A 117,195-nucleotide genomic window follows, 5' to 3' on the forward strand; every position below is an offset into this window, starting at 1 on the left:
TCTCTCTCTCTCTTTCTTTCCTTCTTTTCCTTCTTTTCTTTCCTTCCTTTCTTCCTTTCTTCCCCTCCCTCCCTCCCTCCCTCCCTTCCTCCCTTCCTCCCTTCCTCCCTTCCTCCCTTCCTCCCTTCCTTCCTTGAGGGAGTCTTACTCTGTTGCCCAGGCTGGAGTGTATCACTGCAACCTCTGCCTCCTGGGTTCCAGCGATTCTCCTGCCTCATTCTCCTGAGTAGCTGGGATTACTGGCGCCCGCCACAATGCCCGGCTGATTTTTGTATTTTTAGTAGAGACAGTGTTTCACCATATTGGTCAGGCTGATCTTGACCTGCTGATCTGGTGATCTGCCTGCCTCGGTCTCCCAAAGTGCTGGGATTACAGGCGTGAGCCACTGTGCCCCTCAGATTTCTAAATCGAGCTGATTGTCAGGAACATCCAGGGAGCTTTCAAAAATGATTCCAGGCTGAGGCTGGACGCGGTGGCTCACACCTGTAATCCCAACACTTGGGGAGGCCGAGGTGGGTGGATCACAGGAGGTTGGGAGTTTGAGACGAGCCTGACCAACTTGGAGAAAAGCCATCTCTACTAAAAATACAAAAAGTAGCCGGCGTGGTGGCGCATGCCTGTAATCCCAGCTACTCGGGAGGCTGAGGCAGGAGAATTGGTTGAACCCAGGAGGCGGAGGTTGCAGTAAGCCAAGATCGCACCATTACACTCCACCCTGGGCAACAAGAGCGAAACTCGGTCTCAAATAATAATAATAATAATAATAATAATGATAATAATAATAATAATAATAATAATAATAATAAAGATTACAGGCTGGACGCGGTGGCTCACGCCTGTAATCCCAGCACTTTGGGAGGCCCAGGCGGGCAGAACAGTAGGTCAAGAGATTGAGACGAGACCATCCTGGCCAACACGGTGAAACCCCGTCTCTATTAAAAATACAAAAATTAGCTGGGAGTGGTGGTGTGTGTCTGTAGTCATAGCTACTCGGGAAGCTGAGGCAGGAGGATCGCCTGAACCCAGGGTGAGCCGAGATTGCGCCACTGCACTCCAGTGTGGCGACAGAGCCAGACTTCGTCTCAAAAAAAAAAAAAAAAGGGCAGGTGTGGTGGCTCACGTCTGTAATCCCAGCACTTTGGGAGGCCGAGGCGGGCGGATCACGAGGTCAGGAGATCGAGACCATCCTGGCTAACACGGTGAAACCCCGTCTCTACTAAAAATACAAAAAATTAGCCAGGCGTGGTGGCAGGCGCCTGTACAAGTCCCAGCTACTCAGGTGGTTGAGGCAGGAGAATGGCGTGAACCCGGGAGGCGGAGGTTGCAGTGAGCCGAGATCCGGCCACTGCACGCCAGCCTGGGTGACAGAGTGAGACTCCGTCTCAAAAAAAAAAAAAAAGAAAAAAACGAAAAAAGATTCCAAGGCCCCACTCCAGAAATTAAGACCCATTATGTGTGGGTCGGGCACAGGAATATGTTTAAATCCCCCCAGGGTGATTCTGCTGCTGAATTAGGTTTTGGAACCACTTCCATGGGGGAAGGGTAAACTAAACCGGAGAATGCAAAAATCTTTTTTTTTTTTTTTTTTTTTTTTTGTTGAGACAGACTCTTGCCCTGTTGCCCACGCTGGAGTGCAATGGTGTGATCTCGGCTCACTGCAACCTCCGCCTCCGGGGTTCAAGGGATTCTCCTGCCTCAGCCTTCCGAGTAGCTGGGATTACAGGCGCCCACCACTACACCCGGCTATTTTTTTTTTTTTTTTTTTTTTGTATTTTTAGTAGAGACGGAGTTTCACCATGTTATTCAGGCTGGTCTCGAACTCCTGACCTCAGGTGATCTGCCCACCTCGGCCTCCCAAAGTGCTGGGATTACAGGCGTGAGCCATGGCGACCGGTCAGCAAAAACTTTTTCTTTTTCTTTTTTTTTTTTTTTGAGACGGAGTCTGGCTCTGTCACCCAGGCTGGAGTGCAGTGGCCGGATCTCAGCTCACTGCAAGCTCCTCCTCTCGGGTTTACGCCATTCTCCTGCCTCAGCCTCTGGAGTAGCTGGGACTACAGGCGCCCGCCACCTCGCCCAGCTAGTTTTTTGTATTTTTTAGTAGAGACGGGGTTTCACCGTGTTAGCCAGGATGGTCTCGATCTCCTGACCTTGTGATCCACCCGTCTCGGCCTCCCAAAGTGCTGGGATTACAGGCTTGAGCCACCGTGCCCGGCATCAAAAACTTTTTCTAAGAGTTAATTTTGCAGGATGGATCCTGATCTCCTTCAGGTGTTTGCTAACATTTTATTTTTTGAGACAGTCTGGCTCTGTCACCGAGGCTGGCGTGTAGTGGAGTGATCTTGGCTCACTGCCACCTCCACCTCCCAAATTTAAGTGATTCTCCTGCCTCAGCCTCTCCAGTAGCTGTGATTACAGGCGTCCACCACTATGCCGGGTACTTTTTGTATTTTTAGTAGAGAGAGAGTTTCGCCATGTTGGCCACGCTGGTCTCAAACTCCTGACCTTAGGTGATCCACCCGCCTCGTCCTCCCAATATGCTGGGATTACAGGCGTGAGCCACTGCGCCTCGCTGTTTGCTAACGTTTTAAAATTTCAACCTTCCTCTTCCTTAACTGGTCTTCCCCTCCCCCACTCAAGACAGGTTCTCTCGCTCTGTCGCCACAGCTGCAGAGCAGTGGCGTGAACATAGCTGAGGGCAGACGACCTCCTGGGCTCAAACGATCCTCCTAACTTGGACTTCCAAAGTACTGGGATTATGGCGTGTGACACCACGCCTGGCGTCAAACGTTTGTCTTTTTATTTTGTATTTTTTGAGACAGGGTCTTCACTCTGTCGCCCAGGCTGGAGTGCAGTGGCACAATTTACGGCTCACCGCAGCCTCGACCTCCCGGGCTCAGATGATCCTCTCGCCTGAGCCCCGCTAATACCTGGGATCACAGACATGGGTTTTACCATGTTGCCCAGGGTGGTGTCAATCTCCTGGGCTCAAGTGATCCGCCCACCTCGGCCTCCCAAAGTGCTGGGATTACAGGCGTGAGCTACCGCGCCAGGCCACAAACGCTTATCTTCTAACGTACCATTTCATTTACTTGCTATATTCATTATCTGAATCTTCTCATATTAGAATGTAAGCAGAAAAAAGGCAGTGATTTTTCTTTTTACTGGTGATCCTCAGAGCCAAGAGCAGTCTGGGACGTAGCAGGCCATGTAAATGTTTTTGAATGAGTGAATCATCAACGAGTGGACGAAACGATAATGTGGCTAATAGGCAGCAGTTAAGGAGGCTGTGTAGAATAAACTCGTAATCCCGATGTTGGCAGTTTGCTTAAAAAGAAAGAGGGGCAGTTGCAGAGGGGCATACGTTTCAACAAAATACTGGGAGGAGGAGGAAGGCTAGTTTTTTTTGTTTTGTTTTGTTTTCAAGTTTCCTTCTGATGTTACTCCCATGCTTCCGGGCACATTACGAGCTCAGTACTTGCCGGAAATCTTCCACCTGGTGGCTGCCTACCCTTGCATCCACCCACCCAGGGGCTCCAAGCCTTGGACCTGAGAAAACACAGAGACCTGCTTTCTGTCAAGGATGCAGGTCTGCGGGTCTGCGCGCGACCTAGACGCAGGCATGCGCAGTAGCTAAAGTCCCCAGTGTGCGCGGGAAGCTGGGCAGCGTCTGCTTATGATTGGTTGCAGCGGCAGACTCCCACCCACCGAAACGCAACCGTGGAAGCTGATTGGGTGTGGCCGCCGTGGCCGGACGCCGCTCGGGGGACGTGGGAGGGGAGGCGGGAAACAGTATAGTGGGTGTGGGGTCGCGCAGTTCCTTCTGCTCGGAGGTGAGGAGGTTCCGACATGGCGGTGCAACCTAAGGAGACGCTGCAGCTGGAGAGCGCGGCCGAGGTCGGCTTCGTGCGTTTCTTTCAGAGCATGCCGGAGAAACCGACCACCACGGTGCGCCTTTTCGACCGGGGCGACTTCTATACGGCTCACGGCGAGGACGCGCTGCTGGCCGCCCGGGAGGTGTTCAAGACCCAGGGCGTGATCAAGTATATGGGGCCGGCAGGTGAGGGCGAGGACGGCGCGTGCTGTAGGGGGACCCGGGGCCCTGTGGCGCGGCTCCATTCTCGCCTCAGAAAGTGGGTGGTGAGCAGCCTCTCCAGCGCGGAGGCACGGGGGCGGAACGTTGTGCTGGTGGGAAGTCCGCCGTCCCCAGGTTCTGCTTGGCTCCGTAGGGACGCCCCCCTCAGCCCTGAAACCCGTGCCTCTCCGGCCGTCCCGGATCTGAACTTGTGATCACGGAGTGTTTACGTCGTGCCAGGCGTTTTAATGCATTGTTCTAGTTCATTTTCCAGCGGTTGCATTCCTCGCCGTGGCCCTACATGTAGCGCTCATTAGAAACACGGTCAGAATCTCTTACTACAAACAGCAGCCAGGAGGGAGATTTAAAATAGGGGGGGTTTAGGAGACCCTTTCATGCCATCCACGTAATTCTGCTCCCACGACGCTCCCATTTATACCGCCGGCCCAGCTAAGGGGCTGGTAATGGAGCGCCCTTGAGGGGCAGTATGATGAAGTGGTCAGGACCAACGGACTCTGGAGCTGGGCTGCTTGGGATCAAGTCGCTGCCCCTCTGCTTATTAACGTGTAGCCTTGGGCTAGTCATGGACGCTATCTGCTTTAGCTCAGCATTCAGTGCTCTCCGTCACCCGACCCCATCTATCCAGCATTCTCTCTCCCTGGAAAGCTACAAACGTCTCACCCTATGTGGGCCAAATGTTCTGGATAGGCCTAGTTAACCTCTTTTCTCCCTGTTTTCTTTGCGCTTTTTTTGCAGCTATGTAGTTATGCTAATGAAAAGAGCATCCTAGGGGGAGTAGAGTTGTGGGTTCTAGTCCTGACTGGAGGACTAGTGCAAATGCAATGCTCCTGATGCAAAAGGTTTCATTCGTTAGATAGAAATGTGTTAGGCAGGGTTATGGACACTAGATGAAAAAGAAATACCTCTACTGTCATACAGATCACTATTGGAGAGTAAGGCAGAAAATACTACAATTCAAGTTGGAGGGTTATGGGTGTGAGGTTGCAAGAGACGCCGAGGCAGGATCGCCAGAAACTGGAGACGTGGGAAGAGGCGTTATATGAGACACCAAAGTCCACGTTAAGTCTTGGCGGACTAGAAGTTTGCTAGGGAGAGGGCTTGAAAGGAGGTAGATTGGCGTTGGTGGTGTAGAAAAGGAAGGTGTGGAGACTGGCCCAGGTGGGTGGGGTTAGATGACAAAAGGTTTTTCATGTTGTGTTGAGCTGTTGGAATTTTATGCTGTAGGCAATTAAAAGTCAGAAGTTTTTTTTTTTTTTTTTTTTAGCCGGAGTCTTACTCTGTCGCCCAGGCTGGAGTTCAGTGGCATAATCTTGGCTCACTGCAACTTCCACCTCCTGGGTTCAAGCGATTCTCCTGCCTCAGCCACCCAAGTAGCTGGGATTAAGGGCACATGCCACCACACCTAGCTAATTTTTTGTATTTTTAGTAGAGATGGAGTTTCACCATGTTGGCCAGGCTGGTCTCAAACTCCTGACCTCAAGTGATCCTCCCACCTTGGCCTCCCAATGTGCACCTGACCTACATAGATTTTACGTAAGACTTTAAAACAGGTCAGGTGCAGTGGCACTTGACTGTAATCCCAGCACTTTGGGAGGCCGAGGTGGGTGGATCACGAGGTCAGGAGATCGAAGACCATCCTGGCTAACACGGTGAAACCCTGCCTGTACTAAAAATATCACAGCACTTTGGAAGGCTGAGGTGGGCAGATCACGAGGTCAGGAGATCGAGACCATCCTGGCTAGCACGGTGAAACCTCATCTCTACTAAAAATACAAAAAATTAGCCAGGCGTGGTGGCAGGTGCCTATAGCCCCAGCTACTTGGGAGGCTGAGGCAGGAGAATTGCGTGAACCCGGGAGGCGGAGCTTGCAGTGAGCCGGAGATACTGCCACTGCACTCCAGCCTGGGCAACAGAGTGAGACTCCATCTCAAAAAAAAAAAAAAAAAAGACTTTAAAACAAATTATAAGAAAGGACAGGCCAAATGCAGTGGTTGGTGCCTGTAATCTCAGCACTTAGGGATGCTGAGGTGGGAGGATAACTTGATGCTAGGAGTTGAAGACCAGCCTGTGTAACACAGCGAGACCCATCTCTACAAAAAAATTAAAAAGTTATCATCTTTAGAACTTTTGATTTTTATGTGTAGACTCCATATAAGCAGAGTGTCTATGCTTATTCACTGTTTTGTATCTATTACCTTCCATAGTCCCTGCACATATAATAGTGCTTCGTAAACAATTTATTAAATGAATAAATTACTGAGAAAACACTGGAAGTTTTTGGGTTAGCATTGTGTTAGGTGCTTGATATGGTTTGGCTGTGTTCCCACCGTTATCTCATCTTGAATTCCCACGTGTTGTGGGAGGTACCTGGTGGGACATAATTGAATCATGTGGGTGGCTCTTTCCTGTGCTGTTCTCCTGGTAGTGAATAAGCCTCACAAGATCTGATGGTTTTAAAAACGGGAATTTCCCTGCACAAGCCCTCTCTCTTTGCCTGCTGCCATCCATGTAAGATGTAACTTATTCGTCTTTGCCTTCCTCATTGATTGTGAGGCCTCCTCAGCCGTGTGGAACCATAAGTCCATTAAACCTTGTTCTTTTGTAAATTGCCCAGTCTCAGCTGTCTCTTTTTTTTTTGAGACAGAGTCTTACTCTGTTGCTAGGCTGGACTGCAGTGGTGCAATCTCGACTCACTGCAACCTCTGCCTCCTGGGTTCAGGCGATTCTCGTGCCTCAGCCTCCCAAGTAGCTGGGACTATAGGTGCATGCCACCACGCCCAGCTAATTTTTGTATTTTTAATAGAGACGGGGTTTCACCATGTTGGCCAGGATAGTCTTGATCTCTTGACCTCGTGATCTGCCCGCCTCGGCCTTCCAAAGTGCTGGGATTACAGGAATGAGCCACGGCGCCCAGCTGGGTATGTCTTTATTAGCAGTGTGAAAATGGACTAAAACAGTAAACTGGTACCAGTAGAGTGGGGCGCAGCTGAAAAGATACCCGAAAATATGGAAGTAACTTTGGAGCTGGGGAACAGGCAGAGGTCGGAACAGTTTAGAGGGCTCAGAAGAAGACCAGAAAATGTGGGAAAGTTTGGAACTTCCTGAAGACTTGTTGAATGCCTTTGACCAAAATCCTGATAATGATATGGACAATGAAATCCAGGCTAAGGTGGTCTCAGATGGAGATAAGGAACTTGTTGGGAACTGGAGCAAAGGTGACACTTGTTATGTTTTAGTAAAAAGACTGGTGGCATTTTGCCCCACCCTAGAGATTTGAGGAACTTTGAACTTGAGAGAAATTCTTTTGGGTATCTGACCAGAGAAATTTCTAAGCAGCAAAGCTTTCAAGAGGTGACTTGGGTGCTGTTAAAGGCATTCAGTTTTAAAAGGGAAACAGCATGAAAGTCTGGAAAATTTGCAGCCTGACAATGTGATAGAAAAGAAAATCCCATTTTCTGAGGAGAAATTCAACCTAGCTGCAGAAATTTGCATAAGTAATGAGGATCCCAATGTTAATCCCCAAGACAATGGGAAAAATGTCTCCAGGGCATATCAGAGGTTTTCATGGCAGCCCCTCTCATCACACGCCTAGAGGCCTAGGAGAAAAAAGTGGTTTCATGGGCCAGCCCAGGGTTCCCATGCTGTGTGCAGCCTAGCAGCTTGGTGGCCTGCTGCTCCAGCCATGGCTGAAAGGGGCCAAGGTAGAGCTCAGGCCATGGCTTCAGAGGGTGCAAGCCTGAAGCCTTGACAGCTTCCAGGTGGTGTTGAGCCTGCAGGTGCACAGAAATCAATAATTGAGGTTTGGGAACCTCTGCCTATGTTTCAAGGATGTATGGAAACGCCTGCATGTCCAGGCAGAAGTTTGCTGCAGGGGTGGGGCGCTCATGAGTTCCTCTGCTAGGGCAATGCAGATGGGAAACGGGGGGTCAGAGCCCCCACACAGAGAGTCCCTACTGGGGCACCACCTAGTGGAGCTGTGAAAAGAGGGCTACTATTCTCCAGACCCCAGAATGGTAGATCCACAGACAGCTTTCACTATGTGCCTGGAAAAGCTGTAGACACTTAACGCCAACCCATGAAAGCAACCGGGAGGGGTGCTGTACCCTGCAAAGCCGCAGGGGCAGTGCTGTCCAAGGCTGTAGTTGCCCACCTCTTGCATCTGCGTGACCTGGACATGAGACATAGAGTCAAAGGAGATCATTTTGGAGCTTTAAGATTTGACTGCCATGCTGGGTTTTGGACTTGCATGGGGCTTGTAGCCCCTTTGTTTCGGCCAATTTCTCCCATTTGGAATGGCTGTATTTACCCAATGCCTGTACCCTATTGTATCTGGGAAGTAACTAACTTGCTTTTGATTTGACAGGCTCATAGGTGGAAAGGACTTACCTTGTCTTGGATGAGACTTTAGACTGTGGTATTTTGAGTTAATGCTGAAATGAGTTAAGACTTTGGGGGACTGTTGGGAAGACATGAGATTTGGGAGGGGTCGGGGCAGAATGATATGGTTTGGCTGTGTCCCACCCAAATCCCATCTTGAATTCCCATGTGTTGTGGGAGGGACCTGGTGGGAGATAATTGAATCATGGGGATGGATCTTTCCCATGCTGTTGTCGTGATAGTGAATAAGTTTCATGAGATCTGATGGTTTTAAAAATGGAAGTCTACCTGCACAAGCTCTTTCTTTGCCTGCTGCCATCCATGTAAGACATGACTTGCTCCTCCTTGCTTTCTGCCATGATTGTGAGACCTTCCCAGTTACGTGAAACTATAAGTCCAGTAAACCTCTTTTTCTTCCCACACTCTGGTATGTCTTTATCAGCAGTGTGAAGTCTGACTAATACAGTGCTTGAACATGTAATATCTCAAATCTGTAATGTACTTTTTTTTTTTTTTTAAGGAGCAAAGAATCTGCAGAGTGTTGTGCTTAGTAAAATGAATTTTGAATCTTTTGTAAAAGATCTTCTTCTGGTTCGTCAGTATAGAGTTGAAGTTTATAAGAACAGAGCTGGAAATAAGGCATCCAAGGAGAATGATTGGTATTTGGCATATAAGGTAATTATCTTCCTTTTTAATTTACTTATTTTTTTAAGAGTAGAAAAATAAATATGTGAAGAATTTAATTGTGTTTTAGTATTTTAGGTAGATTGTGATAATAGAATGCTTTGAGATACTTTAGTAGCAATTAGCATGTGGTTTTTAGAAAGTTGCAGTTTGGCTGGGCACAGTGGCTCTTGCTTGTAATCCCAGTATTTTGGGAGGCTGAGGCAGGCAGATTGCCTGAGCCCAGGAGTTCAAGACCAGCCTGCTCAACATAGTAAAACCTCATCTCTATTGAAGATAAAAAAATTTAAAAAAATTAGCTGAGGCTGTTGGCACACACCTGTGGTTCCAGCTAATCAAGAGGCTGAGGTGAGAGGATCACTTGAGCCCAGGAGATTGAGGTCACAGTTTAACTTGCAGAGGCCAAGGCAGGAGGATTGCTTGAGTCCAGGAGTTTGAGACCACCCTGGGCAATGTAGGAAGATCCCATCTCTATAGAGGGATAGATTAGATAGATAATTTCTGAGGGAAGGGGAGGGGATGGGAAAAGGAGGGGGGAGGGCCAGGGAAGGGGAGGGCAGGGCCAGTACTAAGGTCTTAATAGAGATAAGTATTTGTAAGATCCTTATAATAGGTAAGGCTGGCCACAAATGAGTGCCACAGATTTGTATTTTTAGTAGAGATGGGGTTTCACCATGTTGGCCAGGCTGATCTTGAACTTCTCACCTCAAGTGATCTGCCTGCCTTGGCCTCCCAAAGTGCTGAGATTACAGGTGTGAGCCACTGTGCCCAACCACGAGCAGTTATTTGTTTATTTATTTTGAAACAGAGTCTTGCTCTGTTGCCAGGCTGGAGTGCAGTGGCGCCATCTTGGCTCACTGCAACCTCTGACTCCCTGATTCAAGTGATTCTCCTGCCTCAGCCTCCCAAGTAGCTGGGATTACAGGTGCGTGCCACCACACCTGGCTAATTTTTGTATTTTTAGTAGAGACGAGGTTTCACCATGTTGGCCAGGATTGTCTTGATCTCCTGACCTCATGATTTGCCCGCCTTGGCCTCCCAAAGTACTGGGATTACAGGCGTGAGCCAGTGCACTCGGCCAGTTATTTTTTATAAGAAAACAATTTATTGGCCAGGTGCGGTGGCTCACACCTGTAATCCCAGCACTTTGGGAGGCCGAGGCAGGCAGATCACGAGGTCAGGAGTTTGAGACCAGCCTGGCCAACATGGTGAAACCCCATCTCTACTAAAAATACAAAAATTAGCTGGGCGTGGTGGTGTGCACCTGTATTCCCAGCTACTCGGGAGGCTGAGGCAGGAGAATTGCTTGAAACCTTGAGGCAGAGGTTGCAGTAAGTTGAGATTGCACCATTGCACTCCAGCCTGGGTGACAGAGCAAGACTTCATCTCAAAAAAAAAAAAAAAAAGAAAGCATTTTATTAATAAGGTTCATTGAGTTTGGATTTTTCCTTTTTGCTAGTAAAATTTTAAAGTACATTGAAGAGTTGGTTAAATTTTTGAAATTTTATTTTTACTTAGGCTTCTCCTGGCAATCTATCTCAGTTTGAAGACATTCTCTTTGGTAACAATGATATGTCAGCTTCCATTGGTGTTGTGGGTGTTAAAATGTCCACAGTTGATGGCCAGAGACAGGTTGGAGTTGGGTATGTGGATTCCATACAGAGGAAGCTAGGACTGTGTGAATTCCCTGATAATGATCAGTTCTCCAATCTTGAGGCTCTCCTCATCCAGATTGGACCAAAGGAATGTGTTTTACCTGGAGGAGAGACTGCTGGAGACATGGGGAAACTGAGACAGGTAAGCAGATTGAGTCTAGTGACAGAGGAGATTCGAGGCCTAGGAAAGGCTCTTTAATTGACATGATACTGTTTTATTTAAGGAAAAATAATAAAAAACTATTTTTTTGTATCTAATTAAAATAATGTTTTGATGTTTACATTGACAGAAACTGTATATTTAATTGGACATTAAAACAAACTGTTTCTTATGTAAGATTTATTTTACCTCAGATCTTTTCTCCTCCCTTTCCTTTCTGTCTTGTGTTCCAAAAGAGTAATTATTACAGTAAATACCACTGTAATTATAATTATGGCTTTATCAAATAAGATGCAGTTCTTTAGCATGTTTTGATAGTTCGAGTGGAACTTTAGCCTGTTATTTTGCTATTTATTTTAACTAAATTCTGATTGTGTGATTTATTTTTTGTTTTTTGTTTTTTTTTTTTTGAGACCAAGAATCTCTCTGTCACCTAGGCTGGAGTGCAGTGGTGCCATCTCAGCTCACTGCAACATCCGCCTCCCAGGTTCAAGCAATTCTTCTGCCTCAGCCTCCTGAGTAGCTGGGATTACAGGTGTGCACCACCACATGCAGCTAATTTTTGTATTTTTAGTAGAGGTGAGGTTCCACCATCTTGGCCAGGCTGGTCTTTAACTCCTTACCTTGTGATCCACCCGCCTCGGCCTCCCAAAGTGCTGGGATTATAGGCATGAGCCACCGTGCTCAGCTTTGATTGTGTCATTTGTTATAGGCATGTAGTTTATTATTTAGATACTTCTTTTTTTTTTTTTTTTCTTTGAGGTGGAGTTTCACTCTTGGTGCCCAGGCTGGAGTATAATGACTTGATCTCAGCTCACTGCAACCTCCACATCCTGGGTTCAAGCAATTCTTTTGCCTCAGCATCCCGAGTAGCTGGGATTACAGGCATGCCCCACTACACCTGGCCAATTTTCTATTTTTAGTTGAGACAGTGTTCTACCATGTTGGTCAGGCTGGTCTTGAACTCCTGGCCTCAGCTGATCCCCCCCACCTCAGCCTCCCAAAGTGCTGGAATTACAGGCGTGAGCCACAGCACCTGGCCTAGATATTTCTTAAGGTATGTATCTCCCAAGGATTCTTTACTTTTTGTGGTCTTCAAGTACCATAAGCACCGCTGGAGATAACACATGTGATGGACATTTTTAGCATAGATTGTATCTAAGCAACTTTCCACAAGTAATAGTTCTGTTAAGGGTTGTTATTTGTGGCCGGGGGCGGTGGCTCACACCTGTAATCCTGGCACTTTGGGAAGCTGAGGCGGGCAGATCACCTGAGGTCAGGGATTCGAGACCAGCCTGTCCAATGTGGTGAAAACCTGTCTCTACTAAAAATGCAAAGAAGAAAAAAAAACTAGCCAAGCATGGTGGCTTGCTCCTGTAATCCCAGCTACTTGGGAGGCTGAGGCAGGAGAATTGCTTGAACCTGAGAGGCAGAGGTAGCAGTGAGCCAAGATTGTGTCACCGCATTCCATCCTGGGCGACAGTGAGACTCTGTCTCAAAACAAAAAAAGAGTTGTTACAGTTGGGACTATTTTTTGAAAGCTTTATGTGAATGTAATTTTATATTTTGATGAAAATTTAGTTTATTGATATAAAAAGTGTGTCAGTACATCATATTATCAATGTCTTGCACATTGTGTAAACATTTAATGTAGGCTAATCTGTTATCACTATACTTATCTGTTATAATTTTCATTATTGCTTTTCTTATTCCTTTTTTCATAGTAGTTTAAACTATTTATTTCCAAATAGATTATTCAAAGAGGAGGGATTCTGATCACAGAAAGAAAAAAAGCTGACTTTTCCATGAAAGACATTTATCAGGACCTCAACCGGTTGTTGAAAGGCAAAAAGGGAGAACAGATGAATAGTGCTGTATTGCCAGAAATGGAGAATCAGGTATATGGATTATAAATGTGAATTACAATATATATAATGTAAATATATAATATAAATAATTTGTAAATTATAGTGACTTTTTAGAAGGATATTTGTCGTATTTGTCTCAAAACCTAAGCTGTGTATCAATGATAGTAAGCTTTTTTTTTTTTTGAGACAGAGTTTCGCTCTTGTTGCCCAGGCTGGAGTACAATGGCGTAATCTTGGCTCACCACAACCTCTGCCTCCCGGGTTCAAGTGATCCTCCTGCCTTAGCCTCCCAAGTAGCTGGGATTACAGGCATGTGCCACCACGCCTGGCTAATCTTTTTTTGTATTCTTAGTAGAGATGGGGTTTCTCTATGTTGGTCAGGCTGGTCTCAAACTCCTGAACCTCAGGTGATCCACCCACCTTGGCCTTCCAAAGCGCTGAGATTACAGGCATGAGCCACCACCTCCGGCCTGTTTTTATAGTTTATATACATGGAATTATATCATATATTCTCCCTAGCTTCTTTCATTCAGTATTTGTAAGACTTATCCATATCATTGAGTGTAGTTATGGATTTTTGCGTTCATATTTCATAGCACAAACATGTCAGAATTTATCCATTTTACTTCCCTTCCCCCTGCCGCTGCTACTCTCCCCATTTTAACCTTTTTTTTTGTTTTTTTGAGATGGAGTCTCAGAATCTTGCTCTATCGTCCAGGCTGGAGTGCTGTGGCGCAGTCTCAGCTCACTGCAACCTCTGCCTCTGGGTTCAGCTGCATGCCACCGTGCCTGGCTAATTTTTGTATTTTCAGTAGAGAGGGAGTTTTGCTATTTTGGCCAGGCTGGTCTTGAACTCCTGACCTCAGGTGATCCACTGCCTCGGCCTCCCAGAGTGCTGTGATTACAGGCGTGAGCCACTGTGTCCAACCCCCATTTTAATTTTGATGGACATTTGGGTAATTTTCATTTTTGCCTGTTACAAATACTCCTGCGATTACAGTTAATTTTCACAGTTCTTTTTTGTTTTTGAGACAGAGTTTTGCTCTTGTTGCTCAGGCTGGAGTGCAATAGTGTGATCTCAGCCCACTGCAACCTTTGTCTTCTGGGTTCAAACAATTCTCCTTTCTCATCTCCTGAGTATCTGGGGTTTACAGGCATGTGCCACCATGCCCAGCTAATTTTTATATTTTTATTTCACAGTTCTGGAGACTGGGAAGTTCAAAATTAAGGCACTGGCTGATCTGTTGTCCAGTGAGGGCCCACTTTCTCATAGATAACCATTTTCTCACTCTAACCTCAAGGTTGAAAGGGCCTAATTTTTGATTTTTAATAGAGACGGGGTTTCACTATGTTGGCTAAGCTGGTCTCACACTCCTAGCCTCGAGTCATCTGCCCGCCTCATCCTCCCAAAGTGCTTGGATTACAGCATGTGCCACCACGCCCGGCCCCCATTTTAGTTTTGATGGACATTTGGGTAATTTTCTTTTTTGGCTATTATAAATAATGCTGCTATTACCATTAATTTTCACCTTGTAAAAACCATTTTCAAATCTCAAGAGATTAACCTTTGGTTTTCTTGGTTTGGACTGGGAAGGAACACCAAGGAAAATGATGGAGTTCAGAATTTATTTTCATTTTGCATTTGTTTTTGAAAATCTTTAGAACTGGATCCAGTGGTATAGAAATCTTTGATTTTAAATTCTTAATTTTAGGTTGCAGTTTCATCATTGTCTGCGGTAATCAAGTTTTTAGAACTCTTATCAGATGATTCCAATTTTGGACAGTTTGAACTGACTACTTTTGACTTCAGCCAGTACATGAAATTGGATATTGCAGCAGTCAGAGCCCTTAACCTTTTTCAGGTAAAAAAAAAAAAAAAGGTTAAAAATGTTGAATGGTTTAAAAATGTTTTCATTGACATATACTGAAGAATTTTATTAAGGAGCTAAAATATTTTGAAATATTATTATAATTGGATTAGGTAAATAGCTTCAAATGGCTATTTTTTCTGTTCTCTCCCCTCCCCCACTCCACTTTTTAACTTTTTTTATTTTTTAAAGACAGTCTCACTTGTCCCCTAGGCTAGAGTGCAGTGGCACAATCTCGGCCCACTGCAACCTCCACCTCCCAAGTAGCTGGGATTACAGTTGCCTGCCACCATGCCTGCTTAATTTTTATATTTTTAGTAGGGACAGGGGGACAGGGTTTCACCATGTTGGCCAGGCTGGTCTCAAATTTCTGATCTCAGGTGATCCTCCCACCTCGGCTTCCCAAAGTGCTAGGATTACAGGCTTGAGCCATCGCGCCTGGCCTACTTTTTACTTTTTTAGAGACTGGGCTTTATTCTGTCACCCAGGGTGGAGTGAAGTGGCAAGATCATAGCTCACTGCAGTATTGAACTCCTGGGCTCAAGCGATCCTCCTGCTTCAACCTTATGAGTAGCTGGGTCTACAGGCACAAACCACTATGCTTGCTTAATTTTAACATTTTTTCAGAGTTGGAGTTTCACAGTGTTGCCCAGGATGTTCACTCACTCCTGGCTTCAAGTGATTCTTCTGCCTTAGCCTCTGGAGTAGCAGCTCGGATTACAGGTATGAACCACCATGCTCTGCTATTTTTTTTTCAAGGCTTTTTTTTTTTTTTTTAAGAGACTGGTGTCACTGTGTATGCTCTCTAGGCTGGAGTGCAGTGGCTATTCACAGGAAGTGCCATTAGAGTGTACTACAGCTTCGAACTCCTGGGCTCAAGCAATTGTATCATAGTCTCCAAAGTAGCTGGGACTACAGGTGCACCTCTGTGCCTTGCTCTCGAATTGCTTTTTTTTTTTTCTCTAGTTTCAAGCTATCTATGTAGTATTAGTCCTTACTTTATGAATAATTTTGTGTACTACTACTAATAGCAATTCTTTTTTTTTTTTTTTTTGAGATGGAGTCTCTTGTTGCCCAGGCTGGAGTGCAGTGGTGTGATCTCAGCTCACTGCAACCTCTGCCTCTCGGGTTTGGGCAATTAGCTGGGATTAGAGGTGCCTGCCACCATGCCCAGCTGATTTTTGTATTTTTAGTAGAGATGGGGTTTCACCTTGTTGGCTAGGCTGGTCTCTAACTCCTGACCTCAGGTGATCTGCCTGCCTCAGCCTCCCAAAGTGATGGGATTGTAGGCGTAAGCCACTGTGCCTGGCCTAGCAATTTAAAATGACATTCTAAGAAGCTTTATGTCTACAACTGCAGTAAGTGGCTGGGTGACGTGGCTCATGCCTCTAATCCCAACACTTTGGGAGCCCAGGTTGGGAGGATCACTTGAGGCCAGGAGTTGAGACCAGCCTGGCCAACATAATGAGACTCTGTCTCTACAAAAGAGAAAAAATTAGCGGGGCTTAGTGGCATGCGCCTGTAGTCTCAGCTACTTGAAAGGCTAAAGTGGGAGGATTCCTTGAGCCCAAGAGTTCTGGCTTGCCGTGAGCCAGGATGGCACCACTGCACTTCAGTCTGGGCAATAGAGTGAGACCCTGTCTCAACAAATAAAAAATAAAACTGTAGTAATTATAAAGTGGTTTTGGCTGGGGGAGAAATGTACAGCTGAACATACGGATTAAGAGGTTGAAAGTTGGTCTTAGGAAGAGGAACTTTTTGTGGAAATTTCTTAATATGTGAAGAATATTATGTTATTGTTTCTCTGTTTTTCATGGCATAGTAAGGTTTTCACTAATGAGTGTGCCATTCTTTCTATTTTATTTTTTGTTTACTAGGGTTCTGTTGAAGATACTACTGGCTCTCAGTCTCTGGCTGCCTTGCTGAATAAGTGTAAAACCCCTCAAGGACAAAGACTTGTTAACCAGTGGATTAAGCAGCCTCTCATGGATAAAAACAGAATAGAGGAGAGGTATGTTATTAGTTTATACTTTTGTTAGTTTTATGTAACCTGCAGTTATCCACATGATTTTACCACTTATTGTAATACGCAGTTTTGCAAGTATATCTTACCATTTAACTGTACAGAGAGCTACATAGGAATAGAGTAGTAATGATTTAGATTGATTAAAGAACTCATTTTTTTTTTTTTTGAGACGGAGTCTTGCTGTGTCTCCTGGGCTGGAGTGCAGTGGCCGGATCTCAGCTCACTGCAAGCTCCGCCTCCCGGGTTCACGCCATTCTCCTGCCTCAGCCTCCGGAGTAGCTGGGACTACAGGCGCCCACCACCTCGCCCGGCTAGTTTTTTATATTTTTTTTAGTAGAGACGGGGTTTCACCGTGTTAGCCAGGATGGTCTCGATCTGCTGACCTCATGATCCGCCCGTCTCGGCCTCCCAAAGTGCTGGGATTACAGGCTTGAGCCACCGCGCCCGGCCAGAACTCATTTTTTTTTAAATAAGTTTTTTTCACTATAAAAAAAAGCTTATTTTATTTGAGATGGTATGGTATCGAATATGTGCTTGGGAGCCAATGTACCTTTGTTCATATTGCGTGTAATCTTGGGCAGATTACTCAACCTTTATGTCATAGTTTCTTCACCTTTAAAATGACATTAATAAAACAGCTACTTCATAGGATTATAAGCATGAGATGATTTAATACACATGAAATACTTAAGGTCTGATATATAGGAAGCACTTAACTCTTTATTCTAGAAAAGACTTAAGGTGACTAAACATATATGTCAGAAAATCTTTAAAATTGTGGAAATAAAAGGTTATATAATTCTGTTATCCAAAAATTACTAGTATTTCAATATATTTTATTTCAGTCTTTTAGATACAAGTTTTAAAATTTAAGTGAAGTGTAATATAGGTAAGTACTGCTTGATGAATTTAAGGTGATTTCTGACGCCAGGTTTGTTGGGGAAGAGGAGTGGGATTTAGTGATTTAGAACCAGAAATTGGGGCTGGGTGCGATGGCTCATGCCTGTAATTCCAGCACTTTGGGAGGCCGTAATGGGAGAATTGTTTGGGCCCCAGAGTTCAAGACCAGCCTGGGCAACACAGTGAGACACCATCTCTACAAAAGAAAAAAAAAATTAGCTCAGTGTAGTGATATGTACCTGTAGCCCGAGCTACTTGGGAGGCTGAGGTGGGAATATCACCTGGGCCCAGAAGTTTGAGGCTGCAGTGAGCTATGATTGTGCCACTGAACTCCAGCCTGGGCAATAGAGTGAAACCCTGTCTCAAAAAAAAAAAGAAATTGAGGCTGGGCACGGTGGCTCACACATATAATCCAGCACTTTGGGAGGTTGAGGCAGAATAATTGCTTGAGCCCAGGAGTTTGAGACCAGTCTGGGCAACAAAATGACACCCCATTTCTACCAAAAATTTTTTAAAAAATTTAGCTGGGCATGGTGGCATGTGCCTGTGGTCCCAGCTACATGGGAGGCTAAGGCTGGAGGATTGTTTGAGCCCAGGAGGTCGAGGCTGCAAAGAGCCATATTCATGTCCCAGCACTCCAGCCTGGGTGACATAGTGAGATGCTGTCTCAAACAAAAATCAACAGGCCATATGCAGTGGCTCACCCCTGTAATCCCAACACTTTGGGAGGCTGCAGCGGGTGGATTACTTGAGGTCAAGAGTTTGAGACCAGCCCGGCCAACATGGTGAAACTCCATCTCTACTAAAAATACAAAATTAGATGGGTGTGGTGGTGTGTGCCTATAATCCCAGCTACTCTGGAGGCTGAGGCACGAGAATTGCTTGAGTTGGGAGGCAAAGGTTGCAGTGAGCCGAGATCGTGCACTGCACTCTAACTTGGGCCACAAACGAGATTGCGTATCAAAAACAAACAAAAAAAGACACCTAAAATCAACAGCAACAAAAACGATATTGGAATGATTGGATTCCCAAACAAAGATAAATGTTTCAGGTGATGGATATCTCAGTTACCCTGGTTTGAGTATTATACATTGTATACATGTATTAAAATATTACAAACCCCCAAATGTGTATAATTATGAAGTATCAATAAAAAAAGAGATTGGAAGGACTGGGTAATTTGCAAGTAATTAAGGCAATTTACAATTTGTAATTTTTATTATTTGTGAATAAGTAGTTACATTTATATGTGTCAAAACTGAAAAAGGACAGGTGGATATACAGTGATAAGTCACCCACCTTTCTCTGTCAGCTCCATAAAGAGCCTCTGTCTTGCATGGCTCCAGGGTCACATTTCCTATTGTATTTTGCCACCACCTGCCCTGGGAGCAACAGTGTGTGTTTATTGAACATCCTTCCAAGCAGAGTCTGGGCCTACACAAGCAAAACAAGTATGTCTATTCTCTCTACTCTTTTAATTTTTTTAAAGGAACTGATTGATAATTTAACACTCAAGCTTATAGGCCATTGGTTATATTTTTAATTTCCAGTTTATGGGAATAGAGGAAGTGTCAGTGATCCCCTTCTGGTTTAAGAACTGGAGGATGCATGTGTTTAGACCCTTTAGAAACCTGAAATGTCACTTAATATAATTACCAGAGTAACACTTTTTAGAAAGCAAGCTATCAAAGTAGATTTTTGAAGAAGAGGGTAAGGAAAGGTTACTTTCACAGGACATAGCAATAATTTCTAAAATCTAATGGTTTTACAAGACTTGTTCATTAGAAATAACATCTGTGAAGATGGCTTTATGTGTCAAAATATTATCTGCTTATTACCCCACCTGTGGGGTAAGAAGAAATATTTTTTTCTTGGTGACAATAATTTTTAGCAGCAAGTGGGGAGGGCCTGTGGCTTTCAAGGCCAAATGTTGAAATACCACAGACTAGAAAGAAAAAGATACATTTCTTATGCAGGATTTGTTTGTTTCTTCTTCTTTTTTCTGCATTTTGTAGAGACGAGGTCTCACTATGTTGCCCAGGCTGGTTTCTCTCTTTTTTTTTTTTTTTTTTTGAGACCTACTTTCGCTCTTGACGCCCAGGCTGGAGTGCAGTGGTGCCATTTTGGCTCACCACAACCTCTGCCTCCTGGGTTCAAGCGATTCTCCTGCCTCAGCCTTCCTGAGTAGCTGGGATTACAGGCATGCGCCACCATGCCTGGCTAATTTTGCATCTTTAGTAGAGACAGGGTTTCTCCATGTTGGTCAGGCTGCTCTTGAACTCCCAGTCTCAGATGATCTGCCTGCCTCAGCCTCCCACAGTGCTGGTATTACAGGCATGAGCCACTGAGCCCGGCCAGGCTGGTCTCAAGCAATCACCACCCACCTCAGCCTCCTAAAGTGCTGGGATTACAGGTGTGAGCCCCCATGCCCGGCCTGTTTCTTGTAATTATTCCTCTTTCTCAAGTCTGTCTGATGTGGTACCTCCTGCTTCCTAGTTTAAACCTTCTTCGGAGTTCTCAGGAGAAATCTGTTATCTCCCTTACTAAGCATTTTGGATTGATCTTCCTTCCAGGTTACTTTTTTTTTTTTTCCTTTTAAAAGAGACGAGGTTTTGCCATATTCAGGCTGGTTTCAAACTCCCAAGCTCAAGTAATCCACCTTCCTCTGCCTCCCAAAGTGGTAGGATTACAGGCATGAGCCACTGCACCCGATCTGTACTGTTCATCTTTCCATTGACTAAAACCTACTTGCAACTATGAGAATATGTTATTGCCATCTAGAAATGAGTTTCTAGGGATTTGTTCCTTTGTGTACTTTATTTAACAATCGAATTAGAAATTAATATTATCATTTTTTTTATTTGTTTTTTAATTTTTTTAATTTTTTAATTTTTTAATTTTTTGAGATGGAGTCTTGCTCTGTCGCCCAGGCTGGAGTGCAGTGGCCGGATCTCAGCTCACTGCAAGCTCTGCCTCCCAGGTTTACGCCATTCTCCTGCCTCAGCCTCCCGAGTAGCTGGGACTACAGGCGCCCGCCACCTCGCCCAGCTAGTTTTTTGTATTTTTGTTGTTGTTGTTGTTTTTTGAGGCGGAGTCTTGCTCTGTCGCCCGGACTGGAGTGCAGTGGCCGGATCTCAGCTCACTGCAAGCTCCGCCTCCCGGGTTTACGCCATTCTCCTGCCTCAGCCTCCAGAGTAGCTGGGACTACAGGCGCCCGCCACCTCGCCCGGCTAGTTTTTTGTATTTTTAGTAGAGACGGGGTTTCACCATGTTAGCCAGGATGGTCTCGATTTCCTGACCTCGTGATCTGCCCGCCGCGGCCTCCCAAAGTGCTGGGATTACCGGCTTGAGCCACCGCGCCCGGCCATTAAATTTTTTTTTTTGAAACGGAGTCTGACTCTGTCAACCAGGCTGGAGTGCAGTGGCGTGATCTTGGCTCACTGCAAGCTCTGCCTGCCAGGTTCACGCCGTTCTCCTGCCTCAGCCTCCCGAGCAGCTGGGACTACAGGCACCGGCCGCCTTGCCTGGCTAGTTTTTTTTTTTTTTTTGAGGCGGAGTCTTGCTCTGTCGCCTGGACTGGAGTGCAGTGGCCGGATCTCAGCTCAATGCAAGCTCCGCCTCCTGGGTTTACGGCATTCTCCTGCCTCAGCCTCCGGAGTAGCTGAGACTACAGATGCCCGCCACCTCGCCCAGCTAGTTTTTTTGTATTTTTAGTAGAGACGGGGTTTCACCGTGTTAGCCAGGATGGTCTCGATCTCCTGACCTCGTGATCCGCCCGTCTCGGCCTCCCAAAGTGCTGGGATTACAGGCTTGAGCCACCGCCCCCGGCCGTTTTTTTTTTTTTAGTAGAGATGGGGTTTCACCGTGTTAGCCAGATTGATCTTGATCTGACCTCGTGTTCCGCCTGCCTCAGCCTCCCAAAGTGCTGGGATTACAGGTGTGAGCCACCGTGCCCGGCCATTATTTATTTTTTGAGATAGAGTCTTGCTCTGTTGCCCAGGCTGGAGTGCAGTGGCGTGATCTCAGCTCACTGCACGTTCCACCTCTTGGGTTCCAGCGATTTTCCTGTATCAGCTTCCCGAGTAGCTGGGACTACAGGTGTGCACCACCACACCTGGCTAATTTTTTATATTCTTTTTTTTTTTTTTTTTTGAGATGGAGTCTCAGTCTGTTGTCCAGGCTGGAGCGCCGTAGCGCGATCTGGGCTCACTGCAAGCTCGGGCTCACTGCAAGCTCCGCCTCCCAGGTTCACGCCATTCTCCTGCCTCAGCCTCCTGAGCAGCTGGGACTACAGGCGCCCACCACCTCGCCCAGCTAATTTTTTTGTATTTTTTAGTAGAGACGGGGTTTCACTGTGTTAGCCAGGATGGTTTCGATCTCCTGACCTTGTGATCCACCTGTCTCGGCCTCCCAGAGTGTTGGGATTACAGGCTTGAGCCACCTTGCCTGGCCATTTTTTATATTCTTAATAGAGACAGGGTTTCACTATGTTGGCCAGGCTGGTCTTGAACTCCTGACCCCAGATGATCCACTAGCCTTGGCCTCCCAAAGTACTGGAATTATAGGTGTGAGCCACCATGCCCAGCCAAAATTATTTGTGATAAGCAAGGCGTGGTGGCTTGTGCCTGTAGTCCCAGCTACTTGGGAAGCTGAGGCAGGAGGATCACAGGTTCAAGTCTAGACTGGGAAAATAGTGAGAACCTTCCTGATCCCCAGTCTTCGAAAAAGAAAAAAATTTGCTGGAGAAGGTCACACAGTGCTAATAGGTCCCATTGTGCCTTCATGCTTTCTAGCTTTCAATGATAGCTGGATGTTACTTTTATTGTCTGACTCATTATAGTGACCAACCCCCAATTTTTTACTTTCCCTTAAGCCTTCAGCTATCTCCCACCTCTAAGGAGATGATTTCTTCCTTAACACTTAAAACCTCAAAATTTATCTGTATTTTCTTTTTTTTTTTTTTTTTGAGACGGAGTCTTGCTCTGTCGCCGGAGCTGGAGTGCAGTGGCCAGATCTCAGCTCACTGCAAGCTCCGCCTCCCGGGTTTACGCCATTCTCCTGCCTCAGCCTCTGGAGTAGCTGGGACTACAGGCGCCCGCCACCTCGCCCGGCTAGTTTTTTGTATTTTTAGTAGAGACGGGGTTTCACCGTGTTAGCCAGGATGGTCTCGATCTCCTGACCTCGTGATCCGCCCGTCTCGGCCTCCCAAAGTGCTGGGATTACAGGCTTGAGCCACCGCGCCCGGCCTGTATTTTCACTCTTTTACTCTCTGGCTCTTTCTCAGAAGAAGAAATAACACTTTTATTTCTTTTCAAAGCCAACCTTTCCATACTTTACTTGGAGACATATTTCTTTCTTTCTTTTTTTGTTTGAGTGGAGTCTCTGTCGCCCAGGCTGGAGTGCAGTGGTGCAATCTCCACTCATTGCAACCTCCACCTCCCAGGTTCAACCGATTCTCCTGCCTCAGCCTGCTGAGTACCTGGGATTACAAGCGAGCACCACCATGCCTGACCAATTTTTGGGTTTTTAGTAGAGACAGGGTTTCATCATGTTGGCCAGGCTGGTCTCTAACTCCTGACCTCGCGATCTGCCCGCCTCAGCCTTGCAAAGTGCTGGGATTACAGGCGTGAGCCACCGCGCCCAGCCCTAAAGTAGCAATCTTAATAAGAAATATGTCTCTGGCTGGGCGCAATGACTCACGCCTGTAATCCCAGCACTTTGGGAGGCCAGGGTGGACAGATCACCTGAGGTCGGGAGTTCAAGACCAGCCTGACCAACATGGAGAAACCCTGTCTTTAGTAAAAATACAAAATAAGCCGGGTGTGGTGGCATATGCCTGTAATCCCAACCACTCAGGAGGCTGAGGCAGGAGAATCGCTTGAACCTGTGAGGCGGAGGTTGCGGTGAGCCAAGATCGCACCCTTGCACTGTAGCCTGGGCAACAAGAGCAAAACTCCATCTCAAAAAAAAAAGATTGCTATATTAATCTTATTTTATATAAAAAGAAATAGTCAATATTAAACTAGAAGGCAATAAAAATACCAAATTCAATACACAAATTATTTTGTCAGCATTTTCACAAGAATAAACTATTTTATATGCTAACATATGTTCAATGTTCCTTACAGAATTCTGACATTAAAAAGGAAAAATTACTAAAGCTTCAGATGAATCCATAAATGGACAAAAGAAAAAGCTTAAAAGGATAAAGAACAACACTCCAAGTGCATGTATAAACATAAGGACTCTTGGGACTTACCCTTTTAACAATTCTTTAGGCCTGCACAGTATTTGCTATTTAATGTATCAAATGGGTGGTTCTGACTTCTTTAATCCATATGTAGGACAGATGAAGAAAGGAATTATAAATTTGTAATTACAGTTCGTTAGGAACCATATTTGCTCTCAGCCTTTTAAATTAGCTGTCAGGCAATTCCAGTCAGCTCTTTTGAAAAAAACCTATCTATCTATCTGTCTAGAGAATGAGTTATAAGACTAGCTAGTTTTTGTTTTTTTGTTAGAGACAGGATTTCATCATGTTTTCCAGGCTGTTCTTGAACTCCTAGGCTCAAGCCATCTACCCGCCTCAGCCTCCCAAAGCGCTGGGATTACAGGCGTGAGCCACCATGCCCAACCAATTCCAGTCAGCTCTTACAATGAAAGCTTAGAAATGGTAGGGTTAAAGAGGGGACAGAATGTTGATTTTAAAATACCAGTAATTTGGCCAGGCTCAGTGGCGGTAACCCCAGCACTTTGGGAGGCCAAGGCGGCTGGATTGCCTTGGCCTGCCTCAGCCTCCCAAAGTGCTGGGATTACAGGTGTGAGCTCAGGAGTTCGAGACCAGCCTGGGCAATATGGCGAAACCCCGTCTCTAGTAAAATATAAAAAATTAGCTGAGTGTGGTAGCGTGTGCCTGTGGTTCCAGTAACTCGGGAGGCTGAGGCAGGAGAATTGCTTGAACTTGGGAGGCAGAGGTTGCTGTGAGCTGAGATTGCACCACTGCACTCCAGCCTGGGTGACAGAGTGAGACTCTGTCTCAAAAAAAAAAAAGCCGCAAGAATTTGATTAATTCTGTTGGAATTTTAGGGGTTAACTGAGCCCCAAAATGACTCAGCTGTATGCAATTTAATACAATATTAATTCGCATGTTGACTGGCAGAATTGCATACAGCTGAGTCATTTTATTGAGTAGGATTGATAGGTATACTATGTTATGCCAACAATAACTGTGATACTTCTAAAATTGTGATTTAAAATTGACGTTGTCACGGAAACAGCAGAGTAGTTGTGTTTTTCTTTAAGCTTCTTTTAACCAGAAACATAAACTGAAACTGTAATTATTACTGAAGTTGTGTGTTGAATAGACTTGTGAAACTAGCAATTTATTAGGCCTTTAATATCTGGACCAAAGGTTGAGGGAGCTGTGCTATGCTTATGTTGCTTTGTGCTTTGTTTTTTTAGAAGCTTGTCCTTTCTTTGCCATTTTACTTCTTTCTTTTTTTTTTTTGAGACGGAGTGTTTCTCTGTCCCCCAGACTGGAGTGGAGTGGTGTAATCTCTGCTCACTGCAACCTCTGCCTCCCGGGTTCAAATGATTCTCCAGCCTCAGCCTCCTAAGTAACTGGGATTACAGGCATCTGCCACCACGCCCAGCTAATTTTTGTATTTTTAATAGAGATGGGGTTTTGCAATGTTGGCCAGGCTGGTCTTGAACTTCTGATCTCAGGTGATCCGCCTGCCTTGGCCTCCCAAAGTGCTGAGATTACAGGTGTGAGCCACTGCACCCAGTCCTTAATGCTGCTTTGTAGGTGAAAATTGTGAAATAACTTAAATTTCATTTTCATTAAAGTTAATTTTTGGGAAATTAATGAAAGGTTGACATTTTAATCTTTTGAATATTGCAATTGTTATTTGGGTTTAAATTGGGGGGCTTAGGAAGGGAAAGAAGTCCTATGGTTGTTTCTGAATTTTCTGAAAATTATGTTGATATACTATATATGAAATATATATAGTTGATATACTATATATGAAATCCAGTTTGGCGAGAATATGTCCATTGATAAGGAAAAATTAATAAAGATTTGATCTAGATAAGGCATTCCATTTGGAAGTGGTTTGAGTATCTTTTTTTTTGAGACAGAGTCTTGCTCTGTGATCCAGGCTGGATGTAGTGGCACAATCTTAGCTCACTGCATCCTCCACCTCCCGGGTTCAAGCAGTTCTCCTTCCTCAGCTTCCCAAGTAGCTGGGATTACAGGTGTGGGCTATCATCCCCGGCTAATTTTTTTTTTTTTTTTTGAGATGTAATCTTGCTCCTATCGTGCAGGCTGGAGTGCACTGGTGCGATCTCAGTTCACTGCAACCTCCACCTCCCGGTTTCAAGCGATTAAGCGATTCTCCTTCCTCAGCCTCCAGAGTAGCTGGGATTACAGGCCTGTGCCACCATGTCTGGCTAATTTCTCTAATTTTAGTAGAGAAGGGATTTCGCTATGTTGGCCAGGCTGGTCTCAAACTCCTGACCTCAGGTGATCCATCCGCTTAGCCTCCCAAAATGCTAGGATTACAGGTGTGAGCCACTGTGCCTGGCCTAAGTTTTGTATTTTTAGTGGAGATGGTGTTTCACCGTGTTGGTCAGGCTGGTCTCAAACTCCTGATCTCGTGATCTGCCCGCTTTGGCCTCCTAAAGTGCTGGGATTTCAGGCGTAAGCCACTGTGTCTGGCCTGTTTGAGTATCTTTTAAAACCAGTAAGGATGAACTAGAGGTATCAGCTCTCTTCATGGACTTTGGAGAAATAAGACAAAAGGGAAAGAGATGTTTTGCCGGGTGCGTTGGCTCACGCCTATAATCCCAGCACTTTGGGAGGCTGAGGACGGTGGATCTCCTGAGGTCAGGAGTCAAGACCAGAGCCATTGCACTCTAGCCTGGGCAACAAGAGCATAAATTCGTCTCATAAAAGAAGAGAGAAAGAAAAACAGAAAGAGATGTTTTGGTTTTTTAAATCTGGAGTGTTCTGTTCTTACTCTACAGCACTTAGTAGTGCATCTCTCTACCTCGTTTGTTCTTTACAACAAAACCCCATTGGTTCTCTCTTACCAAGTTTGCTTTATTCTTGGTTTATCCTTTGTAGGATATGAAGAACAAATAGGAAGTGTAACTATTGCTGCTTGAGAGAAAGCTGTTTTACAATTTGTTGGCAAACAATTTGTAAAAGTACAACAAAAGTGTGCATTTGTGGCTTCTCATTTGTGTTTTATCATTGCTATATCTCATAATTTGTGTTTTTTTAAAATAATTTAACTTTATTTGAAAAGCACTACAGGGTCAGGTCATGTTTTTAAAAAATCAAGAGGGTAAACACCTCTACTTCTACTTTACCTCCAGTCCTAGTCTATGGTGGTAATCAGTGTTAACAGTTTAGTTTGTGTTCTTACCCTTCCAGGGTTTTTTTTTTCTTTATTTATACAGATATATACATTTTTAAAAACATAGATAACACTTAAAAACAATATGAGGTCATATTATGAATATAATTTGTATTCCTTCCCAACAGTATTTATAGTTTTTTTCATTTCAATATATATTTATAAATTTTTTATTTCTAATAATTTCTCTTGAATAGATGAGACATCATATAGTATAAAATTCAGTAGAAAATCAGTTTTTCAGAGGTACAAAATTGGCTGACTTTGCACAGACTCCTTTCAGTTCACAGGTAGGGATGCATAGCCACCTCTTCCACTGAGGAGAGGAAAGGATTTGTGTGCTTGTGGGCGCTTCAACTCTGTTGATTACTTGGGATTTATTTTCTGGTCAGTTTGATTAAGTGATGAAATTAAGTGATAAAATACGGGGAACAGAGAAGAAGTGTAAGATTATTTTATCAGAAATATATTCTCTGTGATGTTTTTTACCATTGACCTCAGTGTCACCCACAAGGATATGGGAGTTTTATGGAAAGAAGAGAAAAGGAAAGGTGAGGGTGTAGGTCAGCCAGCATTAGACTTTGTCAATCTTTTCTTGCCCCTTTATACCTCCTTCCCTGCTTTGTTTTTATTTTTTTTGAGATGGAATCACGCTCTGTCGCCTGGGCTGGAGTGCAGTGGCGTGATCTCGGCTCACTGCAACCTGCGCCTCCCAGGTCAAGCGATTCTCCTGCCTTAGCCTCTAGAGTAGTTGGGACTACAGGCGTGTGCCACTACGCCCAGCTAATTTTTGTATTTTTAGTAGAGATAGAGTTTCACCATGTTGGTTGGCCAGGATGGTCTCGATCTCTTGACCTCGTGATCCACCCTCCTCAACCTCTGAAAGAGCTGGGCCTACAGGCGTGAGCCACCGCACCTGGCCTACCTGCTTTGTTAAGATAACTAAGGGATTTCTGTGATTGTTAGGATTCAGACTTCTGTGTGCATAAGAATCAAGCTGTGTGCATAATAATTGCATGGGATTTCACAGCTGGGCCCCACTCCCAGGGATTTTGTATTATCTACCTCCAAGTGATTTTGATGCTGGTGATCCTTGGACCAGACTTGATGAAGCCCAATTCGATCCAGATGCTTAGCTAGGAAAGCCCCCAAAGTTCGCTTTATTGGATTGTGTAATTTGACTACATCCATTGTTTCTTTTTTCAAATGTAGAGTATACGCCACAAAAATCTTTTCTGGAGCAGTAGGCATCCTAATTAATCTTGATGTTTGTTTATAGCCCCATTGACGGGGCTGTAAACTTGGCAGCAAATTGTGTTCCCACTAATTTGGCATTTTCCATAAAAAACACGTATCTGTTGTTAGCTGCCTAGACATTAGCTGGACATGGTTTAGGTTACTTTTCTCTTAAAAAGTGTATTTTAGTTCAAGTTCCTTTAAGCCAGCAGTCTCAACCTGGGGCAGTTTTTCCCTCCAGGGGACATTCAGCTGTGTCGAGAGACATTTTTGGTTGTCATGCTGAGGAAGAGAGTGTATAGTGGGTAGAATCTAGGGTTTCTGTTAAACAAGCATGGAATAGCCCCTTACAACAAATATTTATGTAGCCTAAAATGGCAGTGTTGCCAATTGAAATTATGCTTTAAATGTGTTTTTATATGTGGCTATTTTGTGTGTACTCTGGAGATAACATGTTTTTCCTCATATAACATGCTTGATAAACATTTTGGTAACACAGGAATTGTAAATGCTAGTGATGTCAGTAAATAGTTAAGAAATTTAGGGCCGGGGCAGTGGCTCACGCCTGTAATCCCAGCACTTTGGGAGGCTGAGGCAGGAGGATCACGAGGTCAGGAGATCGAGACCATCCTGGCTAACACAGTGAAACCCCGTCTCTACTAAAACTCTGAAAAAATTAGCCGGGTGTGGTGGCGGGCACCTGTAGTCCCAGCTTCTTAATTTAGAAAGCAGATTTGTTTCCTTTCTATACCTGTGTAATTTGAGGTTTAGTTTACTGTCACATTGTTTACAAACATAAGATCGTTGCTCATCTGATAGCATTCTGAACCTTGAGTCATCTGTAATACCTATGGCCTCCAGAAAAGTTTCTCTAAAACTGTACTTGGAGATGTGCAAAATATGTAGGAACATTTTCCCACCTCCGATTGTTAGTTTACCTTTCAGCTTCAGCAATTTACCTTTCAGCTATTACGTTAGTAACATCTCCAACATTGTTTTTCAAACTGCAAGGTGTGACCCAGTAGTGGGTCGTTAAATTAGGTGACAAAGAGCAATTTGAAGAATTAAATACCATAGAAAATGGCAGAGTGGGCTTATGCCTGTAGTCCCAGCAGTTTGGGAGGCCGAGGCGGGTGGATCACGAGGTGAGGAGGTCGAGACCATGCTGGCTAACATGGTGAAATCCCGTCTCTACTAAAAAAAAAAAATTAGCTGGGTGTGGTGGCATGCGCCTGTAGTCCCAGTTACTCAGGAGACTGAGGCAGGAGAATCACTTGAACCCGGGAACTGGAGGTTGCAGTGAGCCGAGATTCCACTACTGCACTCCAGCCTGGGCAACAGAGCGAGACTGTGTTTCCAAAAAAAAAAAAAGAAAATAGCAGTGTATCACCTAATTGGAATAGGAAGTATTGATTTGTGAAACGTATTTTAATCATAGATCTGTGTATGCATGTGCTAGATTGTGATGTAAAGATATTTCTTGCTGTGGTTACACTGAAAAAAATGAAAAGTCACTGATTTCCAATAACTTACAGAAGTAATATGAACTGCATATTCTATCGTTCTTTTTTTTTTTTGAGACGGAGTCTCGCTCTGTCGCCCAGGCTGGAATGCAGTGGCCGGCCCTCAGCTCACTGCAAGCTCCGCCTCCCGGGTTTACGCCATTCTCCTGCCTCAGCCTCCCGAGTGGCTGGGACTACAGGCGCCTGCCACCTCGCCCGGCTAGTTTTTTGTATTTTTTTAGTAGAGACGGGGTTTCACCATGTTAGCCAGGATGGTCTCGATCTCCTGACCTCGTGATCCGCCCGTCTTGGCCTCCCAAAGTGCTGGGATTACAGGCTTGAGCCACCGCGCCCGGCCTTATTCTATTGTTCTTGAAACAAGCTGAGATGTTATTGACTTTGGGAAGCAGTAAAATTATTTTAGTTTTTTAATTAACAGTTTTTGGCTTTGTACTGTCGAGGTAATTTTAGAAAGCATTCTAAAAATGTGTAAGAGATACACTAAGTATTGGATTTGGCAACATTTCTTGAACTGTAATTCTGTTTCATTAAACATCACTATTTACGTGTGCAACAGTGTGTCCATAACAATATCCCAGTAATGAAATCCTTTCTCCTATTTAAGGCATGTCTGTTTGATGAAAGTCAAACAAAATTGGGTATATGTCAGTGTCTTATGATACTGCTTAACTAAACATTAATTTGACTCTTAGCTAATCAGGAAATGTTTGCCTCACAGTCTTACAGAGCTTTCCACCTTCTAAAAAAGCTAACGTTTCAGAATAGATTCAAGCTTCTTTCTTTCTTTTTTTTTTTTTTTTTGAGGCGGAGTCTCGCTCTGTCACCCAGGCTGGAGTACAGTGGCGCTGTCTCGGCTCACTGCAACCTCTGCCTCCTGGGTTCAAGCAATTCTCCTGCCTCACCCTCCTGAGTAGCCTGGATTATAGGCGTGCGCCACCATGCCCAGCTAATTTTTTTGTATTTTTAGTAGAGATGGGGTTTCACCATGCTGGCCAAGTTTGTCTCAAACTCCTGACCTTGAGATCTGCCCACCTCGGCCTCCCAGAGTGCTGGGATTATAGGTGTGAGCCACTGCACCCAGCCTAGATTCAAGCTTCTTCTTTTTTTTTCTTTTGAGACAGAGTCTTGCTCAGGCTGGAGTGCAATGGCGTGATCTCAGTGCACCGCAACCTCTGCCTCCTGGGTTCAAGTGATTCTCCTGCCTCAGCCTCCCGAATAGCTGGTATTACAGGCATGACCCACCATGCCCAGCTAATTTTGTATTTTTTGTACAGACGGGGTTTCTCCATGTTGGTCAGGCTAGTCTGAAACTCCCGAACTCAGGTGATCCGCCTGCCTCGGCCTCTCAAAGTGCTGGGATTACTTACAGGTGGGAACCACCGCACCGGGTGGATTCAAGCTTCTTAAATGGAATTTTGAGATCACTTAGTTGAGACTTATGTGCTTAGTTGACAAATTTTAATTTTATACTAAAATATTTTAGATTAATTCAAGTTATTTTATTTCAGATTGAATTTAGTGGAAGCTTTTGTAGAAGATGCAGAATTGAGGCAGACTTTACAAGAAGATTTACTTCGTCGATTCCCAGATCTTAACCGACTTGCCAAGAAGTTTCAAAGACAAGCAGCAAACTTACAAGATTGTTACCGACTGTATCAGGGTATAAATCAACTACCCAGTGTTATACAGGCTCTGGAAAAACATGAAGGTAACAAATGATTTTGTTTTTTGTTTTCCTTCAACTCATACAATATATACTTGGCAATGTGCTGTCCTCATGAATCATGAAGTTGGTGGTGGTGACTCACTCTTAGGACACATTAAGATTTCTCTTTTTGTTGTTGTTTTTTTTTTTTTTTTTGAGATGGAGTCTTGCTCTGTTGCCAAGGCTAGAGTGCAGAGGTGCAATCTCGGCTCACCGTAGCCTCTGCCTCCTGGGTTCAAGTGATTCTCCTGCCTCAGCTTCCTGAGTGGCTGGCATTATAGGCATGTGCCACCATGCCCGGCTAATTTTTGTACTTTTAGTTTTACCATTTTGGCCAGGCTGGTCTCGAACTCCCAATCTCAGGTGATCTGCCTGCCTCGGCCTTCTAAAGTGCTGGGAGTATAGGCATGAGCCACAGAACCTGGACACGTTCAGACTTCTTTCTTTCCTTTCTTTCTTTCTTTTCTTTTTCTTTTCCTCCTCTCCTCTCCTCCTTTCCTTTCTTTCCTTTTTTCTTTCTCTCTCTCTCTCTCTGTTTCTTTGTTTCTTTCTTTTTCTCTTTCTGTGTTTCTTGAGGGAGTCTCGCTCTGTTGCCCAGGCTGGAGTGCAGTCTCGGCTCACTGCAAGCTCCACCTCCCAGGTTCATACCATTCTCCTCCCTCAGCCTCCTGAGTAGCTGGGACTTTAGGCGCCCACCACCACACCCGGCTAATTTTTGTATTTTTAGTAAAGACAGGGTTTCACCTTATTAGCCAGGATGGTCTCGATCTCCTGACCTTGTGATCCACTCGCCTTGGTCTCCCAAAGTGCTGAGATTACAGGCGTGAGCCACCGCGCCTGGCCCAGACTTCTAATAACAGGTTTGTATTGACTCTTAGCTTCATGGCAGAAGCCAAAAGACATGTAACAGGTTAGAAATTTTTGCTTTTTGGAAATGAATGTTAGAGTTAAGGCCTATTGCACTGACAGAGGCAGTGAAAAAGGGTTTGACTGCCGAAGAAGACTCACAGGGCCTAGAATGGCAATGATTGTGCATCTACAGTTTATTACAGGAAAAGGATACAATCCAGTAGCAGGATTATAGTAAGGATATGCATCACAGTCAAAGGCTGTCATAGCAAGTCATCCAGGGAGTTCGGGTGCAAGTTCCAGTTGTCCTTTGTTGTGTAAAGTCTGTGATGGGGTGCATTTTCTCTCTCAGAGCAGGATGTGTGCACAGGACACCTTGGAACATAGGAGCCCAAAATAGAGTCTTCACTGGGCTTTTTAATATTTTTCTTGTCAAGCGGACATGTTCCTGTTCTCTAGCCTCTTCAGTGGAGGTCAGAAGAAGAGCTTCATTGAGACCAAGTGCAACTCATCAATCACATTAAACAATGCTGATAATAAACCACCTGAATATCCCCCGACCCACAAATACAAAACACCACTATTCAATCAGTATTTTTCATGCCTTGATCAGGGGTCGTTGCCATGCAGGAACTTAAACAAAACAGTACAGGCTAATATTAGAATTGTTGGAATTAACTCACACAGCACACCTATGGGAGAGTTAAGATAGAGGGTCTTGGTGGTCTCTAACAGTTGAATTCAAAGTGAAGTTACCAGAGTAAAGTGAGCAAAGACACATATTAATACAATATTGGTGGATAAAATCACCTTGCTCTAATAAGCATAGTTTTAAATTTTAACCATGTTTCTCCAGTAATTTTAGTAATTATTTTGCTATGTCTAATATGTAAAGCATTTTTTACTTTTTAAAAAAAATTTTAAGCAATTTAGGGTCCAAAGTAATTAAAACAATTTTTTTTTAACATAAAGCATTTAAAATTTTACTTAATCATGATCGCTTAGAACTATTAAAACATACCTTTTGATATTATGGGGAAGCTTTGTTGTTCCTTTGTAGACAGACTTAAAGAAATACAACTTTGGCCAGGCAGGGTGGCTCACATCTGTAATCCCAGTACTTTGGGAGGCCGAGGTGGGCGGATCACGAGGTCAGGAGATTGAGACCATCCTGGCTAACATGGTGAAATCCCGTTACAAAAACATCAGCTGAAATTACAAAAAATTAGCTGGGTGTGGTGGCAGGCGCCTGTAGTCCCACCTACTCAGGAGGCTGAGGCAGGAGAATCGCTTGAACCCAGGAGGTGGAGGTTGCAGTGAGCTGAGATCACATCACTGCGCTCCAGCTTGGGCAACAAAAAAGAAAAAAAGAAAATGAGTCTCTACTGGCTGGGCACGGTGGCTCATGCCTGTAATCCCAGCACTTTGGGAGGTGGAGATGGGCAGATCACCTGAGGTCGGGCATTGGAGACCAGCCTGACTGATATGGAGAAACCCCATTTCTTTATTATTATTATTATTAGTATGATTTATTTTTGAGATGGAGTCTCACTCTGTCACCCAGGCTGGAGTGCAGTGGCTGGATCTCAGCTCACTGCAAGCTCCGCCTCCCAGGTTTACACCATTCTCCTGCCTCAGCCTCCTGAGTAGCTGGGACTACAGGCGCCCGCCACCTCGCCCAGCTAGTTTTTTGTATTTTTCAGTAGAAACGGGGTTTCACCGTGTTAGCCAGGATGGTCTCGATCTCCTGACCTCGTGATCCACCCGTCTCGGCCTCCCAAAGTGCTGGGATTACAGGCTTGAGCCACCGTGCCCAGCTGAGAAACCCCATTTCTACTAAAAATACAAAATTAGCCAAGTGTGGTGGCACATTCTTGTAATCGCAGCTATTCGGGAGGCTGAGGCAGGAGAATCGCCCGAACCCGGGAGGTGGAGGTTGCGGTGAGCAGAGATCATGCCATTGCACTCCAGCCTGGGCAACAAGAGCGAAACTCTCTATCTCAAAAAAAAGAACAAAAGAAAAAGAAAATGAGTCTTTATACTTTGCTGTTTTCATATTCTTTTAGTGTGGTGTAGGCAGCCGTGTATCCCCCTTGTGCCTCTATTTCTCCATTCTGTTAATGTGTGTCTTCCACTGCTGTGCTTTTCTGATTCCATACCTCTTGTTTTATTCCATTAGGACCAGCTAGAAACAGAAGGTGATTGACCAGTATTAGGGATGGAATCAGGGTACAATTATGGAGATAGACTCTCTAAACAATTCACTCTCACTGTTTAAATCAGCTGTTTGATCATTTATTTTTTTCTCATGTATCTTTAGCATCACATAGGAAATAATATCCTTTTATTTTCAAGAGGGAGTATTGGCCTTAAGTTAGGAACCCTCTTAATTTTTTCCGCCCATCATCCCACCCGCACTTCTTACTCCTTACTTTCTACTTGCTTTTATTCTTTACTGGCTCTTTACTACTGCATATTTTTAGATGCACACATCTATTTTTTAAAAAAAGCACCCTTGTTCCTGGGTCCTCTTCCAATACCATCTATTAATATCTCTCTCTCCCTCTTTCCATTCCCAGCTGGGTTTCTGAAAGCCTGCACTTCCCGTCTTCCTTTCATTCATCTGGTTTCCAGCCCTGACCACAGTACTGAAAGGGCATTTGCTAGGTGACCTTTATTTTTTGCTAAGTCCAGTGAATGCGGGATAGTCCCCCCCGCTTTTTTCTTTCCTTTTTTAGTTTTTTAAGACGGAGTTTTGCTCTTGTTGCCCAGGCTGGAGTGCAATGGCGCAATCTTGGCTCACCGCAACCTGTGCCTCCCAGGTTCAAGTGATTCTCCTGCCTCAGCCTCCCAAGTAGCTGGATTACAGACACCTGCCACCACGCCTGGCTAATTTTGTATTTTTAATAGAGATGGATTTTCTTCACGTTGGTCAGGGTGGTCCCGAACTCCCAACCTGAGGTGATCCGCCTTACCTCTGCCTCCCAGATTGCTGGGATTACAGGTGTGAGCCACCGTGCCCAGCGTTGGTATAGTCTTTAACGAAGCTTCACTGATTTTGACAATTTTGATCTTGAAACTCTCTTTTTTTTTCGAGATGGAGTCTTACTCTGTCACCCAGGCTGGAGTGCAGTGGCACAATCTCGGCTCACTGCAGCCTCTGCTTCCCGGGTTCAAGTGATTCCCCTGTCTCAGCCTCCCGAGTAGCTAGGATTACAGTTGCCCACCACCATGCCCGGCTAATTTTTTATATTTTTTTAGTAGAGATGGGGTTTCACTATGTTGGCCAGGCTGGTCTTGAACTCCTGACCTCGTGATCTACCCGCCTCAACCTCCCAAAGTGCTAGGATTACGGGCGTGAGCCACCATGCCCATCCTTGAAACTCTCCTTTCTAAGGTTATGTTAAACATTTTTGTATTCCTGATTTTCTTTTTTTTGTTCCATGGGTTCTCTTTATCCTTGTGTGTGTGTGTTTTTTTTTTTTTTTTTTTTTGAGGCGGAGTCTTGCTCTGTCGCCCGGACTGGAGTGCAGTGGCCGGATCTCAGCTCACCGCAAGCTCCGCCTCCCGGGTTTACACCATTCTCCTGCCTCAGCCTCCTGAGTAGCTGAGACTACAGGCGCCCGCCACCTCGCCCAGCTAGTTTTTGTATTTTTAGTAGAGACGGGGTTTCACCGTTTAGCCAGGATGGTCTCGATCTCCTGACCTCGTGATCCGCCGTCTCGGCCTCCCAAAGTGCTGGGATTACAGGCTTGAGCCACCGCGCCTGGCCTATCCTTGTTTTTAGCTTTCTTAAGTGTTCCTTTACCCTATCAAATTATATTTTTGGCTCTCATTTCACTTAATAACAGGAAAAGCTGGGTTTTTTTTTTTTTTTTTTTTTTTTTTTGTGGAGACAGAGTCTTACTTTGTTGCCCAAGCTGGAGTGCAGTGGTACAATCTCAGCTCACTCCAACTCCAATCGCTTCTGGGTTCAAGTGATTCTTGTGCCTCAGCCTCCCGTGTAGCTGGGGTTACAGGTGTGTGCCACCATGCCTGGCTAATTTTTGTATTTTTAGTAGAGATGGGGGTTTCACTGTGTTGGCCAGGCTGGTCTTGAACTCCTGACTTCAAGTAATCTGCCTGCCTGGGCCTCCCAAAGTGCTGGGATTACCGATTTGAGCCATTGTGCCTGGCTAAGCTGGGATTCTTTGAATGAGTTCTTAGAGGCTTCCTGAAACTTTGTGCAACATTTTGTGTATGTGTATATTTTCTGGAGAAAGGATTTGTAACTTTCTGTTTTTTGAGACGGAGTCTCACTCTGTGGGCTCAGGGTGGAGTGCAGTGGTGTGATCTCGGCTCTCTGCAACTTCTGTCTCCTGCCTCCTGCCTCAGGCTCCCAAGTACCTGGGATTACAGGCATGTGCCACCATGCCCAGCTAATTTTTGTATTTTTAGTAGAGACGGGGTTTCATTATGTTGGCTAGGCTGGGGATTTGTAACTTTCTTTTTTTTTTTTTTGAGACGGAGTCTCGCTCTGTGGCCCAGGCTGGAGTGCAGTGGCGGGATCTCAGCTCACTACAAGCTCCGCCTCCCGGGTTTACGCCATTCTCCTGCCTCAGCCTCCCGAGTAGCTGGGACTACAGGCGCCAGCCACCTCGCCCGGCTAGTTTTTTGTATTTTTTAGTAGAGACGGGGTTTCACTGTGTTAGCCAGGATGGTCTCGATCTCCTGACCTCGTGATCAGCCCATCTCGGCCTCCCAAAGTGCTGGGATTACAGGCTTGAGCCACCGCGCCTGGCTGGATTTGTAACTTTCATCAGATATTCCAAGGGATATATGTCTTTCCTGATAGAGAGGGAAGAAACAAAAAATGTATATAAATACCCTCCTCTCCCCATAGAAGGTAAGAAGTACTGCTCTGCACATTCCTTGGGTGATCTTTCTCACTCCCTGGGATAATTAAGGAAATTAGGAATTGGGGTTGAGGGTAACTTGGCTTCCTTCCTTAACCTCCCTGTATAGGCACAGTCTAATATATTGGTGACAGTTTGCAACAAGTCAACAATTTCCTACTTCTCTGGTGTTAGATTTAAGTTATATGGACCTGTGAGTGATCATAACATTATCTAAATCAGATGCTTCACATTATAGGTCTTGCAGCTGATGTCCAGTTCAGGTATTTGAAGTGGTTTAGCCTGGAAAATGTTACAGAGGAAAATCTGTTTTCTATGTGTTGTGCTCAGAGCTGTGTTCTTTTCTTTTACACAAAATGTTTGAAATTTGTTGAATTTTAGGTGTACTCTGGTCATTGGGAACTCCCTAAAGGATCTCTGTGAGGTTTTTTTTTAAAACAAAACAAAACAAAAAACAGTGGCATTTTGTAGAACTCAGTATAGCTCTTTAGCATACTGACTGCAAGGAGAAAGTAAAAAGTGAGGCTAATTTGTAAAGAAAATAGACCAAAGGTACTATGTTTAAAGACAAAATCATGGCTTAAAAGTTTTTCTTTTTCTTAATATATTAATATATTGCTAGAAATTGAGTATGCTCTCCTGCTATCTTGTGTTTTTTTTTTTTTTTTTTTTTTTTTTTTTTTTATTTTAAGTTTATTTTTTTCCTGATAAATAAATAAATAAATAAATAAATAAATAAATAAATAAATAAATAAAGTGAATTCAGAGAGACAGTAGAGGGCAGCAGCTGTCTAGAAAGTAGATTCACATTGAGTGATTTCGGCTCTTTTAAATCTTTCTCCGCTAAGAGATAGCTAATTTCCGAAAAGGTATACTTGGCCTCCCATATTCCTTATGTCTCTCAAACCTGAAAAAACTGGGACAAAACTTAAAATAACAATATTCTACTGTTAGGGCAAATTTCTGATAGTGCTTAAAACAATTTATCCAGGTATCTTTATTTTGTTTTGAGACAGGGTTTCACTCTGTCACCCAGGCTGGAGTTCTGGAGCCTTGACCTCCTGGGCTCAGCTCAAGTGATCCTCTCACCTCAGTCTCCCAAGTAGCTGGGACTACAGGCATGCATCATCATGATCAACTAATTTTTAAAAATTTTTTGTAGAGATGGGGCTTTCATCACGTTGCCAGGCTGGTCTTGAACTCCTGGACTCAAGCAATCTGCCTACCTCGGCCTCCCAAAGTGCAAGGTTATAGGCATGAGCCACTGCTCCCATCCTCAGATTTTTTTTTTTGATGAATTTTATTATAACAGCTACAATACTGAGATGCATAACCCTTCCCTTTCCTGATACCCAGTTACCATCTGTTTCTGTTTAATACACTCCTTAAGTACCTCACATTTGCTGTTCCCCCACCCCCGCATGGTCTGTGCATCTTCTTCATTAAACTGGTTGTAGTCTTTGTTAGCTCATCTGATCATGTCATCAATTCAGAATACGTTGCCTCTTCAGTTTAAAACACATTAATTGCTTCCCATAATCTTCAGGACAAGGCCCCATTTCTTCACGTGGCTTGGCCATCGCTTCCCTCTCCCTGTTCAGCTTCCCCCATACTCCTTCACCTACACCCTCTGTCTCAGTGTACTGCTGCTAGTCTCCAGACATGCCATGCCTTTTTATGCTTTTATGCATGTTTTCCTGCCTTTAATGTCCTTGTCCATGTGATGAACCCCTACTCATTTTTCCAAGATTGAACTCAAATGTCACCTTTTCTGTGAGCTTCTCTGTTCTTCTCATGCAGAGTAGAAGTGCTTATCTCCATTGCCCTTGACCCGAAATAACATAGTACATTAGTATAATAATCACATTTTTTACCTGATTGTGTGGTTTCCTTCTAAATGGAGAATAAGAATATAAAAGTGATTTATTTGGCATTTCTGGAAAGGGAGATGATAAAAGGAATCTGTGTTACTTATTTAGCCTTTTTAAAAAACCCTTAGCCTATGGAGGCTACTATTTAAGGTTTGGCTGGATTTTGTATGTTGGAAATATATTCTTTAAATCTCATCTTCATCAGTTTATAAAAGCAATATAAGTCCTTTGTAGATCATTATCATGCTGTCCAGATATAGTCATTATTGTTTTGATATAGGTTGTTTCTTTAAACCAAATTATACACAGTTCCGCTGTAACACTTGTTTTGAAAACAGATTTGTTCCAGTGTGGGTGGTATATTAGGGAACGATTTGAGCATAATGTAGATTTTGAGTTTGCTTATGCACAAATCCCTAGGAAACACTAGGTGAATGCAGAAAAATGCATCCAGCTGAACTGAGCAGTGTAGAAATATACAAAAGATACACATACAGATGCTCTTGAAATATCTACCTCATTTTCCTGTATGTGTTATGAACCATACCCATTCACATCTGGTGTTACAACTTTGCTACCCATTTCGGACAGTACTCCTTTGACCATTTTGCAGTAACTCAGAAGCTGCAGCCCTTTAGAAGTCCACTCCACTGTGGCTCATGCCTGTAATCCCAGCATTTCCTCTGGGAGGCCGAGGCAGGTACATCACGAGGTCAGGAGATCGAGACCATCCTGGCTAACATGGTGAAACCCCGTCTCTTCTAAAAAACTAGAAAAAACTAGCTGGGCGTGGTGGCGGGCACTTGTGGACCTAGCTACTCTGGAGGCCAAGGCAGGAGAATGTTGTGAACCCGGAAAGGAGAGCTTGCAGTGAGCCAAGATCACATCACTGCACTCCAGCCTGGGCAACAGAGCAAGACTCCATCTCAAAAAATTAAAAAAAAAAGAAAAAAGGCCACTCCACAAGCAAGTTGCTTATCTTTTGCAAGGTGACTTATTTATTTTAATAGTTATGTATTTCTTAACCATTTCACGTGTATAAAACTGCTGCTACTTTTATGAGGTTCCTGTCTTTATTTTTTAACGTGTCACTGATGAAGGTTCTGAGAGTTGTGGCTTGAACTCCAGTTTTCTCATAAGTGCTGTTTTTTGTTGTTTTTTTGAAATGACCTCACTCTGTTCCCCAGGCTGGGGTGCAGTGGTGTGGTCTCGGCTCTCTGCAGCCTTGGCCTCCCAGCTTAAGCTATCCTCCCACCTCAGCCTCCCAAGTAACTGGGACTGCAGGTATGAGCCATTGCCCAGCTAATTTTTATACTTTTGTGGAGACAGTTTTTCCATGTTGCCAGGCTGCTTTGGAACTCCTGAGCTCAAGTAATCAGCCCGCCTTCGCCTCTCAAAGTGCTGGGATTACAGACGTGCCTTACCACACCCGACCGGCTCTGGTTTTCACTGCATAGTGTTCTGATTTTTAGGAATACATACGTTGCATTATATAGCAGAACTGGCTGTATGCAAAAGTCTAATAGAAAATATTGATAGGGTAATAATGTATATAGTACTAATTGTCACTTGCCATAATTTAACTAATATTGTTTGACTTTTTACTTTTTTTTTTTTTTTGAGATGAGGCCTTGCTATATTACCCAGGCTGGTCTTGAACTCTTGGGCTCAAGCAGTCCTCTTGCCTCAACCTCCTGAGGATGTTTGACAGTTTTTGACTTTTTTTTTTTTTTTTGAGACGAAATCTTGCTTTGTCTCCCAGGCTGCAGTGCAGTGGCATGATCTTGGCTCACTGCAAACTCCACTTCCCGGGTTCAAGCAATTCTCCTGCCTCAGCCTCCTGAGTAGCTAGGATTACAGGCGTGTGCCACCACGCACGGCTAATTTTTGCATTTTTAGTAGAGATGGGGTTTCCCCATATTGGTCAGGCTGGTCTTGAACTCCTGACCTCGTGATCCACCCGTGTCGGCCTCCCAAAGTGCTGTGGGTACAGGCGTGAGCCACCACGCCTGGCCAGCTTTTTGACAATTTAAATATTAACAGTTACCTATTATAATTGATATTTAGCTAACATCTATTGTTATTTTAACATTTCAGTAAATTATTATGGAGAAACTTTAAAGGTCTGTGTACTTCTCTGGTGTTTTGTTTTGTTTTTTCTTTTTCCGTGAGTAATTTTCTAAAACTGCTTTCTAGGCCAGGCTATTTATTTTTTGTTTTTTATTTTTTTGGAGATGGAGTCTTGCTCTGTCGCCCAGGCTGGAGTATAGTGGTGCTATCCCGCCTCCTGGGTTCAAGCAATTATCCTGCCTCAGGATCCTGAGTAGCTGGGACTACAGGCGCATGCCACCACGCCTGGCTAGTTTTTTGTATTTTTAGTAGAGGTGGAGTTTCACTGTGTTGCCCAGGCTGTTCTCGAACTCCTGAGCTCAGGCAGTCCGCCTGCCTCGGCCTCCCAAAGTGCTAGGATTATGGTGTAAGCCACTGCTCCTGGCCTTATTATTTTATTTTTATAGATTCGGGGTATATGTGCAGGTTTGTGCCATGGATATATTGTGTCATGGTGAGCTTTGTACTTCTATTGTGCTCATGAACATTGTACCCAGTAGGTGGTAATTTTTCAATTCTCATCCCTCTCTCTGCCTCTGCCCTTTGGGAGTTCCCAGTATCTGTTAATTCTCTCTGTATGTCCATGTGTACCCATTGTTTAGCTTCTATATTTTTTTATTTTATTTTATTTTTGAGACAAGAGTTTTGCTCTGTCACCCAGGCTAGAGTACAGTGGTGCAGTCTCGACTCACTACAACCTTGGTCTCTGGGTTCAGATAATTCTCGTGCCTCAGCCTCCCGAATAGCTGGAATTACAGGTCTGTGCCTCAATGCCCAGCTAATTTTTGTATTTTCAGTACAGACGGAGTTTCACCATGTTGGCCAGGCTGGTCTCAAAGTCCTGGCCTGAAGGGATCCACCTGCCTTGGCCTCCCAAAGTGCTGGGATTATGGTGTGAGCCACAGCTCCTGACTCCATGTTTTTTCTTTCTTTCTTTTTTTTTTTGAGACGGAGTCTCACTCTGTCACCCAGGCTGGAGTGCAGTGGCCGGATCTCAGCTCATTGCAAGCTCCGCCTCCCGGGTTTAGGCCATTCTCCTGCCTTAGCCTCCCGAGTAGCTGGGACTACAGGCGCCCGCCACCACGCCCGGCTAGTTTTTTGTGTTTTTTAGTAGAGATGGGGTTTCACCAGGTTAGCCAGGATGGTCTCGATCTCCTGACCTCGTGATCCGCCTGTCTCGGCCTCCCAAAGTGCTGGGATTACAGGCTTGAGCCACCGCGCCCGGCCTATGTTTTTTCTTTCAATTATAAAGGTAATAATGTAAAAAGAAGTCAACTCCCAGTTTAACTCCAGCAGAGTAACCAGTGCTAATTTTTTTTTTTTTTTTTTTTTTAGACTGAGTCTTGCTCTTTTTCCCAGGCTGGAGTGCAGTGATCCCATCTTGCATCACTGCAACCTTCTCCTCCTGAGTTCAAGCCATTCTCCTGCCTCAGCCTCCTGAGTAGCTGGGATTACAGGTGCCCACCACCACACCTGGCTAATTTTTGTATTTTTAGTAGAGATGGGGTTTTACCATGTTGGCTAGGCTGCTGTTGAACTCCTGACCTTGTGATCCACCTGCCTCGGCCTCCCAAATTGCTAGGATTACAGGCGTGAGCCACTGAGCCTGGCCAATTCATTCCTTTTTGTGGCTGAGTAGTATCACAGTTTCTTTATCTACTTGTTGATTCATGGGCATTTGGGTTGGTTCCAAGTTTTTGCAGTTGTGAATATTGCTGCTATAAACATGCGTGTGCAAGTATCTTTTTTTGTATAATGGTATCTTTTCCCCTGGGTAGATACCCAGTAGTGGGATTGCTGGATCAACTGGTAGTTCTACTTTTAGTTCTTTAAGGAGTCTCCACACTGTTTTCCTTAGTGGTTGTGCTAGTTTACATTCCCACCAGCAGTGTAGAACTGTTCCCTGTTCACTGCATCCACGCCCACATCTATTATTTTTTTATTTTTTGATTATGACCATTCTTGCAGGAGTAAGGTGGCATTGCATTGTGGTTTTGATTTGCATTTCCCTGATCGTTAGTGATGTTGAGCATTTTTTTATGTTGGCCATTTGTATATCTTTTCTTGAGAATTGTCTATTCATGTCCTTAGCCCACTTTTTGATGGGATTGTTTGGTTTTTTGTTTGAGCTCGTTGTAGATTCTGGATATTAGTCCTTTGTCAGATGTATAGATTGTGAAGATTTTCTCCCACTCTGTGGGTTGTCTGTTTTCTTCTGCTGACTGTTCCTTTTTTCTTTGAGACAGAGTCTCTCTCTGTCGGCCAGACTGGAGTGCAGTGGCATGATCTTGGCTCACTGCAACCTCTGCCTCCTGGGCTCAAGCAGTTCTCCTGCCTCAGGCTCCCAAGTAGCTGGGATTGCAGGTGTGTGCCACCATGCCTGGCTAATTTTTGTATTTTTTCACCGTGTTGGCCAGGCTGGTCTCGAACTGCCAACCTCAGGTAATCCACCTGCCTTGACCCCCCAGAGTGTTGGGATTACAGGTGTGAGCCACCATGCCCAGCTGCAAAAGCTCTTTAGTTTAATTAAGTTCCAGCTAGTTTTTGTTTTTATTGCATTTGCTTTTGGGTTCTTTGTCATGAAGTCCTTGCCTAAGGCAGTGTCTAGAAGGATTTTTCCAATTGTTATCTTCTAGAATCTTTATAGTTTCAGGTTCTTAGATTTAAGTACTTGACCCATCTTGAGTTGATTTTTGTATAAGGTGAGAGATGAGGATCCAGTTTCTTTCTCCTACATGTTGCTTGCCAATGATCCCAACACCATTTGTTGGATAGGGTGTTCTTTCCCCACTTTATGTTTTTGCTTTGTCAAATATCAGTTGACTGTAAGTATTTGGGTTTATTTCTGGAGTCTATTCTGTTCCACTGGTCTATGTGCCTATTTTTATACCAGTACCATGCTGTGTTTGGCGGCCTTATAGTTTGAAATCAGATAATTTGATGCCTTCAGATTTGTTCTTTTTTCTTAGTCTTGCCTTGGTATGTGGACTCTTTTTTTTGTTCCGTATGAGTTTTAGAATTGGTTTTTCTAATTCTTTGGTGGTATTTTAATGGGAATGGTGTTGAATTTGTAGATTGCTTTTGGCAGTGTGGTTATTTTCACAGTATTAATTCTACCCATCCATGAGCATGGGATGTGTTTCCATTTGTTTGTGTCATCTGTAATTTCTTTCAGCAGTGTTTCGTAGTTTTCCTTGTAGAGGTCTTTCAACTCCTTGGTTAGGTATTTCCTAAGTATTTTATTTTTTTTGCAACTATTGTAAATATTGTAAAAGGCGTTGAGTTCTTGATTTGATTCTCAGCTTGGTCACTGTTGGTGTATAGAAGAGCTACTGATTTGTGTACATTAATTTTGTATGCAGAAACTTTGCTGAATTCTTTCATCAGTTCTAGGAGCTTTCTGGAGGAGTTTTTAGGGTTTTCTAGGTAAACAATTGTATCATCAGCATACAATGACAGTTTGACTTCCTCTTTACTGATTTGGATGTCCTTTATTTCTTTTTCTTGTCTGATTGCTCTGGCTAGGACTTCCAGTACTATGTTGAAGAGGAGTGGTGAGAGCGGGCATCCTTATCTTGTTCCAGTTCTTAGAGGGAATGCTTTCAACTTTTCCCTATTCAATATTATTGTTGGCTGTGGGTTTGTCAAGATGGCTTTTATTACATTGAGGTGTGTCCCTTGTATGCTGATTTTGCTGAGAGTTTTAATGCTAAAGGGATGCTGGATTTTGTCCAGTGCTTTTTCTGAACCTGTTGAGATGATCATGTGATTTTTGTTTTTAATTCTGTTTATGTGATGTATCACATTTACTGACTTGGGTATGTTAAACCATTCCTATGTCCCTGGTATAAAACCCACTTGATCATGATGCATTATCTTTTTGATATGTTGTTGGATTCAATTAGCTAGTATTTTGTTAAAGATTTTGGCATCTGTGTTCATCAGGAATATTGGTCTGTAGTTTTTTGATCATGTCCTTTCTTGGTTTTGGTATTAGGGTGATACTGGCTTCGTGGAATGATTTCAGGAGGGTTCCCTCCTTCTCTATCTTGTGGAATAGTGTCAATAGTGTTGGTACCAATTCTTTGAATGTCTGGTAGAATTCTGCTGTAAATCTGTCTGGTCCTGGACTTTTTTTTGTTGGTAATTTTTAAATTACCATTTTTATCTTGCTGCTTGTTGTTGCTCTGCTCAGGCTAATTCTTCCTGATTAAAGCCAGGAGGGTTGTATCTTTCCAGGAATTTATCCACCTCCTCTAGGTTTTCTAGTTTATGTATGTAAAGGTGTTCGTAGTAACCTTGAATGATCTTTTGTATTTCTGTGGTGTCAGTTGTAATAGCTCCTGTTTCGTTTCCAATTTGAGCTTATTTGGATTTTCTCGGTTAATCTTGCTAATGGTCTTTTTATTTATCTTTTCAAATAACCAGCTTTTTGTTTCATGTATCTTTTGAATGTTTTTTGTTTGTTTCAGTTTCATTTAGTTCTGGTCTGATCTTGGTTATTTCCTTTCTTCGGCTGGGTTTGGGTTTGGTTTGTTCTTGTTTCTCTAGTTCCCTGAGGTGTGACCTTTCTTTCGTTTATGAAGCTTAGTTTCCCTGGATACAAAATTCTTGGCTGATAATTGTTTTGTTTGAGGAGGCTGAAGATAGGACCCTAATTCCTCTGGTTTGTAGGGTTTCTGCTGAGAAATCTGCTGTTGATCTGATAGGTTTTTCTTTATAGGTTACCTGGTGCTTTTGCCTCACAGCTCTTAAGATTCTTTCCTTCATCTTAACTTTGGATAACCTGATGACAGCGTACCTAGGTGATGATCTTTTTGTAATGAATTTCCCAGGTGTTCTTTGAGCTTCTTGTATTTGGATGTCTAGGTCTCTAGCAAGGCTTGGGAGGTTTTCCTCGATTATTCCCCCAGATATGTTTTCCATACTTCTAGATTTCCCTTCTTCCTCCAGAATGTCAGTTATTCTTAGGTTTGGTCATTTAACATAATCCCAGACTTCTTGGATTTTAGGTGTGTGCCACCACACTTGGCTAATTTTTTTTGTATTTTTAGTAGAGATAGGGTTTTGCCATGTTGGCCAGGCTGGTCTCAAACTTGTGACATCAAGTGATCCACCTGCCTAGGCTTCCCAAAGTGCTGGGATTATAGGCATGAGCCATGGTGTCTGGCCAGAAGTGTATCAGTGTATCTCTGTCTCTTTCTGTCTCTGTCTGTCTGTCTCTCTCTCTCTCTTTTTTTCTCTCTTTCCCTCTCTTTCCTTTTCTCCAGGTAAGTTCTACAGGAGTGTATCTTAGTGAACCACTTACTCTTTTTTTTTTGAAATGGAGTCTCGCTCTGTCACCCAGGCTGGAGTACAGTGGCACAATCTCGGTTCACTGCAAGCTCTGCCTCCCGGATTCACACCATTCTCCTACCTTAGCCTCCTGAGTAGCTGGGACTACAGGTGCCTGCCAGCACGCCCGGCTAATTTTTTTTATTTTTAGTAGAGACAGTGTTTCACTGTGTTAGCCAGGATGGTCTTGATCTCCTGACCTCATGATCCGCCCGCCTCGGCTTCCCAAACTGCTGGGATTACAGGTGTACGCCACTGCACCCAGCCCACTTACTCTTTTTTTTTTTTACTTCCCGCTGAGAGGGGGCTTGCCATGTTGTCCAGGCTGGTCTTGAACTCCTGGACTCAGGTGATCCTCCTGCCTCAGCTTCCCAAAGTGCTAGGATTACAGGCGTGAGTTACCATGCTTGGCCTAAACCACTTATTCTTTATTTTTTTGAGGCACTGTCTCACTGTGTTGCCCAGGCTGGAGTGCAATGGTGCAATCTCGCCTCACTGCAACTTCTGCCTCCCACGTTCAAGTGATTTCTCCTGCCTCAGCCTCCTGAGTAGCTGGGATTACAGGTGCCCACTACCATGCCTGGCTAATTTTTGTATTTTTAGTAGAGACAGGGTTTTACTATGTTGGCCAGGCTTGTCTTGAACTGCTGACCTCAAGCAATTCGCCCCACCTTTGCCTCCCAAAGTGTTGGGATTGCAGGTGTGAGCCCTGAACTAAACTACTCATTCTTTTTTTTTTTGAGACAGAGAGTCTTGCTCTGTCACCCAAGGTGGAGTGTAGTGGCATGGTCTCAGCTCACTGCAACTTCTGCCTCCTGGGTTCAAGTGATTCTCTTGACTCAGCCTCCCGAGTAGCTGCGATTACAGGCATGCACCACCATGCCTGGCTCAGTTTTTGTATTTTTAGTAGAGATGGGATTTCACCATGTTGGTCAGCCTAGTCTCAAACTCCTGACCTCAAGCAATCCACCCGCCTTGGCCTCCCAAAGTGCCGGGATTACAGGCATGAGCCACCACGCCCAGCCTGAATCACTTATTCTTGATGGGCTTTCAATTTATCCTGATATTTTTTACATTTTTTTATTATAGTAAGTGATGATTTAATAGTGATTAGCTTATGTTTAGGGTTGTTATAGAAATGTTAATACTTATGCTTTTTTGAGATGGAGTCTCACTCTCTTGCCCAGGCTGGAGTGCAGTAGCACGATCTCGGCTCATTGCAGCCGCCACCCCCCGAGTTCAAGCAGTTCCCCTGCCTCAGCCTCCCGAGTAGCTGGGATTTCAGGCACATGCCACCATGCCCGGCTTATTTTTGTGTTTTTATTAGATATGTGAGTAGTTTCCCCTGTTCGCCAGGCTGGCCTCAAACTCCTGACCTCAGATAATCCACCCGCCTCAGCCTTCCAAAGTGTTGGGATTACAGGCGTGAGCCACCATGCCTCCCAATTCTTACCCTTATTGACCTAAGCATTTGCAGAAGTTCATGAGGTACACAGTTGTGTTCTTGAAAATGAAATCTTCACGGAGTTTTAAGTGAATCTTGCTGACAATTAATCTGGAGTTCCTAACAAAAGTTATTTAATGACTTGATTATTTGAGCATTTTACATTTTGATACACTTAAGAAGCTAACAAATAATTTCCCTGTGTGATCTTTGAGATTCTTACTAAAGAAATTGGTTACCTTATCAGTTTCTTGTTCCCTTCCTTTATAAAGTCATTCATTCAACAAATATCAACTGGCTACTTTGTGCCAAACATTTTTTAGGAGTTCTGATAGATGAAGTCCCTGTTGTGTAGAGTTTCCATAATAGTGAAAGAGTGGAGGGAGACAGACAATAGGGAAATAAATGGACAAGAATTTAAAATAGCATTAAGTACAATAAAGAAAGCATAATGTATTGGTGTGATACAGTGACTTGGCAAGGAGCCAGGGAGACAACAGATCCTGTGGCCAAAGAAGGCCTCTTTAAGGAATTGCTATCTAAGGTGAGACTTGAACCATAAAACGGAGCCAGCTGTTAAGAATTGGAGGGGAGAGAGGAAGGAGTCCGGGCATGGTGGCTCATACCTGTAATCCCAGCACTTCGGGAGGTGGAGGTGGACAGATCACTTGAGCCCAGGAGTTTGTCACCAACCTGGGCAACATGACGAAATCTCATCTGTACAAAAAACACAAAAATTACTCAGGCGTGGTGAAATGCACCTGTAGTCCAGCTACTCAGGAGGCTGAGCTTGGAGGATTGCCTGAGCCTGGGAGGTCAAGGCTGCAGTGAGCCATGATTGCGCCACTGCACTTCATCTAGGGTGCTAGAGTGAGACCTCATCTTAAAAAAAAAAAAATTGAGGGAGGAGGGGAGGCTCGTGGGATCAGCCAGTGCAAGGACATAAGGCTGACGTGGTCTTACCTTGTTGCAGGAGCGAAGGAAACCTAAAGTGGTCAAGCATAGAGGTAGAGAATTATGACGAGGTTGGTAGGAGTTGAGACCAGAGGCCTGTCTGAGATTTTTAACTTTTTTTTGTGCTGTGGACCTTCTTGGCTACTAATGAAGCCCATTAGTAGTGTTTTTAAATACATAAAATAAAATGCAGAGTTACAAAGGAAACCAATTGTATTGAAATATACTTATCAAAATATGAAACAAAGTCTTGATGTAAGAATGTCCTTTTTGGGCCGGGCGCGGTGGCTCAAGCCTGTAATCCCAGCACTTTGGGAGGCCGAGACAGGCGGATCATGAGGTCAGGAGATCGAGACCATCCTGGCTAACACGGTGAAACCCCGTCTCTACTAAAAACTACAAAAAACTAGCCGGGCGAGGTAGCGGCGCCTGTAGTCCCAGCTACTGGGAGGCTGAGGCAGGAGAATGGCGTGAACCCGGGAGGCGGAGCTTGCAGTGAGCTGAGATCCGGCCACAGCACTCCAGCCTGGGCGACAGAGCCAGACTCCGTCTCAAAAAAAAAAAAAAAAAAAAGAATGTCCTTTTTATTAATGTGTTGAAAAATACCTGACAGAAAGCCTACTGCTTTACTTCCGAAGTAAGAGTGAGGTTAAATGATGCTTTAAAATATCTCAAAACTAATACGATATGAAAATATAGCTGGTGATTTAATTAGTAACAGGTACTGGTAATACTGCCATGGCTTATTGCCTACATTAATAATGAAAGCAAATGCTAAATTTCAGCTAGAGGCTAGAGGAAATAAAACTAGAATTTTCTTCTTTGTTTATGTACTGCTATGAATACCAGGAGTCCTTTGGTTAAGACCTCAGAATAGCTTGTATAGGGCTTTCTAGCCTGTGATGACTGGTGAAGAACGTAGCTTTACAAAATCTAGTTGGAAATTGGCAACTGGGGTTTGGTACAAGTTACAAGGAAGGGAAGGAATTTAAGATGCTAGTGAAAGCTTGGAGGATAAGGGAGCAGGAGAACTCATAAGGAAGTTTATAAACTGAGAAGGGCTGCAGCAAAGTGGTCTCATGTGCTTGAGGAGCCAGAGGACATGTTGAGGGTGACATAGGTTCTGAAGTTCATACAGATATTTATGCAGTATGGATTCTTGGAAAACCTTCTTCAGTCATGTGCTAGAAAAATAACAGCTTATAGAAAAAACAGGGTTGAAGCAGACCTGAAAATACATGAATTTTTAAAAACCACTTCTAACAGAAGCATAACAAACTAACAAAAACTGTGGCCTTCCTGACATTTGCACCCAAGCACCAGCATTAGAAGCCTTAGATCTGTGGCTGTTGTTTTCTCCTTTGAGATGTAGGTCCTTGAGGGCATTTGCTTCTAATAGAGGCTAGTTTCGTCAGAATTAAAAATCTGAACCATGGTATGAAATTGAATTCGTTGTTTTTTTTTTCTTTTTCGAAAACACTGGCAAATGTTTTGTACCCTTGAGCTTTCCCACATAATATAGTGAGTGGAAAGTACAGTGGCTGTTAAGCCAACTACTCTGAGGTCTTCACTGCTAAGGCTTACTCTTAATTGTGTGAGAGCTTAACCTTGATCCTTTTAAAACATTAATGGCTGGAAAAAAAATCATTCATAAACCAATGCCACCTCTGAATTTTGCTGCCACAATTCCCTTATTTACCAATAGTGCATGAGCTAATTTGGAATAAAGAACTATGCATTGTAGCACAGCAGACATTGTGTGGGCAAAGTGTTGTTTTTATTCTCTCTAAATAGTGCTTCACACGTATGTACATGTTTTCTAAATATGTATAGATGCTGTTGTGATTAATAATAAAACATGAATTCTTAAAACAATTTTGCTGACTTCATAGTAGTTTTTCATCGGTTTCTCAATAGCTGCTAAAATTTCTAGAGAAGTTTGGAAACTGTTGCTTTGGAGTGAAATGCAGTGTATTAGATATCACTTGCAGAACTCTTCTAAGGGAATTTATTGGCGATTAAAAAAAAATCCTTGCGTTATACCAGTAGTAATACAAAGTAACTGTTGTTGAGCTTCTGTTAAGTGTCAAGGACTGTACAAGTATGGTGTATAGTTATCTCATTTATTATTTCTGGGTAGCTATTATTGTTCCTTTGCACAAAAAGGGAAAATGAGGTTCAAAGTATCATGCTCCAGATAAGACAGCCAATAGGTAGCAGAGCTGGGATCGTTACCCAGGTCTCTAGTCCTGCCTACTTTTTTTTTTTTTTTGAGACGGAGTCTCGCTCTGTCGCCCAGGCTGGAGTGCAGTGGCCGGATCTCAGCTCACTGCAAGCTCTGCCTCCCGGGTTCACGTCATTCTCCTGCCTCAGCCTCCCGAGTAGCTGGAACTACAGGTGCCCGCCACCTCGCCCGGCTAGTTTTTTGTATTTTTTAGTAGAGACGGGGTTTCACCGTGTTAGCCAGGATGGTCTCGATCTCCTGACCTCGTGATCCACCCGTCTCGGCCTCCCAGAGTGCTGGGATTACAGGCTTGAGCCACCGCGCCCGGCCCTGCCTACTTTTTTACAGTATGTACTCCATTGCTTCACTTACTTCTTCATACATGATTCCCCAGCATGTATTCTTTTTTTTTTTTTTTTTTGAGATAGAATCTCGTTCTGTTGCCCAGGCTGGAGGGCAGTAGTGTGATCTTGGGCTAACTGCAGCCTCCACCTCCTGCGTTCAAACAATTCTCCTGCTTCAACCTCCCGAGTAGCTGGGACTGTAAGCCTGTGTTACCACACCAGGCTAATTTTTGTATTTTTAGCAGAGATGAGGTTTCACCTTGTTGGTCAGGCTGGTCTCAAACTCCTGAGCTCAAGTGATCTGCCCGTCTCAGCCTCCGAAAGTACTGGGATTATAGGCATGAGCCACCATGCCCGGCCTCCCTATCATGTACCCTTAAATACCATCAAGTACAGTTCCATTGTGTAAAAACTTGGCTTGATTTAATCTGTTAATTGGAACACTGTTATTAATGGAAATTAGGAATATGACGTAAACTAGAGGTTTTATTTTAATGACTTTGGGTTATTAAATCTATAAGAAATGAAATTCATTTAGTCATATTTAATGTCATATTTCTACATCTGTATTACTTGTTGGGTTTACAGACAAGGGAGGTAATGTATTATTAGTGCGAAGCTTTGAGTGCTACAACATTTCCCTTTCTATAAAATAACTTGAGTACTGAACAATTTGAATTAAAACACCTGAGTAAATAGTAACTTTGGAGACCTACTGTACTGTTTGTACCTTTTGGATCAAATGATGCTTGTTTATCTCAGTCACATTTTTATGATTTGTATTTTGTAAAAATGAGATCTTTTTATTTGTTTGTTTTACTACTTTCTTTTAGGAAAACACCAGAAATTATTGTTGGCAGTTTTTGTGACTCCTCTTACTGATCTTCGTTCTGATTTCTCCAAGTTTCAGGAAATGATAGAAACAACTTTAGATATGGATCAGGTATGCAATATACTTTTTAATTTAAGCAGTAGATATTTTTAAAAAACAAAGGCCACATTAAGAAAGTGTGTAGATTTTTCTTTTTAGTATCTAATTGTAGCACCTTTGTAGGCAGTGGACATAAGATGAAGTGACAGATGGGAAAAGGATTTTTTAAAAAAATAGCAACTGTTTCAGTGGATGAAATACAGATTAGCAGAGGAAATGAATATTGGGCATAACTGTCCTGGTTAAAGACAATCTCATAAATGAATAATTTCATAAATGCAACTGCATTTTATTTTCAAAGAGAAGGAAAATTATAGTCACTGGAAAAGGAAAGAGAAGTTAGAGGTAAACATAAGACACACAAGAAAACTTTCATTTTGTTTGTTTTCTTGTTTTTCTTTTGAGACTGGGTCTCCCTCTGTTACCCAGGCTTAAGTGCAGTGACACTGTCATAGTTCACTAACCCCTCAAACTTCTGGGTTCAAGTAATCCTCCTGCCTTAGCCTTAGTAGCTGTAAATACAGCTGTGTACCACCACGCCTCGCTACTTTTTAAAAAACTTTTTTACAGACATGAGCCCTCGCCATGTTGCCCAAACTGGTCTCAAAACTCTGGCCTCAAGCTATCCTCCTGCCTCGGTCTTAGCCTCCCAAAATGCTAGGATTTCAGATATAAGCCACCTTGCTGGGCCACTTCTATTTCTTTTCCATATAGAGAGTTCTTTGCAGGAGGAGGTTAGAATATGTATGCATCGCCTAAATAGTTGTTGAATATGACTAAAAAGTTAACAAGGACTCTAAATACTATTTACTTCTAAAATTTCTTGTTAATTGAGAACATTTAGGGTTTAAGTGATCTATATCTCATGTCTTCAACAATTTTGAGCGATAACTGTATGTAAAGCGAGAACAGTTTGTGAAATAGTTGAAAATATCCTTACATGAAAGTGAATTTTAAAGCACAGTTTATGACATGGTAATGCTTTGTTTTGAATCTGTTAAAAATTTGTTTATATGAACGAGTTTACCAGTTTACTATGGTGAGCCCATTGAATATAGTGGGTTTTCTTTTTCCCCCCTGAGATGAAGTCTCACTCTTGTCCCCAGGCTGACGTGCAATGGTGTGATCTTGACTCACTGCAACCTCTGCCTCCTGGGTTCAAGCGATTCTCCTGCCTCAGCCTCCCGAGTAGCTGGGATTATAGGCACCTGCCACCAAACCCGGCTAATTTTTGTATTTTTAGTAGAGACAGAGTTTCACCATGTTGGCCAGGCTGGTCTTGAACTCCTGACCTCAGGCGATCCATCTGCCTCGGCCTCTCAAATGCTGGGATTACAGGTGTGAGCCACCATGCCCGGCCTGAATATAGTGTTTTTAATTTGCAAGACTTTAAAAATAGTATTTTGAAATTTTTCTAAGTTAAATTCCCTGTTAAAATGGTCATGCAGGAATATATGCTTGCATTATTCACATTAGGGTAACCGTTTGGTTTGCTAGTTGTTAGATTCTTTGCATTCCTTTTTTTTTTTTTTCTTTTTTTGGAGATGGAGTTTCACACTTTTTGCCCAGGCTGGAGTGCAAGGGCGCTATCTCGATGCACCTCAACCTCCTCCTCCTGGGTTCAAGCAGTTCTCCTGCCTCAGCCTCCCAAGTAGCTGGAATTAGAGGAATGTGCCACCACACCCGGCTAATTTCGTATTTTTAGTAGAGATGGGGTTTCTCCATGTTGGTCAGGCTGGTCTCAAACTTCCAGCCTCAGGTGATCAGCCCACCTCAGCCTCCCAAAGTGCTGGGATTGCATGTGTAAGCCACCGTGTCCCTGCCCCCACACCCTTTTTAAAAAATGAGACAGAGTTTTATTCTGTCACCCAGGCTGGAGTGCAGTGGTGCGATCATGGTTCACTGCAGCCTTGAATCTGGGCTCAAGTGATCCTCCCACTTCAGCCTCCCAAGTAGTTGGAACCATAGATGTGCACCACCACAACCTGGCTGATTTTTATTTTTTTAATTTATTTATTTATTTTTATTTTTTTGAGACGGAGTCTCGCTGTCACCCAGGCTGGAGTGCAGTGGCTGGATCTCAGCTCACTGCAAGCTCCGCCTCCCGGGTTTACGCCATTCTCCTGCCTCAGCCTCCCGAGTAGCTGGGACTACAGGCGCCCGCCACCTCGTCCGGCTAGTTGTTTTTTTGTATTTTTTTAGTAGAGACGGGGTTTCACTGTGTTAGCCAGGATGGTCTCGATCTCCTGACCTTTTGATCTGCCCGTCTCGGCCTCCCAAAGTGCTGGGATTACAGGCTTGAGCCACCGCGCCCGGCCTTGATTTTTAAATTATTTGTAGAGATGATAAAAATAAAAAATCTGCCGCCATGATTCAGTTACCTCCTACCCGGTCCCTCCATGCCACACGGGGATTATGGGAGCTACAACTCAAGATGAGATTTGGGTGGGGACACAGCCAAACCATGTCAGATAATAAATTGTGGAGAGCCAACAAGATTGAAGAAAAGAGGTTTGAGCTTTGAGGGGTGGTAAATTGTGGGAAGGTTAATATATGGGGCAAACTAATGGAAGATAAGGGTTGTTTTAGTAAGGTTTGTTATGCATACCCAAATCAAGGTGCCATCTCCAGTGATTTAAGAGTCTATGGTGATCAAGAGTAGTTCTCTTTTTTTTTTTTTTTTTTTGAGACGGAGTCTTGCTCTGTCGCCCAGGCTGGAGTGCAGTGGCCGGATCTCAGCTCACTGCAAGCCCCGCCTCCCGGGTTCCCGCCATTCTCCTGCCTCAGCCTCCCGAGTAGCTGGGACTACAGGCGCCGCCACCTCGCCCGGCTCGTTTTTTGTATTTTTTAGTAGAGACGGGGTTTCACCGTTTTAGCCAGGATGGTCTCGATCTCCTGACCTCGTGATCCGCCTGTCTCGGCCTCCCAAAGTGCTGGGATTACAGGCTTGAGCCACCGCGCCCGGCCGAGTAGTTCTCTTGTAGTGCACGTCTTACATGATGGGCAGGAGCAAGAGAGAGGTGGGGAGGTGCTACACACTTTTAAACAACTAGATCTCAGGACAAGTCAGTCACTATCATGAGAAGAGTACCCAGGGGAAACCACCCTCATGATCCAATCACCTCTCACCGGGCTCCACCTCCAACACTGGGGATTCCAGTTCCAATTCAACGTGACATTTGGGTGGGGGCACATACCCAGATCATATCTCCTCATATAGCTGAATAGTATTCCCTTATGGACATACCACATTAATTATTAATTTATTGATTGATTAACAGGATCCTGCTCTGTTGCCGAGGCTGGAGTGCAGTGGTTTGCTCATTGCAGGCCTTGAATTCCTGGGCTCCAGTGATCCTCCCACCTCAGCCTCCTGAGTACCTGAGATTATAGGCGTGTGCCACCACACCTGGCTAATTTTTTTTATTTTTTAGCAGAGACAGGGTTTTTGCTCTGTTGACCCGGCTGGCCTTGAACTCCTGGGCTCAAGCAGTCCTCCTGTCTTGGCTTCCCAAAGTTGTAGGATTACAAGTGTGAGTTTAGAGAGGTATAATTTCTTATACAACTCCAAGTATTTTATTTCTATTATCATTTGTTCTTTGGTTTGTTAATTATTTAGAAGTATATTTTTAAATTTCCAGGCTTGGTGTGTATCCGTTTCATAAAAGTTCCCCATGTATTTAAAATTTGGATGTGTACTCTACTTTTGGGATTGTTTTTTCATTTCATTGTCTACATGTGCTCGCTAATTTTTGATCTGCTGGGTTACTGAGAAAGATGTGGGTTTCTCCATCTAGTTCTGTTTTTGGTTAATATGTGAGGCACAGAGCTGTTGTTTTTTGTGGTGAATTGAATCTTCATCATTCTTTAGGGACTCTATCCTTAATTAATAATGCTTTTTTGCCTTACATTTTGTCTCATTGTAAGAGAGCTATGTCAGAGTACTTTTTAAAACACTTTTTAGTATGGTATCTATTTTTTCATTTTTTTGTGAGGTTTTTTTAACCATAAGTTTAAGCAAAATAAAGCTTATAACTGGATTTTATTTACTTTTAAATTTAATTTGATTTTTTTTTTTTTTTTTTTTTTTTTTTATGAGATGAAGTCTCACTCTGTCATCCAGGCTGGAGTGCAGTGGCGCGATCTTGGCTCACTGCAGCCTCTGCTTCCCAGGTTCAAGAGAGTCTTCTGCCTCAGTCTCCCTAGTAGCTGGGATTACAGGCCCGCCGCCACGCCTAAGTTTTTGTATTTTTAGTAGAGACAGGGTTTCACCGTGTTAGCCAGGATGGTGTTGATCTCCTGACCTTGTGATCTGCCCGCCTTGGCCTCCCAAAGTGCTGGGATTACAGGCGTGAGCCACCGAGCCTGGCCAAAATTTTAAAATTTAATATTATATTGAATTTCTTTTGGTTGGTTTAAATTGAGAAAGTTATTTTGTGTATATTCTCTTTTTTGCTAGCTTTCTGTAATTTGATTTTAATTCTTTATTCCTTGCATAGTTTGCTTCTGGTATGTGAAAGTGTACTCTCTAAGTGGATAGTAATTAGGAACAATTACTCTCAACCTCATTTATTGAATAATTTAAATCAAGAGAACGGACTCACTCTGTTATATTAAGCTTCTATACATAATTGTCTGCTTAATTGTAATGCCTAGTAAGGATACACTTCATTCTTTTTTTAGATGTTCTTTCACAATTTCATGTAAATTTTAGTTGTTTGGTTTCAAAAAAGAATTCCTATTGGACAATCTGTGGAAATACATAGCTTATTAATATTAGATCTAGTTTTCTCTTTTCATAGTTTACCTCTTTCTTTCTGTCTGTCTTTCTGTCTTTCTTTAACTGAGTCACACTCTGTCACCCAGGCTGGAGTGCAGTGGCACGATCTTGGCTCACTACAATCTCCGCCTCCTATGTTTGAGTGATTCTACTGCCTCAGCCTCCCGAGTAGCTGGGACTACAGGTGCACACTGCTATGCCCAGCTAATTTTGTATTTTCAGTAGAGATGGGGTTTCACCATGTTGACCAGGCTGGTCTCAAACTCCTGACCTCAAGTGATCTACCTGCCTTGGCCTCCCAAAGTGCTGGGATTACAGGCATGAGCCGTGGCGCCGGTCCAATTCTTGTAGTTTTTTAATCAGTTGAATTTAACATTCATATTCTTTTTAAATCTTCCAATAGGCAATTATCTTTATAAAGGTCCTATATAATCAAGACTTTGTTTCTGAATATTTTATGTAGTTTTTGCTATTGTAAATGAGATCTATTTTTCGTTGTGGTTTCTTGCTGTTATTACTGGTAAGAATTTAGTGAAACAAAGTACTTACGAGTATGTTTTTAAATTGTGAGATTTTGATGAACTTTTAAGAAATAAAATTCTTTCATTTCTTAGAGCTTTTTGAGATTTCTAGGGTATATCCTTGGTTTGGGCAACCTACAACTATTACAAGTTTTGCACATTGAACATTACTTAGTAATTTTTAGGGAGAACATTTTAAATGTTTAGGAAAAATATAAATAAAATGTAGAATACTATTAGGGACATATACATCATCAGCACTGTATCTGTTTCATATGAATTGTTTTTGTACATATAGAACTCTGAAGTCCTAATGAACAGAATTTTCCATATCAATAAATAGAAACTCCTTAATAGTTGTGACTGAATAACTTATGGATAGCAAATTATTTAACTGAAAACAGTAAAATTTAAGTGGGAGGAAATATTTGCTTTATAATTTCTGTCTTTACCGATTATTTATAGGATTTTGTCACTTTGTTCTGTTTGCAGGTGGAAAACCATGAATTCCTTGTAAAACCTTCATTTGATCCTAATCTCAGTGAATTAAGAGAAATAATGAATGACTTGGAAAAGAAGATGCAGTCAACATTAATAAGTGCAGCCAGAGATCTTGGTAAGAATGGGTCATTGGAAGTTGGAATAATTCTTTTGTCTATACAATGTCTGTCTGTATTGATGCCAGAATTATTTTATAAGTTTCCTGTCCCCAAGATGATGACTCCACATTCTTGTCAAACAGAATCGCCCAACGGGCCCTTGTATGATGTCATTTAAACAAGCCCTATTTTAAATGTCAGCTCCACTGGTAACAGGATACTCCTAGGAGGATCACCAAACCCGATTCTCCTAGGAGTAGTGCGTTGATTTGGTTTTGGGGTTTCCAAGCACTTCATTAATGCCAATTTTTGGAAAAAGTCTGTCTTCCATACCAGCTTATTAATTCCCTATGGGTTCACACTTTTTTCTCCTCTGAATTTTCATCAAACGTGTAAGGTGCTCAGTACAAAGAAGTTTAGAAATCCAGAATAAACAGTGTATTTAAGCAGTAATAAATTTCCGGATAATCTGATGCCCATACCTACATATATAAAAAATTTGCAAATAGTTTCTGTAGAGAGTCCAAACATGGACTAGATCCCTAATTAAGAACCTTTGCATTAAAGTCCACTTTCCTCATTTCATAGCTAAGGATATTAAGGCTCAGAGAGTTTATGTATCTGGAGTTAAAGTTATTTTGTATTTCCTTAATAATTTTTGACTTAATAGAAAGTTAAAGTACTTTCAGATTTCTGTGTTTCACCATATGTTAACTTGTTTGGCTGGAAGTTTTTCTGCTAATAATTGGTTTTATGAGGGAAGAATCCTGTTAAGAATGCATCACTGGACTGGGCATGGTGGCTCATGCCTGTAGTAATCCTAACACTTTTAGAGAGACCAAGATGAGCAGATTGCTTGAGTCCAGGAGTTCGAGATCAACCTGGGCAACATGATGAAACCCTGTCTCTACAAAAAATACAAAAATATTAGCCCGACATGGTGGCATGCACCTGTGGTCCCAGCTACTCAGGAGGCTGAGGTGGGAGGATCACTCGAGCCAGGAAGGTCGAGGCTACAGTGAGCCATAATTGTACTACTGCACTCAGCCTGGGTGACAGGGTGAGATCCTGTCTCAAAATAAGAAAAGAGAATGCATCATTGGCCAGGCACAGTGGCTCACGCCTATAATCCCAATACTTTAGGAGGATCACTTCAGCCCAGGAGTTCAAGACTAGCCTGTGCAACATAGACGACATTTCTACCAAAAATTAAGAGGAAAAAAATTTGCTGGGTGTGGTGATGCACACCTGTGGTCCCAGCTACTTAGGAGGCTGAGGTGGGAGGATTGCTTTAGCTTGGGAGGTTGAGGCTACAGTGAGCCATGATAGTAGATTCCATCCAGCCCGAGGGACAGAGTGAGAGTGACACCTTGTCTTTAAAAAAAGAAAAAAAAAGAATGCATCATAGTATACATTAAATTATTGCTTATTTTTTTGATCTATTTTATTGAGTGCTAATGAGAAAATTAATGGCAAAAACTTGTTTTTTACGGTATAAATTAAGTTTAATTTCATTTAAAATTAAGTAAATTTGTTTTATTAAAAAGTATGTTGAAAACAACATATAGCACTCAAATTGCGACAGAAACACTAACTGTAGTATAAGAAGCATTAGGCTGGGAGTTGGGAAACACGAGTTCTAGTTTCAGCTTGGAAACTTTTTCTGAAGCTCTTTACAATTATTTAATTTCTTTGGTTTTCACCACATTCTACTGTAGCATTAACATGTTGGATTCATTGCTTTAATTTTTAGACCTACGTGTCATCAGAAATGCCATTACACTTTGAGGATGTGAGCCTCATTTTAAATAAAGTTGTGATCCTCATGGCAGCCTCGGTTTACATGTGTTAAATAAACAGTATTCTATAAATACCATTGTCTTTCATGTTTAGTGATGTTGCTGTTGTTAACACTGCAGTGAAATGCATATATAAGCAAACTACATTATATACTCACGAACATGGTCCTTTGTTTTGAAATTTTGATCACTGATTGTTTGCAGTCTTTCATTGTGGAACTACTCTTTCCCTTTGAATGTTTTGAGAGGTTCCTTTGTTCAGATCAGTCCAATTTTATTTCTGGATGGGTCTCTACTTTCCCTTTCCACACTGGTCAAGCAAGGTCTGTCTTTAGTTGTTTGCTACTACTAACATTTGATGGCCACACTTCAGCAAGTACATTTGTAAATACTCTCTCTCTCTCTCTCTCTTAGTTTGCGGTCTAGAGATCATATTGGTTAATGAAATTATGAAGAGGGAACATATTTATAAAAACCCAGAAATTCTTGATGCAGAAAGTCTAGCTGATTGTGAACCCAAAATACCCGAGACAGGTCTCAACCCAATTTATAAAGTTTATTTTGCCAAGGTTAAGAACACATCCATGATATAGTCTCACAAGTTTCTGATGACACGTGTGCAACGTGTGCAAGGTGGTTAGGGTACAGCTTGCTTTTATACATTTTAGGGAGACATGAGACATCAGTCAACATGTGTAAGATGTACATTGGTTCTAACCGGAAAGGCAGGACAACTCGAAGCAAGGGGCTTTCAGGTAATAAGTAGATAAGAGACAAAAGGTTGCATTATTTTGAGTCCTTGATTGACTTTCACTGAATAGTCTGGCTCAGTGAATCTGCATTTTTACATAAACAATAGGGCAGAGGAAGCAATCAGAAATGCATTTGTGTCAGGTGAGCAGAGAGATGACTTTCTGTCCCTCATCTGTGAAGATAAGCTATCAGTTTACATTGCTAGGGTGAAATTCAACAGAGTTGTTTGAGAGTGAACATCTGGAGGCTCACAGGAATTTCCTTGTGGGCAAACTGTGAGGGAGGTATGTAGCTTTTTAATCTTTGTTGCTGTCTTATTTAGGAATAAGATGAGAGGCAGGTTTGTCCGACATAGTTCCCAGCTTGACTTTTCCCTCGGCTTAGTGTTTTTGGGGTTCCGAGATTTATTTTCCGTTCACATATCAATCAGATCATTTGGTTTGTGAAGTTTCCTGTGCTTAACAGAAAATATGCGCACTAGTTTTCCTAGAGTTTCATTGTCAGAGTCTCAAGTTTTTGTTTGGAAATTGTATTTGGTCACATTAATTATACTCTATATTAGTTCCAAAGAAATAACTTTGGTTAAGAAAATAATTCTCATGCATAACTCCACGAGGGTGGGGTTATACCTTAATCCATCCTCGTGCTCACAACAGCTGGGGCAAATGTGTTGCCCAGTGCTGGTGTTCTGCAGCCTTGGATAGGTTTACCCAGAAAGCAGCTTTCAAGTCAGAAACTAACATTCATAAGGGAGTTGAGAATTTTATAAATAGATATCCGTAATTTATGTAGTTTTCAAGTAAGTAGTATTTGAATCTTTTCTGGTTAGATAATAATTGTGATGTGTTGTCATATAATAACAATATGTTTTTCACTATTTAAATAATTTTAGAGTTACATTGAAAAATGGCTGTAGGTATTTATGGAATACTTTTTCTTTTCTTCTTGATTATCAAGGCTTGGACCCTGGCAAACAGATTAAACTGGATTCCAGTGCACAGTTTGGATATTACTTTCGTGTAACCTGTAAGGAAGAAAAAGTCCTTCGTAACAATAAAAACTTTAGTACTGTAGATATCCAGAAGAACGGTGTTAAATTTACCAACAGGTTTGCAAGTCATTATTATATTTTTAACCCTTTGTTAATTCCCTGAATGCTCTAACATGATGTGAATGTTCTATGATAAGGAAGTTTTACTAATGTAGTCATCAGTTAAGAGTCAAGCTTTCTTCCAAATAGCAGTCAGCTGTCCCAATACCATTTGTTAAATAATCCATCTGTTCCCCACTGACTGAAGTGGTACTTTGGGTCTGTTTTAAAGAGTCTACTTTTACCTTGTCTCACCATTCTTTTGTCTACGCAAAATATATTTTATCACTTATTCTGTGTTACCATATCTATTAGAGCTAGTTGCCGCTCATATCTCAGCTTTATTTTCATGTTTCTTTTATCTTTTTTTTTTTCGTTTTACCCTGAGACGGAGTCTTGCTGTGTCGCCCAGGCTGGAGTGCAGTGGCATGCAGTCTTGACTCACTGCAACCTCCACCTCCCGGATTCAAGTGATTCTCATGCTTCAGCTTCCTGAGTAGCTGGGATTATAGGCCTGCACCACCACACCTGGTTCATTTTTTTATTTTTAGTAGCGATAGGTTCTCACCATGTTGGACAGGCTGGTCTCGAACTCCTGGCCTCGAGTGATCCACCTGCCTCAGCTTCCGGAAGTGCTGAGATTACAGGTGTGAGCCAACGTGCCTGACCCACATGTTTATTTTTTGTAGGAAAACTGCTATCATTTATCAAGTTAAAAAAATTATTCTGGTATTTCAGTTGGGTGTTTAAATTAGTTTAGGGAAATATGAGGCCATTCACTAGATTCTAGCCTTTTTTTTTTTTTAATCTTGTTTCATGTTGAAACAAATCTTAACAGTTTTTTCCTGCCATTTTTCTGGCTAGTCTCAGGAAGTCCGTGAAGCAAATTATTGCTAAGTAAAAAAAAATTATTTTAAATTAATTAAAAAAATTTTTAATTATATTTAAAATCTTCTGTGACTTATGGTAGGGGGAGGCTAAAGCCCTTCTCCTTTTGTACTGTTCTGGAAACTACTCCTTCCCCTCCTGAATTTTCCCAGAACTTTACAGGTAGCTTATATATATATATATGATCCCCATCATCTGTTTATTTAACAAGTACTTTGAGTGTCTATTATATGCAGACATTCTAGGTGTTCAGACACCCTAGTAATTAGTTTGTTCTTCGTAACTCTCAATAAAGAAGATATGTATATTTCTCATTTTATAGGTGAAGAAGCTAAGACTTCACTTTTCCTCAGTTAGACGGCTAGTGCTGGTGGGTGCCTAAACTTAGATCTTCTGTTGCCAAATCTAGGTGTGTTGTTTTTCCAGCACACTAGAATCCTCCTGGTTCAAGAAATGTATATATTTTAGCTTGTATAAGATACAACTTTTGGGGTGTTCTAATCATCTTCAAATTTTTAATCATCTTCAAATTTTTTATATAACATATGAAAAAAGATTGGACTGAATGGCCACATGATGCCAAAAGTGAAAAAGTCACTCACTAGGTTATGACCTGTAGAATCTGGTCCCTGCCTGCCTCTGCTTTTATATTTTGCAACTTGTCCCTTTACACAGTGGTCTCACTTTTATAATGTCTTTCCCTCATGCATTTCTTTAATTCTTTTTTTTTTTTTTTTTTGCCTGTTTCATAGTAGTCTGTGCTGCTACTTGCCCCTGTACTGTTCTTGAGCTATACATGTCTGCTGTGCCATTGAGTGATTCCATCAAGGCCACAATTATCATCTTGATGAACTGATTTTCTCCTGCTGCTGATAATTACTTCTCTCCTTTCTTTCTCCTTTACATCACCTCTTTTTGTTCTTAGTTTCATTCCCTTCCTGATTCCAATTAATATTTTTTTCTTATTCTCATCTTCCTTATTTTTTATGTCAACCTCTGTTTTCTTTTTTTTCTTTTTCTTTTTTTTATTTTTTGGTGAAGGGTTTGGCTTTGTCGCTCAGGCTGGAGTGCAGTGGCACAATTTCGGCCCACTGCAACCTCCACCTCCTGGGCTCAAGCCATCCTCCCACCTCAGCCTCCCAAGTAGCTGGGACTACAGGTGTGCCCCACTACTTTGTATTTTTAATAGAGACAGGATTTCCCAATGTTGCTCAAACTGGTCTTGAACTCCTGTGCTCAAGCAATCCACCTGCCTTGGCCTCCCAAAGTGCTGGGATTATAGGATTGCAGACGTTGTGCCCGGCTCAACCTCTAATTTTAATTTTCTCTTCAAATTGCTCAACAAGATTTAGTTTCAAGACATTTTCCTGGCTGTGTATGGTGGCTTACGCCTATAATTCCAACACTTTGGGAGACCGAGGCGGGTGGATCACTTAAGGTCAAGAGTTTGAGACCAGTCTGGCCAACATGGTGAAACGCCATCTCTACTAAAAAATACAAAAATTAGCCGGATGTGGTGGCACATGCTTGTAATCTTAGCTACTGTGGAGTCCGAGGCATGAGAATCGCTTGAACCCGGGAAGCAGAGGTTGCAGTGAGTCAATCATACCACTGAACTCCAGCCTGGGCAACAGAGTCAGACTACGTCTCAAAAAACCAAAACAAAACCCATTTTTCTTATTTTGAAAACTTTTAGTATTGAAAGATATTTATGCTACAGTAATGAGAAATACTGTTTGTGTGTTTGTGGGTTTTTTGTTTTTTCTTTGCTTTCTTTTTTTTTTTTTTTTGAGACAGAGTTTTGCTCCTGTTGCCCAGGCTGTAATGCAATGGCACTATTTCAGCTCACCACAACCTCCCGGGTTCAAGTGATTCTCCTGCCTCAGCCTCCCAAGTAGCTGGGATTACAGGCATGCGCCACCACACCTGACTAATTTTGTATTTTTAGTAGAGATGGATTTTCTCCATGTTGGTCAGGCTGGTCTCAAACTCCCGACCTCAGGTGATCCACCTACCTTGGCCTCCCAAAGTGCTGGGATTACAGGCACCCTGCCTATGTTTGTGTTTTAAAAGGGGTAATGGCTTTAATTTTTTTTTTCTTTCTCTGAGACGGAGTTTCCCTCTTGTTGCCCAGGCTGGAATGCAATGGCATGTTCTTGGTTCACCGTAACTTCCGTCTCCTGGGTTCAAGCGATTCTCCTGCCTCAGCCTCCTGAGTAGCTGGGATTACAGGCACGCACTACCATGCCTGGCTAATTTTTGTATTTTTAGCAGAGACGGGGTTTCTCCATGTTGGTCAGGCTAGTTTCGAACTCCCGACCTCGGGTCATCCACCTGCCTCAGCCTCCCAAAGTGCTGGGATTACAGGCGTGAGCCACCATGCCCAGCCAACTTCAATCTTAAATAAGGATTCCATTTAAATATTTTGTAAAAGGGCACAGGTCACATTTTTACTCAGGGGAATATAGTTATAGCAGGAATTGTGCCATTGTGCTATTCCAAACAGCATAAAAGAACGTTAATAAATTGAATTCTAACCACATTTGTCCCTAAGGAGTTGTCCGTTTTCCACTTGTATTTCCATTTTAATTATTGTTTTGATGTTTCATAGGATACTTTGGATATGTTTCATGTAGTACACATTGCTTCTAGTACACATTTTAATATTTTTAATAAAACTGTTATCTTGATTTGCAGCAAATTGACTTCTTTAAATGAAGAGTATACCAAAAATAAAACAGAATATGAAGAAGCCCAGGATGCCATTGTTAAAGAAATTGTCAATATTTCTTCAGGTAAACTTAATAGAAATAGTAATGTTCTGAATGTCACCTGGCTTTTGATAATAGAAAAAAAAAAAGATATTTGAAGTGTGTTTTGTTATTTTCTAAAGCCATTACATTTTGACTATTTAATATGTTAGGTTTCCTATATAAAATAAGGCATGGTGTGTTACAGTAGGACACATAACTGGAAATTACTCTTGTACATAGAAACAAAAAATGGCAGAAAAGCACAAAACTTACTATAGTTGTAATAAGGAAAGGAAACACTAGGGCCTACAACATACTAATGTCTTGGGTCATCTGTGGGCTCATGAGGCTCTAGGTTATGGAAGTAAATACCACTGAAAAGCAAATATTAATTACACACGAGGCAAGCCTTTTTGAGTTCTGTGTGTCATTTTGTAGATTTTGAGTTCATTCTAGTGGCACCATTTGAGATCATTTTCATGTAATTAAAGAAACGCAGCAACCTGACACTGTTATTGCCCTTAGAATGGAATGAATATATGTTTAGCACAAGGTAGGTGGTGATGTGTTAAGGTGGAAGGCTTTGCCGATCATGGTGTGTATGTTGACTGTAACCTTTATTGTGCCTTTAAAAAATACACTCAAGAACTACCTTACCCAAGTAATTAAAGTTAAGATTACCAGTCATGGGACAAATGACATGTACTTCCTAGTATAATATAGAAGGAAGGACACAGTATCACCTATATGGTATCCTTGACCAAAATATTTAACCTGATTTTAAACAAGTAAAAATTCAAATAAATTTAGATTGTGGTGCATTCAAGGCCTGAACTTTAATAAATGTCCATGTCATGGCAGCAAAAAAGAAATCAAAAGGTCTTAAAGAGACAGGGCAGCCAAACGCAGTAGACAGTTGTTGATTAGACCCCAATTTAGAGGTTGGAGCTGGGGAATAGCTATAGAGGACACTATTGGGGGGAATTGAGAAAGTTTAATATGAGACAATATGGTGTTAGTGTCAAATTTCTTGTGTGAAATGGTAGTGTTATGAATGTCCTTGTTCTCAGGATATGCATGCTAAATTATTTAAGGGTACATATTTTTTTAAAAGGTTATGTGCATGAATAATTCTGTAAATTGTGTTGCTATTATGAATTGTCATAGTAAATCAAAAGGAAACATAAAACTCAAAAGGTTTTATTTTAATACACTTTATGTATTGTTGAAATGAATGGAATTGAGTTGTAAAGATTACATTTTTGCTTGTTTGTATCAGAAAGCAGTGACATAATAATCTTCTAGCTGAATTATGTTTCTTAGGCTAGATTGCATTTTAAAGAACCCTGTAAATACCATTTATTTGAACTATGGATCTTCCTTAAAAAATAATATTTATTAAGCACCTAGCAGGGTGAAGTTTTTAGATTTTAACATTGAAATTGAAGATTTTATATTAGAAGTCAACCTGAATTTAAATGAAACTTCTTGGTCTGATATTACATATTACGAAATATTTGTATTTAAAAATATAATGGAGGCTGGACAAGGTAGTTCACACCTGTAATCCCAACACTTTGGGAGGCTGAGCTAGGAGGATTGCTTGAGCCCAGGAGTTTGAGACCAGCCTAGTCAACATAGGGGGACCCTGACTCTATAAAAAAACCCACCCAAAATTAGCCAGGTGTGGTGGTGCATGCCTGTAGTCCCAGCTTCTCAGGAGGCTGAGACAGGAGAATCACTTGAACCCAGGAGGTCGAGGCTGCAGTATGCTACTGTTCTTCAGCCTGGGCAACAGAGCAGAGTTTGCAGTGAGCTGAGATCACGTCACGTCACTGCACTCCAGCCTGGGCAACAGAGCAAGACTCCATCTCAAAAAGTGTAATGGATCACTTTTATAATTTTCTATCATACAATTAAGTCACAAAAGGTTAAGAGCCAGTTATGTGACATGCCAAGTATAGACTCTTAATTAAGATGCTTTGGTTTGCTTTTGGTATGTATGTATGTATGTATGTATGTATGTATGTATGTATTTATGTATTTGATGGGGTCTTATCATGTTGCCCAGGCTTTAGTGCAGTGGTGTGATCATGATTCACTGCAGCTTCAACCTCCTAGGTGCAAGCAATTCTCCCCACTCAGCCTCCCAAGTAGCTTGGGACTACAGGCATGTGCCACCACACCTGATTAATTTTTAAAAAATTATCTTTTGTAGAGATGAGGTCTCACTATGTTGCTGAAGCCGGACTCAAGCAATCTTCCTGCCTTGGCCTCCCAAAGTATTGGGATTACAGGCGTGAGCCACCCTGCCCAGCCTAGTTTTCTTTTTTTACTATACACTTTTTCTTGTCAGTATGCTAGCAATTTTACAAGTTTTAAAGTAGTTATAGCAAGTACTTCACTTGTGTTTAATTCTTAAAGGCTTATATTGCTGTATAATAGGGTAGTGTGAATTCTTCCTTTCTTTTTTTTAGAAAAACGTATTCGGTAAAAGTAATAAATTTTAAAAGTGTACTGAGGCCAAGTGCAGTGGCTCACACCTATAATCCCAGCACTTTGGGAGGCTGAGGCCGGTGGATCACCTGAGGTCAGGAGTTCAAGACGAGCCTAACCAACATAGTGAAACCCTGTCTCTATAAAAGTACAAAAATTAGCTGGGTGTGGCGGCAGGTGCCTGTAATCTCAACTACTTGGGAGGCTGAGGCAGGAGAATCGTTTGAACCCAGGAGGCGGAGGTTGCAGTGAGCCTAGATCACACCATTGCACTCCAGCCTGGGCGACAGAGCAAGAGCAAGACTCTGTCTCAAAAAAGAAAAAAAAAGATATACTGAAACAGAGGAAGATAATTATGTCTGCTTGGCCCCATTGTTAAGCTGATTTTTATTTTCAAAACATTTGATCGCTGTTATGGGGAACAAGGGAATAAAAAATGAGTTAAATTTCCAGCCCCTTGATTAAACTAATAATTTTTGGTTTTCCTAGAATTAAACGCTTTTATCTTGAATGTTCTGTGAAGCTTTTGACATGATTGATAGCTGTATGATAGTCTGAATGACATGTGGGTCATGTACCAGCCCCTCCAACCTGTTAACATTTAGAATCTTTTCAGAAAAATTAAAGCATTGTTAATTTTCTTCATGTTTTTTGTCTAGCATGTGTCAGAGATTTTTTAAATGTACCTATTAATAGCGCTTAGTTTTAATACTCTAGAACAGTAGAATCTTGGAAATGTTTTAAGTGACAATTAGAGATTTAAATTTATGCTGACATTCTCTGCATGTGATACTAAAGAAAGCCAAACTAACTGTCTTACGGTCAGTTTGTACAGTATACCAGGCCTTGATGGTCACATTTCAACATGCTACCTTTTTGCTTACATGTGTCTTATGGTGATTTTGAGGTGTCATTCTGGTTTCTCAGATACTTAAAATATAGAAAAAGGTGTGTCTTAAAATTGAGAGAATGTCTTGGATATCACTGCACCGTTTCTCTTAACCTAATCAATATGTTATCAAAATGTCTCCCTGTTAGTTTTCTTTTTTAAAGCTCTACCACATTTCTTTATAAACAGCTGTATAGTTTTATATTTTAATGATAAGGGAAGGTACTCTACTTTTGTTTTTTGTGTGTTTTTGTTTGTTTTTGAGACAGAGTTGCCCCGGCTGGAGTGCTGTGGCGCAATCTCAGCTTACTGCAACTTCCACCTCCTGGGTTCATGCAATTCTGGTGCCTCAGCCTCCCAAGTATCTGGGATTACAGATGTGCACTACCATACCTGGCTAATTTTTGTATTTTTGGTAGAGATGGGGTTTTGCCATGTTAGCCAGGCTGGTCTTAAATTCCTGGCCTCATGTGATCCCCAGTCTCATGCGATCCGCCTGCCTCGGCCTTCCAAAGTGCTGGGATGATAGGTGTGAGCCGCTCAACCCAGCCAGTACTCTGTTTTTGATAGCTATTCACAATGGGGAAGGATGTAGCAACACATTTTAACCCTATGTTGAGTTTTAGGTGGGTTCCTTTCAAATTTTGTTAAGGCTAATTTTGTTAATTTTTTAAAAAAAGTATAAGTTAGGAAATGGGTTTGGAATTCCCAAATGGGGGGATTAAATGTATTCTTACAGCTTATATCTGTTTATTATTCAGTATTCCTGTGTACATTTTCTGTTTTTATTTTTATACAGGCTATGTAGAACCAATGCAAACACTCAATGATGTGTTAGCTCAGCTAGATGCTGTTGTCAGCTTTGCTCATGTGTCCAATGGAGCACCTGTTCCATATGTACGACCAGCCATTTTGGAGAAAGGACAAGGAAGAATTATATTAAAAGCATCCAGGCATGCTTGTGTTGAAGTTCAAGATGAAATCACATTTATTCCTAATGATATATACTTTGAAAAAGATAAACAGATGTTCCACATCATTACTGGTAAAAAAAAAAACCTGGTTTTTGGCCTTTGTGGGGGTAACATGTTTTTTGTTTGTTTGTTTGTTTTTTATCTTGGAATAGAAATATATTTAAAATTGATGGAGAAAATTCGCAGTTCTTAACGTTAGAAAGAGAACATAATATTCTTACCAGTTAGTAATCTATTCACATTTGGATTAGAGGGAAGATTTAGAAGGTGAGATAAAAGCTTATGAGAATAATGTATTCCTTGAAACTTGTTCCACGGGTTCAGAACATTTAGAAACAAACATCCCTTCACACTCAAAGCTTACCTTTGCGCCAGTCCTCCAATACTGAGGTCTTTGCAGGTCAGGCCGAATTGGCTATGGGAGGACCTCAGGTTAGGGTACAAATTATTGTAAAACATGGCGCTATATTCATGTGAAACTCGAAAAAACTAGCCTTGCATATAGACTCATGTATCATGTCTCCGCTGAGATGTTTGAGAGATCTTAACTAGATTCTAGAAAACAAAAAAGGAAGTAGGAGTTTTGGGGCAAATATATTTGGGAAACGGTTGATTGTATTTTCTTTCCCCAAATGGATTTTCAAGTTGTTCATATAATCTAACCCCAACAAATAAATTGCCTGTTTTTCAAAAGAAGGATCCTGTCTTCAGGTTTTTGTGTGGGGTTTAAGTGATTCGAAAGATTTGACCATACTGATACACTCACTAGTAACCTCATTTACTAATGAGTAACGGTTTTGAGTTAATCAGTTAGGCCTGCACTACTTTTCTGGAAGTTAATAGATTATCCCACAGGCAGCCTTGTGAGCCATGGGAAATGTGTATATGGTCTTTCTAGGCCAGAGTCAAATTACAGGTATATTTTTCATGGCTTCTCTTGATGAAAGGCCCAGTATCAGTTTGTCTGAAGAAATAATAGCATTGCTTTTGGGGGTAATATGGGCAGTAACTCTGTCCACATCTTTGGTCAGTCTGTGGTTCTGCTTTTCTATGCTATGTCAGTGTAAACCTACATGATTAGTCATCATTGTACAGCTTAGGACTAACAGTCCCTTTATTAGTAGCAGAAAGAAATTTAAAATCTTGATTTCTGATATAATTTGTTTTGTAGGCCCCAATATGGGAGGTAAATCTACATATATTCGACAAACTGGGGTGATAGTACTCATGGCCCAGATTGGGTGTTTTGTGCCATGTGAGTCTGCAGAAGTGTCCATTGTGGACTGCATCTTGGCCCGGGTAGGGGCTGGTGACAGTCAGTTGAAAGGAGTCTCCACATTCATGGCTGAAATGTTGGAAACTGCTTCTATTCTCAGGTAAGTGCATCTCCTAGTCCCTTGAAGATAGAAATGTATGTCTCTGTCCTGTAAGAAGGAAAAGTATATTTGCAGATTCTCATGTAAAAACATCTGAGAATGTTTGTCTTAGTTTAATAGTTGTTTTCCTGTGGACTTTATATACTTTGTATTATCTTAAAAGAGTGATTGATGATAGCTATGGAAAACTTTGATTTTTAAAGTTGTCTCTTTAAGTAGACAATTTATAAGCTACTGGTACTAGCTCACCTTGTAAATCTCCATTACCATGTTTTCGCTTGCTCTGTTCACACTTCCTGGAATGGTCCTTCTTGCCCTTTATCCAACTTCTTTCTACTTTTTAAGTCCCTGATGATGGAAATTCTACTTCTGTAGCGATTTTTCTCATCATACGACCCTAAGGTCATGGGTGTTTTTCTCTGAACTCCTCTTTGAGATGCCTGTAACTTAAACCACATTTTTGTTTTAGACATTACTGAAATGTTTTGTCTTTATTTCACTTTTTAGGAGCTTCCTTGAAGGTAGGGACTATACCTTCTATTTCTTGGTATCTTTTTCCTTCTTTTTTTAAAAGTTTTTTAGAGAGAGTCTTACTCTGTTGCCCAGGCTGATCTTGAACTCCTGTGCTCAGGTGATCTTCCTGCCTTGGCTTCCTGAAGTGCTGGGATTACAGGCATGAACCACTGTGATCCTCCTTGTTTCTTAGTATCTTCTAAAGTACATTGAATATAGTAGGTGCCTAGTAAATTATGTGTTGGTTTAACTTCTTTGAGGTTCTGTTGTTTGTGAAGAATTATAAAAGCAATACAAATGTTTGTGTAGTAATTAAGCAACAGGTTAACATTCATGAATTAAAAGATGAAAGAAATAAAACATGTTAGCTGGCAACTCACAGAAAAAGAATTAAATTGCCAGTGAGCACACGAGCCCATGAAAAATTAGCAAATATGTGTAAGTTTCACCCCCTTACATATATTTGGTTAAAAATGAGAGAAGAATGGTAATAGCTGGTATTGGTAGGACTGTGGCAGGCACACAATTTACGTAACCACCAAAAGTGTATGCAAGTATCCATGTCATCACACCCTGATCTCATCTTCATTCAGTTTTATTTTTATTTTTTTAATCTCGGCCGATTTGATTGGCATGAAATGAATGATAGCTGCCTTATTTGGAATTCCTTTGATTACTACTGGTATGCTTGATAATGTAAAACAATGTTTATTCAAAATCTGTTTTCCCTTTCATCCATTGTTTATTCATGTTCATGCCCTTTTTTCCCTTTTCTCCTTCCTTCCTGCCTTCCTGCCTTCCCGCCTTCCCCTCCCTCCTACCCTCCCTCTCACACACACACACAGGTGTGTGCTACCATACCTGACTAGTTTTTAATTTTTTTTTTTTTTTTTTTTTTTTTTTTTTTTTAGAGGCAAGGTCTCACTATGTTGCTCAAGCTGGTCTGGGCTCAAGTGATCCTCCCACCTTGGCCTTCCAAAGTGCTGGGATTATAGATGTGAGCCACCATGCCTGGCCCATGCCCATTTTTCTGTTGAAGTTTTAGTGCTTTTTATTGACTTTGTTTATATATTAAGATACTTAATCTATTATGTTTGTGGCATATCCTTCCCAATGTATTGTCTTAATTTTGTTTTTGTATGTGTATGTTACCACATTTTATGTGATGGGAAATTTCATGTAATTATGTGCTTCAGGTCGGCAACCAAAGATTCATTAATAATCATAGATGAATTGGGAAGAGGAACTTCTACCTACGATGGATTTGGGTTAGCATGGGCTATATCAGAATACATTGCAACAAAGATTGGTGCTTTTTGCATGTTTGCAACCCATTTTCATGAGCTTACTGCCTTGGCCAATCAGATACCAACTGTTAATAATCTACATGTCACAGCACTCACCACTGAAGAGACCTTAACTATGCTTTATCAGGTGAAGAAAGGTATGTACTATTGGAGTACTCTAAATTCAGAACTTGGTAATGGGAAACTTACTACCCTTGAAATCATCAGTAATTGCCTTATTCTAAGTTAGTGTAAATTGTTGATGTTTTTATAGAACCCATTTACCCCTTAATTCACAGTCTGGGGGCAGGAACATGTACATATTTCTGTATCTCCTAGTAGGACCACTCATTCTAAAGCATTCACAGAAAGAATTATCTGTTTTTTTTATTTGGAGACAGAATCTAGGTCTGTTGCCCAGGCTGGAGTATGATTCTCTGCTCACTGCAACCTCCGCCTCCCGGGATCAAGTGATTCTCCTGCCTCAGCTTCCCGAGTAGCTGGGATTACAGGTGCCTGCCACCACACCTGGCTAATTTTTGTATTTTTAGTAGAGACGGGGTTTCACCATGCTGGCCAGGCTGGTCTCGAACTCCCAACATCAGGCTATCTGCCCATCTTGGCCTCCCAAAGTGCTGGGATTACAGGCGCAAGCCACCGCGCCTGGTCAGAATTATCTGTACTCTTGAACATCACCATGGAGGGATTTTCTGCTACCTCCCATTTCAGTATGTTTTCTTGTTGAATTAGGATAACAAACAATATGCTTTCAAGTTCCAAAGTTCTAGCTGTTATTGTTTAACAAAATCTTCATTATAATTAGCTTATTTTATGCTCAGGAGTGTGTTATAAAAACAGGTTCATTTAAAACTGGGGGTTCCAGAAATCTTGAAATAGTAGTTTTCACATGCAGAGTGACTTACCTATTGTTATTTCATCCTTTCAGGAAAGTTTGTTATTCGTGGGCTTGGGATTTAGTCAGATCCGTGTATTGATGAGATTAACATAATATAAGGCTTTCTTTTTTTTTTTTTTTTTGAGATGGAGTCTCGCTCTGTCGCCCAGGCTGAGTGCAGTGGCCAGATCTCAGCTCACTGCAAGCTCCGCCTCCTGGGTTTACACCATTCTCCTGCCTCAGCCTCCCGAGTAGCTGGGACTACAGGCACCCGCCACCTCGCCCGGCTAGTTTTTTGTATTTTTTAGTAGAGACGGGGTTTCACCATGTTGGCCAGGATGGTCTTGATCTCCTGACCTTGTGATCCGCCCATCTCGGCCTCCCAAAGTGCTGGGATTACAGGCTTGAGAAGGCTTTCAAAGGTTTTAAAAATCATACTATAAGGATTGATTTCATTAGTCACCAGAATAACTTTTTCAGATGGCACTGTGATTTTCCACGAACACATTTTTCTGCATCAGTTGGTTACACATGAGTGAGATAATCTTGGTTCTTTATCCTTTGTTATTTATACTTCATTGGGAATCCTTTTGAGTTAACGTATTTGCGTCATTATTATTATTGCTGTAGAATTCAGGAACTTTTAGTAGATCTGACAGCATGAAATTTGCTTTTAAATCATTGCTTGTGTTTTGTAAGCTATGGAAATGTGTTCAGAATATTTTTTAAAAGGCCAGATGAAGTGTGAAGATAGAAAAACTTCATTCTTCACTGTGGATGTTTAACAAACATTTGCTTCTACTTTATTTTTGTTTGCTTCCTTTAGTTGTGCAAAGTATCCAGTTCTAGAATGCATGAGATACATGACAAAGCCAAAAAATTCTTTACAGTTGATAAATAATTGCGGCAAAAACAGCTCTATAATAACTTTGCAAGCATCATTTGATTAAATGCTTAAAAAGTCTTGACTCAGTTTTAACTATTTCCTGCAAATAATAAATCAATATTTTTAATTAAATGCTACTCCAAATTAGTGACACTTTTACATGTCTTTCTTTCTCCCTCCCCTTCTCTCTTGCCCCCTTTCCAAACCCTTTCCCCTTTTCTCCCTTCTCCCTTTCTCCCTTCCCTCTTCCCTCTTCCCTTCCCTTCCCCGCTTCCCTTGCCCTATCCCTTCCCTTCCCCATCCCTTTCCTTTCCCCTTCCCTTCCCTTCTCTTGCCCCTTCCCTTTCCCTTCCTCTTCACTTCCCCTTCCCTTCCCTCTTCCCTTCTCCCTCCCTTTCCCCTCCCCCTCTCCTCTCCTCCCCTCCCTTCCCTTTCCATGAAATGAGAAAGCCTCAGAGATATTGGCTTGATTAATTTTTCTTTAGATTAAGATATTTATCTAAGCTTTTAAGGTTTATCTATTGAGCTTTTTCATCTCCTATTTTTATTTTTTCTACGTTTGTCAAGGATAAAATACAGCACTGTGTGCCAAGTCATAATCACTTTTCTTTTGAGACTTAATCAAAATTTCTTTAACTGTTACTCTGATACATTTGGCTAATGTATTTGAAGTAATCCAAAATTAAGTTTTCTAATGACAAGGTGAGAAGGATAAATTCCATTTACATAAATTGCTGTCTCTTCTCATGCTGTCTCCTCACGCTTCCCCAAATTTCTTATAGGTGTCTGTGATCAAAGTTTTGGGATTCATGTTGCAGAGCTTGCTAATTTCCCTAAGCATGTAATAGAGTGTGCTAAACAGAAAGCCCTGGAACTTGAAGAGTTTCAGTATATTGGAGAATCACAAGGATATGATATCATGGAACCAGCAGCAAAGAAGTGCTATCTGGAAAGAGAGGTTTGTCAGTTTGTTTTCATAGTTTAACTTAGCTTCTGTATTATTATATAAACAGGACACTAAGATGAAGGTTTTTTGGTGTTTTTTTTTTCCCCCTCTGTGTTTCTAGTGCTTATTTTTTTTTTTTTTTTTTTTTTTTTGAGACGGAGTCTTGCTCTGTCGCCCGGGCTGGAGTGCAGTGACCGGATCTCAGCTCACTGCAAGCTCTGCCTCCCAGGTTTATGCCATTCTCTTGCCTCAGCCTCTGTCTAGTGCTTATTTTTTACTCAATTTGTTTGATGGCAAAGAATCCATCTCTGTGTCATTTTGATTTCTGCAGTATATACATCTGCATAATCAAGATTCGATTTCAAGTACCAAAGTAGGAGTAAAGGAATATAGTAAAGGAATAGGTTTAAAATTAGTCATTTCACTAAAATTAGTTATTATGGACTATAGCTAGGTACATCTTTGTTCATGAACGAATATATCAAGTTCAGTTATTAAATTACGTATTAGGTAAGAAAAGGACAAATAAGAAAGCATGATTCATAATTCCTGCCCTCTATTTGTTTGGAATTTCGTTGGGGAGATAAGAATAACAAATGTGACACAGAGAATAAAGTGGCATATGACAAATACTTATTCAAAGAAGCCATTATGGATGGGATGTTTCAGTTCTCATGGGAGAAATGGATTTTATGGTGGCTTTTCTTTGAGTGTGGGTCATATTTGGGTGTTCACACAGAAAGACCCAAACATAAGCCTAATTTTTAAATTAATTAGTTTATTTTCTTTGTGATGGAGTCTCTCTCTGTTGCCCAGGCTGGAGTGCAGTGGTGTGATCTTGGTTCACTGCAAGCTCTGCCTCCCGAGTTCGCGCCATTCTCCTGTGTCAGCCTCCTGAGTAGCTGGGACTACAGGTGCCCACCACCACGCCCGGCTAATATTTTGTGTTTTTTAGTAGAGACGAGGTTTCACTGTGTTAGCCAGGATGGTCTCGATCTCCTGACTTCGTGATCCGCCTGCCTCAGCCTCCCAAAGTGCTGGGATTACAGGTGTGAGCCACCATGCCCAGCCCTTTTTTTTTTTTTTTAAATTAGAGGATTACTAGTTCTCTTCAATTATAGAAATAAAAGAATCTTATTTGACTGCCTGGTCCTGGAAACATTTACTGCAGTATACATTGTGACAACTTTTTACTTGTCATGTTTTTAGCTTTTACCTGTGAATTTCTTATTGTTCTTATGTGAAGGATAGATAGTTGCTACAATAATAACAGATGATGTATATGGTTTTTGAGCCTGAAAAGTGTAGTTTTATCTGCTGTACCTATTCAAGCAGGAGAAATATAATTTGTTAATAATTTTAGGTATGGCAGGCTGCCATCCCAAATATGAAGTGGTCTTTGTATTTGCACTTTAATGTGTTGAAATCATAGCTTTCAGTGATCCAGGATTAGGCAGACTCTTATGTAATCCCTTGTTTCCAATTAAAATAGACGTTGTGTACTTTTGATAACATTACTTATAATGTATTTTGAGCCCTGTGAGGTTGGTAACATTATTCCCATTTTGTGAATGAGGAATGTGTGTTAAGGAATTTGCCCAAGAGTCACATAGCAAGTAATATTCATGCTCTCTGAAGCAGCAATAACTTGGCAATAAAATAAAAAAGAAACATCTTCTGTATGTGTTAACTTTTCAGTGACGGTTTTTGCCTTCCAGTATTCTTTGTAAACCTTGAATTATTTTTTTCACAGAGGATTAAAGTTTATCAATTATAAAGGTGGAGGAATTTGGGAACTAGACAGTGCACACATAAATAATAAATATGTTCTTCAAATATTGGATGGGCTAATGTGGGAGGAGTTCGAGACCAGCCTAGGCAACATAGTGAGACCCTTGTCTCTAAAAATTTGAAAAATAAAAAAAAATTCTAAAAATGGATGATGTGTTTAGATGGAAATGAAACAATTTGTCACGATCTAACAAGACCTTTAGAAAAGATATTTTAATTACTAATGGGACATTCACATGTTTTTCAGCAAGGTGAAAAAATTATTCAGGAGTTCCTGTCCAAGGTGAAACAAATGCCCTTTACTGAAATGTCAGAAGAAAACATCACAATAAAGTTAAAACAGCTAAAAGCTGAAGTAATAGCAAAGAATAATAGCTTTGTAAATGAAATCATTTCACGAATAAAAGTTACTACGTGAAAAATCCCAGTAATGGAATGAAGGTAATACTGATAAGCTAATTGTCTGTAATACTTTTATATTGTTTTATATTAATTCTTTTTCCATAGTGTTAACTGTCAATGCCCATGGGCTATCAACTTAATAAGATATTTAGTAATATTTGGCTCTGAGGACATTTTCAAAGATCTTTATTTTGAAAAATGAGAGCTGTAACTAAGGACTGTTTGCAATTGACATAGGCAATAATAAGTGATGTGCTGAATTTTATAAATAAAATCATGTAGTTTGTGGAATTTGAGATGCATTGTAGTTCTTTGCAGTGTGACTTCTATACACATTTGTTCCCAAATATGTTGGAAGAAACAAATAGTCCAGAGACCTTGTAAAAGATCTTAAACTGGAGGACTCCATGGAGATCTTTGCCAGTGACTCCCCCAGAGTGTCCATCTGTTGGCAGGAGCCAGGTTGGCTGCATACGCATTAGCTAAGGAGCTTATTATACATCCAGAGTCCTATGGTGAGCCTCCATCCCGTCTGCCATTCTCCCATCCCTGGTCTATGATAAGATTTAGAAATCTGCATTTTAACAAAACCTTTCAGGTTGAGAACCCTGATTTAGTCTACTTCTTCTGTTTTACAATAAAGAGATGAAGGGGTTAAGAATTAGCAGCTAATCCTACGCAATGTGAGGGAAAAAGGACAGTTCTTTTAATAAATGCAGTGGACTGGTGGTGTATCCATATAGGAAGAAATGAAATTGGACCCGTAGTTCATGTCATATATAAAAATCACCTCCACTTTGGGAGGCCAAGGCAGGCAATCACTTGAGCTTAGGAGATCAAGACCATCCTGGACAACATGATGAAACCCCATCTCTACAAGAAAATGCAAAAATTAGCCAGGCATAGTGGTGCAGGCCTGTAGTCCCAGCCGCTCAGAAAGCTGTGGTGGGAGGATCACCTGAGCTGGGAGAGGTTGAGGTTGCAATGAGCTGTGATCATTCCACTGCACACCATCCTGAGCAATACAGTGATACTGTGTCTCAAACAAAACAAAACCAAAAAAAATCACCTTCAGTGATTTTTAGACCAAATGTACAAGTTAACAGTATCAAGGTTTTAGTGTTTTATAGTTCTTCAGAAGATAACATAGGAAAATATTTTTATGTCCTTGACTTTGGGAAGAATTTAAGTCACAGAAAAACACCATCCATAAAGTTTGACTTATTTAGCTAATTGAAATTAACAACTTCTATTAAAAGGCACCACAAGTGAAAAGACATGATTCATAATGGAAGAACATACTGGTACCATATAAAATATCAAAGAGCTTGGCATGGTGTCCCATGCTTGTAGTCCCAGGAGGCTGAGGCAGGAGGATCACTTGAGCCCAGCTGTTCAAGTCCAGCCTGGGCAATATAGCAAGACTGCATTTCTTTTCTTCTTTTTTTTAATACCTGGAATAAAGAACTCCTATAAAAACACTAAAAAAGGGGTCACTTAAGAATCTTATTAACAAAAAGAATCTGAATATTTTTCCAAGGAAGATATGCAAATGGACAGTAAGCACATGAAAAGATGCAGATCAGGGAAATGCAAGTCGAAACCACAATGAGCTACAACTTCACACTGATTACGATAGTTAAAATCAAAAAGTCAGATGGTAAGTACTGGCAAGGAAGTGGAGAAATTGAAACTCTCATGCACTGTTGGTGGGAATGTAAAATGGTGCAGCTGCTTTGGAAAACAGTCTGGCAGTTCCTCAGACAATTCCACTCCAACGTATATCCAAGTGGAATCAAAACATATGTCCCCACAAAACTTGTACACAAATGTTTATAGCAGGATTATTCATAATGGCCAAAAGGTGGAAACAACCCGAATGTCCATCAGCAGATGAATGCATAAACAAAACGCAGAAGTATATTATTGAGTCATTAAAGGAATGAAGTACTGCTACATGATACAGCTTAGATAAACCTTGAACACATTGTGCTAAATGAAAGAAGCTGGTTACAAGAATCTACACATATGATTTCATTCATGTGAAAGTTCAGAATAGAGACAGCAGTAGAGACAAAGTAGCAGTTGTTCAGGGTTGGTGCCAGGGAATAGCGGGTAGGTGGGGTGAAAGCTAAAGGATACGGTGTTTCTTTGTGAGATCGAAGTTCTAAAATTGGTGATGTTTATACATGTCTGTGAATATACTAAAAACCGTTGAATTGTACACATTAAACGGATGAATTGTGTAGGAATTATATTTTAATAAAGCTATTTTAAAAAATTCAGACACTTCACCCAAGAGGAAATCTAAGTGGTCCATAAACATGAAAAGGCCTTTAATCACCAGTCAGAAAAATGAAAATGAAAACCATACCAGGCCACCTCCAACCTCCCCACCTCCCACCACCATAGTGACAAGCATTTCAAGTGTGGCAGTTCCAGCTGTTGGTGAGGATGTGGAATGACACTGCTAGGGGTGTTCAGATTATCTGGTGAAATTAAAAAGATGCATGTGACCCAGCAATTCTACTCTTAGCTGCATACTCTAGAGATGCTTTTGCCCATTGTGCTGCGAGATGTATACAGGAATGTTCCTAATACCCCCACAATGGAAACAACTCAGCAGTGAAAATGAACTACAGCTACACAAAATAACATAGATGGAATCTTAAAACGTTTAGTAAAAGAAGTGATACAAAAATGATAGTTTTTTCTCATTTATGTGAAATTTAAGAATAGGTGGTATTGTTTAGGGATGCAGTCTTTGGGATGGCAACTATAAAGAAAAAGTGATTGTGTCAATCAGGAGAGTGATTGTCTTTAGGGAAATGGGGTGCTGATGGGGTGGGGGCACTTTGGAGCCTCTGGAGGGCCACAGTTCTGGTGTTTAACCTGAGTAGTGGTTTTGCAGGTGCTTGCTTTATAGTTAACTGCAATTTTTTCTTTTAATTCAGTTAAAATTTGGTATGAGAACAAATGTATGGCCAATGAGTCCTTTCACATACTCAGTTTACCAAGTTATTTTTCCTCATTGTTGTTAATTTAGAGTGGGTTATATCAGTTTTTCTTTTCTGGCTACCAAAAGCTTAGGAAAAAGGCAAACTTACAGAGGAAGATTTTAAATGTGGAAATATTTATTGGTTTACAAATCGTTCTAATCACTTATACATGAAAAGCTTTCATAAAATTCAAAAAGCAAATTTTAAATTCCAATGAAATATTTCATCCTGTGGTTAGTTGTGAAAGAATGTTTTTAGATTGCTGCACAGAAGCATGTTTAACATGGAAATCAGCTCATAGTTTTAGTTGTTAGGGCTACAAGAAATTGGGGGAGACTTGATTCCAAGAAAACATGTAGTCTGTAGTATCATGTAGTATCAGGCTGCTTTCATTTCTCTAAAACAGACGGTGTTCTAAGATGTTTTCGAAAATGAGAAAATACATAATCTGCTTAAGAAGTTTAAAACTTAATCTGTGCTTATTACATGAATATGCTAATGTAAAATCAGGCCTTCAATTAGCGTTTCCTTCCTTTTAGAATGGTGTATGTAAAGCAAACTATAAACTAATTTCTGACCTGTCAAAGGTTTTTTTCTTAAAATTTAAATTTATAATGTGGTTTGGTTTTTCTTTCCCACTCAAACATGAATTTGGGTAATACCAGAATAAAGCTGAATATATAAATATTATCCAAAATTTAGAACTGTACTGTTAAGAAATCTGTTGACCACATAACCATGTTTCTGAGAAAATACATGATTTTTTGCATCTTTAAAAAAATTAGCACTAAGAAGCTAAGATGAAGTTGTTTTTGTAATTTGATTTTTTTTTTCCTTAAAATACTGTTTTGGAGTTAAAAGTTGTAGCAAAACTGGTATAAGAAAGATGTTTTAGGGTAGATATATTTAAGTCTTGTCTCATACTCTATTGACTAAGCTAGCCCGGTGACTAGGGTAGATGTATTTAAAGAATAACTTTTCCCCCTTAAAATCTCAATATTCCACATCCTGTTAGACTTCTTGAGTATTAAATACATCTTCTATCCTTGGTCTTTCTGCATTTAGCTTTTTTGGGAAGTATGTTTTTACCCACAGCATATGGTATGAGCTGCTGATTCAGTATTGAGTGGCTCTTTAAGCTTGTTAGTTACATTCTGCTGATTAAAATGGTATACAGAATAGTCAGGAAAAACCAGTCCCTGGTCTGAAATAAATTAAACAATGTTAATTAGCTTATGGGGAAGAACAAATGAGTAAAGAGAATTTTCATATACAAAGGAAATCTCTGTTATTGTCTTTCTGGATTCAGTGTATTTGGGTTAAGAAGATAGGGTGCGGCTAGAGAAAATGATGAAAATGTCCAGAATGTTACACGTATTTTTACACTGAAACGAAGTGGAAGCCCAGTTTAATAGTTTTCTGCCCAATGTTGCCCTGTCTTCACACCCACACCACTTGATTGATAAAGCTACTACTTCCTCTTATTCTGTTTCAGAAGTTAACCTCTATGGTGCAGTGCTAGGATATCACAGAGGAAATAATCCCTTGTTGACAATGTCTTGCTGCTGGGGAGTCATCAACGCCTCCTGTTTTAAGGAGGACAATGAGAAGCCCTTGCCTTGCATTTGCTACAGCCATTTCCTTGACCTCCCTGGAAGAACAGTATTTCATGGTGTTAGACAACATCAAAACGTGCTCGAATTCAATGTATGTCAGTATGCACTTGCTTTGGTGTGTGATTTGTCCAAACCAAAGTGCCCATACATGTCTCTGGTCCAGCCATGTGGGAAATTCAGCAGTGGGGTGAACCATATTGGAGACGGCAGGTGTTGGGCAGCCTTGACAGGACTACCCTGGTCTTACTTCTGGACTTGGTGAGTAGAAGATCACACTGTTGCTTGCTGCCCTGGGTTTACCTCAAAGAGGGAAAGAAAAATTTGAAACTTAAAAATGGTTAAATTTAGAAACAAGAAAAAGTTGTCTCAGTGGGCAATTTCTTACGTCTAACAAAAAAACAACAGCAATGAATTCCTTTGTGTTCAGAATCAACCAGTAAACACAACTTTAGCAACTAACCTATCACTATCACAATTGTTTATTTCCTGGAATTTTGTTGACAGAATTAGTCCAATAAATGTTATAAATAATAATTTTATGAATAGATAGGTTAATGACATATTAAGTATAATTAAATCTAAGACAATGCAACTGTTTTAAATTCAACCACTGACCTGCAATTTTAATATGCCTTGTCCATCCAGCAAGATACATTTTGTCCATTTTTTTCACATGATTAAAACTTTATATTTATTGTCAATTCCAATGTGTTTCGTTGCTAAACATTATCAGACTCAGCCAAATCAATCACGAAAATGACTCCATGGTGAATCTTTAACATCACAATGTGGATTAACAATTTGGCAACATTTGGCGGGGGGGCTTGGTGGCTCACGCCTATAATCCCAGCGCTTTGGGAGGCTGAGGCAGGCGGATAACAAGGTCCGATTGAGATCATCCTGGCTAACACAGTGAAAACCTGTATCTACTAAAAATACAGAAAGCCGGGCGTGGTGGTGGATTCCTGTATCCCCAGCTACTTAGGAGGCTAAGGCAGGAGAATGGCATAAACCCGGGAGGTGGATCTTGCAGTGAGCCGAGATCCCGCCACTGCACTCCAGCCTGGGCGGGGGGGAAAAGAAAATCCTTTGGCAACATTAAATACTTTGTCAATATCTGAAAAGTGTGAAGTACTGTGCTTGGCTCCCCAAAGCCGCCTCCTCTTAATCCTGAAAGGCAGGTGCTTTTATTACCTACATTTTCCAGATGAGGAAACCTAGGTACAGAGATTTTGTCCAGGTCACACAGCCAGTACGTGGCAGAGCTGGGAGTTGAACCCCAGTACCCTGTCTCCAACAAATCTGAGATGTACATGTGATAAATTTAATCTTTCTCAAATTATTAAGTGTCAAAGTAGGTGGTGTGGGTAATGCACCAGGATTAAGAAGAACAGTGTGGTACAGATATAAAATATTTCTAATTCTATTTTGGGCCCTGGCACTCCCATGTAAGGCTTGCCACAGACACAGCCAGAGGCATCCCCCTGGGCCCCTGCTGCCCACCTGGTTCGCTGCAACCAAGGCTGCTCTCCTGCGACTTTTTCACACAAAGGAAAGTGAGCAGCTAGGAAGCTGCATCTTTTTGGAAGTTGACTAGTCACCAAATGCTGGCATCCAACCAAGTGATTGCATTGTACCCTGTTTGGATGAAAGATTGTGTTTAAATGAAAAGAGATATGATCAGCCAGAAGTGTGGCAAATGAGTGAGAATAAAATGTCAGCAGTGTTTGAAGCAGGTTGCTAAGGGCTAGTGCCCTGAAATCCGGTCACTTGGAGGATGTATATGTTCCATCAAGGGCCAGGAATGTTTTATCCAAGCTCTAGGGAATAACCCTGGAGATTCTCTTTGTTACTCTGCTCTTAAGTATGTGCTTATGGAGTAAATTTCGCATGACTAAGGTTTACAGGCCTGAATGTGCAATTGAGTTCAAGTAAGCAGCAATGTGGTGTATTAGGAAGACTGCTTGACTCGGGTTCTAATCCTTACTTCACCACCTAGCTGTGTGACTTTAAACATCACTGTTTTTCCTCCTGCCTCCCTTCTGTAACTTAAGGGGGTTGGATTATTAGAGTTCTCAAATGCCTTACCTTCAAGGCCAGGTGCAAGATGCGGAGAATAGTGGGTTAAAGTGAACACCTCAATGTAAAATCACTCAAAAATTTAAAAACATCATGGACCAAACAAATATGTCTTTAAATCTGAATTTGGCCAAGGGTCACAAGTTTATGCCCTTTGGGGTGCTCTCCAACATTTTCATGATGATATGAAAGGATTTTTCCATACATACTAAAAAGGAGCTCACGCCTCTGTTGCATTCAGTCTGGCCACATCCAAATAGCCACCCCATGTAGGTCTCTACTTCTTCCCTCCCTCTTTAAGTGCCATGTTAATAATCTAGCTCATAATTATCTAATCAGCAGTAGAGCACTTTGCTACTTTACTTTTTATTGTTAGGTGTGATCTTAGCAGCCCAAGTATGCTAAGGCTTAGAGATACTCATCAATGATGTTTCTCCCTGAAACTCGTTTGGTGACTGCTAAACTGGAACCAGAATTGGAGAAAAAGGACCCTGTGAATTCCAAGCTGACAAAGCCGGGGAAGAGGCATTGAACAACTTGTGGTTGCCTGAGAAAAGGCAAGGTGGTTGGATGAAAGCAACACTTCCAAGGCTTTTCCAGCTTAATGAACATAAGTCTAGGTTTTGGGGAGCGCCTATCTTAGTGAGAGTGAACAAATAAAGTAAGCTGTATCTTTCAGAATTAGGTATGACTCAAATAACTTTTTTTTTTTTGAGACAATCTCACTGTTGCCTAGGCTGGAGTGCAGTGGCGTGATCTCAGCTCACTGCAACCTCCATCTCCTGGGTTCAGGCAATTCTCCGGCCTCAGCCTCCCAACTAACTGGCATTATAGGCCCCCACCACCACGCCCGGCTAATTTTTGTAGTTTTAGTAGAGACGAAGCTTCACCATCTTGGCCAGGCTGGTCTGGAACTCCTGACCTCAGGTGATCCCAAAGTGCTGGGATTACAGGCGTGAGTCACTGTGCCTGGCCTCAAATAACTTTCAAGATTGAATAATAGTAGCTTGAAGCAAGTCTAGAGACTAACCAGCTGGAGGACAGGGCCACCAGGAAGGAGTTATACAAGGAAAAACCTGCAATGAATGGACTTGATGTGTTTGAGGGTACCGAGAGGAGTTTGGGGTTGAATTAATAACTACAAAACATCCACAAAGCAATTGGGAAGAAAGGGTCGGGGAACTATTAGGCCTAGTAATATCAAACTTTTTTTAAAAAAAAGAGTAAATGTCATGATAGTATACTGCCCACCTCAATTGTAAAATTTTATTTTATTTATTTTTTAGATGGAGTTCCGCACTGTTGCCCGGGCTGGAGTGCAATGGCGTGATCTCCGCTCACTGCAACCTCCGCCTCCTGGGTTCAAGCGATTCTACTGCCTCAGTCTCCCAAGTAGCTGGCATTACAGGCACCTGCCACTATGCCCGGCTAGTTTTTTGTATTTTTAGTAGAGATGGGGTTTCAGTATGTTGGCCAGGCTGGTCTCGAACTCCTGACCTTGTGATCCACCCGCCTCGGCCTCCCAAAGTGCTGGGATTACAGGCATGAGCCACCACGCCCAGCCAATTGTAAATAGTATTCATTTACTTTTAACTTAAACACCAACAAGTGATTTAAGAAAAATAATAAAATAACTGTAGCCGGGTATGATGGCACATGCCTATAATCCCAGTTACTCAGGAGGCTGAGGTGAAAGGATTGCTGAGGCCAGGAGTTCAAGACCAGCCTAGGCAACATAGTGAGACCCCCCATCTCTAAAAAAATGATTAAAAAAAACAAAAAGGAAAACTGGGCATGGTGGTGCACACCTGTAGTCCCAGCTACTTGGAGGCTGAGGTGAGGAGGTTCACTTGAGCCCAAGAGTTAAGTGAGCTGTGATGTGATCACTGCACTCCAGCCTGGGTGACAGAGCAAGACCCTGTTTCTAAAAAATTATATCGGGATGAGGGAAGGGTATAAATCTGCTCTTTCTGTAAGATGATGTCTAAAATTGGAAAATAAATAGTGGTATAAACGTGTTATTTAAAAATGTAGAGGTAAGTGATAGAAGATTCTGAAAGTGGCTACCTCTGGGACAGTGAACATGACAGCACTGAGAAGGGAGCTGCCATTTTTCATCATAAGCCTAACGATGATCCTATTTGAATTTTTTAAAGATTTGTGTTCATAAAAATCAATATTGAAAGTGAATATGGAAAAAAAACTGTCTAAAAGTGTATTTAAACGGTGGCATTCACTTTGCACATTGACACCTTAAGAAAAATCCAACGCAATGTCACACTCTTACCCCAAATAAATTGCATTGTAATGTAAGGTCATTCTCTTGGGGAGAATCTAAACTGATGGAAAAATCTGTCTTAAGGAGTACCTATGATCACAAAGTACCTTCTAGCGCCCTTTAAATTGTGATTAAAGATAATTTATTGTTTAAAAAATATATACCTAGGTCTGGGGAGGAATAGAAGGGAAATGGAGAGTGACTGTTAAGGTTTCTTTGAGGGATGACAAAAATGTTCTAAAATTAAGTTGTGATAATTGCAAAACTATAAATATATTAGAAACCACTGAATTGCACATTTAAGTGGGCAAGCTATTATGGCATATAAATGATATCCCAGCAAAGCTGTTTAAAAAATAGTAGCATAAATAAGATGCAATAATAGCCAACATTTGTCGGGAGCCAAAGGCCTGAGGGTAGTGACCAACTCAGCATTCCTGATAACCACCCCCTTCTCCCTATCTCCTTTACTCAGTAAATACAAAGGGCTCTAGAAGCTTAGGGCCGTTGTTCCCTAGAAGCAAGGAGCCCCCTGACCCCTTCTTCCAAATACACTCTTTTGTCTTTGTCTTTATTCCCACGTTTATCCTCCTTTGTTCAGTTCAGCAGGGTCTGTGGCAAACATTCAACAATCTCTAAGGTAGATACTATTATTCCATTTTATAAATGAAACTGGGGCATAGAGGAGCTAAGTGACTTTCTTGAGACCATCAGACATGAATATATTAGAAGTTGTTTTTCTTTCATGTAAAAGAAGTCTGGAGGTGGGCTGTCTAGGGCTAGTAAGGTGGCTCTACGATTATGCAGCAGAGACCCTGGAACCTTTGAGTTGGTTTCTCCACTGTGCATGGCTTCGCCTCTCAAGGTCACCTCATGGCCCAAGATGACTGCCAGGGCTCCAACCAGTGCATCCACATTTTAGGCAGCTGGAAGGATGAGAGTGCAAAGATTCTCGTTCCACCTTTAAAGAAACAAAAGTACACAGTGCTTCCACTTGCATCTTCCATGGGAGAATTGAGTCACACATGTACGCTGTTGGAGCCTATGAAATGGAGTCTTCACTCCCAAAACTCATTTTGAAAAGCATTCTCATTTTGTGAATGACATGGAGTTTCCAGTTTGGTGCTTGGTAAATGCTTTGAGATGATGATGTCTCTTGTGCCCTCCATCTTCACAGCCTCACCTAGTCTTTCATATTTATTTCTGCTCAAAGCTTCATTTGGCCTCTGGTCTTCCTTCTCTTTCTCTCATAGCTTTTTTGGGCTATATTCTGTAATAGCTATTTCCACTGAATCCAGCTAAACACTCAGTACCTTGTCTGTCTTGTTCACAGTGCTAGGCACAGTGCTAGGCTCTCAGGGAACACTCATGCATGGAAGGTAGGCTCCTTGGGGGATGTGAATTATCAACACCCTTGAGCAGGGACTCTGCTGTGCCCAAATGGGCATACTCTTCCCCTACATGTAATGAAGGGTAGCGGAGCACTCGAACGTTGGCATGGCTGGAACGAAACGCCCCTCCCAAAGACAGACAGGTAGAGCCAGAGGGCAGGGCAGTCTCCCAGCTGGCTGGAGGCAGAGCTGGCCTGGAGCCCGGCCTCCTAACCCTCAGGTGCCTCCTCTCACCCAGAGCTTCCCAAACACCGATTTCCAGGCAGAGACTCACCACACAACTATATTAAGTAAAATAGGAATGGATAATAAATTTTTATGTATGCGGAAATTGTTTCTCTCCTCCCCTCCTCTTGGGGTTGATTAACTTAGCTGGAAGTAATGAACCAGAACTGATTTTTTGAGCACCAGATCTAAGTGATAATTACTGAGCTGGTACCTTGTTTGTAGACTTTCGGAAGACCGTAATACCTACTAAAAGAATCCTTTTCTCTCCTCCACTCCCACCAGTTTCTCCCTTGGCGTGAGAACCGACAAACCAGAACATAAATGAGTTGGAAGAGAGAGCCCTTTCTTTTTTTCTAGGAGTTGTGTCATATTTCTAAAGGGCAGTACTGTAAGTACTCTGCTCCCTTCAGGGAAGAAATTGTGCTTCAAGGACCCCTCACTGAGAGCAACGCCAGGGAAAGAATGGCCAGCTCAGGACTTCCATCGCAGTCGTTGGCCGAACTCCTTCCTTCCAAGAACCTTGCTGACACAGGCCCCAGGGTCATCTCATGGGGCTTTCTGAGGCCAGTACTGCTTTCTTCTAACTTTCCTCAGTAGACATCTATGGCTCTTTTAATAACATTCTCTCTCCGACCTGCTTGGATTCCATCCACATCTTTCTTTGGGTTCCTCCTTCTATGAAGGAGACTCCTGTTTGAACTGGCCTCTCCTGCAGTTCAAAAGCAGCCTTTCCTTCGAGTCTCCCCTGGATTCGTGAGCACTCTACCTGCATGTTTTCGGGTACTTGGTAAGCCAGGCTCCCCTGGAGCTAGTCCCGTGGTGACTCCTCCCAGTTTCTGTGGTCACCAGAGGTTTCAGGTGATGGTTCAGAGAGGGCAGCATTTCCTGGGAGCCTTGGGGACTTGGCCATTCATTGGCTTTATATTCTCCTGTATATCCCACCTGGGCCCTGGAAGCCCAGTAGCTAAGTGAGGAGAGGCACAACCTCCTGGCCTAAAGCTGAGTTGCTTCCATTCCACATACAGGTTTTCCTCTCCCTGGTCCCTCTCCTGGAGCTTCCAGATCTCTGCCACCCTATTCACCCCAGTGATCCAGGCAGCCCAAGGGCTGAGTTCTGTGACAGCACCCTCACCACTTCGAATATGCTGACATCAGTTCTTCTGGGCCTGGGCCACTCACCGTGAGCAATTTGCTCTTCCATTTATGCCCCTGCCCAGCTACACCCTGACTGGTGGCTCTGTTTGGCCTGTTCTCCTCTTGTCCTGGCTTCAGCCCTTCCGCCTGCCTGTCTCTGGCCAGCCCTGCTTCAACAGCCAGAGCACCAGCTCCTGCACAGGTTGAAGCTCAGGCCGTGGCCCTTCCCCAAGCAGTCTTCATCTCATGTAGCTGTGACAGTCCTTGGATGATCAGAGCTGGGAGGGGCTTCAAACAACTGTATCAAGTTCAAACCCTTGATTTAAAGATGAGGAAACCACCGACCCAAGACCACACAGGTAGTGTGAGGTGGCCATTCCCAGGAAAGGAGGGGTAAAAGTTGTGTGCCCCATCCTGAGTATCTGTGGCAGCTGGACTGGATGACCACCACTAAGCCTTCCACAAACTCAAATCTGCTTTGACAGTGAGGAGATGCCTGATGTCTTGTTTGTTCCCCAGTCCCTCCCTGTCTTTGCTGGTTGCTGCTGCTACCAATCACATGGCCCATTGTCCTGGTCACAGAAGAGGACCAATGACCCAAGCCATGCCATCAGCTTTAGATTCTGGGAACGAGAAGCTCTCCTTCCTCTGTGATTATTGAGCTTATATGCTGCTATAGCCATCTGTGGACATACCCCACCTCCACCTCTTCTCATCTTCGTGTACCCCACCCAGCCATCCCAGGGAGCCTATCAGCAGTGGGAAAGAATGAGATCAACATAGAGAGATGAACTATTCTATGTTGATGGGGAAAGGGGCATGGTGGAGCAAAAGTGAGCTGAGCACATTATTGGAGTCCCTGGGCTACGTCAGGGAGTCTCTAGGTCACCAAGCCAACCAATTCCCTTTTGGCTTAAGCTGCTGTCTTATTCTCCTACACCAACTGGGTATCCAACAATGCAACCCAATCCTGACAATAACTATCCAGACGGCATAGGTTAAGGGCTTGGTCCACAAGACCGCCCTCACTTCAGACATCAGCTGCAAAGAAGGTGCCCAGGCTACCTACATTTCTGCCCAATTGACTATAAATTTGGGGGTTCCCACCAGCCCTCCTCGTGTTTGATAATTTGCTAGAACAACGCACTGAACTCAGGAAAGCACTTTACTTACTATTATTGGTTTATTATAAAGGCTGAAACTCAGGAACAGCCAAATGGAAGAGTTGCATAGGGCAAGGTATGGGGGTGTGAGTAGGGGTGGCTCAGAGCTACCATGCCTTCTTGGGATGCATCACCCTCCCAGCACCTTGACATGCTCAGCAACCTGTAAGCCCCCTGAACCTCTTTGTTTAGGATTTTTTTTTTTTTTTTGAGATTCCATTAAGTAGGCATGATTGATGAAATCACTGGACATTGGTGATTGAACTCAAACTCCAGGCTAGGTGTGGTGGCTCCCACGTGTAATTCCAGAACTTTGGGAGGCTAAGGCAGGAGGATTGCTTGAGGCCAGGAGTTTGAGACCAGGCTAGCCAACATAGCAAGACCCAATCTTGACAAAAAAGAAAAAAATTAACCAGGCATGGTGATGCGTACTTGTGGTCTCAGCTACCTGGGAGGCTGAGGTGGGAGGAGCCGAGGAGGTTGCTCTCTTTTGAGATTGGAGGGTGGGGCTGAAAGTTCCAACCCTCTACACTCAGGGTTGATTCTTTTGGCTACTAAACCCTGTTTTGAAGCTATCTAGGGTCACCTCATTAGCATAAACTCAAGTATAGTTGAAAGGGGCTCCTTATAAATAAGAAAATACACTTCCATCATTAAGGAAATTCTGTGCTAGGAATTGGAGAGACAAACACCAAACAAATTTTGTATTATACCAGAAATACTCTGAGTGCAGTTTCTGTTGCCTGTGACCAAAGGGTCCCTGGATGGTTCAGGCACTGATTGAACCGGAATGAAAACCCATGACAACCAACTTCTAATGGACCTCATGTTCTGTGAACTACCCAGATTCCAAATGCATCAAAGACACCGCTGTTGAAGGCAACTCTAATTGTTTTGTGGCCTCATGCAGACCATAAATGTAGCCTTGCACGCATGGGTTTGATTGAAGTGAAGTTCTATCAATAACATGCGACTATGCCTCTTTCATAGGTTGTTGCTTCAAAGAGAAAAATAACCACTTCTGTGCTGTTCTACATGTACGGCGTCCAGCATGGGTGCTCAAGTAGGATGAAATAAATTCACCCAAGGGTCCCTACTTTGCCTCTGCACCTCAGACCTTTAACCTCATTTGTAGAAGGAGGGTAGCAATCGAATCTATGTAATTTACCTATCTACTAATAATCAGAACTCTTTTGCTTTCAGGTGAGAGAAATGCAACCCAGACCACCTTCTACCCCAGAACCATCTGAGGTTAGGAGTGCTGAGTCCAGGCCCCCAGCTGAGTTCTAAAATTGGAGGGGGGCATGCAGCCTCGTCCTCCCTTGCTTCCTCTCTCATCCTGAGTGTCATCTTTGTCTTTGGGTTCCTTCATGTGACAGGGACATGGCCACTGACAGCAACAGGGTCAGATCCTTACAGTATTTTCTTTTTCTTTTCTTATTTATTTATTTATTTATTTATTTATTTATTTATTTATTTATTTGAGATGGAGGCTCACACTGTTGCCCAGGCTGGAGTGCAATGGCACAATCTCAGCTCACTGCAACCTCTGCCTCCTGAGTTCACACGATTCTCCTGCCTCAGCCTCCCGAGTAGCTGGGATTACAGGCACACACCACCACGCCCAGCTAATTTTTGTGTGTGTGTGTGTGACAGAGTCTTGCTCTGTCACCTTGGCTAGAGTGCAGTGGTGTGATCTCGGCTCACTGCAATCTCTGCCTCTCGGGTTCAGATGATTCTCCTGCCTCAGCCTCCTGAGTAGCTAGGATTACAGGCGCCTGCCATCATTCCTGGCTAATTTCTGTACTTTTAGTAGAGATGGGGTTTCACCATGTTGCCGAGGATGGTCTCAAACTTCTGACCTCAGGTGATCCGCCCGCCTTGGCCTTTCAAAGTGCTGGGATTACAGGCTTGAGCCACTGCGCCCAGCCCTTACAGTATTTTCTCAGAGGGAAAGAAGGCCTCTGTCTTCAGGGGCCACCTAAGATCCCAGAAGGATTCTGATCACCCGGACCAGAGGCAGAGACCACCAGGGCAACTCTACCCGAACCGAGAGGAAGTAGGGATGGATACTCTCTTTTGACCAAAACTTTAATGAGGCTTGTCCGACACCTTCCTGACCAGGCCCAGACTATGTCCTTGCAGAATCTAGTTTGAGCAAGAATCCTGCCAAGTCAGGGCAGGGAAATGCCTCTAGCGTTGGTATCTGGCCACTGTCTACATCTTATCAGCCTGACCTGCCTTCAACAAGAGTCCTATTGGGTTGGTTTAACAGGATTCCCCTCTCCCTGATGTTTCCTCTCAGTTACTTTCCATTCACTGACCACCCTACCCATGGCTGCAAATCCCCACTTGCCCATGCTATAGTCAGAATCGACTGCAATCTCTCCCCACAACTGCAAGATCCCACTGCAGTGCTCCTCGTTCCTCTGACCATGGCCCCCCTTGTGTAGTCTGCCTTACTATCCATAACAAGTGTCATGAATAATTTTTTCTTTAACAATACCCCCCTCGAGGCTGGGCATAGTGCTCACACCTTTAATCCCAGCACTTTGGGAGACTGAGGCAGGAAGATCACTTGAGCCCAGGAGGTCAAGAACAGCCTGGGCAACATAGCAAAACCCTCTACAAAAAATGCAAAAATGAATGGGGTGTGGTGGTGTGTACCTGTAGTCCCAGCTACTCAGGAGGTTGAGGTAGGAGGATCACCTGAGCCCAGAAGTTTGAGGCTGCAGAGAGCTGTGATCATGCCACTGTACTCCAGCCTAGGTGACAGAGTGAGACCCTGTCTCAAAACAAACAAAAACAATAAAATAAAATATCCCCCTCCAAAAAAATGAAGGGTTGACAGTCTGAGGAAAACAGCTCATATCTGCACATATATATATATTTTTTTGGAGTGGAGTCCCACTCTCTTGCCCGGGCTGGAGGGCAATGGCATGATCTCGGCTCACTGAAATTTTTGCCTCCTGGTTCAAGTGATTTTCCTGCCTCAGCTTCCCGAGTAGCTGGGACTACAGGCACATGCCACCATGTCTGGCTAATTTTTGTGTTTTTAGTAGAGATGGGGTTTCACCATGTTGGCCAGGCTGGTCTCGAACTCCTGACCTCAAGTGATCCACCCATCTTGGCCTCCCAAAGTGCTGGGGTTACAGGCATGAGCCACCACACCCAGCCATTTGCACATTTCTTTATAGGAGATTTGTGAGGATTCTAGGAGAAAAGACATGAGGAAAGCTGAGCACAGTGTCTGGCTCCCAGAAAACCCTTAACCAATGTCAGTTCCTGCCACAATGATGGTGGCAGTGGTGATGAGGAGGGGAGGTGGGATGGGCAGCCGGGAGTTAGTGCGCCCTGTGCTTTGATGAGGGCAGCCAGCATGTAGCCCAGAGGAGCTGCACTCCAGCCTGCAAGCTACTGCATGCTGGGGTGTGTGTTGTTTGTCTGCTCAGAGGGGTGCCTCGTTCCACTTCATGCTAAGGCACTGCAGGAGCTCTCAGTGGTCCTGGGAAAAAGAGAATCTCCTTGTACTAAGGTATGAAGAGCTAAGTCCCTTTGCTCACCAAAGGCCAGAGGTGGAGAAATGATTTTAATGTCTCGTAACAGATTGCTGAATTGGAGCACAGTTTGCAACTGATGGTGTAGTGAAATGAGAAAAGATTTTGGAAAATCATTTCTGAGGACCCAGAAGCTGCTGAGCCTGGATGGCTTTCTTTTTTTTTTTTTTTTTTTTGAGATGGAGTCTCGCTCTGTCGCCCAGGCTGGAGTGCAGTGGCCGGATCTCAGCTCACTGCAAGCTCCGCCTCCCGGGTTTACGCCATTCTCCTGCCTCAGCCTCCCAAGCAGCTGGGACTACAGGCGCCTGCCACCTCGACTGGCTAGTTTTTTGTATTTTTTTAGTAGAGACGGGGTTTCACCGTGTTGGCCAGGATGGTCTTGATCTCCTGACCTCGTGATCCGCCTGACTCAGCCTCCCAAAGTGCTGGGATTACAGGCTTCAGCCACCGCGCCCGGCTGCCTGGATAGCTTTCTAAGTGGGAACTGAAAACTGGCCCAATTGTTCTATAGAACTGATATTTAGTGGGGTTTTTTTTTTTTTTTTTGGTCTTTTTTTTTTGATAAACAGAAACGAACCCTCCTGCTCTGAAAGGTTGAAACTTACATTTGTCTTATCTGAGTTCGTTCCTCAAGAAACTGACCCTCAGGCCTGGCAGATGGTATTAGTTACTGAGCTTACCAGATCACCACATCAGGACAATGAGACGCCAGACCCCTCATGCATCATGATTGCCTAAGCAACCATCTGTTGTTTGAACCAACTCCTTTTCCTTACCTCTCCCTAATTCCTGTTTTCCCACATGTAGTTAAAATTCTTCCCTGCCATGTGAACTCCTAAATTCAGCTGGTCCAAGAGATGGATTTGAGACTGATCTCCCATCTCCTTGGCTGCAGCACCCAAATAAAGCCTTCTTCCCAAGTAGTGTTCCTCATCTCAGAGATCTGCTTTCTGTGCGGTGAGCAGCAGGACCTAGACTGAAACCCTGCTGTTTTGGCAACAGAATCAGCCCCAGGCATCAGAGGAGGTGGGCACCTAACAATATTCTGTTGGTTTGAGCTTGGAGATCCAGGCAGATCCTTTGCCTCCCAAACTTGGCTGAGGGAGGCTCTGCTGAGTGGGGACGGCAAACATCTCCCAGAAGGGAACTAAAATCTATTGCACACTTGGTTTTTGCTCCACACTCCTCATGGATGATCTAATTTCTCTTTTGTTTTTTTTTTTTGTTTGTTTTTTTTTAAGATGGAGTCTCTCTCTGTCACCCAGGCTGGAGTGCAGTGGTGCGATCTCGGTTCACTGCAAGCTCCACCTCCTGGGTTCACACCATTCTTCTGCCTCAGCCTCCCGAGTAGCTGGGACTACAGGCATCTACCACCACAACCAGCTAATTTTTTTGTATTTTTAGTAGAGACGGGATTTCACCATGTTAGCCAGGATGGCCTCGATCTCCTGACCTCGTAATCTGCCTGCCTTGGCCTCCCAAAGTGCTGGCATTACAGGCGTGAGCCACTGCACCCAGTCAAGGATGACCTAATTTCATCTGTATACAACTGGTAATGCTCACAGACAATAACAAGGAGGCTCAGAAAAGGAAAGTTATTCACTCAAGGATGCTGAGTGGATGGAAGGAAGGAAGATTGACTTCCACTGTGCCTCCTCACCTCCTGGGAGTGGCTCACAGAGAGAACAGTCACTATCATTGTCACTCTGGCACTCAGACAAGCTGGTTGTGTAGGCAAGGTGTGTGAAGTCCTCACTTACAGCCAAGTAAGATAATACACAGAGATGAATGTACGTATTTGTTTATTTTGAGACAGAGTCTCCTCTGTCATCCAGGCTGGAGTGCAGTGGTGCAGTCATGGCTCACTGCAGCCTCAACCTCCCAGGCCCAACCGATCCTCCCACGTCAGTCCCCCAAGTAGCTTGGACTACAGGCACACACCACCACATCTAGCTAATTTTTTATTTTTTATTTTTTTATTTTATTTTTTTGGAGATGGAGTCTTGCTCTGTCTCCCAGGCTGGAGTGCAGTGGCACGATCTTGGCTCACTGCCACTTCTGCCTCCCCGGTTCGTGTGATTCTCCTGCCTCAGCCTCCTGAATAGCTGGGACTACAGGCATGTGCCACCACGCCCGGCTAATTTTTGTATTTTTAGTAGACACAGAGTTTTGTCATGTTGGCCAGGCTGGTCTCAAACTCCTGGACTCAAGTGATCCTCCTACCTTTACCTCCCAAAGTACTGGGAGTATAGGTGTGAGCCACTGTGCCCTGCCTACACAGAGATTTAGAGAGCTAAAGGGCCTCACCCAAACTCACACACTTGGTAAGTGGCAAAGTTAGGTCTTCTGTCTCTAAATCCGCCATGCCAAACAACACAACTGGCAGTATTTGCTCAGCAACATCTTTGCAGGAACCTTGTGGTCAATTCCTTCTGCAGGGGTGAGTGGCAGCCTGCAGAGAGTTCTGTGAGTCGAGTGTTTCAACATATGGATGGATCCTTATTTTTTACTGTGGCAACAAAAGGTGTGAGATTTTTGTCTTTCATCAGTTACAAACACTTTTGGTCAGGCACTTTCATTGGGAGATCTTTTTCCCCCTATTCTTCCTGGGGTGACTTGAAATGTGGGCAGGATCCAGGAGGTGGAGAGAGAGGGTTCTTTGAAGGAGTGGAGGTGGGCTGCTGACACTGCAGAGGCTCTCAGCTGATTGATTCACCTGCACATGACTGTGTAGGGAATGTCTGGCCTAAGGAGGCTTCCTGTAATGTATCTGTCATCTCTTCATTTAGCTTGTTTTGTGGGTTTCGGAATCCCTCTTGGAAGGTCCAATTAAAATCTTGGAAGAAACCTGGGCTCTATAGAGTGTCCTCATGGAGCAAGTAAGAACTGAATACAGTAAAATGAAAGGCAAGACAAAGTCATTTCCTGGGTTAGGATAATTAGAATTTGAGTCACCTTCCTGTGTAAAAGGAAACAAACATTCTGGTGGTCTTCATCAGGGAAAGAGAAGTGTTTTATCAAATAAAGTGTAATCGTGGCAGTTGACTTCAACTGAGGCTTGAAGAGAGGCCTGGGGCGTTTAATCTGACACTTTCCCTGTACCTCTTTTATGACACTTTTCACTTTTTGCCAAGTTATTTATATCATAGCCTTTATAGTAAATTTTTGCTTCTAGATTATATATTTCCACTTCTACTTCTGTGGACAACTTGCAGCAGTTTGTGCATAGTATGTATTCAATAAATGATATAATATAAATACATGGATGAATTGCTGAATGGATGGATAGGTGAGTGAATGGATGGATGGGTGGATGGACAGATGGATGGGTGGATGAGTGGATGGATGGATGGATGGATAGATAAATGGATGGATGGATGGATGGATAAATGGATGGATGGATGGATGGATGGATGGATGGATGGATGGATGGGTGAGTGGATGGATGGATGGGCCCTGATAGTCATGTTCGCATAAGAAAAGTTGAACTTGTGGGAGAGGAAGCAAAAAGAGGAAGTGATAGTCACTGAATGTCTGTGCTAGACAGTATGTCTGGCACTTTATAATCATTTTAGTTAATCCTCACAACAGTGCAATAAGGTGGATTGCTTGTTTCCCCATTTCAAGATGCTGAAACTGATTCTCAGAGAGGTTAAAGAATTTGCTTAATGGGACTCTCATCTAGATCAGTCTGAATAGAAAGACCTACCAGACTCTTAAGTCAGCCTAGCACCAAGTAGACACTAAAACATTGATTTTTGTGATGTTGTTTCCCAGAAACATTGAGTCAGAAAGCATGTGGATGCAGGATTAAGGTGGAGTAGGCTCAGCCATGACTGAGCATCTGCAGGAGGAGCTGAGGAAAGAGCTGGCCTCCCCAAGGCCTGGGTGACTCAACTGTCCGCCTCTGAAGCCCATTCCCCTCCTTAATTGGAGAAGAGTTTGAGGACAGTTGTGGTTGAAACCCCAGAAAAACTATTTGAAAATGCCGTGTGCTGGGGCAGGTGGAGCCTACGCCAAGGCCATCTGGCCCTGCCTGCTGTGGCCCTTCTCCACTCCCATGTCTTCTAGTCTTGCCTCCCCCACACGCTGCAGATGACACTCTTCTCAATGCTTATTCTGGAGTATAAGAGCTGAGAGCAGGAGCTACCTGGGGGTTGAGGGGTGGGCAGGCTTTAGAGACGGGGAGAGAAGAGGCCTCACTGTGGGAGCTGGGGGCTCCCAGGAGCCACATTTGCCAGGCTTGGGTTCAAGCTGACGTCGCTATCAGAGAAGACAGGTCTGGGGAGTGAGCGGGCCCAGGAGTTCAGGAGCCCAGACTGTCATTCAGTTTTGGAAGCCGAATTCCCAGCACGATTGTGGTCCACCTTGCTGGCATCCTGGTTCCCAAAGCCTGTCAGCCTGGGGCTGCGGGCCTCTCTCTCACAAAGCCTTGTCTAGGTGACTTGGGAGGTGAGGCCCCTGTTGGTCAGCCCCCTTCCTGATGGAACAAGCCACCCTAACCGCTCTGTCCTCTCAGGTCAGGCTTCTGACAAGCCACTATGTGGGTGAGCCTTTGTGCACTGCCTGCCCACCTCTCACTAGGAGCCCTCTCTCCCCACGGCCTCGAGGTACCACTGAGGCTTATTTCTGCCTCAGCCTGGCCATAAGCAGCCCTCCGCAAGAGTTCTGTTACCAGTCATTTGCATTGTAGTATAAGTGGAAACCACAGAATCGCCTTCCTCCCCAGTTATTTATACTTCAAGTCATATTGTGGAGAGAAAATTTCTGTCAGCAAAAATCTCAGGAATCCTCCTCATTTCTATTTGTATGGCTTTCAATCGTTGACATGATTTTTTCACATATGTCATCTTCTGGGGATGGATTCGTATAACCCTGCTTCACTTGCTTCCCTGTGGGAGGCTCACTTGCTTCTTGACAGGCTCTGGAAGAACCAGGCAGTCTGGTATATGGTTGTGCAAGAACCCTTGAGGGGGCCTTGGAGTGGGTGCTTGGGCCCTGGAACTCATCCCTAAGATGGAGGGCCGAGATGGCCCCTTCCCATCCACCAGGGTGGTGACAAGGTGGAGAAGAAACTTCCTGTGAGCTTGCAGGGACTTCTGGCACTTGCATCGGACCTTGGAGTTCCCTGGGGAGAGGCACTCTTGGGTATGACACTGTATAGTGCCATCTGAGTGCCATTTGACCCAGTTTGGCCCTGGATCCTTGAGCAAGAGGGTTACAGGAAAGAAAGACAGCCAGGCCCACTTTTTGGGACACTATTAGGGACTGTAGTATTGGTGGGGAGAGAATTCCCCCAACCCACCAAAAGAGCTGAAAATGAGACACGTGTGAAGGGATGAAAGTGGAATGTCATCAACAATGTGGTTACAGAGGTGTATGCCAGGGCCACTCCCACTTGCCAGGGAGACTCACGAAGCAGAAGGAATGGGGCACAATGTAGCTTCCATGGGCACACCAAGCCTCCCAGAGAGTGTATCAGTTCCTTGGGTACCCCCAAAAGGAAGGAGGGTCTCTGAGTCTGGGAACTTTGGTGCTTGTTCTGCTAGAAGGGTCAGGGAGTCAAGACCACCTGTGGCTTCCACTGTTCTTCTTATCCACTTTGGTTACTGGCCTCTGTTGGCATGAACTGGGGAGGCAGAGGCTACCTGCAGATGAGGAACTGTGTGGAGTGCAAGTGTATGCAGTAAAGGGTTAGCTTAGCTGACTTGAGGTACTCACACCCCTCACATTCTGAAGAAAAGACTGGCCCTCACCCTGAGCCTCAGAAATAATCTCTAAGCCCTGAGAATACCCTGCTTTGTATTCAAAGAGTATCTCTGAATGCTGAACTTAGAACCGCTCTAGAAAATGTATGCTAACAGTGCGATTTATGATGAACAGTTGTCTTTGTTCCCCTGGGGCCCTGGGCCACATTGTATCAGTTTGAGCCCTAGAGGGACAGAGAATGAGAAGCTAAGATCAGTCATGCAGGTGCTCCAGGCCTATGTGACCAACCACCAATAAAAACCCTGAACATCAAGGCTCAAGTGAGCAACACAGCCGGTCCCAACTTGCAATGGTTCAACTTGTGAGTTTTGCACTCTACAATGGGTTTATTGGGATATAACCCATCATAAGTGGAGGAGGATCTGTACTTCATTCACATGAGTTGTCACATCATTACTGGGAGAATTAAGCACTGTCCACATGAATCCACTGGGAGAGGATAACTGGAAGCTTGCCCCTGGCTTCTCCTGGATTCTGCTCCATATGCCTTTTTCCCTTGTTAATTTTCATCTGTATTCTTTCACTGTAGTAATCTACAACTATGAGCAGAATAGCTTTTCTGAGTTCTGTGAGTCTTTCTAGTGAATCATTAAATCCCAGGTGGTCTTGGGGACCTCCCACAAAAGATGTCTGGACCTGAACCTCCTGTTGTTTCAAAGGTCCTATAGCAGGCTGTGTTACCAACTTTCAGCATCAAGAAGCTGGTGAGGAGTGGGTTTGTTTAAAAGTGAAATTGGGGAGAGAGATGAAGCGGGGGAAGATGCCCTGAAATCTCACCTTATAGGCAACCTCTGATTTGCCTGAGGGTTTTTCCTTGAATACTTTCTGGGTACAAGTATTTGAGACAGGTGATGTTCTGGTCACTTTATTATCAGCTGCTTGTGGCCTAGCCCTAACATGGGCACTGGAAAAGATGGGGGTAGGGGTTGATGATGGAGAAATGGGGAGTAAAGGGATTTAAAACTTAAAAAAATTGAGGTGTTTCCATGATTTGTCTCTTTTGATTCTCACAAAACCTTCATGAAATATGTGCTGACATTTTAAGCTCCATTTATAGTGAGAAAAGCAATCCTCAACAAGGTGATGACTTGTACAAGGGAAGACATGATGGCCCTTGTTCCTCGGGAGATTTTGCACTCCCAGGGGAAATCATAAGCCCTCAGGAGCCATGATGAGAACAGCTATAGAGCAGCAAGTGAACAGGTGTGTATCAGTCCAGATAGGCAAGGCTAAGCTGCAGTAATAAACAATCCCTGGATCTCAGTGGTGGAACATTAAGGAGGTTTACTTCTCCTTTATACAAATATACTGTAGATCAGGATGACTCTCCAGGCAACTGTCTGTGGGACTCTCCAGGTGGGCTTGGATCACCTGGTGTTGGGCCTTGAAGTGGGTAATGGAGAGGACATGTTAGAAGAGAAGGAACTCACAAGCAGTGGGAGTGCAGCGCGTTTTTGCAGGTAGGGGTCAAGGTAATGCTTTCCATGGCTATGATTTGGTGTGGTGGAAAAAGTCGTGGTCCCGGCAAATCTGCTTCCAAACCAGGCTTCTCCCATGTAAAAAGCCTCCTTTGTGAGCAGTGAGTGAACTAGAGTAAGGAGGACATGCCAGTGGAGCTTGGCTTGCTCCCTCTGTGGCCAGCTGGCTTGTTTTACCACTGCCTTTGGGGGACAGTGGCAGCTGTGGCAAATCTCTCTGGAGTTTCTTCAGTGGGAGCGAAGCACCTAAAGCCCAAGGGTGCAGGAGCAGCCAGGCCTGCACCCATAGGCATGGTACAGAGAGGAGCAGGGGAAGCTCGCTGCCTGCAGACTTCAGGAAGAGAGAGGTAGGGGTGGCGCTGGGGAGAGGGCCTTAATACCTTCAGGGAAAGGAGTCAAAAAGGAATACCCAGGAGACAACTAGACTTTAGAAATCTTGGGGCCAGAAGCTTGATTCCACCTCTAGTGCTTTCTTTTAGATTTCTTTCCTTCTTTTTTTTTTTTTTTTTAAGACTGGGTCTCGCAGCTGGGCACAGTGGCTAACGCCTGTAATCCCAGCACTTTAGGAGGCCGAGGTGGGTGAATCACATGAAGCCAGGAGTTTGAGACCAGGCTGGGCAACACTGTGAAACCCATCTCTACTAAAAACACAAAAATTAGCCAGGCGTAGTGGTAGATGCCCGTAATCCTAGCTCCTCAGGAGGCTGAGGCAGGAGAATCGCTTGAACCCAGCAGGTGGAGTTTGCAGTGAGCCAAGATTGCACTACTGCACTCTATCCTGGGTAACAGAATGAGACTTTATCTAAAAAAAAAAAAAAAAAAAAAAAAAAGGATCCCGGGTCTTGCTCTGTCAGCAAAAAAAAAAAAAAAAAAAGGATACCACATCTTGCTATGTGGCCTAGGCTGGAGTACTGTTGTGTGATCATGGCTCATTGCAGCCTCCACCTCCCAGGTTCAAGCAATTCTCCTGCCTCAGCCTCCCGAGTACCTGGGACCACAGGCATGTACCACCATGCCTGGCTAATTTTTAAATTTTTTGTAGAGATGAGGTCTTGCTATCTTGTCCAGGCTGGTCTTGAACTCCTGGGCCCAAGAAATCCTTCCAACTTGGTCTCCTGAAGTGCTGGGGGTACAGGTGTGAGCCTCTGCATGGCCAGCCTCCAGTGCTTTTGCATCCTTCCTGTTAACTTGTGTAGGATTAAAACATTGTCAGAATAAGATTTTTTTCCTTTTTATTGTTTTGATTTTTTAGCCAATGAGAAGGAAAATTCCTTATTAGGGAGGGCAAGGGTGAGGATATGTGGGGTGGAGAGAAGAGAACGTTCCAAGTTTCTGAAACAGTGACTCTCTCTTGGACTCTCTAGCCAGTAGACACCTCCCTCCCACTCTTTTGCCCCAAGCTCTCGTGCTTAGAAGAGAATCAAGGGAAGTTGGAACCCAGAAAAGGGAGACAGATTGAGGGACTGCTGTGAAATGTTGGGGTGTTTTGTGAATAATATTAGAAGTTGGGCTGGCAGAGACCCTGTCACATAAACATTAAGTCAACACTGGAGACTGAGCATTTGTTAGAAATGTAAGCGGGAATGGCAGAAAACTTGTTTTTAACGGAAAGTATGTTAGGGCTTATGTTCAGCCTCCATCCTCAAGGCAAAAGTTAGCAAGGTCGATTTATGGCGTTGCCTTTTCTGGGACCTTTATCTTGTTGGTGGGATTCCCATCTCCATCTCCCAGGAGCCAAGACTTTCCCCTCCCTCTGCTCCAGCAGAAGCCAGTCTCTCTTGCAGCTACCAATCTGGATGAGATACAGATTCTACACATTAGAGGCACTTCAGCAAGATTTTCAAAGGCAGGTTGGAGAAGGAGCCCATGCTTCTGCTGGTTTTTTTGGGGGCAAGTGAGGGGTTCTGTTTTTACTGGAGTGGCTTTATCATGGTAGCATCTGAAAAAAGCTCTTTCTTGATCAGAGAGAGAACAACCTCCTCAGTGACCTGATTCTGTAGGTGTGTCTCTCCTGAGAGTTAATCCCAGAGCTCAACCTAGAGCTCAAGCCTAGAGTCTCTTCAGGCTTCCCAGGGATGGGGGTGCATTTAACAGTCCAAGTTAAAGAGAAAATAAAGCCCATTAGAGAACAAACATTGAGCACTGAGTGAAAAAGTTTTATTGCCAAACAGGAAACCTGATTCAGGCCAGGGTCTTGGAAGGTTGTTCAGGATGAGACGGGGGAGGAGAAATGGGGTAGGTCCTTGAAAACCAACAGATTGCAAATTCTCTGTCCCATAGCAGGAAAGCACAGTCGCTGAGTGATGTTGGCTGGCTGCCAACACGTCAGTTGTATCAGTATTAGCTGGCTGGAGGTGGCCTGCTGTGTGCAGATGGTACCTGGCGCAGGATTGTGATGTCCAGGTGTCTCTCCTTAGCACGTAAGACCCTGCTTGAGGACTGTGGCGTGATGTGCTGGAATCACAATTCTGTCACCCAGTCAGGTCGTCGGTGTCAGAGAGCTAGGTGGCCAGGCTGGAGGTGATTGCCAATGATAGGTCTTTTTCTGCTTAAATCAACTGGACTGGATTCTATTGCGTTAACTTGACCCTGACTCATGCCGCCAGGCCTAATTTATAAACCAAGACAAGAAAGGGCTACTCTACCACCTCCAATTTGTGTCAGACCAGGGGACTTTCCCCCTACCCCCCGACCTGAGGCATGCACCCTCCCTTAGAGCAATGGCTGTATCTCTGAGAATCCGGAACCGTGATTAATCCAGCCTTGATGGGGAGGCAGCAGGAACTGTGTGCATTCTCACTTCACACCCATCCCAATCCCCTCCCCCATGCTGTCCTCTTGTACAGGGGACTGAAAACACAACATTCTCTGCCTCCCTCCCTTATAGGTGGTGACGATCATGTGACTCTCTTCTGGTCAATGAGATGCAGCAGAAAGCCCTAGGGAGGCCTAGGAAAAGTCCTGTTGGGAGAGAACATTTTTTACCTTCTCCCTGCTACTTCTTGCTACTAGTAACATGGATGTGAGCCTTGGAGGGGTAGCTGCCATCTGGCACCTGGGGTGGCAAGCCAACATGGAAAGGATGGCAGAGCGGGAAGGAGGAGCCAGCCTTACTGATGGCATCACTGTCACTGCGCTAGCCCCAGACCACCTGCTCCAGAGTTCTGGTTATGGTAATGAAATAAACCTTGATTTTTATTCCTTAAAACTACCCTTCAGTGGGTTTTCTGTTCATTGCAGTTGAATGCTTTCATAACTGATACAGGAGGGACCCTGTGATTGGCAGGTCCACTAGACTGCATGGAGATGGGTGGAGTTATCTATAAGAACAGAGATAGTGTCCCTAGAAGAAAGGGACAGGAAAGCATCCTGGGTACACAAAAGTCAAGGCTCCAGGATCTGCCCTGGGGGCTATCTCAACACCCCTACACTCTCACTGCAGGTAGTTGGTCAGCTATGAATATGACCAGCTCTCGTGGTTTGTCTTTATTCAGTGGAACACAACAGCACTGTGACCTGCCCATGAGAAGAAGGATTTTTTTTTTTTTTTTTTTTTTTTGAGACAGAGTCTTGCTCTGTCGCCCGGGCTGCAGTGCAGTGGCCGGATCTCAGCTCACTGCAAGCTCCGCCTCCCGGGTTCACACCATTCTCCTGCCTCAGCCTCCCGAGTAGCTGGGACTACAGGCGGCTGCCAGCTCGCCCGCCTAGCTTTTTGTATTTTTTAGTAGAGACGGGGTTTCACCGTGTTAGCCAGGATGGTCTCAAACTCCTGACCTTGTGATCCGCCCGTCTCGGCCTCCCAAAGTGCTGGGATTACAGGCTTGAGCCACCGCGCCTGGCCCGAGAAGAAGGATTTTTAAGAACTTATCTTAGAGCAATTTTAGGTGGAGGAGAAGACAAGATGGCGTATGGGAGAAACAGATCTATTAACCCTGGTATTAATATTAACTGGCTGCCCAGAATAAATGAAGAATAGTTTATTCTTTGCCAGGTTGAAGATGGAAAAGGAATGAAGGGCTGGAGAAGTAGAGCTGGGTGAAGCACAGAGCAACCCAGTGCTTGGCATGGAACTCAGATCTGAAGCAGCCTCTCCAGGACTTCTCTGAGCCCGCCCCTGGCAATATGACTGGGATATCACTGCTTCTATAGTTGCCAACTGACAGGTCCCAGCTCCTAGACCATACAGGGCTGGATTCATGTCTCATTGATTGTGTAATATCTGTGTGGCCCAGCACAGAGCATGCACACAGTAGGTTCTCACATATGTTTGTTGAGTGAATGAACACAACACCAAATGAATGGACAGGACAGAGCTGTGGGCTAGCAGGAAGGACATCTGGCTTTTGCTTGAATTAACTAGTGAATTGCTGTGTGGCCTCCTTACTGAGCCTCGTTTCCCTCTCTTTGCAGAGTCAAACAAATTGTCCATTGTTTGTTCACCTGCTGCCAAAGCATGGCAGAATAAATGTGCGAGTTGAAGGGAGCAACCTCATGAGGTTTTGCTTTGTGTCTTAATTACAGTCATTTGTGGAATTAGGCTTTTAATATAAATATTTGTGTGCCTGCGCCTGCATATATGTATTTGGACCAATGCTCTCATGTGTGCAAATACATGTATCCCAAAGAAATATGTTCAGAACCCCAGCATCTGTGGTGTCTGTGGCGGGAGGGACTTCCATATTACAGAGAGACGCCTTCAGTAGCATGATGTTACCTGCACAGGTGTGACGTCCCAGGGTAACTACATGCTTTTGCCCTGGGGGTGGGAGAGGGATGGGTGTACAGTGAACAGCAGGTGGGGGTCTTTCCATAGGGGATGAGGAAGACGAGGCCACTTCGAGGCAGAGGAGACCACAGTGAGGCAGAGCAGCCCTATGTTGTAGACTTTTCTGCAGTGACGGAAATGTTCTATATCTGTGCTATCCAATATGGCAGCCACAAGTTACATGTGGCTATTGAACACTTGAAATGGGGTTAGTGCAATTGATGAGCTGAAAATTTAATTTAAATTCACTTACATTTAAAGAGCTGTGTGTGTGGCTTGTGGCTACCTATTGGACTGTGCAATTCTGGAGAATGGTACTTTATTTGTCCTTGAGGAAGAAGAAACAAATGAAAATGAGGATCTGGAGCTCATGAAGGTTCTCATGGGGTGGGGTATGTGTGTTAAAGCTGCACCTTCAGCAGGAAGCTGGCCAGTCCTTAGTGGAGGACATTTCCTTCCATCCTGCATCCAGGTGGTTGGTCCTGCTCCTCCCAGTCCATGGAGAAAAAAGAATTGAAACAAACTGTCTAAGCTGGGTCAGGTACTCGGCAGATGTTTGCTGAGTATCATTCTTGATGGAAATCCCCGTGGAACTCCTACATTTTCTCCTCTCTTCTCCTTCCTTTCAAAACCTCAGAGTGATAGAGCCAGAAGACCAGTGCCTCATTTTGCTGACATAGAAAAGGAAACTTCGTAGGGGAAAGAGATCTGCTTGCAGTCAGCCAGAGAGACAGAATAGGGGCAGCAGTGAGCTCTCATGACCTGGTATCTGTTGCCTTCTGGTTAAGTTTTTCATTTGTAACTCTACAAACATCCCTTCTGTAAACATCTCCCTAAAAATGGAGTAGGAAGCTCTCAAAAATGGACCACAAAGGAGTGGGGAATATAACTTTCTCTGCCCAGATTCTAGGACTTACAGTGAGAAAGCACCTTCTGGGAACTTCACAATGGCTAAAGTGTGCTAATGGGATGATGTGTTCTTGTACACCCACTGCCTCTGAACTCCGCTCTGCATTGCTGAACAAACTACATTTCCCAGAATTCCTTGCTGGATTCCTTCCAAACAGGTTTACCACTGGGAGAGCTTGTTGGTGGGGGAGGGCAGGAAGAGGGAGGAGAGAGGAAGGGACTCACTTTCTGTTTCCAATTGAAGTCTAAATCAATCCAGTAACAACAGGCAGCTATCATACTACCCTCATTGTCACCCCTCAGAGGTCCCACTGCAGCTGCCTAATGTCCCCTCACTGGCCTGAACATGAGATGAACAACACTCTTCTTAGGAGTACCAGCCCCACTTGGTACATGGCCACTTTGAATAAAAGGTGCCTTTTCTGGATTCTCTTGCAGCTATATTAGGTCATGTGACAAAGTTCTGGCCAATGGCAAAGGAACACAAGTGATGTGTACAGATAGAAGTAGCTGGGTGTCTGATACTACATAGATTATGCTTGCACTCACTCCTAAGAGAGAGACATGAACTTTTACCCACAGAAGCCAGTATTATTTTGAACCTCTGTTAGAGTGGCTTGAATCTGTATCTTAACTAGTATCCCTAATGTGTGACCCATGACAATTAGCCAGGCAGCACCAGTTCTAAAGAAGCTGACACTCCCCTGAAGCTGCTTCTGCCAAGGTCACTGATATCTCCCTTCTATAAATCTCGTGGGTGTTTTCTTCAGTCCTTGTCTTAATCACTCAGTGGTACTTGGCACTCATTCCTTCTTGAAACCCTTGTTTCCCCTGGCTCTATGGCATCCCATGCTCTCGGTTTTCTCCCACATCTCTGACCCTCTTTCCTTAGTCTTTTTTCTTCTTCCTCCTGTCCCTTAAATGCTGGTTGTGATCCTCTTTTTATCTCATTCTACACACACACAGCCTGAGTGATTCACATCGTCTTGATGCTGAGAACTTCCAAAATGTTGGTCTAGCCTGGATCATTGTTATGAGCTCTAGACTCACAAGGCCAATTGCTTGGTGGAAACCCCTCCCCCATGGTTATCTCATGGGCCCCTCAAGTCCAACTTCTCTTTCACTGAACTCATCACCTCTTCTATTCCTCCTCCTGGGTTCCCAGGCTCAGTGGTGGCACCACTGTCTACCTGCCTGCTTAGCCTGAGACCTGGCTCCATCCCAATTCCTCTCTCTCAGTCTTAGCATCCCCATCCAGGCAAAGCATTGATTCTGTGGACCTACCCTTTCAGGTGTCCCTCAAATATCTCCACTTCTCTCTGTTCTCACTAGCACTACCTCGGTCCACCCTGCCATCTGCTTTCCTCCTCCACTCCTGCATTCTGAGTCATTTTCGGCAGCACACGCATCCTTAAAACCCCTCCACTGGCTTGCCAGTGTCCTTAGGATTAGGCAAAAAGTCTTTGCTTTGTTTTACAAGGCCCTTCGCTATCTGCCCACCCCCCGCGCCCCATTACCTCCCTTGCTCTGCGTGTTCCAGTCCTGCAGAACTACATATGGTTCCCTCAACAAGCCCCTGCTGTGCTCTCCCCACATACTGCTCTGCCCGGGCCACTCTTCCTGCTCCTTGTCAGCAGGCTTGCTGCTCTCGGGCTCAGCATGGACAGCTGCTTCTGAGAGCCTTCTCTGCCTACCCAGGCTGGGTGGCTGCCTCTCTTTGGTGTGCCCATGGCAGCCCAGAATGCCTGGTGGACAGGGAGCCCTCAGCAGGCTGTACTGCAGTGCTCTGTCCCCATCAGCCTCCAGAAGCCTGGAGTCCAGGGACAGCAAGGGCCGTCCTGTCTTTCTCATCCTTGTCTCTCCAGCCCCTAACACAGGGGATACCTGACCCCAAACTAGATGAGTTATTTGATCTCTCTGACCCAAGACAAAATGGGAGGAAAGTGTTAAATTTCCAAGATTGGCCAGGGGATTAAATAAGATAAATATGCAAGTCTCTTGTCCAGGGGCCTGGCTTGGTAAATATAAAGTTCTTTTTTCTTCTCTTTTTCTTTTTTTTTTCTTTCTTTTTGAGACAGGGTCTTACTTACTCTGTCACCAAGGCTGGAGTGCAGCGGCATGATCATGGCTCACTGAAACATCGACTTCCTGGGCTCAGGTGATCCTCCCACCTCAGCCTCCTGAGTCTCTGGGACTACAGGCGTGCACCACTATGACTGGCTAATTTTTTGTATCTTTAGTAAAGACAGGGTTTTGACATGTTGCCTAGGCTGGTCTTGAACTCCTAGGCTCAAGTGATCCACTTGTCTCAGCCTCCCAAAGTGCTGGGATTATAGGCATGAGCCACCATGCCCAGCTAAAAGTTCCTTTTTAAAATCTGCTTGTTAGATACGCTCATAGAAAGATAACTGGCCACAGAAGGGAGAGGAATGGCAGTCCATCCAGGGATCACTGGAGTGTCATATGAAATGTTATAGGAATCACAAGCCTTAGAACTTGAAAGGTACCAAGGATCATCTAGGCTACTTCACAATGCAGGTAAAACAGCCATCTGTGCCCATCACACAACTGGGGCACAGCTGGAGACCCCAACAGAGAGGAGAGCTGATGGGTGACCAGAACTCAGGCCTCTGCACCATGGCAGCCTAGCTAATGGGTCTTGGCTGGAAGCTAACAGGAAGGCCTCTTTCCAGAAACACTATAAGCCAGTGTTTCTCAGATTGCTGGGTGTAATTCATAGGCAGATCATGAAATCAGTTTAATAGCATTGACCAGCAGTAACCTCCTTATGCCTAGCGTTCCATTATTGGAACACTAAGCCTGTGGGAATTATTTACATCCCACTGCTTAAGGTCATCGCCAAGGTCTGATTTTTTACACAAAATTTTGCAACCTCCAGCATAAATGAGTTAAAACGAAACAAAACAATACCAGAATGAAAAATAGTGCAAGATCTGTACAGTATCGTTGTATAAAACTTCTTGTTTTATCATTTGATGTCATGAAAGTCCCTGCTGTAGATAGAAGATGGGGGAGCTTGTGCTTCTGAGTGGTCATGCTCAACAGAGTGGGGAGCCCAGGGGAGTGGGGAGTGATCTTGTAGATAGAGGTGGGTGGGGTCAGTGTGAGCCTGACGGTCAGTTACTTCTCATTTCTAGGGAAGATTGAAGGAAAAGAAGGAGGGGGATGTAGAGGGGAGAGAAGGCCTCAGTAGAGTTTGCACTATTATTAGGGCAAGTCAGCTGCTTCTGAAAAGAAGGGGTTTGCAAAGGCAACCTGGGCAAAGGCAACCTGCTGGAAGAACGTCATCCGCAGCTGACACTGTGGGAAGGACCCCATGCAGAAGCAATAGGGCAACCTGGTCCCATATCCTCATGAAATGCCTCTTATAATTGTGACATCTTGCAATGGTGGAGGATTTTACACTTTTCAGAGTTTCCAGCCCCTCATTTATTTCTCGTAAGACCTCTGGGAGGTGGGGGGGATGGTATCATTATCCCAATTTAGAGATGGGGAAACAGGATTGGAGTGAGCTAAATGGCTGCCAGATCCAAAACTAGTATTCAGACCTCCTAGTTTCTTAGTGGACGCTCTTTCTACACCACCATAATGTGAGTGCTCTGTGTTTACAGGGTGTATTCAAATTCATGACTGCCATTAGAATCCCCCCCAAAAAATTCCTGGGCTGGCCTGAGTTGCTCCTTAGAGCAATGAAATCAGAGTCCTGGGAGTAGGGCCCGGGCCTCAGGATCCTTTAAAGCTCCATTTGCAGAGCCTTGTGCACAGCCAGGTTGGATCCATCTCCCAGTCCCCCAGCCTTGGCCCAGCCTGGCCAAGCTGCCCAGGAGGTCCCTTGGTGCCCTGGGCTCTGTTTCACTGTTGTTTTGTAGAGTAACTTCCCAGTGGAGCTGCCACTGTGCCCCATCCTAACAGCTGAAGTCCCCCAGGCCCTCCAGAGAGGAGGTGTGAACTGGAAGATGGGGAGGCAGGCGGCTCTGACACACAGAAAGCAAACAGCTCAGAGGAGTGGCAGGCTGCATTTTATTCATCGTTAATTTAAACACCCTTTAAGTCCTCTCTTGGAGTGCTGCTCAGAAAAATAGATGTATTGTTTGAGAAACCCTGCAGGCTTGTCTCGCATGCTCTAGCCCCCTCCTGAGAGAACATATAGCATAAAAAATGATTTGTAAAGCAATGGGGAGCTTCCTTAGGGAAGAAGGGGAAGGGTAAGAGGGTCTCGGGCCAGGTCCGAGTGCAGAAATCCTCAATGCATAAGACTAGCGTGGAAGATGTAGCAATTGTGCTCTGGGGTGCCTGAAGGTGCCAGAGCTGCTCCAGGGGCAACAGTCCAGGCCCCAAGTCCATGCTGATGAGCCCACCCTGGGGGTCAGGAATGGCCTCAGCAGGCCCTCCCTCCCTCCCTCTCCACCCTACAAATTAAGGAGCCTTCAGAGTCACCACGAGCACATTATACAACAAAACAATAACCCTGCAACAGATAAAGCCCCAGCGCCTCTTCTGGACTCAGAAGTGCCCTAGGCTGGCTGTCTGGCTGTGCTTTCCAGACAGTGTGCATGTGGAATTGTGCTTTTTGTTTTTTAAGAATGTAAAAAGTTACAGTAAGATCGAACCACAGGGCCCGTCGCTCCTATGGTCTCTGCCTGGCTGGGCTGCTGTCTGCCTCAGTTCCCCAGAAGCTTCTCTTTTGGCCATGAGGGCTCAGTCACCCCTCAGCCCAGAGCCCACAGGAAGAGGGGGTCTGCTGGGAGGCCTGTCTGAAGGACGGAGGATTCTGGGTCAATTCAGCAGCTATTTTCCAGGGTTTGGCTTGGGTTTGGATGCTGGCTTCTGTGTGAAACCTGAACACATGCAAATTGTACATAAAACTCCCCCAAGGCAGAGAGGGATTTTCCAGGCCCTGGTACATCTCTAGGGAGTTAAAATGGGAAATCTTTCTTCTTAAAGTGGCCCAGACTGAGACTTTTCCTTGGGGAAAAGGGATAGTAGCTCTTTGTAAGGCTGGTGTGTATGTGTGTGTGTGTGTGTGTGTGTATATATATATGCATGATACTGTGCAAATGCCCAGGACTGCCTGGCATTTTCCACAAAATGAGAGCCTGAGATTGCCTAAGCCTTCTGATGCCTTCTCCAGGCCTGGAGGCACTGCTTCATTCAGAGGACACAAAGGCCTGACCACCTCGCTTTAGCAAGCTAGGACATCCAGGGTGGCTGCTTTACCTTTCTGCTCAGCTCTGAGAAGGCTGCTCGCCAAGACTCTGGCTTCTGTGTGGCCACAGCCATATGGCAAGGGCTTCTTGGAGCTCATTCCACCTTTAAGGGAGCCCCACAGCGCCGGCATGATGGGTAAGTCCAGGCCTAAGGTTAGGAAACAACTCCTGGAGCGTGAGGAAATTGTAGGCTACAGTGAGCTACCAGTGGTGGAAAAAACGAGACCCCCAGGCTAGTGAGAGAGGCCACAGCTTCTGAGGGAATGGAGCTCTTTTTTGGTCCGAGGTCTAGAAGAACCTGCACCAAAGAAAGGCATCCCTATCAATGTGACTGTTCCTGAAATGATGGGAGAACCACATGCCTGCTTCAGTGAAGCAGCCCCGGGCATCTGGGGCACTGAGCCCTTTGGCCTGAGATGAAGGATGATGGCGTGACGTATCATGGCAGTGTGACTGAGACTGGGTTGGGGGATGGGGACAGGGGAACATAGGCAAAAATAAACATGTGCCACTGGATCCTGAGCTGCCATTGTACCTTGGAGGACTGGCGTTTCCCTGGGAAGTTGGGGGGTAGGAAGGGAAAGGGTCTCATTTTCCTGCCCCTTGAAACCATGCTTACGATTCCTTTAGAAGATTGCTCAAGCTGCCTTCAATTGCCTCTTTCCAAAACCAAAGCATAGGAAAAGAAGTAAAAACAGCTGAGGCTGCAGCATAAGCAACTTAGGATAGAGTCTAGGAAGCACCGCCAACAGAGAAGACTGCCAAGAAATGTTTCGAGTTTTTCTTCTCTGGAGGTGGGTCCTGGTTCCTCCCATGGAGACCAGCACTCTGTGTAGTCCTGCACGCTGGGCGGGGGATTGCCTGGAGGTCTCTTTAGGCCTGTCTAGCTCACAGTCTTGATGCCTGGGTTTTAGGCTGCTGGACTGTTGCTGGGGCTCACTTCCTGTGGGTAGGCTGTTATTTTGCCCCTCACTATCTAGATGCCTCTATCATGGGGATCTCTTCTTCCCTTTCTGGATGGCTCTGATCCCCAAGTTATTTCCTGTTGCCTAGGTAACACCTCTAATTGAATGCCTTTTAATCGTTCCCTTTTTTAAAGGGATAAACGTGGATTTTATTTCCAGGTCCTGTCAGAGGGCCCTGCCCTAGAGAACATGTGCCCCTCTGAGTGGGCAATCCCTTCACTGTGACCGCAACCATGGCTTGGATGTGGGGGCACTCGCTGGGCTGGCCTGACAGTCACAGTGAATCCTGAAAGCATGGTTTTCACAGGAGCCCACCATTCAGTATTTAGCAAGACTGCCCTCTCTCCTGGCCAGCGCTGCTTCACTGGCTTCACCCCAGATTAGGGCCCATGTTTAAAAACTAATCCCAACTCAAACCAGAAATTACCCAAAATAGCTGGAGAGTCACTGAGATCTCAGGTAAGCTTTCCCTTCCTGCCATGAACTAGAAGGGGAAAGAAGAGTTTGACATTCAAGTTTGACTCAAATGCTGTATGCGTGAGCGCATGCGTGCATGTTTGTGTATGTGTGTGTTCCAGGCACATTTGCCAGGGAGAGAGATTTCACAGCATGGCTCGAGCTGGAGGCGGTGAGGCGGTGCTTTTCTAGGACTTCCTATCAGAAGCTCTGCCTACTGGTGGGTCACGCCGTGACTGTATAAACTCTGGCACCTGTCCTTACCCTCATCATAGATGAGAAAAATGGCCAGAGAGAGTGTTTGTTTATAGCCCCAGACCACCATCGTTTCAATGAAGCCTGGGTATCTGGCCTTCCTCCAGGTCAGGGACCCCCTGTGCTGCAGAAGGCAAGTCAGGGAGAATCTGTCCCTCAGCCTGAGAGCAAAACTTTAATCCTAACATTACTTCCATCCACCAGTTTCACCAGCTCCCTCCCTCCTGCCTTCCTCTATCTCCAATAGGCTGTGCATGGAGAAGACAAATCCTCTTGATAAACAATATTGACCCCAAACACATCATGGCCTCTGGAACCAAACACCCTGACATTTGCAAGATGGCTTCTTTTGGGCTCCTGGTGCTGCAGGCCCTGGTTCCCAAGAACGCAGCTGGCAGAGCTGCCTCCTTCAGAGGAGGAGGAGGAGAAGCTGGAGGGCTGCACCCAGCAACCCCATGATCTCTCAAAGGGGGAAAAGTTGAACTGATCAACAGTAGTTAAGAAAAAAAAAAAAAAAAAAATCCACACCAACAAAGAAATATCTTGTCTGAGGAGACTCAGATATTCCTGGTTAATACTGAAAAGCCCTGCTGTGGATGAGCTTGTGAAAGAAAGGACGGTTGGGGGATTCAAGATCTGCCGATCCGAGCCTGGAGATGCCAGCTAAAGCCCAGCAGGGCTCCTGCAGCCTCAGCGCTCCCCTCCTCACGGGTGCCCTGGACTGCCCGCCACTAGAAGTAGCTGCCCTGTGCTCTGTGCTAAATGGACTAACTCTGGGCTGAGAAAGGCCAGCTAAGCCCCTCACCACTGCAATTTCCAAATCTGGGGGAAATGCCACAGTCCGCAAGTTGGTGCTATGTTTCATCTCATTGCATAATACTACACCATTCTCTGTGTGTAGTGGCTGTTCTATATATATACATCGGGAGGCAACATATGGCTGTCCCTACCCCCACCTGTCAAAACTGTGACTATATCACTTCTGACGACCAGAAGGAAGCTGCTAGGCTGGGCCAGGATTCTAAATGCTGAGGAGGTAATTCAGAGCCACGAAAAGTTGCACCATATGCTTTGGGGTTGCCGGCTGCTTCTGTGCATGGGGACGGGGTTTAGTGCCAGTCTGCAAAACCCTCCTCGCTGCGGTATGCCCTGGGTGGGGACCTGGGGAGGGGCGGCACGTTTTCTCTCCCTGAAGGAGAATATGCTGGGGGCCACGGTTCTCGAAAAGGGAACTCACAAGGAACACAGGCGTCCCCAAAACCTGCCCTTGATAACATCAGGCCTGGCCAAATAGTATTTCTTTAAAAAAAATTTTTTTTGTTTCATTTTATTGGATAAAGATTAAGAAAGCGCCAGCAGTGACTGAGAGAAGGGAAGCAAACCACGCCCGGCGGCCCCGCGGCCTGGAGAGGGTCCCTGGCGCGGGCGGACGGGCGGTCTACCTGGAGGCGCTGGTCTCGGCCAGCCGGTTGTTCATGATGCCCAGGGCGCCCACGCCGCCCGAGAAGCCGTTCTGGCGCGTGTTGACGCACACGCTGCGCGGGTAGCCGTTGGCCGTCTCCGACAGCTGCTTCTGCAGCAGCGCCAGCGACACCTTGTTGGAGGCCGTGAGGTCGCGCATGGAGATGAGCTCGCCCGAGAGGCGGCGGCCCTCGGCGTCGCTGTCGCGGGCCGCGGGGTCGGCGCCGAGCGCGGCCAGCCGGCGGCGCAGCCGGGAGCCCGGGGTGATGGCATTGCGCCGGGCCAGGGGCGCGCCGGGCGCCGGGCAGCAGCGCGCGCAGCAGCGGCAGCTCAGCTTGCGCAGCATCCAGTTGAGCACCTGCTTGATGAGGATGGAGATGACGTTGAAGAGCGAGTAAATGCAGCACACGCCGAGCAGGATGAAGAGGAAGTTGCCCAGGCGGTAGAGCCCCTGGTTCCGGTAGGCGGCGTGCTGGCTGCTCACCAGGTCCCCGAAGCCGATGGTGCTGAAGGTGACGAAGCAGAAGTAGAGCGAGTCCACGTAGTCCCAACCCTCCACGCTGGTGTACATGGCCGAGGCGCAGCACGACAGCAGCACGGCGAACAGGCCCAGGATGAGCAGCACGTGGTACACCGAGGGCTTCCAGCCCGCCAGGCTGTCGGCCTCCGAGAGCGCGGAGCCACGGCGGAAGGTGGCGGGCAGCAGGCCGCTGCGGCGCAGCTGGCGCTCCCGGCAGGCGCGCATGATGAAGGCCAGTAGCGAGATGATGCGCTCTAGGAAGAGGTTGAAGAACAGGATGGTCCCGGCGCAGCCGAACAGCCCGTAGGCGATGAGGAAGGCCTTCCCGCCCACCGTCGCGGGGGTGGTCATGCCGAAACCTGTGGAGACAGGGCAGGGTCAGCGCGGTCCTGGCCGCGCAGGTGGTCCTCACTGGGCGTCAGGGGGGACGGGGGCGGGGGCATGCAGGTGCTTGCATGGCTCCTATCTCGAGTGGTACCACTCAGGTGGAGGGAAAACAGCACTTAGTCATTTCTCTCCCTTGGTGGCACCTGATAGGGTTCTTGATTTTGGCAGCCCCTAAACTGATGGAGGAGACATGGCCCTTCATCTTGGGGACCTATAAACACAAGTGGGTGGGGCAGGTAGTCACTAGGAAGGACCCATCATGACAAAAAAATAGAAACCACTGCTGCACAGGTGCAAACCACTGAGATACCCACAAAGCCAACCAGAGACACCTGCTCTCCCACTCCTCCAAATTGTTTAAAAACTGTCATTTAGTTCATAAATACATTAATATACTAGAGTAGGTGAGTTTTGTTGGGTGAATTACAAATATTTACATTAGAAATCA

General features: G+C 43.7%; 2 protein-coding genes across 2 annotated transcripts in view; one reads left to right on the forward strand and one right to left on the reverse strand.

The window, feature by feature from the left end:
- The first annotated feature begins 3,721 nt into the window (after positions 1–3,721).
- Positions 3,722–78,405, forward strand: MSH2 (mutS homolog 2). The gene is made up of 16 exons (XM_023223854.1): positions 3,722–4,057; positions 8,991–9,145; positions 10,673–10,951; positions 12,721–12,867; positions 14,550–14,699; positions 16,583–16,716; positions 31,321–31,520; positions 52,375–52,484; positions 58,266–58,389; positions 61,882–62,032; positions 65,600–65,697; positions 69,840–70,085; positions 71,186–71,390; positions 73,100–73,347; positions 75,753–75,928; positions 77,955–78,405. The coding sequence occupies exons 1-16, from the start codon at positions 3,847–3,849 to the stop codon at positions 78,123–78,125; spliced, it is 2,805 nt and encodes a 934-aa protein (XP_023079622.1). The 5' UTR covers positions 3,722–3,846; the 3' UTR covers positions 78,126–78,405.
- A 37,268-nt stretch (positions 78,406–115,673) lies between these two features.
- Positions 115,674–117,195, reverse strand: part of KCNK12 (potassium two pore domain channel subfamily K member 12) — a 51,117-nt gene continuing 49,595 nt past the window's right edge. The window contains exon 2 of the mRNA XM_023223894.2: positions 115,674–116,719. Coding sequence (XP_023079662.1) covers positions 115,818–116,719 — 902 coding nt within the window. The 3' untranslated portion in view covers positions 115,674–115,817. The remainder of the gene's footprint in view (positions 116,720–117,195) is intronic.

Source organism: Piliocolobus tephrosceles, chromosome 15, assembly GCF_002776525.5.
Source record: "Piliocolobus tephrosceles isolate RC106 chromosome 15, ASM277652v3, whole genome shotgun sequence".
NCBI classification, from domain to species: Eukaryota; Metazoa; Chordata; class Mammalia; order Primates; family Cercopithecidae; genus Piliocolobus; species Piliocolobus tephrosceles.

Coding starts and splice junctions, on each gene's coding strand:
- MSH2 (XM_023223854.1), top strand. CDS start 3,847: ATGGCGGTGCAACCTAAGGAGACGCTGCAGCTGGAGAGCGCGGCCGAG. Junction 12,868..14,549: donor TGCCAGAAATGGAGAATCAG/GTATATGGATTA, acceptor TCTTAATTTTAG/GTTGCAGTTTCATCATTGTC. Junction 52,485..58,265: donor CAACTTTAGATATGGATCAG/GTATGCAATATA, acceptor TTCTGTTTGCAG/GTGGAAAACCATGAATTCCT.